The sequence below is a fragment of the Magnolia sinica genome, chromosome 9 (assembly GCF_029962835.1).
Source record: "Magnolia sinica isolate HGM2019 chromosome 9, MsV1, whole genome shotgun sequence".
Classification (NCBI taxonomy): domain Eukaryota; kingdom Viridiplantae; phylum Streptophyta; class Magnoliopsida; order Magnoliales; family Magnoliaceae; genus Magnolia; species Magnolia sinica.
Window position 1 is genome coordinate 90,118,373 of NC_080581.1, and position 144,179 is coordinate 90,262,551.

The following is a 144,179-nucleotide window of genomic DNA, read 5'->3' on the forward strand; positions in this document are numbered from 1 at the left end:
GAAATTGAACTATTAATCTTCTTTTAAGTTATAAATTCCCTAGGATATGAGGAGATAGACCTTCTGGCGGGTAGTGCCTATGTGATCACAGTATATATAAATAGAAATCATTCATGATCAATGACCCTTCATAGGTGCAAATGTGCCGATCCCTTACGATTTTGTTTGGTTGCCACTTACAAATGATATAATCTTATTTTAATTAATTGTAATTTGTATTAAAATCATAGTATATATAAATAGAAATCCACACACACTAGTTTTATGTACAACTTGCATTTGGGCCCACCATGGAGATGGGATGCCCCAAAATCAGGTATATCTAACCATTAGATGCTCACCACATGAATGTGGAGTTTTTTGGGTGATTGTTCATGGTTTTATATAGTACTCCCACTTGATATTTGGATCCACTTAAATTTTGGACTGACCCATTTTCATGGTGGGACAACCTTGTTGAACCGTTGAGATGTCAAATAAAGACCATGGTGAGCCCCACATGCCAACTAATCGGACATAAAACTAGTTATGTCTGAGCATATCTCCTGTATAAATAATAATGGATTATCAAAATTACCTTCAATCCTTACTAAAAATATTCAATACATAATTACTATTAATTAAAATAAGATAATTTATTTTTAAGTGACACCCAAATGGTCTAGAAATGAAATTTGTACATGCACATCTATACACTCAATAGGTGTTTAACCCATGCCACATGTGTGTGTCATCCAACCGTTACTATTAACGGGCCATACCGCATACATTGCGATGGCTCGAAAAAAATACAATGGTTTGCTCATCAATTGGGAGACATGTATAATGAATGTGGATTATCGGACAATTTTTAACTGTCCATTTTTGTCTCTTACATTTGTCTCACCTGATGAGCACGTAACCATGACCTTGACATAGAACATGCATGCCTAAAGTTCTATACCAATGAACCGCCTAGATATTGCTTGCATGTGGGATATTGGAACGTGTGGAGCAATGGCATTTCTGGAGGGCGGGTCTAACGTTACTCTTTATAGTTTAAGCATACATGGTTACATTTTTCTAATCACACCGAGTATTGTTGGTTGTATAAGATTAGTATTGGTCGGTGTAAGAATATTTTCTTTAATGTTAAAGGGTTCTTTTCAAAGAATCCTCTCATATGAAGATATTTTTACGGTTATTAAGATCATGGGGACCATCCATGTTTAAAAGAAAAGAGTAGAATGATAAAAGAGTTGAAATATATGCCATATCTCCAGTTATGATTAACTTTTGATATGGATTTTCTAATTATACATGATACTTTGGGATTGTGTTGCTTGTTGGCTTGATTGTATGTGATCTTAGTAAAAAAATCAAGGACCGAATTCTTAGTAGGAGGAGATGATATAGGACCCCAGTCCTTAGTATCACCTCATATTCACACATGTGTGCCAACTAGCCCGACCTGTCAATAGTAGAACCCAAGCGTATAAAATGGGCGCCTAGAAGGTCGATGCCCGTTAGACCCGAAACCCTCACCATGTCGACCGTGCCATTGTCCCCATTGCAGCGGTATACTCTGTAAGTCAATTCGACACCCAGAAAGTAGGCCATGATGCGCAGAGAACCCGAATCCGCGTTGTGCGTGCAGCAAACACCCTTTTAGGCTAGGCCCATGTGGTCGTCTACAAGTCTTAAAGCCCACCCCACATAAGGCATCTACAAAAAGGCCAAAACAAGACACTAGCACATGTAAGGATAAAAGCCACCCCCATGCTCTCATAACTCATTATTACATATACTCGTGCCTCTTGTTATATCATCCATCTATGCATCGAATGCATATTACACCCTTTTAGGCTAGGCCCATGTGGTCGTCTACAAGACTTCATCCATCCACATCATCATGCTGCTTCACTCCCACATCTTTTTACCCTACTGCATGTAAGGGAAAGTGCCATAATGCTCCGATATCAGGCCTGTCACACCCCAAAACCAACTGTCAGTCTCTTTAACTTTCCGAGCGTCAGTCAATCACAAGTTGCTCCAGCTACTTCACCATGCACCAGACTTGGCGAACAAGCTTACCAAATTTCCAAACTCCAAATTTGGTTTAGTGAAGGAAATTTTTTAAGCGAGCCATATTTATAGTGAAAATATAAAAAGAGCAAACGATGCTTCCAATTAGGAAAGGTCGTCAAAATTATATTCATACCTCATCCAAAATATCATTCAAAATACATAACAATTATATGCCCAAAATTCAAAAAGAGAAAGAAGCCATAATAAGAGCATCCGTCAATGTTTATAGGCACCTCGAGCATGGTAATGTCCTAAAAGCATATACAAAAACATGGGTGTGAGCACACAAGCTTGTGGATCATATAGCGTAACGGAAGGTGAGCACAACTTATCATGGATATTCCTCAATTACGAGAGATATCACAAACATAGGCATTATAACTACCGCTAAGCATGTCATCACAAGCATAATATCATAATGTTATAATGAATGCTTGAAGTGTAGTATCACGGGCCAGTAGGGACTTCGCACCAAGGGTCGCAACCCACATTAATCTCATGCCTATTGGAGATTGTGGCCTACAAATATGTGCACGTAGAATATATTTATGCATTTACAATCCTGAATACATGAATACCATACATATATGTCGCATTTACAATACCCACATTTGTATGCCGTTTATGTATCATAATAGCCAAAACCATATTCGTAATTAAATCAAAACTCCAACGATATTTTCTCACAATGCCCATATATACTTGTCTTCCACACAAAGGATCGGGCCTAAGCTCCCACATGACGGTGTGGATGATATTATTTTTCCAACAAGAGTTGGAAAAAGTCTTGCAGCTCGTGTAGTGCTAATTCATCCACTGTTCTCTTGTATGTAAGCCGAAGCAGCCCGTTAACGCCATTCTGAAAACATTGTTGTTCATGCTTTCGGTGTTCATGCCGTAAACTCTCATATACTCGCTTTGTTCATGCATTGTTTGTTGTTCATAACCAGCTTTTTCATCTTTTCGATATCGGTTGTGGACTACAGATATTCTCTGATCCTGTATGCTTTCTCTATCGTGTATACTTTCGATATATAATTGATCCATTAGTGCTCTCATGCTTTCTTTCTCCGTGCCACGGCTCGATATTGATGATCCGTTAATCATGTGATATGGACTCTGCCGTTAACGGCTTTTCATATCATGCTCATTACACCCATTCCCATCCGACACACAGCAGTGGACGCATCACCAGTGCATCTGTAGAAGCACCCACGTCCCCACTTTTCTATCTCATCACCTTCGACTAAAGTGTCAGATGTCTCAACGCTAATGGTTATAATCCTGGTACAAAAGAGTCTTTAAACGACTCATATGATTCTAAAAGAGAATTCAACAAAATACATGTCTGATCTTCATCTTATCATGTACATCCAACAATTTACAAATGCAGGCCTCAACGTCAGCCCCTTTCATCATCTTCAAATTGAACGACTGTATCAATTATATCTTTAAATACAAGGGATTTTTAAGAAACTTCTTCGCATAGATGTTCTCTAGTCTTGCTCTAATTTTACTCATGAATGTAATAACTTATTCTATTCTTCTTCTTTTATAGATTCCGATCCCTTTTTTAAGGAGTGCATATCATTGATGAAATAGAATACTTTCTACATTGAACTTTTGTTAGATGCCATTGATACTTTCAGATTCGATCTCCGATACTACTTGTAAGGACTCGCAAGCACGTAGAGTAAAATCATCAAGTAAAGTAATCACAATCGTACAAGCAAACCCGAACAAATAAACAATTCAAATTTTATATGGAAAAATACTTACGGAAAAAAATCACAGAACAAAGCGACAAGTAACACACCATGAAAGTAAAATTACAAGAGATAGCAAATCTCGCCGATTCAAATAACTCTCAGATCTCTTTTAAAACCTTAGTTATGCCATTGAATCCCTTTAGAACAAATCGCGCAGTTATGCGCACGCTCAATTGGGACCTTCGATGATATCGATGTACATCGAAGACCCATCGAGTAGCAACATCTAAAATTGTTCAGTAATCAACTATGATTTTTTTAGATTTTCATGATGGGATCGAGCTTCTGTCGATGGCATTGACATCTGTTAAATGGGATCAAGTGATCTGTCGATGACATCAATAAACTCTGTTATAGACATATTTAAGACTGACAACAAAAATTATCCTAAATAAATATCACGAAGATCAATCACTACAAGAAAAGGGGGCTTTAGCCTCGGTTCAAAACTGTGGCTAAAAAGCCTTTACCCTTAGTTTTGCCTCAGTTATCCAAACCGATGTTGAAACCCCCGTGGCTAAAGGCTTTAGCCTCAGTTTTAGCAACCGAGGCTAAAATGACTTTTATAGCCTCAGTTCTTCAACCGAAGCTAAAAGAACCTTTTTAGCTTCAGTTTTCTCGAAATGAGGCTAAATCAAAATTTTAGCCTCCATTGTTTCCAACTGAGACCAAATCCAAATTTAGCCTCAATTGCCTCCAACCGAAGCTAAAACTATTTTTAACCTCGGTTCTCAACAATCAAGGCTAAAACCTTTAGCTATAAGAGTTGTAGTATCTATTTAAATAACTAAGGCAACACCGAGACTAAAGATGGATTTAGCTACAGGAGTTGTAGTATCTGTTTAAATAACTAAGGCTAAATTCGGTTTTTGACCTCATTTCTCTATCGACCAAAGCTAACAATATCATAATTAACAAATGATTGAACTTGTGCATATTTCATCCATTTAACATCATCAAGACAACAATCAGCACAATATCAACAAAACAATTAATGGTCTATTTAAAGTTTTCAAAACAAACTACAAATGTCTTCCTTTCCTAGCCTTCCACATGAACTGTTTCAGTAAGGTCTCAGATGTCTTCCTTTCCTAGCCACATCTTCTGGCAGATGTCTACAACACAGCCATGATCACATGCCCCAGATGTCTTCCTTTCCTAGCCACATCTTCTGGCAGATGTCTACAACACAGCCATGATCACATGCCCCAGATGTCTTCCTTTCCTAGCCACATCTTCTGGCAGATGTCTACAACACAGCCATGATCACATGTCCACTATGTGTGATGTAAAAGCGACCGGGGCGCAATCCATTCTGATCCAATCTCACTCCAAGATAGTGGCAATCAATAACTGCATTTATACAATAAATATAAGTTCAAAATACTCATGTCACATGCAGAATCATTAAAGCATGAAGCAGTTCCAGCACAAACTTCACATGATATAAGTCAGGTCCATCCCATGGCTCCATAAGAGCTGAAAAATATTCGTACAAGGCCTTTCTATCACAATTTAAGAGATCTGTCAAGGTTGCAACTTACAAATTGAAGGCCACTAAAAACATGATAGAAGTCCTTTGAAGTTGTAATGTCAATGAACCCTGTCCTTGGAACTGCACTCCATTTGCTACAGCATCTACCCAATGCAGCACTAGTAAAAGCAAGAGTGTACTCTAGCACACTTCCTGTATGCATGTTGGTTTTCTACAACAGATCTGCAACAGAAAAGGAAACATACATTAGTTTCATGACTAAAGACTAAAGGAAATATATACTGCTCAACATTTGTTGTTCAATAGGCAACTCTACAAGTGGGCCCGCCCAACACCTTTCTTGAATCCCAACCATTCATCTGGTGAGCCTAAATAGGTCATGCCCCAAAAAAACTCCCTTATCAGAAAGTCACCATGCATTGTTAGATTTCATTTTTCTCATAAAATTCAAATTATTGACTATACTGTCTATTTCCAGATCACCAACCGGACGGTTAATATCATCTATCCAATGGAAGATATTTTTGTAGCACGATGAATAGGAGGGATCATCAAATTGTAGGCCCGCCCAGCTAGTTGTCAGGCCCAACAAAACCATGGAAAGTCGCCTGAGAGAAATCATTCAAAATGCATCAATTTCATACTAAAAATCAAGAAACAGAATCACGCATGCTTTTTTAGCACAGCCAGCAACAACAGAAGCCAGGTGCACTCTTCCGGTGGTGATCTGACTGTTCATCCAGTAAGCCACATCGCGGATGGACCCCACAACCATCATCCCCTCTATCAGATGGATGATCTGTGCTGCAAATGAATAGTTTCTGCAATGGAAAGCAATACTCCAACTTTGCAGCAGGGATTTTCCGATGAGGGAGATTCTCAAGACACCGCCTGTCCACTAATTCCATGATCAGGTCCACCCATGAACGATCCCGAATGCTAGAAAGTGGACCCCCCGCCAGCAGTAAATTTGCAATTCAAGAAAGGAGAAAAGGAAAACAGAGAATGAAATTCCTTACATCCAATTGCCGCACCTTCCCCAATTGCTACTTTGGCCTCCGAGCTGGCTTCGATCCTGTCATCGCGTAGAAATCCTCCTCCATCACCTACAAGCCAGAGCATGTATTATTCAGTGTAATTTCAAATCATAGCTTGAGAACAAAATGAGAAGAACTAAGTCATTTGATATATCCAAAAGGATCCCATTTCTCAAGAATAGTAAAAAAAGCGTACCACAACATAATCATATAAAAAATTCAGCAATTTCCACTGTCCTCTTGTTCAGCTAAACCTTCCCTTTGACAAGAAGAGAGAGAGAGAGAGAGAGAGAGAGAGAGAGAGAGAGAGAGAGCAGCCCGACTGGTAAAAGTCAAATTTAAATAATCCATTCAAAATAAAAAAACATAGAAACCCACTTCCCCGAATCTTTCTTCCAACAGGAGGCTGATTTCAGCGCTTCCTTGAAACAATCTCATTGTTTATCATCTCAATCTGTCAAACTCACCAATCTCATTGTTTAACAAACAACACTTAACGTTGAGCGCTTTCTGGATTCCGCATTAAGTAAAAATTTTCACTGTTAACAAAACAGGCCCTAATACAATCAGTGGAAACTAGTAAATGTTCAAGACAAAATCAATCACAAAGAACAAACAGAGTAATAGGTTAAGAAAATAAAAAATAAAAAAGTTAAGACTATTACATGATTAATGTTTGATCACAAATGCACACAATGAAAAGATTGATCTTACTAGAGTTTCAACTTACTGACACTTAGTCATTTATGGCATGAAATGGAACATGTGGTAAATCTCATGCCGCAAGGACCACTGTACTGTATACATGTGGAAAATTGTGGATGAGATCTGAACTGTTCGCTCAGCTATTGTGGTAGTGAATGGGGCAAAGACCAAAAATCACAATGATTGGAGGATATAAAACAACTAACTTCAGGATATCCATGATATGGATATGAGTATGGAGGTACTTAGCCATTGACTCGATTACAACAATCTCTTGGTTGTCCATTGCTTTTGTATGTGTTGCCCACCCAATGAATTGACCAGCCTGAATTTTAGGGAAGGATATGTACATGGTGGTGCCCACCTCTTGTACAGCTTGGATGCCACAAAAAAAGTGCAAAGTTGGCATTTCGTTCACATGTAGAGTTGCATGACCATGCCCACGAAAAGTTAATAGCATGCAGAGTATATGCTTACCATCAAGTGTTTCCATTACTGTCAATTGTCGTCAATGTATCCGATGAGCCACAATCCCCAATGCAGCAAATCAACAAACCTGAGAATAGAAGGGAAAAAAAAAAAAAAGGAAAAATCAACAAAATTGGAGTTTGACATTTGAACCAAAATAAGCTATCTATTAATAAATCAACAACTGCTCAAACTAGTTTGACATTTGAAGCAAAATAAGCATCCACATAGAAGTTTATGAGTCATCACAAGTTTCCCAACTTACCAGTACCTAAATATCATTTCCTGTCGATTGAACCAATCCACTATTCAATTCACTTGGGCATCCAAACTCACACTAGGAGTCCACATAATGCATCGCATGGACCTTCCAATTTCTCATTCAAGAATATGGAAACAACGGCACATTATACTGACAAAGGCATGCCCATAAGGGTGTGTTTGGTTGCACAAAATATCATGAAACTTCACAATTTTTGGTGTAATTTCAAATCATAGCTGAGGCGTTGTCCATACTCGAGCTTATCAATGTCGCTCGCATCTTCAGAAGCAGCAGCAGCAGAAGCCATTGCTTGGTGATCGAGTTGTTGACTTGACAGGTCCCATCGTTTATGACACCCCCAATTCTCCTAGATTGGAAGATGGAGATCCTCGCCATTTAAATTGGTTTTCTTTCAGTTGGATTTGGAATGTTGACACTATTTTATCTTAACCGCCCATTTTTATGCAACCAATCATATGGGGTTTTTGGACTTATGGGGCCACATCAGATCAACAGTCTGGATCACCAAACCACAGGCACCACATGCATAAAGTTGGGAGCCTCAGCAAACTGTAGATTTGTTGAGACTCATAAACTAGTACTTTTTTTAGAAGAGCTCATCAATTAATATTTAATACTCAATGGTTACTTTGTTTGAGTAGTGAGGGAAGCAATTGCAATCTGATCATGCCTCCTTTATTTGGCTAATTATTGCAATTAATTCAATGGTGTATCCAAATGCAACCTTAACTAACAGAATTTTAAAGGTCATAGCAGCAGATATGGGGCCCAGTTCCTTCTTTGTCAGCTCAAGTTATTGCAATGCAATTATATATATATATATATATATATATAGCCATTTCTCAGACGAACATCATACATGTTCTACTATGAAATGGTTGGTTTTTCTGAGCAATAACAGTCTCTGGAGAATTAAGTTTACAATGTTATGATAGTAAGAAATGCACATCGTTATGTAAGGTTATATGATGACAAAACAATGGGTGGGCCATAACTATCAAATCTTATTGATGTTAAGTGAGACCATTAACAAAGTGGGATGTATTATCTGCGAACATGGGCTGCGGCAGATGCAATAAAATTCAATGTGGATACCTCTATTCTCAAGGAAAAGGCTAAGGCAATGGATGATGATCTTGAAGCCAAAAGGGCCCTGGTGGTTTGCTCCTTGGAAAATTGAGAAGAATGTATGGCCTGTGGAAGTTAAATAATATTTCTCTGAGTAATATTTATAATATTGTCCATTATGAATGCAATCTTTATGCTGAGGCTGATGGCAATAATTGTGAAAAGTCCATTATGGTGGGAAGTGGGTTTGGTTGAATACTGCATGCGAAAGATCTTGCAGAGGATTTGTACAAATGAGCACTGTTTGCAGTGTGGGCAGATTTGGTTGATCAAATGCGAAGGCTGCTTCAATTTATCATAACTTTCTTGTAAATTTATTTCAATATTATAGCACTATAACAAGTATTGCTCTTTTATGCAAAACCAAAAAAATAATAATAATAATACAATCAAAGTAAAACAAAAAGTAATAAAAAAGAGGGGTGAAAAGGAAAAACAGAGATACCTGATGGGTTAACAGGTTGTTGCGGATAGAGAGATCCCAAAGCAACCATGAGAGAGAAAGAGGGGAGAGAGGCGCAGAGAGAGAGAGAGGGAGAGAGTCAGCGGCAAGGAGAGGAAAAGTCCGAATGATATGAGATTTTTTTTATTTTTTATTTTTTAATTTATTTATTTTTTGCGTTTATAGCGATCCTTTGCCGGCACCTGGTTTAAGTTAGCGCCGGCAAAGGGTTCACCCGACCATCGGCTTTGCCCTGCTTTCTTGTAGTGGCATTTTGGTTTTCTACGACAGATCTGCAACAGAAAAGGAAACATACATTAGTTTCATGACTAAAGAACTAAGGCTAGGCAACCCAAACTCAATGAAAGACTAGCACATCTAAGACAATAATTTTATCTGGAAAAAAAGTAATTAGTGAAGAATTAGGTTTACAAACATATTTAAATCATATTGAAGAAATTGAAGAAAGCTTGCACAAAGCTTAGAGATCTTGGTCAACCTAAAATTGAAGTAGATCCAAAACTTAAGTAGGCCAAACGGTAGGAAAAAAAAAAAAAGGGTAGACAAATGCTTAACATTGAAATCTCCCTAGGTCCACTGTTATTTTCATATGCCATCCAAACCTTCATAGGGTCCTTTTTATTGGATGGGGATTTTGCACATATCAGCCACGCTATCACATGCAGTAGTGTGTACCACTTAACATACGGATGCAAGCTTCTGCAGCTTTTGTTACTGCTGGTGCCCTAGGGATGGCAATTGGTCCTGCACTTGGCAGTTTTCTTCAAACTAATTTTAAGTTTTTCATAATCACAATCAATGCAGACACTTTACCAGGTTGGGTTATGGCTGTGGCATGGTTCACCTATTTAATTTGGTTTGTACTGGGTGAAACAGAGGACGACCAGCATGATGGTCTAAGCCAATCACTCATCCCATCTCTATACAAATTTTCCCTGACCTTACCATTTCTCACTCTTTCCTTGGCTAAAAGACCTCATCCTTGGTTTTGACATTCTTCACCGAATCAAAGGTGTTCAGTGGTTACCAAATGGTCTTGAATATAAGTCTTCATTTTTACCTTGGTCCCACATTCCAAACCTCCATCTGGCACAACCCATTGCAAATATAAAAGCCCTCCTTGTTGACCAATGTTGTGCTGCCTCCCATTCAGAATTTGCACAGAAACACCCTTCTCCCTTGTGGACCCGTCCCTAAATTCTTTGTCCACCTTCCTTTTAAAGAAGAAGTCACTGTGACTCCCACAAAAGCCAGTCACCCTGGGATGAATCCTGATCATTCGTTAAACAATGTTGTGCTGCCTCCCATTCAGAATTTGCAAAGAAACACCCTTCTCCCTTGTGGACCCGTCCTGAATTCTTTGTCCACCTTCCTTTTAAAGTGTCACCCTCTCCTCGTTACCCATTCCTGACACCCATCTCCTTTTGCTTCCTGTACTATCTTGTACAAAGTTGGACAATCATGTTCATCTTCAGTGTGGCTCGCATCGCATGGGACAGATCTTCCGGAACCAATCAGCTGACTCAGACCAACAAGAACCTGTTCAAGTTCTTTGAGAAATTTCATCTGATTCATGTCTGGCACTCACAGCTCCATCATCATAGTGATTTTGTTGAGATCACATTCAAGAATCCCAAAGAACTCATGCCAGCCCTGGACAACACATTCTACTACATCCCCTTTGTTTCTGATCGTGTGGTTATCCGTGGATACAGAAACTTCAATCTGGCACATCATTGGCACTATTATGATAGGTCGTGGCACCTGGATTCTGCATTTCTGCTTTCATCCATACATAGATGTCCATCAGGCGCGTCTGCCATTCGTGAGGTGGAATATCGTCAAGTGTGAAGAACTTCTTCTTGTCATTTTCATGAATGACCACTCCGGGAAACTGTCGGGGAGGTTCTCTATCATCATCGAGGTCACTGATTGCCTCATCAATATGCGGATCCGGAGGTGGAGCCAGAGGCTGGGGAGTACCCTGTGGTTGCTGCATGAATGAATCTTGGATGTCTAGATCTGCATCAGAATCATCCGAGACATCTGAAGAAGCTGGAGAAGCAGGCAGCAATGCCTATGCCTTGAGAAAAGAGGCAATTGAATTCAGCGGTTCTGAAGTCATGAACTAAGCAGCTGGGATGGAGGAAGCCAATCATGTCAAGGGTAAAAGGATTATCATCCTCAATAGGCTGTTTGCCCTTAGAGGAAGAGGGATGGATGGGTGTTGGATCTGGGCCGGCTGTGGCGGGATAGGTGAGGGAGCAGGCCGAAAAGATTGTGATGTGGACAAAGAGGACCTGGGTATTTTGGGTGGAGCCAGTTGATGGGTATAAGTTGGTAAAATGGGAGGCGAGGCCCATGGAACAGATGAAACTAGTACCCAAGGTAATTGTGGTGGTTTGGGTAAAAGAGGAGGGGCAAATGGTTGTGAGGGACGGTCTCCAGAGAGAAAAGACGGTCTTGTCTGCGGAATGGACTGGCTAATTGAATGGAGCTGAGTTTGGAGAAACTTTCTTTCTTTCTCCTTCTCAAAAAGATCAGAAGGATTACGAACTATAATGGCTAGTTTGTAGAGCTCCTTTTTAACAGCAGCAAGACGAGCTTCGACAACCTGGACAAGGGAAGATTCCTTTTGAGTCTTTTGGGCAAGGTGCTTCCGATTGTCAAGAATCTGCTAAAGAGCACGATTTTGTTGGAGTACATTCTCTACTTGCCAATTTAAGGCCGCTTCAGCGGCTGAGATTCATCGCTGAGAACCATCATGATTAAGACCCGGAGGGTCTTTGATCTTCCACACATGTCGGGTTCATTCTGCTAGGTAGTCAAAGTCGGCAGCAACAGGAAATTTCGGATTTTCCGTTAGCTCATATGCATAGACCATAGGGAGTGATGGAACTGGAGAAATCACCGGAGGTTCATACTAAGAACAGTTGAGGTGGGCTAAGGCTTTTTGGTAGTAAGGCATAAGAGGTGGCTTTGGCTGGGTGGGTTGTGGTATTGATGGTGGCGGTTGTGGCTTTGGTGGTGGAGGCTTAAGAGGTCGTCACAAACGATGCTGCCACCTTTGTGCGCAACAAGGACAAGACTGTCCAAACAAGGTTTGAGACAAGTTCCCAAGCCACATCTTGGCAATGGTCTGAGCCAATCACTCATCCCATCTTGAACAAGGGGATGAGTGATTCTGCACCCGGAAGGCAATTTGGTAGTGGAGGCTGGCTGCAAGAACTTGCTTAGATGACGTCAGAACATCCGGAAACTGGAGGAGGTGTTCAGCAATATGAGGTTGTGGTGTATAACGGCCATGTCTAATTTCCATGCCTAGGAAATCGATGTTGGTCTGAGCCAACTGCATCTTCTTTTCTGAGAGCATGATGTTGTTTTCCACACAGAGAGCATGAAAATGCTGGAGAAGATCGCTATGAGTCTTCTCATCTAGAGAATACAGCAACAGATCGTCAATGTCCACCAAACAATGGTGTAAGAGTGGTTTAAATATCCAGACCATCGCCTTCTGAAAAAGGGATAGAGCAGTTTTCAAACCTCCATCTGGCTTTTATATTTGCAATGGGTTGTGCCAGATGGAGGTTTGGAATGTGGGACCAAGGTAAAAATGAAGGCTTATATTCAAGACCATTTGGTAACCACTGAAGACCTTTGATTCGGTGAAGAATGTCAAAACCAAGGATGAGGTCTTTTCCAGACAAAGAGGAGCCAAGGAAAGAGTGAGAAATGGTAAGGTCAGGGAAATTTTGTATAGAGATGGGATGAGTGATTTTATCAACATGAAAGACCTTGCCATTTGCGGTTCTGAAGAATTGGGAATGTGGGTGCCAGACACTTTCTGGTAGAATGGTCGGATTCAAGATGGAGATGGCAGCACCGGTGTTAGTGAGGGCAATGACCGGGATAGGTAGCGAAGAAGGATGGCAGATAAGTTCAACTCGAACAAGGGGAGTTGGACTAACTACGATCGAGGGCAGAGTAACAGCCTCAAAAATGTTGTCGACAACGTCCACATCTGGAACATCATGGTCGTCCTCTGATTCAGAAGTGTAATCAGAGTGATTGCTGTTCTCCTCCTGAGCAACATATGTAATTGCTTTGATGGCTAGAATAGCTGAGGGATCATATTCGTCACACGGAGAATAGAGTGACTCAAGATCATCATCTTTATGAGGAAGGAGAGCAAATGCCTTCTCGATCTGCTTGGCATATCTGGGCTTGTGTCCCTGAGGGTATTGTTTAGCAAAATGACCCTTTTTATGGTAGAGAATAGAGTGACTCAAGATCATCATCTTTATGAGGAAGGAAAGCAAATGCCTTCTCGATCTGCTTGGCATATCTGGGCTTGTGTCCCTGAGGGTATTGTTTAGCAAAATGACCCTTTTTGTGGCAGAGATAACATCTGTCGGAAGTCTTGCGACGGAAAAGTTTCTTCTTCAAAAAGCGCCATTTTCGTATCCTTTTAAACATGCGATGTGGACGTGAATCTTCGTGCTTGAAATAGCGTTTCTTGGAGAAGTGATGTTTCTTCTTTTTGAAAGAACAGTCTCGGGATTTCTTATCTTTGCATTGGATCGTGAGGAAGGGCTTGTCACAAGCCGAACCTAAACGAGTATTCATTTTCTCTGCACGCTTCAAGAATTTGTGCTGATTGCACAACTTTTGGACTACAAGTAGCGACGTCTGGTGCATCTGACCCAGTGTAACAGTCTGCAGATGTAGATTCTTTTGTTCGTGAAGCTTTGTTGTTTCATCCCCAAGAGGATCAGGGAGAGAATAGAGAGAGACCTGTTTGAGGTTAATATCATCTTTTCCACCGATAATATAAAACCTTTTTGACATCTTTGCATAATGTCTATCGAGATCAACTTTCTCAAACGAGCAGACTTTCATCTGAAGATATTCTTCTCTGGCAATGTTAATGTGAGAAGCCGCTTCACCAATAAATTCGAGATATATGAATGCAATGAAGGTATCGATGTTCTCTTCTTGTAATAACTGCAACTGACGATAATCTGCGAGAACGTCCCACCATTCTCGTAGCATTCCACTGAACCGGGCAATGACCTTTTCACACGATCGTCGGGCCGTGGCACCTGGATTCTGCATTTCTGCTTTCATCCATGCATAGATGTCCATCAGGCACGTCTGCCATACGTGAGGTGGAATATCGTCAAGTGTGAAGAGCTTCTTGTTGTCATTTTCAGGAATGACCACTCTGGGAAACTGCCGGGGAGGTTCTCTATCATCTTCGAGGTCACTGATTGCCTCGTCAATATGCGGATCCGAAGGTGGAGCCGGAGGCTGGGGAGTACCCTGTGGTTGCTGCATGAATGAATCTTGGATGTCTAGATCTGCATCAGAATCATCTGAAGAAGCTAGAGAAGCAGGCAGCAGTGCCTATGCCTTGAGAAAAGAGGCAATTGGATTCGGCGGTTTTGAAGTCATGAACTCAGCGAAAAGATTGTGATGTGGACAAAGAGGACCTGGGTATTTTGGGTGGAGCCAGTTGATGGGTATAAGTTGGTAAAATGGGAGGCGAGGCCCATGGAACAGATGGAACTGGTACACAAGGTAATTGTGGTGGTTTGGGTAAAGGAGGGGCAAATGGTAGTGAGGGATGATCTCCAAAGAGAAAAGACGGTCTTGTCTGTGGAATGGGTTGGCTGATTGAATGGAGCTGAGTTTGGAGAAACTTTTTCTTTCTCCTTCTGAAAAAAAGCAGAAAGATCACGAACTGTAATGGCTAGTTCGTAGAGCTCCTTTTCAACAGCAGCAAGACAGGCTTCGATAACCTAGACAAGAGAAGATTCCTTTTGAGTCTTTTGGGCAAGGTGCTTCTGATTGTCAAGAATCTCCTAAAGAGCACGATTCTGCTGGAGTGCATTCTCTGCTTGCCAATTTAAGGCCGCTTCATCGGCTGAGACTCGTCGTTGAGAACCATCATGATTAAGACCTGGAGGGTCTTTGATCTTTCACACATGTCAGGTTCATTCAGCTGGGTAGTCAAAGTCGGCAGCAACAAGAAATTTCGGATTTTCCGTTGGCTCATATGCATAGACCATAGGGAGTGAGGAAACTAGAGAAATCACCGGTGGCTCATACTAAGAACAGTTGAGATGGGCTAAGGCTTTTTTGGCAGTAGGGCATAAGAGGTGGCTTTGGCGGTGTGGGTTGTGGTATTGATGGTGGCGGTTGTGGCTTTGGTGGTGGAGGCTTAGGAGGTGCAGGCTTGCATGTAGGAGGGATGGACAATGGCTTTTTCTTGGGATAAAGGACGTAATAGTCAAACTTTCCAGAAGATTCGCCAAGGAGGCCAACCTCTGAATCTCCTGCTTCATAACGGCGTTTCAACTGTGCTTGGAAAGATTTGGACGTATTTGGCTTATCCTCAAAGGGGTAAAGACAATCGTCACACGAGCACACATCCCAGAAGATGTGGAGATTGTTGCGTTGTCGCCAAGCAGTATAGCGGGTACCACTTGGATCTGGGCCTGTCGGAGCAGGCTCAGCAACAAATTTTCCATCTATCATCTGACCAGAGACCAAAAGTGCTTCAGAAAAGCAATTGATCTCAAGAAGAGGTGGAGAAGACTGATGTGGCTTAGGAACTTGTCTCAAACCTTGTTTGGACAATCTTGTCCTTGTTGCGCACAAAGGTGGCAGCATCGTTTGTGACGACCTGCGAGGCCTCAACATGGCGTTCGTAGTTGGTGACCCAATAAGAAGGATTTCCTTCAGCTGGTCCTATGTAAGTTGTCGAGGGACAAACATACACGTAGGGGTCATGTTCTGGTCGACAGAGATCAATAGGGCATCCTGGTGTACCAAATATTAAGAACGTATTGGCTACCGGGGGGGGACCAAACGCCTATCTGCGGCTCAACGGTCCAAACTCACCATCGTTCCTTAATATCCAGAAGGAATACTACATCCAACTTTTCAACAGTTACTGTCAAACCAAGTTTTCTATTACAGAAGATCGCACGAGGCGCAACTGTAGAGCATACTAATCATGGCGACTGTAGCTATTTACTAATAAAACAGAGAATGCACTCCAGCAGAATCGTGCTCTTCAGCAGGTTCTTGACAATCAGAAGCACCTTGCCCAAAAGACTCAAAAGGAATCTTCCCTTGTCCAGGTTGTCGAAGCCCGTCTTGCTGCTGCTGAAGAGGAGCTCTACAAACTAGCCATTACAGTTCGTGATCCTTCTGCTTTTATCCTTCTGCTCTTTTTGAGAAGGAGAAAGAAAGAAAGTTTCTCCAAACTCAACTCCATTCAATCAGCCAGCCCATTCTACAGACAAGACCGTCTTTTCTCTCTGGAGATCGTCCCTCACTACCAATTGCCCCTCCTTTGCCCAAACCCCCACAATTACCTTGGGTACCAGTTCCATCCGTTCCATGGGCTCGCCTCCCAAATGCCAATTCAGTCTGTATTATCCAAACCGACGCTGGTGATACTCAATGGGGTGTTGTTCTTCTTCAAGAACTTAACGGCACCAGACAGATTTGTGGTTATCGAAGTAGTCAATTCAAGCCTTCAGAACGACACTACCACTCTAGCTACAAAGAGATCTTGGCAGTCAAGAATGGCACTGAGAAGTTTCAGTTCCATCTCAATGGACATCATTTTATGGTTGAAATGGATATGTCAGTCTTTCCTCGCATGCTTGAATTCAAGCAGAAACAGCTTCCTCAGCCCCAGCTGTTGCGATGTCATAATTGGTTTTCTCAATGGAGCTTCAAGGTGAAAAATATCAAAGGCAAGGATAATATCCTCGCAGACTTCTTGTCCAAGCTTCCTCTCAAAGAACCTCCATCCATTCTAGAACCAATCATCCATGAAATCTCCATCCCCAAAATCTGCGAGGATTTCAACTCTCCCTCCAGAACTCCAATCTATGATCCGTACCATGTATATTGCAAACAGGCCTACCCACAATCTCAAGACTTTTCTTGAGATCCATCTTTGTCCACCTTCCTTTTAAAGCAACACCCTCTCCTCGTTACCCATTCTTGACACCCATCTCCTTCAGAGATCTGTTTTATTTGCCCAATGAAGCCTTTTGCTTCCTGTACTATCTTGTACAAAGTTGGACAGTCATGTTCATCTTCAGTGTGGCTTCACTCCATTCGTACATTGCTCACATCGAGTGGGACAGATCTCAGACCAATAAGAACCTGTTCAAGTTCCTTGAGAAATTTCATCCGATTCATGTCTGGCACTCACAGCTCCATCATCACAGTGAATTTGTTGAGATCACACTCAAGAATCCCAGAGAACTCATGCCAGCACTGGACGACACATTCTACTACATCCCCTTTGTTTCTGATCGTGTGGTTATCCGTGGATACATAAACTTCAAGCTAGATGGAACTAGGAATATCATTCACTTCTGGTAAATCATTGGCACTATTACGATGGTGCATTCCACTTGTTCAAGTGCCAAATGTGTGAACTGAACAATGTTCAAGTCGATGATATTCCCAGTTCCATCTAGCTGAACCCGATCACCACCGCCAACAGTGATCTCTGCCTAGATCACTTCATCACATATGTTGAAAGGAACATGGAACTCCTCATGGCTCCTTCTCCCAGTGACAGTGGAGAATCGTCCGATTCAGATGCTTGAAGTGTTACGAGAGCAACCAACGCATGCAAAGGTCGCTCTCGCAGTCACTCTCATGAATAGTATCCAATAGTCTCACATGTCACTTTCAAAGCCATCGTTTCCCAGGTGTCGTTGTCTCAGGCACTCTCTTAAGCCTTCTCCAGAGAGAGCTCCAAGTGTCCCCACAGGTCACCATCAAGTACTCTACGTGGATACCTTCTACATGCCTCACCCAGGCCCAAGCATTCACTTCTCCAACAGTTGTCTCTAGCAACTGCTACACAGGACTAACGTGTCCTCTGAAGAGTTCTCCGTCCCAAGCAGCAAACGTCAAGCGTCACCCTCTCCGCTCGTCCATCCCTGCAGTCGCCAACGCGTCCCACGCCTCCTGCAAAGAAGAGAGCAAACCCGAGATGATAAGAATTTTGCAAATCGAAGGACTCTCTGGCATCCGCCACAGCGTGCATTCTCCCTCTATAAATAGATGCTTTCCCTTCAGCAGCGACACAAGCCCAGATATGCCAAGCAGATCGAGAAGGCATTTGCTCTCCTTCCTCATAAAGATGATGATATTGAGTCACTTTATTCTCTGTGTGACGAATATGATCCCTCAGCTATTCTAGCCATCAGAGCAATTACATATGTTGCTCAGGAGGAGAACACCAGTCACTCTAATTATACTTCTGAATCAGAGGACGACCAACACGATGTTCCAGATGTCGACGTTGCCGACAACATTTTTGAGGCTGTTACTCTGCCCTCGATCACAACAGTTAGTCCAACTCCCCTTGTTCGAGTTGAACTTATCTGCCATCCTTCTTTGCTACCTATCCCGATCATTGCCCTCACTGACGCCTTGTCCTTCCTTTTGGTTTAGCCTTTCGAGTGGACTTTTTCTCGAGAAAGCCGAAATGCAGGTTGAACACTCTGTTACAGTTTGATATCACTTTTGATATTTTTCGTTATTGGTGTATTACTAGTGGACTCTAATAGCTAGTGGACTTAAAAAGCGAGCCATACTGGCAGCTAGCTTACTAGTACTGGTGACTGTAAGAGCTGTACTAACAGACAGAGCTAGTGAGGTCCTCCAGACCAAACGATTGTTATTGTTGTACTGTAAGAGCTGTACTGGTAGCTATTGCTGCTTGCTGTAAGAGCTAGTGTTGTACTACTGGTGACTGTACTTACACAGCTGTACTGAGTACTTACTTAACCGGGAAAAAGCAAGCATCTGATCAGATCAATCAAGAGATAGGGGTTCGGCCAACATCTTTTTCAATCAAGAGAAAAAGCAAGGACTTCACTAGCAAGTTACAATTGGCCGAGGGGACATCATGTAGCTGGGTACAAATAAGCCAGTAAAAGACAAGTAGAATCCAGTTAAAGACGAGTAGGCAGGGTACTATGAAGCCAGTGGGGTGCATAAACGGGGACAGATCACATGGTTTTGCACTGGTCAACTTTGGGCTGGAGATTGACGATTGGCTGAGGTTTGAAATGATTCATGTTACGGAACCAAGACACCGCTGGGTTAAGGGCCTCCAACACCTATAAATAGAAGCTTCTTTCAGTCTCTATTTGGCAAAGGGAGACGGGGCCGAACTTAGAAGTTGGCAAGAAAGAGCTTTGAGTAGCCATGGATATCGGTAGAAGACTTGAGAGAATTGAGCAAGAAATACGTCAGGTGGAAAACGAGAATCTCCAACGGCAGCAAATGCTGGGTGCGTTATGGGAACATATGCCTGTTATCGATCCAATTCTCATATGAGATCGTATGCTTTTTCTCCAGAACGAGATACGCTCTCAGGAAGAGGGCGCTGCTCAAAGAACAGCAAGAGCTCATTGTGCAGGCTGCTCCTCCTGCAGCACTTGCAGCCTCCTCTGCTTTTCCCTTATGTTCTCTCTGGCAGCGCCAATGCGTTCTTCTGCCTCTGCAGGATCTCTTGCTCTAACATTTCTCAAAAAGAGGTTTAGCACTCTACGACGCTCTTGAATTTCATTTTTCAGTTGCCCCATTTCGGCAGCAATTGCAGAAAGCCTGTTTGTAACAGCCATAGCCATACGTGCTATTACTCAATTTCTTTGATTTGAATTTGATGAAGACACTTATCGAGCCTCCATTTATAGAGTGGTAGAGGAATCTCGCCATGCGTCACGAATTAGATTAGATGGCAGGCACAATTCTTACTAGTTCTCCGCACTACTTTTCTGCAGTTGAAGACTATCATGCCTTTTTAATGAAAAACTGGCTGGCTCTGGCTACCTTGCGGAGCAAACAAAATCTCCCCAAATCACACTGCCTGTATGAACAAACAAACTTTGCACAACCGTAGAAAAGATTCCATGCCAATAGACTCGTGACATCCATGTACTGAGTCGTCAAATGAGCCACGTTAAGAAAGCCCAAGCTTATACGCATTGGCCCACAGGGTGTCCCAAGAGGGCCCGAATGAAAGACCCAAGCTTACATGAACCATCAAAGAAAGTCCTACAAATGAAGACTTGGGCCTGTCAAGCCTGCTTTCCTCGATGGAAGCCCACAGAAGGGCCAAAACACAACAAGCCTACCCATCATCAAAGCAAGCCCAAGCCCATGCAAGAAGGACCTCATTGTCATGGAAGCCCTTTCCTTACTCCTCAATATAGTCTATGAGAACGTTTTTCTGACCAACTCTCATGGCTTTAGGAGGGGGCGGGCCCCTAAGCTAGCTCTCGCCTTCTTCAGGATTTGCTCCTAAATTCCAGCTATGATCGACCTTTCGAATGAATGAAGTTAGAAGCTAAGGGCTTTGGTCGAGTGCTTTGCCAATCATTCTTCTATGTACGATAGTCATAAGGCAGGGGAAAGAAAGGCAGCTAGGAAGACAAGCTAATCCGAAAGGGCCAGCCCGAGCCAAGGACTAACAAGAAAGAGGAGAGACCGAGATGTGATTGCATACCTACCCGGTGCCTGAGTACATGTGCAAGCACAGCAAAGCCCGTTTTTCTTAATTTAGTCAAAAACGAGACTTTCACAGGTCCGATAGGAGCTCATCGAACTGAACTTGTAGAGTGAGACCCGTGCTCGATATGGTTCATTTCAGTGCTTTTTCTCTCGGTATGCTTCACCACATCCCTGTACTCACCTTGGTACGGTTCTTCGCTCGGCGCTTAGCTCATTTTTTGACCCCGGATATCAAACCTTAGGGCATTACTCAGAGAAAGACAAAACCAAACTAAACAAACAAGCTCGGCTGGCTCATCAATGGTTCGCAGGAGTGCTGCTGAAATTTCAGCTCGAAGGTTGAGCCGAGTCCGTGACCATCTTTGAATCCTCTCCTGTTAAGGGGAGGTGTTGTCAGACTTCTAACTCGACCCGTTTTACCTCCTCAAAGTCACATTTAAGGGTGATTAGAGTGCTAAGATTCGAGTTTCCACCTCGCAAAGGTGTTAGGTTTTGTTGAGATTTCCGCAACAGAGAATCCATCAACACTCGAGTGCAAAGGACCAAGTCTTCATCTGTAGGACTTTCTTTGATGGGTCATGGATGTCACGAGTCTTTCATTCGAGTCCTCTTGGGACACCCTGTGGGCCAAATGCGTGTAAGTTTGGGCTTTCTTAACGTGGCTCATTTGACGACTCAATACATGGATGTCACGAGTCTATTGGTATGGAATCGTTTCTACGTAAGCTGGTTGTGCAAAGTTTGTTTATTCATATAGGCAGTGTGATTTGGGGAGATTTTGTTTGCTCCGCAAGGTAACCAGAGCCAGCCAGTTTTTCATTAAAAAAGCATGATAGTCTTCAACTATAGAAAAGTGGTGCGGAGAACTAGTAAGAATTGTGTCTGTCATCTAATCTAATTCGTGACGCACGGCGAGATTCCTCTACCACTCTATAAATGGAGGCTCGATAAGTGTCTTCATCAAATTCAAATCAAAAAAATTGAGTAATAGTACGTATGGTTATGGCTGTTACAAACAGGCTTTCTGCAATTGCTGCTGAAATGGGGCAACTGAAAAATGAAATTCAAGAGTGTCATAGAGTGCTAAACCTCTTTTTGAGAAATGTTAGAGCAAGAGATCCTGCAGAGGCAGAAGAACGCATTGGCGCTGCCAGAGAGAACATAAGAGTGCTGCAAAAGGAGCAGCCTGCACAATGAGCTCTTGCTGTTCTTCGAGCAGCGCCCTCTTCCTGAGAGCGTATCTCGTTCTGGAGAAAAAGCATACGATCTCGTATGAGAATTGGATCGATAGCAGGCATATGTTCCCAGAACGCACCCAGCATTTGCTCCCGTTGGAGCTTCTCGTTTTCCACCTGACGTATTTCTTGCTCAATTCTCTCAAGTCTTCTAGCGATATCCATGGCTACTCAAAGCTCTTTCTTGCCGACTTCTAAGTTCGGCCCCGTCTCCCTTTGCCAAATAGAGACTGAAAGAAGCTTCTATTTATAGGCGTTGGAGGCCCTTAACCCAGCAGTGTCTTGGTTCCGTAACATGGATCATTTCAAACCTCAGCCAATCGTCAATCTCCAGCCCAAAGCTGACCAGTACAAAACCATGTGATCTGTCCCCGTTTACGTACCCCACTGGCTTCATAGTACCCTGCCTACTCGTCTTTAACTAGCTTCTACTTGTCTTTTACTGGCTTATTTGTACCCAGCTACATGATGGAACTCCCCTCGGCCAATCGTAACTCGCCAGCGTAGTCCTTGCTTAGGAAAAAGATGTTTGGCCGAACCCCTATCTCTTGATTGATCTGATCAGACGCTTGCTTTTTCCCGGTTAAGTAAGTACCCAGTACAGCTGTGTAAGTACAGTCACCAGTACAGCACTAGCTCTTACAGCAAGCAGCAATAGCTACCGGTACAGCAATAGCAATCGTTCGGTCTGGAGGACCTCACTAGTTCTGTTTGTTAGTACAACTCTTACAGTCACCAGTACTAGTAAGCTAGCTACCAGTACAGCTCGCTCTTTAAGTCCACTAGCTATTAGAGTCCACTAGCAATACACCAGTAACGAAAAAGATCAAAAGTGACATCAAACTGTAACAGAGAGTGTTCAACCTGCATTTCGGCTTTCTCGAGAAAAAGTCCACTCGAAAGGCTAAACCAAAAGGAAGGACAAGGCGTCTCGTTGCCCTTTTTATAGATTTTTGCGTTTGTCCCGATTGGTTGATCGTAAGACCACCTGAGAATACACTAGGGAAGAAGAAGGATGAGAAGGCAAGTGAGCCTAGAGAAATGGGGAAATCCAAACCTAAGTCTTTACATATAATCAGCGCAAGAGAGTTTGAAAAAGAGGCTAAGGAGGATTCTATGGTGTATGCCCTTGCGGCTAGAGAAATTACACCTGAGGTTCCATCAGAGTTGCCCCGTGAGGTGACCTAGATCCTGAAGGAATACAGTGATGTATTTCCTGAAGACTTACCGAGTGAGTTGCCACCTATGAGGGACATACAGCATGCCATTGATCTTGTCCCAGGGTCTACTCTACCGAACCTTCCTCACTACAGAATGAACCCTGCAGCGCATGCAGAGTTGAAGAAGCAAGTTGATGAGCTTCTGCAAAAGGGTTTCATCCAAGAGAGTATGAGCCCGTGTGCCGTGCCTGCATTGTTGACGCCAAAGACAGACGGCACGTGGCGCATGTGTGTGGACAGTCGTGCCATAAACAAAATTACTGTCAAGTATAGGTTCCCTATACCTAGACTTGATGATATGCTTGACATGATGGCCAAGTCCACTATATTCTCTAAGATAGACCTCAAGAGTGGATATCACCAAATCCGTATACGCCCAGGAGATGAGTGGAAGACGGCGTTTAAGACGAAAGATGGGCTGTATGAGTGGTTGGTCATGCCCTTCGGCTTGACTAACGCACCCAGTACTTTCATGCGGGTGATGACACAAGCTTTGAGGCCGTTCATGGAAAAATTCCTAGTGGTGTACTTTGACGATATTCTTATTTATAGTACCACTAAGGAATCACACCTTGAACATTTAAAGAAAGTCTGTAGTGTCCTTAGGAAGGAAAAGTTGTACGTTAATCTTAAGAAATGTGCATTCATGTCTAGCCAAGTTGTGTTCTTAGGATTTATAGTGTCATCTGAAGGGATGCGCGCAGACCCTGAAAAAGTCAGGGCCATAGTTGAGTGGTCAGAACCAAGGAACATTCATGAGGTGCGAAGTTTTCACGGCCTAGCAACTTTTTATCGTCGGTTCATCAGGGGTTTTAGCACGATCATGGCTCCCATTACCGAGTGCATGAAAAAGGGAGAGTTCGTGTGGTCGAAAGCCGCCATCAAGGCTTTTAAAGAAATTAAAGGCGAGATGGTGGAAGCTCATGTCATGCGTCTACCTGACTTTTCTAAAGTCTTTTTAGTAGCGTGCGATGCGTCTGGTGTCGGTATAAGTGGAGTGTTGAGTCAAGAAGGACACCCAGTGGCCTATTTCAGTGAAAAACTGAATGAGGCAAAACAAAAATACTCCACATGCGACAAAGAATTTTATGCAGTAGTGCAATCCCTGAGACATTGGCGACACTACCTCCTACCGCAAGAATTCATTTTGTTTTCTGACCATGAGGCTTTGAGATATTTGCATTCTCAGAAGAAACTCAACCCAAGGCATGCCAAGTGGGTAGCGTTTCTTCAGGAATATTCGTTTGCTTTGAAACAGAAGGCCGGAGTTTAAAACAAACCAGCGGATGCCCTTAGTAGGAGAGTGGCGTTGCTCAACTCCTTGAGTGTAGAGGTAGTCGGATTTGAGCAACTGAAAGATGAATACCCCATATGTCCTGATTTTGGGGTACTTACGCGTCGTTATCTAGTGACCAGCATATTATGGGTGAATATGTTCTTAAAGATGGCTTTCTTTTCAAGGGAGACAGACTTTGTATTCCCCGTTTGTCCCTTCATGAATTCCTCATCTAGGAGCTTCATTCAGGAGGGATAGCTGGCCATTTTGGTCGTGATAAGACCATTGCCCTCGTGGAAGATCGTTTCTATTGGCTAAGCCTCAAGCGAGACGTAGCCAAAGTTTTAGGGCAGTGTCGAACATGTCAGCTGGCAAAGCAAAGAAAGCAAAATACCGAGCTATACACGCCATTACCAGTGCCACATGCTCCGTGGCAGGACATTAGACTATAAAAAAGCACGATTCCGTTTTTGTGTGGACCGTTTTTCTAAAATGACGCATTTCCTCCCATGTTCGAAGATGTCAGATGCGTCTCATGTTGCTCGTCTTTTTTTTATGGTGTGGTGCGTCTCCATGGGTTACCTAAAACCATAGTGTCTGATCGTGATGTTCGATTTACTAGCTATTTTTGGAAGACACTGTGGCACATTATGGGTACTCGTTTACAATTTTCTACTGCTTACCACCCACAAATAGTGGTCAAACTGAAGTGGTAAACCGTAGCTTTGGAAATCTTCTACGTTGTCTAGTGGGTGAACATGTTAAGACTTGGGACCTAATTTTACCAACTGCTGAACTTGCCTATAATGGGTCAGTTAATAGATCTACAGGGTTGAGTCCTTTTGAAATTGTAAGTGGTTATAAACCTAGAATGCCCATAGATCTCTTACCTATGTTTGTTACCCAAAGGTCTTCTGAGTCAGCCGATGCATTCGCACGCCGTATTCATGATTTGCATACACATATTAGACAGCGGTTAAATAAGAGCAATGATGATTATAAAGTTTCAGCTGATTCTCATCGTAGAGTGCAAGAATTTCAAGAAGGAGACTATGTAATGGTGCGAATAAGGCCAGAGTGATTCCCTCAAGGATCTGCAAAGAAATTACAAGCACGTAATGCTGGACCATTCAAGATATTACAAAAGGTTGGGTCCAACGCGTATCGGGTTGACCTTCCACCTGAAATGAGCATTAATCCAACTTTTAATGTGGAAGATCTAGTCCGTGCCCATACTCTCATTGTTGATACATCGTCCCTTTCATGGCCTTTTTCTGAGTTTGCTACCCAACCCCTTCCACCCCCTCCACCCATTACCCATAAAGAAGCAATTGAGGAAATCTTGGATGACGAGATACTATCCACGAGAGATGGGGGCTTCCAAAGGTATCTTATCAAGTGGAAGAACAAATCATCGTCTGAATCTACGTGGCTGTCGGGCTACGCATTGCAGGGTATTGATGCAGATTTACTCAAGCGCTACAAAAGTTTCAACTCGTCGGAGTTGAGTTTTTCTCACCCGAAGGGAATTGATGCGGACACAAGCGCATTCAAGGTGTACCAACGAAGAAAGCGCCAACCACAAGTGCCGTCCTTGTGGATAGGCGACTATTGAGGAGCTGAAGACCTTTCACATGTGATTGGACACATAGAAGACCCCACTCAGGGAAGACACATGTGAAGGAAGATTGGAGAAAGAAGACCGAGCGCGTCCAAACTTTCCCTTATGTTATTTGCGCGTTTTTGACTTAGTTAGGGGTCTTTTAGTAATTTTATGTTTTTATTTGCTTATCCTAGGGGTATTTTAGTAATTTTATGTCTTTATTTGCTTATTTAAGTGGGCTGAAGCCCTAAACTCAAATTTTTTAACTATTAATTAACGAAAAGCAAACCCTTTGGTTGTCTTCTTCCTCTCTTCTCTCTAATGGTGCTTCTTCTCTTCCCTTGATCTTCTTCTCCTAATTTCTTCTTGTGCCCCTCCAACTTCTTCAAGGTAATAATTTTCTTCATTCTATTTTCCAGTTTTGGCTAATCCTTCTTCGATCAAAATCTTGAGAACCGATCTAAACCCTAAACCCCCAAATTCTCAAATCCCTAATCCGAGAAACTTCTTGGTTCTTTGGACTAGTGATCTTCATTGATCGATTGGCTGTGACCATGCAAGATCAGGAGGTCTCATCCCTCGCCGGATCCAACCCAAGTAGTAATTGAATTCCATAATCCATGGTTGTGGTGATGGCCCGCTCCATTGCTTGTCTCCTTTATGATTTTCTCAGTTATGATGATTACTGTTAGAATTTTAGATCATTTATTCCTTTTATTTCCGCTGTTTAATTGTGTCCATGAGGATGCATCATAATTAGGGCTGTCCTGCGTCAAATGACTTTCAAGATGAATGCGATGAATGCAAAACTACTATGAACTGACACAATTAAGTTGAAACAGGAAACAACTCAAATCTGGAAATTTTCCAGATTAGGAACTTTCTAAAATTGGAAAGTTTCTAAAATTGAAAACTTTCTAAACCTAGAACTTTCCTAAGTTAAACCTAAAAATCAAAACCCTAATTTGATAACTCAATCTAGACAAAAACCATGCAAGCCTAGGCTTTGATACCAAATTTGACGCAGGACAGCCCTAATTATGATGCATGCTCATGGACACAATTAAACAGCGGAAATAAAAGGAATAAATGATCTAAAATTCTAACAGTAATCATCATAACTGAGAAAATCATAAAGGAGATATGCAATGGAGCGGGCCATCACCACAACCATGGATTATGGAATTCAATTACTACTTGGGTTGGATCCGGCGAGGGATGAGACCTCCCGATCTTGCATGGTCACACCCAATCGATCAACGAAGATCACTAGTCCGAAGAACCAAGAAGTTTCTCGGATTAGGGATTTGAGAATTTGGGGGTTTATGGTTTAGATCGGTTCTCAAGATTTTGATCGAAGAAGGATTAGCCAAAACTGGAAAATAGAATGAAGAAAATTATTACCTTGAAGAAGTTGGAGGGGCACAAGAAGAAATTAGGAGAAGAAGATCAAGGGAAGAGAAGAAGCACCATTAGAGAGAAGAGAGGAAGGAGGCAACCAAAGGGTTTGCTTTTCATTAATCAATAGTTAAAAATTCGAGTTTAGGGCTTTAGCCCACTTAAATAAGCAAATAAAGACATAAAATTACTAAAATACCCCTATGATAAGCAAATAAAGACATAAAATTACTAAAAGACTCCTAACTAAGTCAAAAACGCGCAAATAACATAAGTACGGGAAAGTTTGGGCGCTCGGCCTTCTTTCTCCAATCTTCTTTCACATGTGATTTGACATATAAAAGACCCCTAACTAAGTCAAAAACGCACAAATAACATAAGTACGGGAAAGTTTGGGCGCTCGGCCTTCTTTCTCCAATCTTCTTTCACATGTGATTGGACATATAAAAGACCCCACTCAGGGAAAACACATGTGAAGGAAGATTGGAGAAATAAGGCCGAGCGCCCAAACTTTCCCGTACTTATGTTATTTGCGCATTTTTGACTTAGTTAGAGGTCTTTTAGTAATTATGTCTTTATTTGCTTATCATAAGGGTATTTTAGCAATTTTGTCTTTATTTGCTTATTTAAGTGGGCTAAAGCCCTAAATTCAAATTTTTAACTATTGATTAATGAAAAGCAAACCCTTTGGTTGCCTCCTTCCTCTCTTCTCTCTAATGGTGCTTCTTCTCTTCCCTTGATCTTCTTCTCCTAATTTCTTCTTGTGCCCCTCCAACTTCTTCAAGGTAATAATTTTCTTCCTTCTATTTTCCAGTTTTGGCTAATCCTTCTTCGATCAAAATCTTGAGAACCGATCTAAACCCTAAACCCCCAAATTCTCAAATCTCTAATCCGAGAAACTTCTTGGTTCTTCGGACTAGTAATCTTCGTTGATCGATTGGGTGTAACCATGCAAGATCGGGAGGTCTCATCCCTCGCCGGATCCAACCTAAGTAGTAATTGAATTCCATAATCCATGGTTGTGGTGATGGCCCGCTCCATTGCATGTCTCTTTTATGATTTTCTCAGTTATGATGATTACTGTTAGAATTTTAAATCATTTATTCATTTTATTTCCACTGTTTAATTGTGTCCATGAGCATGCATCATAATTAGGGCTGTCCTGCGTCACTAGGCTTCCCATCAACCAATCGGGAACCCAAAAAGTCTATCTTTCTGCGCTTTCTTATTTCGAGCATTAACCTCATGGGCAGGGGTACACTTCAAACTAAAAAAGGCGAAGCATGGAGTCGTACCATATATATCTTAGGAGGTTTGCTTATACCTCTTAAGAGACACATGGGGCAATTAGTTCAGTTTCCAAAAAATATGGAGTTTCGCACCAAGGCTCAAACCATTCTTCAGAAGGATCCGCTGGTCAAAATTCATGTGTTGGGGCTCCCTCCCAATCATTTCATTTCTCAGTAATCACTGAGTCTACCAACAACAAACAAGTGACCCAGAGCAGAGCAGCTTTGCTCCAGAAAAACCAGAAAAGACAGTATTATGACCAATTTCACCACATTCCCATCAAATCATCCATTAGTTCGAATGCCGTTTTTCCACCGTCCAGATTATAGTAGTAGTAGTAGTAAGCCTAGTTGTTCGACCCCGACTCCCCATCCTAATGTAAGACGGCGCTTTCCGAAGGCGCTGAAGGCGGAGATGATTGCAAGTAGTCCACTCTCTCATACACGACAGTGGATCAACCCACTGTCCAAACTTCAAAATCTGTTAAAAAACAAAGCGTGCTTGAAGGGCCCCGCCTCGCTGAAAGATATTCAACTGTCGCTCTGGAAGCCTCTCGTTGCCGGGGTCGGCCAGTTGCCTTTAACGATTTCTTCGGCAATGGATCCAAATAGGGGGTACACCGCCAAGCTGCTAAGATCACCGGAGCAGGAAATGGGTCTGGGGGACGCGATACGAAAAAGCGGAAAAGCCAGGACATTCGGTTTCGATGAAGCGATATCCCTGAAGGTTCACCTGATTTTTACATGGCGGACACTCGAGACTGACACGCTACTTGTCACGGAAGTCCCTTCTGCCTTTGCACTCGAGCGTCGATGGATTCTCCGTTGCGGAAATCTCAACGAAACCTGACACCTTTGCGAGGTGGAAACTCGAATCTCAGCTCTCTAATCACCCTTAAATGTGACTTTGAGGAGGTAAAACGGGTCGAGTTAGAAGTCTGACAGCACCTCCCCTTAACAGGAGAGGATTCAAAGATGGTCACGGACTCAACTCAACCTTCGAGCTGAAATTTCAGCAGCACTCCTCCTGCGAACCATTGATGAGCCAGCCGAGCTTGTTTGTTTAGTTTGGTTTTGTCTTTCTCTGAGTAATGCCCTAAGGTTTGATATCTGAGGTCAAAAAATGAGCTAAGCGCCGAGCAAAGAACCGTACCAAGGTGAGTACAGGGATGCGGTGAAGCATACCGAGAGAAAAAGCATTGAAATGAACCATATTGAGCACCGGTCTCACTCTACAAGTTCAGTTCGATGAGCTCCTATTGGACCTGTGAAAGTCTCGTTTTTTACTAAATTAAGAAAAACGGGCTTCGTTGTGCTTGCACATGCACTCAGGCACCGAGTAGGTATGTAATCACATCTCGGTCTCTCCTCTTTCTTGTTAGTCCTTGGCTCGGGCTGGCCCTTTCAGATCAGCTTGTCTTCCTAGCTGTCTTTCTTTCCCCTGCCTTATGTCAAGCAAATCGAGAAGGCATTTGCTCTCCTTCCTCATAAAGATGATGATCTTGAGTCACTCTATTCTCTGTGTGACGAATATGATCCCTCAGCTATTCTAGCCATCAGAGCAATTACATATGTTGCTCAGGAGGAGAACACCAGTCACTCTGATTATACTTCTGAATCAGAGGACGACCAGCACGATGTTCCAGATGTCGACATTGTCGACAACATTTTTGAGGTTGTTACTCTGCCCTCGATCACAGCAGTTAGTCCAACTCCCCTTGTTCGAGTTGAACTTATCTGCCATCCTTCTTCGCTACCTATCCCGGTCATTGCCCTCGCTGACATCGGTGCTACCATCTCCATCCTGAATCCGACCATTCTACCAGAAAGTGTCCGGCACCCACATTCCCAATTCTTCAGAGCCACAAAATGGTGCTACCCTCTCCATCCTGAATCCAACCATTCTACCAAAAAGTGTCTGGCACCCACATTCCCAATTCTTCAAAGCCGCAAATGGGAGTGTTGATAAAATCACTCATCCCATCTCTATACAAATTTTCCCTGACCTTACCATTTCTCACTCTTTCCTTGGCTCCTCTTTGTCTGGAAAAGACCTCATCCTTGGCTCCTCAGCTGAAGACAACTGAAGGGAAAGCATCTATTTATAGAGGGAGAATGCACACTGTGGCGGACACCAAGGAGTCCTTCAATTTGCAAAATTCTTATCGTCTCGGGATTGCTCTCTTCTTTGCAGGAGGCGTGGGACACGCGTTGGCGACTGCAAAGATGGATGAGCGAAGAGGGTGACGCTTGGCGTCTGCTGCTTGGGACAAAGAACTCTTCAGAGGACACGTTAGTCCTACGTAGCAGTTGCTAGAGACAGTTGTTGGAGAAGTGAATGCTTGGGCCTGGGTGAGGCATGTAGAAGGTATCCACGTAGAGTACTTGATAGTGACCTGTGGGGACACTTGGAGCTCTTGCTGGAGAAGGCTTAAGAGAGTGCCTAAGACAACGACACCTGGGAAAGCGATGGCTTCGAAAGTGACATGTGAGACTATTGGAGACTATTCATGAGAGTGATTGCGAAAGCAACCTTTACATGCGTTGGTTGCTCTCATAACACTTCAAGCATCTGAATCGGACGATTCTCCACTGTCACTGGGAGAAGGAACCGTGAGGAGTTCCATGTTCCTTTCAACATATGTGATGAAGTGATCTAGGCAGAGATCACTATTGGCGGTGGAGATTAGGTTCAGCCAGATGGAACTGGGTTTAGGTGTGATTTCTTTACCAATTTATAAGGCTTCAGAGTAATAAATTTGAAGACGCCCATGCAACTTGGACATGGTGATGCAACCAGATTGCAGGTTCTATTTCTAGATCTATAATCTTCAAACATGGATCCAAAACTTACACAAAGTTGCAAAATTCAGAATCTGAATCTTAAGCTCAGCAGCAGAAAATGGCAACTAGAAATCTGGATTTTTGTGCAGCAGATTTGAGACAAGAATCCTTTAGGAAGTATGGCATCTAATACAACAGGATGTTGAATATCTAGTTTTGGTACACAACAGACTAGATTTGGGCTTATGCTTCTGGATAAATCCCACCAGAAATCCACATGCGAATTGGAATGGTCTGAGACAAGAATCCTTTAGGAAGTATGGCATCTAATACAACAGGATGTTGAATATCTGGTTTTGGTACACAACAGACTAGATTTGGGCTTATGCTTCTGGATTTAAATCCCACCAGAAATCCACATGCAGAAGTAGGAATTGGAATGGTCTGAATCTGAATTTTGTCATAGCAGATTTGAAACCCTAAATCTTTATGACACCATACTCGCATCGAAACAGAAAGTATTGGACTGTGGTTCAACCTAATAGCACCCCAGCATGATCAACCCCTCCCCCACCGCCACTGGGTTGTTATTAGTGTAGAAAGGTTTGTTATAGTTTGGAATGGAATGAGAAATATGGTTTAGGTAAATAAGGCTGGATTTGGGGTCCCTACTCATGGCTATCAAATGGCTAGGATCAGATCAGGGAGAAATCTAGGTATGGCCAATCTATGGTGGGTCCCATCAGATCAACACAGTTGATCACTAAGCAATGGGCCCCAATCAAAATGCTTGTGTTTGATCCCAATCGGAGCCTTTTTCCAAATTCAGTCCGTCAATCAGAAAATTTCTAAACATTTCTGCTCCTAATTCTTGACAAAAAATTTCATAAAATTCCAACTACGAATTAGGTATCATTATCACCATAAATTCGAACCAGAAATTTGGGCTCATATCATAATACATGCATCTAACTATATGCATCAATCTAGTCAGCTCGACTTTCACAGATACATTTCAATTTACATATCAGCACAAACTACATTTTCTCACCCAAAAAAAAAAAAAAACTGTGGTTTTCTTTTGTTCTGATCTATTACTCAGTCCTACCATCAGAATCAATACAAAAGAAAAGGCACAAAAGGGAAATTTGGTAGAACTTCTACAATTGAGAAATCTGAGAAAATGGCGGTAACTAATATCATTCGAAACAGAGAAACATCGAATCCGACGCAGAAAATCAATGCAAAAAAACAAGCAGAGATTAAAAGACGAAAGCAATCAAGAAAATTCACCTCAGATCAGATTTTTTCCTGGGGACGCTGATTCTCCAATCGGATCGGAACGGAGAACGGAGGATCAGAAGAAGATGAACGGAAGGAAGGAGGAATTTGAGAAGATTTTCGCCTCGAGATCTTCGACTCGAGCCATTGGATCGCTCGATTTCGAGTTCTTGCAGCGGAGGGTAGTTTTCTCGAATTCGGAAAAGAAGAGAAGACGGAAATAAAAATGGGGATTCTATTTTTATTTTTCTCTTCCTTTCCTTCCTCTTTGCAACTGAGTCGAAGAGGGAAGGTCAGCCTTTTATACTGTGGGCATAGGAATACGGTAAAGCAATATCTACTGTACATGTGGCATGCCATTTCTAATTTGGTTCGTCCATCTAGTTTTCCCTCCGATGGATGGAAAAGATCTGAAAATTCCATTCTACATGACCTGATCAGTGACCATCTAAGAAATGTTAAAACAAAATCAGTGAACAGACACCATTCACCGTGATGATGTGGATAGAATGATATTTGGAATGTTATGATAGGTATAAATTTTTCAAATGGTCCACCTATGATGGATTATGTAGATAGATGGTCCGATCGACGCATTAACCTTCCAGCTATGATCGATTATGCATCCTATCTAGACCGACAATCTGGATGTGATGCATAATTCAGGTGGACCACATTAAAGAGAATTATAATGGACATTGGGGAGGGTGATAGCCAAATATTCTTATTGTTGGTTGGGATTAGCTTAATTAAATCAGATTTGTTAATGGGCCCATCCACTGAAGGTTTGGACGAATGAATGGTCTGAATATCATACTTGTATGACGTGCACACTAAGATGGTGTGGTTGATAACTATGGTTTAGATGGTAGTCTTTTAGCCTCGGTTCCAATGTAATCGAGGCTAAAAGGATAACGTGTAGTTTTACTTTCTTAACACTGAGGCAAAATAATAGCCCTTTTTGTTTCAATTGATGAGTAACTGAAGCCAAAAGTTTGTCATTTTGCCTCGATCATTGGCTGAGGCAAAAGGGTAGACTTTTGGCCTCAGTTGCTCACAAACCAAGGCAAAAAGGCAGACTTTTGGCCTCAGTTGCTCACCAATTAAGGCAAAAGAATCAACTTTTTAGCCTCAATTCTCACCAACTAAGGCAAAAAGTGCAAACTTTTGACCTTAATTCTCAACAACCGAGGCAAAAGGGAGACTTTTGGCCTTAGTTACTTACCGACCAAGGCAGAAGGGAAGATTTTTTGCTTCAGTTTCTCACTAACCAAGGCAGGGCAAACTTTTAGCCTCAGTTTTCCACCAACCGAGGCAAAATAGCAAACTTTTAGCCTCAGTTTCTCACCGACCGAGGTAAAAAGACAGATTTTTGGCCCCAGTTTCTCACCAACCGAGGCAAAAGGGGCAGATTTTGACTTCAGTTTCTCACCAACCGAGGCAAAATAGCAAACTTTTGGCCTCAGTTTCTCATCAACTGAAGCAAAAGGGTTTTTGGCCTCAATATTCACTAATCAAGGCAAAATAACAGACTTTTTTGCTTCAGTTTCTCACCAACTGAGGAATACGATAGAGCAATATCTATGGTACACGTGGCATGCCATTTCTAATTTGGTTCATCCATCTAGTTTTCCCTCCGATGAATGGAAAAGATCTAAAAATTCCATTCTACATGACCTGATCAGTGACCATCTAAGAAATGTTAAAACAAAATCAGTGAACAGACACCATTCACAATGATGATGTGGATAGAATGATATTTGGAATGTTATGATAGGTATAAATTTTTCAAATGGTCCACCTATGATGGATTATGTAGATAGATGGTACGATCGACACATTAACCTTCCAGCTATGATGGATTATGCGTCGCATCTAGATCAACAAATCTGGATGTGGTGCATAATTCAGGTGGACCACATTAAAGGGAACGAAAATGGACATTGGGGAGGGTGAGAGCCAAATATTCTAATTGTTGGTTGGGATCAGCTTAATTAAATCAGATTCGTTAATGGGCCCATCCACGGTAGGTCTGGACGGATGAACGGTCTGGATATCATACATGTATGACGTGCACACTAAGATAGTGTGGTTGATAACTATGGTTTAGATGGTAGACCTTTAGCCTCAGTTCCTATGTAATCGAGGTTAAAAAAATAACTTGTAGCTTTACTTTCTTAACACTGAGGCAAAATAATAGCCCTTTTGTTTCGATTGATGAGCAACTCAAGCCAAAAGTTTGCCCTTTTGCCTCGGTCACTGACTAAGGCAAAAGGGTAGACTTTTGGCCTCAGTCGCTCACAAACCGAGGCAAAAGGGCAGACTTTTGGCCTCAGTTGCTCACCAATTAAGGCAAAAGAATAGACTTTTTAGCCTCAATTCTCACCAAACGAGGCAAAAAGTGCAAACTTTTGACCTCAATTCTCAACAACCGAGGCAAAAGGGAGACTTTTGGCCTTAGTTACTTACCGACCAAGGCAGAAAGGAAGACTTTTGGCCCCAGTTTCTCACTGACCAAGGCAGGGCAGACTTTTAGCCTCAATTTTTCATCAACCGAGGCAAAATAGTAAACTTTTAGCCTCAGTTTCTCACCGACCGAGGTAAAAAGGCAGACTTTTGGCCTCAATTTCTCACCAACTGAGGCAAAGGGGCAAATTTTGGCTTCAGTTTCTCACCAACAGAGGCAAAATAGCAAATTTTTTGCCTCAATTTCTCATCAACCGAAGCAAAAGGGTTTTTTGGCCTCAATTTTCACTAATCGAGGCAAAATGGCAGACTTTTTTGCTTTAGTTTCTCACCAACTGAGGCAAAATGACGGAGTTTTGGCCTCAATTTCTCACCAATTGAGGCAAAATGACAAACTTTTTTTACCACAGCGTCTCACCAACTGAGGCAAAATGGATGACTTTTGGCCTTAGTTTCTCACCAACCGAAGAAAAATGGCAGACTTTTGGCCTCAATTTCTCATCAAATGAGGCAAAAGGGCAGACTTTTTTGCCTTAGTTTCTTACCAACCAAGGCAAAAAATGAACTTTTTAACCTCAATTCATTTACAAACGATGCCAAAAAAGCACATCCTAATTTTTTTGAACCAAGGTTACAATTGAAGCCAAAAAAGGCTTTCTTGTAGTGAAAGACAATGTCACAATATCAGTTGTTCCTTGTTTTTCTCAAAAATGTCCTCAATCTTACCTACGAAGTGTTGAGGAATTTGGTGAACAAGAGTGATGATTTCCAATAATGTCACCACTTTCATCTATGATGGGCATACCACCAACCATGTAACAATTGCACCATCAACTCCTTCACTGTGGTTTGTATTCAAAGAAACTGTCAAGATTCCCAGTCATGGATTTGATTTCCTTCGAATTTGTTAATCTCTCGGGACAGGGATTTTCCTTCTTCGGAAGATGGATTATTGGTAGATTGTGAATCATCTGGTTGGTTGTGAATCATCTGGTTCTCTTCTGAAATGGGCCTCAACAACTTCTTGGTTTGGGTTAGGAAGCTCGAATTGGACTTTCGGTGTATGTTTTGGAATGAACATTGGAGGATATATCTGATGTTGGAAGCTTTGGTAGCTGTTTGAATAGTTTGTTTTTTCGTATCTGTTTTCCGATTGAATGGAGGCAGATATTAGTGAAATTATCTTAATTGAGGTTGGTAGATTTCAGTAATTAGGAGAGCCTCAACCAAATTCTTGGTTTGAGTTAGGAGGCCTGAATTGGACTCTTTTTTTTTTTGTAAAAAGAAGTGTTATATTTCATCTGTAGGGAACTTTACAAAGGAGATACAGATGATGCCCCTCGATAACAAAAAAGGAGAGGAGGGTGCAAAAGGATGATTCTAAGCTAGGATATGAGGGAGAAGGGACTAGAGTCCCTAACTGAGCCAATCCCTGTTCCGTCGAGGAGGAACTCTCCACGAGACAAATGGGGGAGGTCGGCAACCTGGAAAAAATCCGTCCCGTTGCTCTTTGCTGCCCATTCGGGCCAAATCATCGTCAACTCTATTGGCCTCCTTGAAGGTGTGAGAGAAAGTAACCGAGATGCTTCCCCGAATGTGATCGATCGTTCTCCGAGATGCTACCCCGAATGTAACCAAGATCCTCTTCGTCCAATAGAATACGTTTCACAGGGCGTTGTTGGACTTGGAGACAAATGGGGGAGAGGTCGGCAACCCAGAAAAAAATCCCTGTCTCGTTGCTCTTCGCTGCCCATTCGGGCCAAATCATCGGCAACTCTATTGGCCTCCCTGAAGGTGTGGGAGAAAGTAACCGAGATGCTTCCCCGAATGTAACTGAGATCCCTCTTTGTCCAATAGAATACGTTTCACGGGGCGTTGTCGAACTTGGATAGAAGGTCCACAATCGCTTTCGAGTCACTTTTCACTTCAAAGGCCTTGGTCCACACAAAGGTTCAGCCAGTCGACCACCGTCTTAGCCTCTGCCTGAAAGTTAGAAAGGACACCGTAGCCTCTAGGGAAAGCGAAGATAAGATCATCTTTGTGAATAGATTGACTTTGGGTGTATGTTCTAGAATGAACATTGGAGGATGAATAGATTGATGTTAGATATAATATTGGATGAAGATGATGATGATGGTGATGGCTTTGGTAGCTGTTTGAATGGTTTGTTTTTTTCAAACATGAGCACGATCTTTGAGCACGATCTTTGTTTTTTTCCTATCTGTTTTCCAATTGAATGGAGGCAGATATTAGTGAAATTATCTTGCACCACAACACTAGCACGATCTTTTTTGAATGGAGGCAGATATTAGTGAAATTATCTTGCACCACAACACGAGCACGATCTTTGTTGGTAACTGGGCAGATATTAGTGAAATTATCTTGCACCACAACATGAGCACGATCTTTGTTGGTAACTGGGCTATTGTTGTTGAACTTGGCTGCTGCTTCTTTGATAGGGGAAGAGGGTTGGGTAATGGTTTTTCTTCTTCTTCTTTATCCTTTCCAGAAGGAAGTCTCAACTTTTCCCAGTGTTTGGCCATATGAGAATTGTTTTTTCCAAACTAAAAGCTTGGGAAATTTTTCTAAAAATAAGTTTAAAGGAAAACAATAAAAAAAACTTAATAGAATCCTTCTCTCTACACTCACACTACTAAGAATTTCGACGGTGTTATTAGTACTCGAATTCAACTGGAATCGTAATTAAAATCTAATCAACTTTTATTAATTTTCAGACAAGCAGGCACTGAATCATGTGGAATGATCTTACCATACACAGACAGTCCGGCGGTTGACTCATCAGGGTGAACTGTGGCATTGAGTCAGATGGGTCGGACCAGGTTCGAGTCAACTCATGTAAATCATTAATACTATACCATGGGCCTCACTTATCATAATAAAAAAAGAATGTAATGCATCGTAAAATATTCAATATGATTTTCACAAGATTTATTTTCATTCAAGAAAATAAATCAAGCCCAGAGATTCTTTTGACTCTACTAGTAATGAGAATTCGGAATATCAAACATTGATAAATCAATCAGAGATTGAGCAACTAAAAGAATGTTCAATCTTTTAGGATTCATGGGCCATCATCCATGGTGGGCCCCACTTACAAATAAGCTGGTTATCCAGACTGACTTGACCACCAGATCATGTGCCATTGGATTTGTTCCCATTGTCCAAGTCGGTGTGGGAGATTTTGGGAGTGGGGCCAGATAAAAAGTTGGGCCATTCAAAACAATAACCCAAGTTGGCCCATTGCTACCCTTATAGCTGTTGATGCTGAAATCTGGTCGTCCGCTGCTGCACCGCTGTGTACCTGTAAAAATCAAATGACAATGGGGACAATGGGGGCCCTGGTTGTAGCCGGGGACCCTCCGATGCTTAAGTTAGATTTAAGGCTTAATGGGTCCAGTTGGGTTGGGGTATATGTGCGTACCTTTCTCCGTAGGTAAGGTTTTTATTTATACTCTCTTCAGGCCCTCCCTACATCCTTTCCGAATGTGAAACAACCTGCGGTGGTCGGTATCCGAGGAGATCGTGTTTGATAGCTGAGGCCGACCTCTGAGTCACTGTTTGAGGCTGATAACTCTGGAACGGATGGTTGAGGTTGGGAGGCGAAGTTGTCATCCGGAGTCGATGCGAGGCCTCAGCTCGACAGTCGAGGTGAGTGCTTGTGGTCGCCGCTTGGTCGACAGCAGAGGTTGAGGTCGAGTTCGGTTGACATCCATGTTCGCTTGGTCGAGATAGGGAAGAGATCGGCCAGGCAACCAAGATTATCGTTCCTTATCGTTCTTGCGCCTGGGTTGTTTGCGAGGGTTGAGGTCGGTATCTCGAGCCGGTCTCTTCCCAGCCTTCTCAGCCGAGCTGAGTCTCTCGATCAGTCCAATTTTACCCACAACAATAGCATAGATTCAAGACTTGGTGACTCGGCTCGAACCAATGGTCTCGAATTGAGTTGCGACTCGCCTGATTTGGGGTAAATTGGTCTGACTGGGGGTGTTGAGCAGGATCAGGTCCGACCGAGTTTGAGTTGACTCAGACGAGTCTCGATCCAAATTCACTAGGAAAATGGCTTGGGCTGATTCGAATTCACCACCATGGATGGTCCCACGAGCAGTTTACTTCAAGAAACCCAAGATTGCTAACCACAGAGAATGAATTTGGAAAACGGAAAAATCATACCCGTAAAGCAGACTAGAAAAATGCTAACCAGATTCTGAGAAAACCATCTCAGCGGCTTCCATTTGATTTCTACACTTGAACTCTTCATCCTCTTTGTAGTCTGCGGCTCCTTCGATAGATCGAAGCTCGACCCTTTCATTCTCAGCTCTTGGATACACCTGACCAGCGCTCGGTTGTCACTTCTCTCCTTTTGCAATTGCGCGGACACCTTCGTATACCTGAAAAGCTTCAACTGAACAGAAAGAATTAGAACGAATGAAGTGAAAATTGATACACAAGATGGGGCCCACCATTTCCGGCAAGTCTGATCATGAGATTGGATTGAAGATGTGAAGAGAAGGGTGAGGTAGAGTCCATGGAAGGCGAAGAAGAAACAGCACAATTGGAAAACTTCGCGTTTGATGTTGTCTAAACGGGTTTCTTTAATGGCAATCCGGCGGGCGAAGAGATCTTCTTCTCGTTGCCAGAGCTTGAAGAGGAGAAGATGGCCTGGACTTTCAGAGATTTGCTTTAATGGGTGGTGATGAATTGCAGAAAGGGTGTTCATGGCAGAGAGGTTCTGTGGTTGGTGCTCTTCGTCAACGGGGATTTCGACGATGTGGGTGTCTCTGCATTCCGCCATTGAGATAGAAATCAGGAAGAAGATGAAGATTTTCGGTTGAGGATGCTCAAATTTTCCTGAGGAATTTGGAGATTGCTAGGAACTTAAAATACAAAAGGCAGCCACAAAAAAGAAAATGAAAATGAAAAATTCAGTGACAGTGAGAGACTGTTTTGATTTTGAGAGCTGATGTTGGGAGAAAGTCAAGGGGGTGTGCATGTATTTGAAGTGCGGAAAAGCGCCGAAATCTCCAACGGTCATATTTGAAATACGTAGGGATCTGTGATTTTCGGATAGGATACCATGCAACGGTCATATTTGAATCTCCAACTCGAATATGACCGTTGGAAAACGTTTCTGCCCCCGGAGAAGGCGCAGAGGACAAAATGAAAGGCCAATGACATCAGCATTGTCTTTTGCCTTTTTGTGCCCAGGTTACCAAGGGAAGCCGATTGGCTGGGGTCTGTGGGGTCCACCGTGATCTATATATTTTATCCACGCCGTTCATACGTTTTTCAATCTCACTTTAGTGCATGAACCAAAAAATTAAGCAGATCCAACGTTCAATTGGACCACACCAGATGAAACAGTGGATATTAAATGACCACCATCAAAAACTTCCTGGGGACCACAAAAATTTTGGATCAATCTAACATTTGTGTTTTCACTTCATCTAGGTCAGTGCGACCTTATCAACTGGTTGGATGGCAAATAAATGCGCCCTAGGAAGATTTCAACGGTCGTTGTCATTACCCCACTGTTTCCTGTGGTGTGGTCCACTTGTGATTTCGATCAGGTTCATTTTTCGGATCATGCCTTAAAATGAGTTGGAAAAACGGATGAACTGAGTGGATATAAAATATTTACATCAAGGTGGGCCCCACAACGGCTAGACAGGGTCACTGAGGCTTTCGTGACCCGTCTGATGCATGCCACACTCATCATGTGAGGCACACTCCCTGGCCAAAAGATAATCTGGGCCGCTCATCAAGTGGGCCGCAGTGTATGATGAATGTGGTCATTGGTCACTTTTTTCTCACCTACCATTTTCTCATCCGATGATGAACCGACCAACTTAGTTTCTGGCCAAAGTATGCTCCCATGGTTCGATTCTCTCATATGGGCCGTTAATGGACTGGGCTGGCCCACTTTGGGTTGGGCTTGAGTAGCATATCAGGCCTCAGGCCAGAGCATTTATTAATCTGGCTGGGCTTATGCTCTCAACAGCCCATCACGCACATTCACATATATGTATTTTACATGTTCTATTTCTTTGTAAATATGTATAGCCCACCGCGCAGTTGGATGGGACTGATTTTTGGGCCATGGTACATGGTGGGACCCACCTAATGAACAACCTGGATCTTGCACAATAATAGGTGAATGGAGGCTCGGCTGATATATCTTTGGCCCATCGCAAGCTTCGGTCGAGCCTATTTCTTATTTTGTGGGCCAGTTTGGGCAGGTCTTGGACAGATGGTCCATTGACAGCCCCTCCATCATAGCCCTCGAAGGAAAGTTTCAGGCCAAGTATTCTGAGATTGGGATAAGTAACTCATCCAAGTCGACTCCGATTAGGCCACACTTGGTTCAGTTCAGTACACTGAGTCACTCCCTGAGGTCACCGGTCAAGTTAATCTAAGTTACCGGGCAAAACATGCAAGGATTAAATGGATCCAACTGAGCACGGTTTTGAAGCAGCCAGCAAGCAACAGCTGCGCATATGTTTTTCAGCTGGCTGAAAAGCCTATTAGTAAAACGCGTGCCGTTTTGAAAAACTTTACTGGTACAGAACTCTATGATTTATCTGCTGACCTTAATGAGAGACTAAAGCTTATCATTATTCGCATACCAACTATCCAAGCGAGAGAGGCTGACAGCAGGCCAAGCCTGGAGGAGGTCTCGGTTTGGATTTTGAACTGTTTTGAGCTAAGCCATCATCATGCTGGCCTATTCAAAATTTTAAATTTTCATGCCTGAGTCCAGCCCATTGATAATCCTAAACTATATGTCCACACTCCTGAGTGTAGCAAGGCATCAGCCATACCCAATCAATTATCAATGAAAAAGTGTGATGTGCGTGTTAATGAAAAATCAAATATTCTTTATATGAAATAACCATTTTACTCTTTCACAGTAAGTCCCGTGCTTGTACGCACACACACGGCATTTTTCCATTGGCTCTAGACTGCGAGCAAAATCTGCGGCCAGGATTCCTCTACAAGACCACTCCGGATGCCGATTAGATACTGACAGGTTTAGCAGCGAGTGACTACTGAAGTGACGTCACCAAGTTCTGTGGGGCGCACTGAGGTGCATGTGTTGTATCCACACCGTCCATCCATTTTGAGATATCATTTTAGGGCATGAGCCATAGAATAGGGTAGATAAAAAGCAGTAGTGGACCCGATCACATAACACAATGGGGAGAGTGACTCTCCCCGTTGAAACTATCCTAAGGCCCACCATAATGTTTATTTGAAATCCAACCTATTCAAAAGTTAAAAAAGACAAAATAAGGAAAACACAAATATCAGCTGGATCTGCCTTTAGAAGTTTTTAATGGTGGGCATCACTGTCCCCACCACTGGAGCTTTGGATTTAACTTATTCTTTAGATATTGCCCAAAAATGGTCTCTCCAGATGGATGGAAGGTGTGGATACAAAACATACATCAGGGTGGGGCCTACGGAACTTGGTGACTTCACTTGAGGGAAGCAGATTGGCTAGTGTACATCACACTGACTATATATGTTGTATTGACATCAGCAGTGGATCTGATCATGAGGTATGTCCTATATCCAAACTATTCATCCATTTGGTGAGCTATTCTTAAGTCTTAATACAGATATAACTATCAAGTGGACCACACTGCAAAAAGCAGTGGGGGATTGAACTTCTACCATTGAAACCCTTTTGGGGGTCACAAAAGTTTTGGATCAATATGAAATTTGTTATTCCTCTTAATTCAAGTCTCTGTGACCTTATGAACAGGTTGGATGGAAAATAAATGTTATGGTGGGCCCTATGAATTATTTAATGGTGTAAATTATTATTTCTGCTGTTATTTGTGGCGTGGTCCAAATGATCTTTGGATATTATTATTTTTTGGATAATGCTTAAAATGATCTCCAACATAGGTGAACAGTATGGATATAATAAATACATCACTGTGGGGCTCATGTAACTTTGATCTCCTTTGAACTGTTCGTACAACCCCAGGCTCGAGGAGCATCCGTGCTTGACCACGCACGACACGTACCTACAACAGCTATATAGCTGGTTTGTGGTACATCAGCCAATCCGCTTCCCACTTCAGTACCGAGTCTCGCTACTCAACCTGTGATCACTACAGCCGTCTCCACATTAATTTCTTACCATGGCAATGAGGAGCCCACGCAACCGAAAGTTTTTTTTTTTGCTGTGACATGTGTATGACATGCCTTTTTCTTCATTTTCTCGACTCATGTTTAAAAAGGCGGTTTAAAAACTCAAGTGAGCCACACTGCAGGAAAAAGTGGAGATGGGAATGCAAATAATGGAAAAGTTGTTAGGCCCACGGTGATGTGCATATGCCATCCAATCACCTAACAAGGCAATGCCCACCAAGACGGAGGAAAAAAGCAAATATCTTCGTGATTTAAAAATCTGGTGGGCCCATGAAGATTTCACTAGTAGGCTTCCCCATCCGTACTTTCTCCAACAGTGTGGCCCACTCCAGGCTTTCGATCGGCCTTATTTTGGTCACCTCCTAATGTAAGCCGTGCAAATGATGGACAGCGTGTATTTCCAACACACACATGGTGGACCCATGGGTTTTTAGTGCATGAGCTCCCAACAGCAACCGTTAACACCTGAGCTCCATTGGGCCTGTCGTATTGTGTGTGTGACATCCACTCCATCCATCATGTGTGCCCGTCAATATTAGGTTAAGGGGACGGAACTGAGCCTGATCGGCAACATAGGTGGGCCACACCATAGGGAAGTGAATCCGACTGTCATCTAATAAGTCTAACCCTTGGATGGCTCACACTGAAGAAACAGACCCTTCTATGCATCGACTATGGCTTTTGAATCGTTCGTTTGGCTCATTAAAATGGAACTGCTACCAGGATTTTTGGTAGTTGCTTTCCAAATTCACAGCAATTCCAAGTAGGATTGCCAACTCGTCAAATCATAGCCGACTCATTCGGACTCAGTAACCCAAACTCAGGTGAGTCATGACCAGACTTGGACAGGAGAGAATTGGGGCCGGCCCTGCGGGTCAAAAGACCATGATATGCATTTTAATAATGATGCTGCATTTTCTGAAAAAAGGACTCAGATTGCAGATTGCGTGGGGACATAACACCACTTGGCTCAGAGGTGTTAATTGGATTATGCGTCTCTATGAAAGATGGACGATAACACTCAGCCCTATCGGAATAGTGTTATGAGGCATCCACGTGTGAATTGGCGCAAGACCATATGATCCGATTACACATATGAATTTATTACTGGTAAATTAATCCAGATTAAACCACTAACGTTTGGGCCGAACGCGGGCCGTAAAGCCGGTCAGTCCAATTGCACTTGGCGACTGTCTATACGAACCGTGCACCACCCAAGGTAGGACAAAAAATTTCAAAACTTGGGGAGGCCGTGGGCCTCATTGGGCTTGTGGTCCATCGCGGACTACAAACTCGAACGACACCCGGAAATGGACAAATTGTGTCGTCCAGTCGGCACTTGGAAAGCGCAAGTCGCCCCACTTGCGAATAAAAATCTGAAATTTTAAATCAATTGGCCCCGTTACTCGAGTCAATGAATCAGGACATTTCAGTCGTCGGATCTCTTCTAAATTCCCACCGAAGGCTGAAGATATTTCCCTGTGCTTGCCCACAAAATCTGACCATTGATTAAGGATTGATGACCGTTGATCATAAATCGGACCATTGCGACAAAACCCCGCATCCGTTTGCCGTCAAACTTTGCACAACCCTTCATCGGGCCATGGGGCACCTATCTCATAAAATTAGATGGGCCAGGGGGCCATCAGGGCAACCCCAACATCCATAAATGGGTCCCACAGGGCCGTTTGAAGCAATTAACAGAACCCAAGGCCAACTGAGCAAATTTTATGGGTATATAAGCTCTTAAGCCTCTCTCTCTCTCATTTCCACTAAAACTTCAACGACTAAGAGAGAGGAGAGAGAGAGAGTGAGAGAGAGAGAGAGGAGAGTAGAGCAGAGCAGAGTAGAGAGAAGGAGAGGGAGAGTTATGTAGTGTATGTGTGCTTGAGGATTGAAATTCTCTACACCCACACCCCTACATTGTCGGAAACCCCGACCCGATTGCTGTAAAAACAAGTTACGTCCAATCCAAGGTAAGATTCAAACTCCAATCCATCTTTCTCTAGCAACAAGTCTCATGTATGCACCTTACCACAATTTTCATGTAACGCAGGACCCCAACACGTCAAGTTTGCGAACCCAACACCGTTAAAGCGACTGCAAAAGCTTCCAGTCGACATAGGTGCAGACCATTACCTTTAGGTGGCCAATTATTGTGCCTAACGTAGACCTTAGTGAATGTGAGTGGTGTATGTGCTTGCATGTTGCTGAATTTTTGGAACTTCTTTATTTGAAACATAGACATATGTTTTCCCCTAAAATTGGGAGAGGGGCCCCGAGAGCTCCCAGATTTATGAATGTCGGTTTGTTGGTCTGTTAGGAATCACATGTGCAATTCCCTAAATATATTGTTAATTTAGTATCTTAAATTTCATCACATGCAATTGCTAGGTGCAGATTGGATGCATAATTTGCCTACCTGTCGATTTGCTGAAATTGTTGTGCTTAGCTTCCATTACCTTGCTGAATTGTATGATTCATATTGGCGCATGCGAATTAAATTGTTGTGAATGGGTGTATGGCTGTCCGTCTTTGCTAAATTGTTGGAACATGTTGATCCTGATCTCTAATTCCTGCTGAAATTGTAATGTTAACTCTTCACATGCAGATGTTTTGGCGGAGTTTAGCATGTTGCTGTCCACATGCCTAGAATGCTGAATTATGCTTGTCACTTGTGAAATTGTCCCTGAAATTTTTGAATATATGTTATCTACCTGTGCACATGTTCCCTTATGGATCGGCCGATCAACCGAAATCCTTGGGGCAACCTTTCCATTGGGTTAGCCCATGGGCAAGTTTAGCCCGACTAGTTGAACCGCGACTTGTCAATCGTAGTTGTACTACACGCGACGTCGTTCTCAGGTCGTACAGTCTGTGATTCATCTTATGAGGGCATATTAGCCCATTGATTGACCATCCTTAAATGTTAACCACGATTGTATACGCCTGGTTGAACCTGAGATACCTTGTGACCCTTGCGCCCACTATTAACCATGATTTACGGCCCACAAGACTCATAAGCCAATGATGGTGGTATGAGACAATATGCCTGTGTTGTCGGCCTACGCTGGGGTGATGAGCCTCCCCATAGTGGACTACTGAGCCGGAGACGATGGTATGAGACATCGTGCTCGTGCTGTCGGCCTATCTGGGGTGACGACCTCCCTGTAGTAACCACGAGCAGAACTTTGAAGTCCCGATTGATTTCGTATAAGCTTAAGAGTTATGGGTTGACGAACCCACGAGGGCTAAGGATCATGAGAGTCATACGGCTACGGCCATTAGAGTTGCGCGATCAGATTAAGACAATGTTTTCCGACAAGGGTATCTTGGTTTCCCCAACCTGCTGGATGAATGAACCTAATTAATCAACTTGGTTAACATTTACACGACATTACATTATTTACTTTGGTGATTCAATAGTCGAGGTCGCATTGAAGGAGTATTGGTCATTCGCGATCGTTAGATATTGTCGCTTAAGAGAGTGTTGGTGGTGAGAGGCATGCATCATGTCATTAAATCATGTATTGCATTAACCAGAGTATCTAGGATTCTATGATATATGTTGTTCACTGAATTTACTATTATGTATGATAATCTGTATAATTTATTGTTAATGGTACCACTGAGTTAGCTACTCACTCCCACTCTGAGACGGTATTTTAAAACACCAACCAGAATTTGGCATAAATGCAGAGACACTGGAGCTAAACGCGATGGAAGATGTCGGTGTGGATGACGAGGAGGAGCGGGCATACTTCTAGACTTTTGGCGGGTCTTTTTAGATCGGTTGGTGATCGTGGGATTGGGCCAGGGCCCTAGTCTTTTTGGAATTACTGTATGAATAAAACTAAGTCCCTGATGGATGATATTTCGGATGTTTGGATTTATGTTTAGATATTCACCTTATTAGCAACACTTAATTTTCTATATGGTTTAATGATACTTTATGCTTAGTTTACTTCTCTATTGCCCATATGATACTTTACATTCATATGCATACAAGGCCTATTAGGGCATACGTGGCAGTCAGGAATTTGAAAGCCGAGTTCCTACTCGACCCTTGAATTTCGGGGCGTTACATGGACTGAGTTGAGTATGGACTCAACCAAGCTACTCTTGAACATGCTTTGCGACATAGGGAAGAGTGTGAAATAACAACAAATAAGTTCACCATATTACTCGAGCGATTAAGACATTGAATCCATAATGTAGTTTTTTTAATCCACAATGCTTTAAATAATAAAATTCAAACTTTAATTAACAGTCTTAATTCGACTGAATTTAAATTTGTCCAAAATAGTATAATTTACTAAAAATAAAAAATTTTAATTTATTTTTACTGAATGATTCCTGATATGATAAGAATCAAACTTTAATATAACATCATATGTTAAAATTCTAAAATGAAAAATATACGTCCAACTTAAAACTTACTAGAAATGGTAAGTAAATTTTTTTCTCTAAAATTATAATTTTGAATTGAAATGAGTTATTTTCTTACGAAATGGAGTAACAAGACTTGCTTATAGGGTTGATTGACCCTGGATGGCCCATTGCAGCAAAAAAATCATAGTCCCACATCTCGTAACTAGATCAAAAGTTATACTGATTTATGGTTCCCATTTTGAAGGGCAATTTTTCCATATTTAAAATGAATTTCTTTCATCTGGATGTGCCTGATGTTCAATTACATCATGCCCCATATAGGATTAAGCCTAGATTTGACAGACCATGTATGCTTCTATTCAAACTTATTTCAATCCATCCGTGACAAGAATCGGTATGTAGCTTTTCCAACACTTTACGTGAGCCCATCTCCAACAATAGTTACTATTACAATAACTGTTTTCACTTCTTTCTTCTTTTTTCTTTCTTTTTTGTAATGTATTGTGCAAACTTATAATACTGAGGAATGAAAGAGGATTGATGGAGATCAAATAACTGAATTGAAACCATACCTAATTGACAAGACATTGTAGAAAGTGATTGACAAGATCTTCCACGCCTCTGTTGAACAGGGCTTGGCCCAGCCCTAACCTAGCTGATGACAACCCTAATTCCATACTTTTAGATGGACATTATATATTCTCATGCGTCCGTGCCATTCTAACCATACATCACAAGCGGATAGGATCTAAGCCATTGATTTCATATTTCCAATATTGAATAGGCCATGCTCCAAATATTACAATGTTTTGGATTACTCTAACCTTTAAAATGGTGCCACACAGATAAACTCTGAAAGACAGAAATATCAACAACGGCTCCCATTTAGCCAGGAAAGGCTCATGTATCAGATGTTTAAGATGGTCCAATCCTAGCAAAATTTAGCTAAGGGCCAATAAATGACTGTGCCCATAAGATGCATGGTTCAGACCATCATAGACATGCCACGTGTGGAACAAAATCTAGAGGCACAAAAATGCTCCACCTCCAAGGAAGGTAATATGTTCTGTACTGTGTTAGTGTTATGTCCATATAACAGTCTAAAAACATCATTGTTACATAACAACTAAGGCTGGCAAGCATTATTAAGTGGGCCATCATTATTGGACAGCTCAAAGATTATTGTTAGAACTTCCCATTCAATGCACGCGTGTAATGTTTCAAACCATTGATCATTTTAACTTTTTCTCTTATAAGACCTCCCTTGGCCCGTGCCTTTTCAACTTGGTTAGGATGAGGTCCAGGCCAAAAAGCTAAAGCTGAAAAAAACTATGGCAAGCTTATAATAAAATATAAAACTATGTTTACTTCTCTTTATATAGACATGATATGACAGGATTTGATTAGATAGTAAATAACGGGCCAATATAAAGCTTGGCCAGTAAACAACTTTCAAATATGCTTTTTATGAGCCCCGTCTTTGATAATAGCCTATAGCTTAATCAAATCTCACTAAGTAATGTCTTGACAGATGTAAATATAAGCAAGATAGTACCCAATTTGCAGATAGCCCACTGAAAAACAGCACTGACTTTCACCTAAAAGCACCTTCTGATACACAATGCAGCTTCACTTTATTTAAAAAATTAAGTAAATAATGGCTGTTATTTGACAAGTGGGCCCCAAGTACAAATCTAATAGTTGGCATAACACCCCCAAATGCAAATCTACAGTTGATTTTCGGCCATAGGAGTTACTATTGATGAGCGCACCTATGGATGGAGTGGATTTCATGTAGACAACATGGTGGGCTCCACAAGGGAGCAACCCGACAAGACTTTAAGCCTCTAGGATGCAACAGACGAATGGTTTGGATTACCCAATGATGGGGCCCACTTGTCAGAACCGAACTAACATTTTCTGCAAATGCATGGGCTTGTAAATCTTGTAATTCCTCCCAACTCGTACTTTCATAACCCAACTGACTGATCTATCTAGACCAATTCGGGCTGGGCCCACACTATGCTCCTGAAGATCAGGGCAGTCCATGACAGCCATAAATGGGCTTAGGGCACTAGATAGACTCTAACTACCAACACCCCATCCTTAATAACCAATCACAAACATATCACATGAATCTTAAGTGTAGTCTAAGACTCACCAAGCAGTATGGTTGCCAATGATCTGTGCTTATCGGTGGCCAGGATCTTCCGATCTAACTTAAATATGGGCCCCAACTTAGACGGACGGCAATGTGAGCCTCACATTAGATTACAAGGCCAAGGGATCATATGCTGGGAACATTTTCCAGACCAAAAATGTCTTCTTATGAGAGCTTACTGTAAGTAAAAATTAAAGTTGAGTGAAAAACAGTGATTATTTAGATCGTAGAGTCATTTTAATAAGAGTTGCTGAATTATAAAACATTTGATTTTATTTTATTTTTCTAAAAACAGGTAGAGAGGGGTGTGAAAAACCACCTGTGACTTGGCACCTAAACAAAATCCAGTCACCAAGATTGTTGGTTATCCAAACAAAAATTTGGATGCTTCATTTCCAGGGCTGTGAGCCTACGATCATGTTTGTGAGAAATCCATTCATTTATCTGTTTTGTCGGCTCATATTAAGACATAAAGCATAAAAACACAATAGATCTAAAACTCAAGGAGGCCACCTGATAAGAAAAAGTTAGGAATGCAAATGCTTATCATTGAAACCTTCTAAAAGTTCGTTGCGATGTTTATATGTTGTTCATACTATTTATACGGTCATTCTCATTGGGATGACTTAGAAACACAAAAGTATTATCCAAAACTTGTAAACTTCTACAACACCATAAGGGCCTGTTTGGCCAGGCGCATTAGAGTAGAGTAGATAGGATGGGATACCGTTTAAGGTAATCGATAGGTTGTCAATGGTTGTCCATTGATTCCATGGTTTTGTAACAATTTAGGATAGACATGGCTGTGTGTTTGGCAAGGAGGTGGGATTCAGTCTAGTCCAGGTATCAGATATCATGACGTGTTTGGAACGGACGAAGTACTGGTACTCCCATGCAGCTGGCATGTTTGCTGCAACAGTCGTCCGATCACGTCAGTGCAAACGGTTATTGTGGGCCGCACAATGATGTTTTGATGACAACCATTCCGATCATCGTGAAATGATTTTCTATTTGGACCATTTTAAAAAATTAGAGTAATAAACGACTTAGATAAGTCACATGAGTGAGAAAAGTTGGGAAGGGATGATCACTGTTGATTTTCTCTGGGCCCTACCCAAGTCTCGTAATAGAATAATTTCTTACTTGTGGAATTATCTGTGGTAGATGTTTCATATAATTGGATTTGATGAGATATTAACAACGTGGTGGGTCCTCTTTGAGAATCAAGGGCAAGCATCCATTCTCACTTTTCTTTTTTTGGTGTGGCCCATATAATTCATGGTTTGATTTGATTTTTTTAGTTACTAGCTAAAAGAGGTAGGATTTGACTGATGGATGAAGTAAATTTTATCCAAAAATGACAATGAGCCCTGAAAAAATCATGTGCACTGGATAAATTCTCAAGAAAGAGATATATCAACAACTCTTACTTAAGGGAGGATTGCCCGAATTCGTCGAACCGCCAACTTTGTTTATGAGGGCGCTTGGGATGATATGCAATGGCCGTCCCAAATGCTACATGGAATGGGATAGTTAATCGTAGCCCTCCTATTACCACCTAATCCCATCCACTGCGTCAGGCCAAACACCCTAAATGTTTTAACGGTGGACATTCAACCTTCTCTGTTTCTATCATTTGGCCCATTTGAGTTATGGATGTACCTAATTTTTGGGGCTTCCTTAGTAAAATGGGGTGAATGGAGTGGATGTACTGCTATAGATGGTGTGCTCTATGGGCCCCATCATGATGTATGTGTTGGACCGTGGCATCCGTCTAAATTTTTAGCTCATTTCAGAGCATGAACACAAAAGTGAGGTAGATTTGAATCACCTATGGTGTATGTGCTCTATTCTAAGTGTCCATCCACATTTTCAGCTCGTTTTAGACCATGAGCTCAAAAGTTAGGTAGATCCAAATCTCAAGTGGACAACACTACGAGAAACAATGATGATTGGACATCCATCATTAAAAACTCTCCGATACTTCTTTGGTGGCTTAGGTGAGATTAGGTGAGATGGAATTGCACATGTCTCGAATAATTTCTATTCGTTGTTTTGGAGATAATGAGAAGGATTGAGATTATGTGGTGTGGAATTACATTCGGTTCTATTTAAAATTTCTAATAGATTATGAAATCCATTACATTTGTGAGCTCTATATTAATGCATATGTTTTATTCATGCCATCCATTCATATATACTTTTTATATGTGACATTTTGAGTTGTATATAAATATAAGTGATCACAATTCATTGTGAATAAGTCGATGCCCATCAAATGTAGATTTTATTTCATGCAATACTCTTGAAGAAGAAGAATTTGATTGCAAACACAAGATTGGATGGTTAAAATAACAAGATATTTCCATACATACAATTATTATGTAAAATGGTGTTAATTCCGTCTAATAATTCCTTACCCTTTAAGCTTGTAGTATTCATTGTAATAATTTTTTAATTCAACCTCTACCGACTTGATCCAAAACTTTCATAGCCTCTTATAAAGTTTTCAATGGTCAATCACCACTGTTTCCCATGGGGTGGCCCACCTGAGATTTGGAATTTCCTTATTTCCTGGTTAAGCCTACTATTGAGCTTGGAAAAATGGATGGTTGGCGTTGATAAAACAACATGTATCATGGTGTATGCCCATGAGTTACACATAGGCCGTTATCATACTTAGTAAACTCAGTTGGGCTATCTTAAAGGTATGTGGTCTATCCTCCCATCTATTCATTTTTTCAAATAATTTAAGGGGTTGAACCCAAAATTGAAGGATATCCAAAGATCAAGTGCATCATACCACTAAAAACCGTGGGGATATTGATTTCCACCCCCACAGTGATGTTTATTTGTCATCCAATCTGTTTATAAATTCATGCGGACATGGTTTAAGAAAAAACAAAAATATAAGCTTGATCCAAAACTTATGTGGACCCCAAGGATTTTTCAACAGTAGACGTTTAATTCCAACGTTTCGTATAGTGTGATCCATTTGAACGTTGGATATGCTTCGATATTAGGCTCAGGCCTTAAATTATCTGGTAAAATGTATGAGCGGAGCTGATAAAATTCATAAATCACGATGGACCTCGCGGAGTTTACTCAATACGCCAGGATAAAGCGTAGCGAGTTACTCACCACCAAATCCGCTTCCCCTGCTGATATCGAATAGTGTCGGGGTCCACCTCCCGGACACGAACGCCAAAGCCATAAATTCCCTTTTTCATACTTTCACGTCCGCTCCTATAAATAACCCTTCTCCTGAAATCCAGTCCCTCTGCCACTCACTGCCATTCTTCATCCTTCAAGGAGGAGAACGAGATGTAGATGCAGCAGACGAGAGAAATGCGAATTAGGGTTAGGGTTTCTATCCCGACAACTGATGGATCAGATCGAGTCTTCGATCCTTCGCGTTCTCCAAGACCACCACAAGATCAGCTCGAGCCTCCGGAGTGAGGAGACCAAGATCGACGGCCTAAATAAGGAGATTAAGATCTTGGAGGATCGGATTCGGGCACCGCTGTCGTCAGGGGATGATTCGGGGGAATTGGAGCGGCAGCGGATGCAAAATCTGCTTACTTATCAGTCGACGCTTATCGCGCGGGCCGCTTCGAGGACAAAGCTCCTAAGAGCACTTCATGAAGATCTGCTTGTATTGTTTCTACGGAGGAAGCAGCTGCGGCAAATTGGTAATGTGCTCTTCTTTTAGTTTTTTAATGTATCGTATGGATGCTTGGTGGAACAAAATGTCGTGTTTTGCTTGCCTAGTGGTGGTAATCTCACCTGGCCTTGTTGTGATATGGGCCGTTCCTCGTGTACCCCATTTTGGATTGGCCAGGCGCAAAAAGTCTCCTTTAATTAGTCAACTGTTCATATACAGTATGGGTGTGATCTCCGATAATTGGATTTTTCTGGGTTTTTCATTTGGGTAATAATTCGTTCAAGTGCCACCATATGAACGGCATGTATTGCAGAATGCAGATCCCATTGTATGGGTGCTGAACAATACACTGTTAGGTTGTGCATTGGCAGTTACAAAGGTTTTGTTGGCATTCAGAAATTGTTGTTTTTACTTGCATTTGTGTCATTTGGTGTTAGTGTTAGCATTTGATTTGTCCGTTTGTAGGTAGTTTGACTGAATTACAATGGCGTTTCCTTTTTCACTTAAAATTATTTAGTGATGGAGTGAAAAAAGTTTTAGGTTTTGTATCTGTTTGACACCCAGAACACAAAATGACAGTCTTTTTTAGCTCATACATTTACCCTTTTTTTTTTGTTCCATTTACACATTATCATTTAGGTGCATCCTTGCACTAGAAATTCTGTTTCCCCATTTTCTCCACTGTACACATTTACGATGGACATTGTGGCGACATATAATTTTGGGGAGTACCTGATTTTTTCTGAAGGATACCGAAACATCATTAAAAGTAGGCTAATGTAAATGTACTAGAATAAAAGTGACGGCAATGGTCAGCCTATCAAAAGTGACTTACAATTTTTTTTTTTTTTTTTGCATTCCCAAAAAAATTTCTCATCACCCTAATCATGAGAAAAAAGAAACCGAACCTATCACATTAGTTGAGTCTCCTTCAACTATATCCACTAGTCGGCAAAGATCCTGGAACTCCAAAAGGATGCCCCCAAGTCCTACTACTTGAGAAGGTTACTGAGGGGACTTGAATTGGTTTAGCCTCAGCTTGATTTAGTACTTGAGAAGTTGTTTGAGTGCATGAAGAATTAGAAATTCAGACTCCGTGTAATTCTTTTGAGCTTGAAGAATTCACTAAATTCTTGACTTACATTTGACTCCGGCAGTCCAACTTGGGCACCCATTTTGTGATGTGAGTTGAGTTTCAAGTTCTCAAATGTTGAACTTATGGATACTTGTCATGACGTTGCTTGGTAGAAAATAGAATTCCGTAGGAATTGTGGTTATGTAAATAGATTTGACTGAATAAGCATTTAATTGCAGTGCTGCTCCACTTCAGTCAGAGTTTCTCAGCTGTCTCACTAATTTCGTTAAAAAAAATTATTCTCTTTTCAGTTTCTTGACTTTCTTTGCTTAGAATATATACAAATAAATAAACAGCTGTGTACCATAGGATAAATTACAGAGCTCATGTAGCACATGTTGTTGAAATATGCCACACTTCCATAACCTTGTTCTAGATGTATTATGTGCCTCTTTGCCTATTGATGCTTTTGGATTGGCACTGGCCTTTCTATTGTTCAGTTACAAGAAATGTAAGTGCCTAATGTCTATATCCACAATTTAATCATTGTCTTGTGCAGATGGCACTGGTGGGTCAGGTGTTGATGTGGTGCGTAATGTTTCTTTGAGCTCCGGATTGTCAAGTGGTGATGATGATAATCAAGGTTTCCCAAATGACTGTTCGATGCCGGGATCAATGGACATCATGAGGATAAGTGATGACCATGACAACTTGGAGGAAGTAACTACGGAACAAGAGCAACTACCCTTGGGTCTAAAAATGCTTCAAATAAATATGAATGAAGATGCATGTTTGACCCCAGAAGATGGGAGTGAATATGGAGATCTCCAGTACAAGAATAATATCCTAGATAATATTGCCATGAGCATCTTAGATCCAAATTCAAACGTCGATAACATTTTCAAAGAGGCTATGGAGAGTTCCAACTTCCCTTGTGAGGAAGCTCAAGGTAAGTTGGTTACGTGCTGGATCTTTCACTTGCCTTTACTGTCTTTGTTTTTTTATCAAGGCTTTGTATTAACACTTTCTCCTGAGTTTCTACTCATCCTTTCCAAGGTTTATGTTGATCCAGGTTCCAAAAAGGTGCCTAAAAAAACAGGCCGAGCAACTTATCGAAACTTAGCTAGACGTCTGACTGTGGACTTCGATGACCTTGGTAACCCAACTGGCCCAAATGCTGGGGCTTTCAAAAGATCAATCAATTCATATGTATGTCATTATTTACCTGTCAGATTTAAGCAAATTGGGGATGTTCCAGTCGAAGACTATAAATCAGTATTGAATGTGTTAACAGTAGGTACCTTGATTTTCTTCTCCTTTTTTCTTTTTGTATGCATATATTTCCTTCAAATATTCAGTGAGTGTCTTTTTCTTTGATCTAATCAAAGGTCTGCACTGGTTGGTTTACAGGAAAGATATAATTTTGATCTTAATAGAAGCTATACCAGGAAGAAGATCTCATCCTGTTATAGGCAACATAAATACAAGCTGTTGGTTCAGGTCAAGAAAGACCTTGAGAGAGGTATTGAACCACAAAAACCATCATATGTGAAGAAAGAAGATTGGGATGCTTTTGTTGCAAAGACAAAAGATGAAGAGTTTGATGTAAGTTTCTTTGTGCAAACTAAAATTTTGTACTTCCTCTCCATGGCTTTTCTTCTTTAGATGTGCTTTGTGTCATACTTTCCTTTAAAATGCATTTACAATCATAGAGGATTAGCAAGAAGAACAAAGCAAGCAGAAGTCAACAGAGCGCCCTTAACAGGAAGGGCTTGACGTCTACTTCCATCCACAAAAGAAAATTGGTGAGAGGCTTAGGGTAACCTGGTTTAATGCAACTTATTGGAAGCGATTTTTGGATTTCAGGTTTTATGGTTTTTGAAAGTTTGGGTTTTTTATGACAGAAAGGATCAGAACAAGGTGTAGTGGATGATAGTATCTGGTCGAAGGTGCATAAACCTAAGCGAGGTGAAGTCACTCATGCCTTTTAGATTCATTCCTCAATCCTCATTGAGTTTTCTGTTAGTGAACTCGTGGATGATCCATCCATTCTGTTACTTGAATATGCTGAACAGATGATCGAAATCCTTTGCATGCACAACATGTGTCTGAGTCTGAAGGTGTCATCCATACGTGTGCTTGTAGTCATGGTTTAGTTTCTATAATTGACAGGATATTACTAATGCTTTTGCCTATCAATTCTTTTCTAATGCAAAGCAGTCCTTTCTTAGAATCTTGCTAAAAATAAAGAGAAAAATGAGTAAATTATGAAACTAACGGAGAAACTTTTCCAAGGACTGTTTTGAAAAAAGTGGTGATGTGCGTGTATGAGATTTTGGGGAAATGCTTGTTGTGATGACAAAGCTCTATGCTAGATGTTTGGTTTACCAGTTTACCAAGAGTTGCTTTGTCCTCTCAATTCCATATCTTATTTGGGGATAGGATTGTGCTTATGTCGATGTTTTTCATGAGGATAGGAGAGAGTAGTATTTGGATGTGGAATCTCGAGGAAGCAGGGAAGGGGAAGAAGGGAATAACGGGTCCCAATCTATATAACAACAATCTTTAAAAAAAAAAATGATATTCAATAGCAGTAATGTTGGCCTTAATGGTCAACCTTATAACTGTTACAGTATAGGCCATAACAGCCTTTACAATCCTCGTAATGGACGTTACAGCTCTGTAATGATCGTTTTTTAAAAGAAAATAAATGTGTTAGCACCGTATTGGACCGTTGTGGGCCTATGACAACCTGTTACGCTTTTTTTTTTATAACAGACGGGTGTTACAGCTGTGTATCACATAATGGGTCCCATTGTTACATTTACGTAATTGTTTTTTAATACCATGGTTCTAAGATGGTCCTTAAACTAACCTACAATCCTAGCCCTGTACCTTCTTTGCTGAGTCCACATGTGTACAAGAGAGGGTGTCCAATAAGGCTGTCAACAGGCTGGGTTTGGTCAGGTCCTAGAGTACATCAATGCAAGCTAATTGGGTTCGGGTCTTGCTGGGTTTGGTCAGGTCCTAGAGTACATCAATGCAAGCTAATTGGGTTCGGGTCTTGCTGGGTGTGGATCTCATGTTTGAGAACCCTGATCTGATTGGGTCCCAATACCCATTAGGTCTTTGGACTTTTGTTTGAGTTTGGTTGGGTCTGGTCTGGGTCAAATAAATGGCCTTTCGATTGTCAGGACCACCCAATTGTTGGATTAGACGCATGCATTTGTTCCCCTTTGACACATGCGTGATGCATAAACAAGGCTTTCTTACATGCGCGTGGCTTAGCAAAACTTATTTTGTTCCTAGATAAATATGTATGTATGTATGTTTCTACATATTTACATACGTATAATATTAATAATTCGATTAACTGAACAAGAAAACAGTGACAAGAAAACATATTGAGTTGGGCAAGAAAACATATCGCTTTCCATGTTGATTGAAATACGATGGAGGCGTTGAGTCAGTACATGGTCCCTCCAATTAAATCAAACAGTGACAATAAACATATTGAGTTGGCCAATTGTTTTGTTCACATCGTCTTTGGCATGCTGCATCGGCAATGGGGCATCTGCCACTTGATGGAAAGACATGACACTTACCCGGTTAGGCAGTGGATCCAGGCTGTCCTGTGGTCCCATTTATGGATAGTTCTTGGTTGAGAAGTGCATGGAATGAACCATCACAGTTGTACAGTGGCATTAAATGACAGGAAATGAAAACAGGTTTCAACATTCAACAGGGAAAACACGATGACTTGCATTGTCTATTGGCGTGATGTTGACTGCAGGCGATCTGTAGGGCCTACGAGATGGATGATGTAGCTTCATTGACTCACTTGTCTTGTATCATGTTTTTGACATTGGATGCTCCCTTTTGTTTTGGTGTGCTAGATCACAATTGGTCTCCTATCCACATTGGGAATTTTAGTCTGCCATGGGACACCATACTTAAAATCTGAGCAAGATCACACCCTACATAAATACTCAGGCGTAAAAGTCATTGAAATTATGTAATGCATGTTCTTTTAAGTGGTTAAAGTGTGTGCTTGTATGTATCCCCATTTCCCATGGGATTCTAACTTTTTGTTCTTGATCTGATCTAGTTCTCCTGATCAAGTACTAATTCAGTTTATATCTTTTTCTGGTTTGGACCTGTTTATTGGTTCCTTGGGTGCATTTCTAAGCATGCATATATAATATAAAATGAATCTCTCATTAAGCCCGTCATTATTTTGGGATAAACGAGGCTATAAAAAAAAATCTTGATTTAGGAATTGAAAACACATTATATTTTCCAGTTCTGTTAGTGTTTCTTGCATTTTTATCTCAACTGTTAGTGTTTCTTGCAATTCGTCTCAACCTGGGCATCCATTTTATAAAATTTTGAGGTTTACCATTGGTGCTTTAGTCTAATATTCTGGATTTGTCATTTTATATAGGTCGTCCAAGGAAGCTATTAGATGTGGTTGAGGACAATCATAATGTAAGTTATTTCATTCCTAATCTTACTCCCACCCATTAGTTCCTTTGAGTGAATGCTTTTGCTTTTGCTTACTTCTATGGTTGATTTTGACCTATATGACCCATATGCTTGTGATTAAGATCCAAAGTCCTGTCGCTGTTTGGGACATCATAGGGATGCAGGTGGACATGTGCATCTACTTGAAATGAAAAAGCATGATAACGGGTTAGACATGATATCATAACACAAATGCATAAGGGGCAGGTTTTGATGGGAATTTATGAAATAATATTATCTGTTGGGTTTTATCTAATCAAACATATATTATGTGTGTACTCATCAAAGTTGTCTTTGAAATATTCCTTTGAATATGGTTATCTTTTGTTTTATATGAAAATGCCTTATAAATTACAAAGATAACAAATTTATGAGATTCCATTTTGGAAACTTCAATTTCCATATATCCTTGAAGAAGCTTTGGTTTTAAAATTTTGTGAGATTTTTCCCACCGCAAATCTCACCTTTTAATCACCGGCTTTTCTGAATCACCCAAACTTTACTTTCCCAGACTAAACTATAATGCATTTTTCTCGGACGAGAATACCCCTGCAATATAAACCCATTTTCTGAAATCTTCTCTCATTTGCTCTTCGTACCAGAATTCCCTACTACCAAAAATCAATTTTCTGGAATCCTCTCTCCTCTTCACATCAAAATACCCTACCATCGAAAACCCATTTCCCGGAATCTTCTCCTCTTCATACCACAATACCCTTTTATCTAAAACCCATTTTCTGAAATCTTACTTCTTCTTCATACAAAAATACCCTTCCACCAAATCGTCACTCCATTTTTTTCATTTTATTTTGTCAAAAAAGGATGAAAATGGTGCCTCCATCAAAGAAACGACGTATTGTAGGTGTATTTGAACAAATTGCTCCAAACCCTAAACTCTAATCGAAAAAATTTGCACTTGCGTGAGTTCTCGGTCGATTTCATCGAGTCATCGATCAATTTGCCTGAGTTGTCAGTGAAATTGCGGGAGTGTGATCGGTGAAGTTGCTCGAGCACTTAATGAAATTGACAGAGAAATCATAAAAAATTGACTAAGAACTTCTACAAATTGATTGAGTAATTTTTGAAAATGACTGAGTACTTGAAATTGACCGAGTACTTCCTGAAATTCACAGAGCACTTCATGAAATTCACCGAACACTACATGAAATTGACTGAATACTTGATGAAATTGACCGGTTACTCGTTCAATTTCATATAGCGCTCGGTCAATTTCATGTGAAGCTTGGTCAATTTTTGGTCAATTTCATGTGAAGCTTGGTTAATTTCATGTCATGCTCGGTCAATTTAATGTCATGCTCGGTCAATTTCATGTGATGGTCGGTCAATTTCATGAAGTATTCTATTAATTTCATAAAGTACTCAATTGATTTAAATTATTTCTGAACTTTTACACTATGCTTCATTAACTATTGAACTTTATTTTTGATATATTTTGCAATTCATTCTTATAAATAATGAGTCTCTAGTTGGAGTCCCGAACCTATCCTCCAAGTGTTCGCTAACATGGTGGTTTGATACCGTGAAGCGTGGGTTGGAGAAGAATGAGAGTCGGTTAAATCTTTTTAGGCAGTCCCCATTTTCCTTTTTGTTGCACATTTCATCGTTTAGGTTTATGGGAGTTATATTTCACCTATTTTTTGTAAGATATAGAGATGATTTTGTATTTGAGATACGGAAGACACCTTTGAAATTTACGGAGATGGACTTCGCCCTTATGACAAGGCTTAAGACTGGAGACCTTTCTATATCGAGAATTCATCTCACTATGAAAACAATAAGAGAGAAGTACCATAAAGAATATCTAATCTTAAAAAAACATATAGGAGAGGTGTTTGAAAAAATAGTTGACACCAATAAGCACGAGGATGTCGTGAAGGTTGTCTTAATTATGTGTGTAGAGTGGTTTATTAGGGGAATTGACACCAAAACTATATGCAGCATAGAGTATATTGACCCAGTCGACTCTTTAGAAGAGTTCTATAGCTATCCCCGGGATAGTCCTTCCGCACAATGTCTGAAGGGGTCGAAAGTGCTGTGATGGCATCACGTGGGTATCGCTGTAATGTATACAACTGCATATTTCCTCTACAAGTAAGGATTCTTTCCTTATTTCACATAATTAGAGTTTATATTAAAGTATAGTTTTTAAACCTCATGCAATTTCATTGTAACATATATGGGCCGTAGAGAGAGTATGGACCCTAAAGAGTGTGTGATTTCATATGTTCCCTCTCAAATTCCAAGTTTCATTCGATATCGAGGCTGTTAGGATTGGAGGTACATCAAAATATATGAAAAATTTGCTTCTCCAACCCACGCTTCATGGTATCAAACCACCATGTTAGCGAACACTTGGAGGATAGGTTCGGGACTCCAACTAGAGACTCATCATCTACAAGAATGAATTGCAAAATATATTAAAAATAAAGTTCAATAGTTAGTGAAGCATAGTGTGAAAATTCAGAAAAAATTTAAATCGATTGAGTAAATTATGAAATTAATAGAATACTTCATGAAATTGACCGAGTATCACATGAAATTGACCGACCTTCACATGAAATTGACTGAGCACCACATGAAATTGAACAAGTACTCGGTCAATTTCATGTAGTGCTCGGTTAATTTTATGAAGTGGTCTGTGAATTTCAAGAAGTACTCGGTGAATTTCAACAAGTAGTCGGCCATTTTTATGAATTACTCGGTCAATTTGTAGAAGTTCTTGATCAATATTTTAATGATTTCTCTGTCAATTTCATGAAGTGCTTGGGCAACTTCACCGATCACACTCCTGCAATTTCACCAATAACTCGGGCAAATTGACCGAGGGCTCGATGAAATCAACTGAGAACTCGCGCAAGTGCAAATTTCTTCGGTTTAGAGTTTAGAGTTTAGGGCAGTTTGTTTAAATATACCTGTAATGCGTCGTTTCTTCGATGAAGGCACCATTTTCATCCTTTGTTGACAAAATAAAATGAAGAAAAAGAAGTAACGGTTTGGTAGAAGTGTATTATTGTATGAAGAAGAGATAAAGATTTCAGAAAATGAGTTTTTTAGGTAGAAGGGTATTGTGGTATGAAGAGGAGAGCAGATTCGGAGAAATGGGTTTTTGGTGGTGGGGTATTCTGGTGTGAAGAGGATAGAGGATTCCGGAAAATCGGTTTTTGATAGTAGGGTATTCTGGTATGAAGAGGAGAGGAGCGAGAATATTTTAGAAAATGGGTTTGTATCGCAGGGGTATTCTCGTCTAAGAAAAAGGCATTAGTATAGTCTGGAAAAGTAAAGTTTGGGTGATTCAGAAAAGCCAGTGGGTAATAGGTGAGAATTATAGCGTGAAAAATCTCAAAAAATTTCATCCTAAAGCTACCAAAATGGGACTCGAGCTTTATTCCTGCACTGGAAGCAGGCGAGAAAGGAACCCTTCATATAAAGGCCCCTCCATTTCCATGGAGCCATATTATGGAGAATCAAGGGAGATCACTCGCACACCTTGCGCTTGTGCATGGTTGCAAGGGTCGGCGATGGGGCACTTGTGTGCTTTGCATTCCGCATGTACGCATCATTGCAAGGAGAACTGAAATGCCTTGGAACTTTTCCTGAAGCAGCCTAGGCTTTCGTTGAGTCGCAGTGGAAATGAGGGGTCTAATTTGTGACTTTGGGTTGATCTGTTAATTAGGATTTGACCAGCTAGACTGAATTGGCGACATAGCACCTGCATGGATTCTTGACTGTTGACATGACTGTGTGTTATATTATGTTGGCGTGGCAGTTAAACATGATGGTTCGTCGACATGTCAATTCCTGGGTGTTAGTTACATGGTCCATTGTGGATGATAACGTGGTAGGATGACTACATTGTTTGGCCAATTCCCTGAGGGAGAGAAGTGCCTCAAACAGTTGCGTGACTGTTTAAAACATGCACGTAGTGGCTTCCACTAGTGACCATATCGTGCCTATGGAAGGGCGCTTTTAATGGGAGTTATCACAGAATTTTACAATCTGGTTTCTCTGTAAATACTCTCCATTGGTCTCTCTCCCTCTCTCCACCTTCTTCTTTTTTTTTTTTGCCGGGGGGGGGGGGGGGGGTTATTGTGTCACCGCAGAGGCAAAATAATAATTCATTTTCTGTCCCTGATTGTTACTGGAAGCGTTCAAGGTCAATTAACCAATATCATGAGTTGAAGATCGCCAATTGAGATTCTTGGCTTCATTGTTAGTAGCCCATTTGCAGAGTCCAGTTAAATGCATAGTGGGGTAAGAACTGTCTTGAGGAAAGTGACTCTATAATGCGTCTCATTATTGCTTTCTACACGAGAAATTATTTTACCCGTCTGAATACCTGATTGGTTTTGCAGATGGGAGCATCAAGTGTATCTTGCTATCCCATTTCACCTTGTTAGCTTTTTTTTTTTTTTTTTTTGTATGTATATGGATGAGTGATGCACCTTCTCATTATTGGGTTCTTCCTAAGGAGCTCTTAACTTGTATTCTCATCTTCATCTGCACATTACTCTTATTTCTTGTCTAGATGAATGTGACAAGGGATCTTTTTCTAGCTAATTTGATGGTATTTAGCTTCGTTATTCAGTTCGTTTGCAAGAGCAAATCACTGGGCTGCAGACGAGCTTGATGATGTCCTGATCTCTTTTTTATTTTTTTCTGAACAGGTTGTGGATATTATGGACATTCATATTAGCCAAGAGGTTGGTCATTTACAGGTTCCTTGTATTTATTCAACCCATATGACTATTTTTGTGTATTCACGATTCCTAAACACAGGTCAAGCATGTTAGTTATCTTGTTTAGTGCTTTGGGTCAGGTTTCCCTGCCCCCGACTATCGTGATTATTATTCTGGGTTTTTACACTAACCTCCTCAGTCCTCATTTAATCTCACAGTTACATCCACTTCCCTGTAAAAAATAAAATAACACATGGCTACTCAACTAATTTTTAACACATGGCTACACATGGTTCTTTCGATCCCATAACGCATAACGGTTGCCACCGTTACCATTACATAATGGCTGTTACGGCACACTTTGATATTCCCCATCCAAGGTGAGGCCCATCATATAAATGGTTCAGATCATTGAAATATAACCTGAGATCCAACGACTAGAGTCTCACATGTATTCTATATAAATATTCAGGTATATATTAGCTCTTCTTTACGTGGAAGGTTATATATTAGCTCTTCTTTACGTGGAAGGTTGATGACTTTGGATTTGTTGTCAATAAGTAAGAGTTATATGATATTATAGCAGAGTATGATGGGTGATACACATGCATTTGCATTTGTACATGTGGCATCTATGTAACTCAATTTAAATGGTCTAAATCGAAGAACCCATTGTAGATAGGATATAAATCTAATGCTTTTAGTATCTGTTTTATGTTTTGTTTCATTAATATATATATATATATTACTTTGATCCTTTGATCGCTTATTATGTCCACTGTCCATGAGGTATCAACTAATCTAATAGTGAAGGAATGAGTTCAATATGAGTTTTCTTTGTAAAACACCTAAAGTGAGGCCCACTGTTTGGACGTTTTGATTTGAGTTTGTGCCTGTGTATCATCCATCACACTAGCATAACTTTTCTTCTTCCAAGAAGTAATCTTCACAGACGTCTGAAATGAGACCCGTACCTCTTGCCCACTGACATGCGTGACCAATAGAAGGCACACCAGGCTCTAAATGGACATCTCGGATGATTAGCAAGATTGTGGATTGTTGCATATGGTAACAGCAACAGTCATTTTTAGTACATAACACCAAAATTGTAACATTGATGTGTAGTTTCAAACATGCATACCATTTTTTTTCTTTTTTCTTTTTAAATTATGATGTATGTTGTTTTAAGGTTAATGTTCTTGTTTCTCCTATAGGGGCATCTTAGCATCTTCTGTAACAATTCATTGGCCTTTGTTTTGGATTACATGAGATTCAGATTAGTGATATTTTGGATATGTGGAACAGGGTTTTGGATCAGAACGGACGTTAAAGGGTTATCCGCATCTGGATGCTACTAACCAGTATGAATACTGGTAAGCTCCTCTCATGGCTTAAGCAAAACTATAGTGCAGGCTGGTTATGGACTGGTTGGTGTCAGCTTGAGCCTAGCCTAGCCCATTGAGTAGTTGAGCCTGAAATCTGGACCTGGGTAATAACCATAAATGGGCTTGGATGGAAGAGTTTCTGTTTAAAAACAGGGCCAGATCAGGTCTGTGATTCAGGTGCTTGTAATCATGAACTTTCAACATGCATGGGGGCTTTATTGATGAACAATCTTTCTGGCTGGCTGCAGGAATCCGACTTGAGAGACTGCAAACGTCTTAGCATCTCTCTCAAAATCAGAGGAGAAATCTTCATCGCCCATCAATAGTGGTTGATGACGTTATTGTATATGTTGTTCGTTACTACATTGGTTTTTTTTCTTTTTCTTTTTCTATATATTTTTTTCCCTTTCTCATTTCCGGTTTTGGAATGCATTTATTTTCATTGCACAGATGGTGTAACTTCAGAAGATTATAAATGGAAAATATTGCACTGGTAAAAGAACTGTGGACGCGGATGAGGTGAATATAGGATTTTTGAGGCAAAGGAGAAATCAGGAGCAAGTAAAACAATTACATCATTGTGGTGCCCACAGCTTTTTCCATCACCCACCAGTTCCGTACAGGAGGGTTCACTACTCACAACCCAATCCCAGCTTGGAAACTTCCATTTAGCCCGAAGAATGTTGAATGATCTGCCAGTACAGCTGCCGTTTTCATCTCGCTTTCGATGGTGTTTCTGAGGTTTTAAATCACAGACGGAAGGTGCATACCGGTTTGTCTGTTGGAAATTGGATTGCGTACTGAGTAAACTCTTTTGGGCCTACCATGAATGTGTGTGGTTTATCCACACTGTCCATCTGTTTTTCCAGCTCGTTTTAGCAGTTGATCCCAAAATTGAAGCATATCCAAAGCTCAAATGGACCACACCACAGGAGACAGTGGGAATTGAACATAAACTGTTGAAAAATTATCGGGGCCATAGAAGTTTTGTATCAAGTTGATATTTGTGTTTTCATATGAACATTACTATGGGCCCTAGGAAGGTTTAAACAGTGGAAATCATTATTCTCAGGTGCGATCCACTAGAGCTTTGGATATGGTTCATTTTTTGGATTGAGTGCTAAAATCATCCGCTAAAATGGATGGACGGAGTGGATAAAATACGCATAGCGTACTGACTTATTCAGTACGCAAATCCACTTCCCATCAGTTGAAGCAGTAGCCTATGATGAAATGTATTTTTAGTTGGTCCTTTGGAATAGCAGGACTATTTAAGGAGATAGCCAGCCATCCTCCACATGTCAACAAGCCTAAGAGAGTACTAGCAGTTCCGCTTCACCTGGCATTCCTTAGTAAAAATAAGATGAAACTGATCAGGTATTTGTGAGATCTTTCCCAGCACATCACTACTATGAAAACTGTAGGCCCCACAGTGAAGATCACCGATACACTATTGAATAATTGGACAATGGATTGCCTGACATAACATACAAGTATAACCTGACTAGATCTGGACGTTAATTGGGTATTGCGCCTGCTTTACTGAGAGGTGATTGAAAGGCAGGTGGTTGTTGAAGATGATGCTGTGCAAAACATGTTTGAAAGTTCTTCAGTGAGTTATTGGCAAAAAACTAAGATGTAACTCAGGTATTTGTGAGATCTTTCCCAGCACATCAGTACCATGAAAACTGTAGGCCCCACAGTGAAGATCACCGATACACTATTGAATAATTGGACAATGGATTGCCTGACATAACATACAAGTATAACCTGACTAGATCTGGACGTTAATTGGGTCTTGCGCCTGCTTTACTGAGAGGTGATTGAAACGCAGGTTGTTGTTGAAGACGGTGCTGTGCAAAACATGTTTGAAAGTTCTTCAGTGAGTTATTGGCAATGGTCTATTAGCCATTCACCTCTCGCACCACGTCATGGTCGGACAGAGCTCAGTTCAGGCAGAGCAGTTCCCAACTGGGTCACTTAGATTCTTTTGAAGTTCTTATGGCACGGTACCAGAAGCTGTGGTACTAGATGCTGTGTACTGTTGTTTGTTGGTGGTCAGTTCTAGTAAATTATCGTGATGGAATTTTGTGATCGGTAGCTGGAATTAAATATCGATGCACAGTATATACTCAGGTTTTAAATTATGACAGGTGGGGCAGTGTGGGAATTCAATACACTGGTTTTAAATCATGACAGGTAGGGAGCAGGATGCAAATTTCTTACAACCCCTGTACAAGGAGCCTGTGGAACCAAAAGCTCTGCGCCACCACAATGTCCATTGGACATCCTGTTTGTCCGACGGTTTTGCTAGCTCACGTTAAGAAGCTAAGCAAAATAATAATAATAATAATAATAAAGTAGATCTACACACCAAGGCACACCACAGAAAAGAGTGGTGATAGACACCACGGCTGAAACCTGTTAGAATAAAAGAAGAAAAAGATTAGTAAAAAACAAGAAAATTTGTTTTCACTTTTTGTTAACCTACTTATTTTAATTGTGTTTAAATTTATCTCACATTAGAAAGAAAATTTAAAAATTAAGATTTTATATTAAAATTCCTTACTAATCTTTTGTATTGGAAAACAAAGCTATGCCATGAGAGCAACACTGCGCACCGTGGTCACAGTCGTGGTGTGGACTCTTTGGTTGGGTACTTTTGTTTTCTTTGGGAATGTTTTATTCTATTCATGCACATCAAGATAGAGCATCATGCACTTAGTAATTAATGAACAACATGTACCCGACATGTATTTATTATGCCGCTCTCACATGCATCTTGAGCCCTTGACGGTTACTTACCTTCTTCATATAGGCTTCCCATCTTTATTGTATATACATCTGAAAATTATCCCCTCTCTAATTTTCTTCTGGTTTCTTTCTATAGCTTTTGTTTGGACAAGTAAGTGCAAGCATTGTCAAGTTTGTGTGGTTGAGGTCATAAGTGTACTGATCAAAGCTGTTTATCTTCGACTTTAGTTGTATTTTGGAAGTAGACTTAACATACCTTAACTTTCTATATTATTTGCTATTAATTTTGTTTTTGAATTTTTTGTTATATATTTGTATTTTAGAACCAACAAAGTCATCTTACACTTTAATTTTTATATGCCATCAAACCCAATAATAATTGATCTACGCTAAGAGCGAAGGAAAAACACAAATAGTAGTTGGATCCAAAACTTGTCTACAAACAGGTTTCAGTGGATGGACAAAATGGATAAAACTGTGACAATAGCTCTAGGATCAGTGCTCAGGATCTAAAAATTGAAGGTTCTAGTCACCACCGGCTCATTTTTATGCAGCTAGTTACCAACCACACAGTTTTCGGAAAACAATTCACTGATTTGTTCAAAAATATATGATAATGAACTACAATGATGAAACTTCAATTTTCAGATCATAACACAAATATAAACATGACAATTACAAAATAATAATAATAAATAAATGCAGACTTTGACATTGAATTTCTTTGATATTGCTGAGGGAGGGTTTTGATCTTTACTCGTAATACCATTTCTCAAACTCAAAAATCCATTGAAAGGTTTTTGAGCCAAATGTCTAGTCATGAAGACTGAGTTGTACTCTTATGTCCCATTCAAGCAAACCTTCTTCTTCAATTTCCTTTTTTCTTTGAGATCTCCTTTCTCTAAAATCTATTTCTCTATAAGCTGAAAGGAGAGAGAACATTAAGACATTGAAAATGATATGAGATCCAAATCTCATTTTTCAAATAATGTATGGGTATTTATAAATGCAATGCATAACATCCATGTAATTCTAAGGGGCGTTTGGATAGTAAGTTACTTCCGATAAGCTATTTTTCCACAAGTAACTTATCACCTTTAAGTAAAAAAGTTATTTATAATTGATCTTAAACCAAACTTATCTCAAATAAGTTACTTATCTATTGCTATAAGTAGAAAAAGTAACTCATGTAGTGGGTCATTCGATTAATTACATACTAGTTCGCATGAAACTTGTGTAAACATTTTGAGAACTCATCATACGTGATGTGAATCCAAAATCTGAATGGTTAATGTGATGCAACGCCCCATGAAATCCTAGGGGTCAACTTTTACCTTGATCTAAAACTTTGGTGAGCCATGAAAAAAAAAAACAGCTTCCTCCCTTGATTTTGCATCTCTCTTTGTTATGGTCCACCAGAGTTTTAGATTAGGGTAAAAAATTAGTCCCTTGAGGTTTCATGGGATGCCGCATCACATGGACTGTTCGGATTAAAAGCCCATAACACATGTGTAGAGGTGTGCATGGTGCGCATGTGAGCATGCCTCTATTTAGTGGTATCCAAAGGACCCTAAGAAATATCAAGATCAGGTAAAATGTTGATTTAACAAGAATCGCATTTGAAATTCAAATAAAAAGTAAAAGAAAATGATAATTTTCATCCACAAAATTAATTCACATACCCTCACATTTGAATTATAGAGGGAAATGATCTCCTTCAAGTCTAGGAATTTCTAGCAGTTATGTTAGAAGAGGTGATCAATCGCTGGGTGTAATTCTATATGTAGATCATCAATTTTCAAAATAACTCATGATAGCATTGACTGCGTTTGGATGTAGACAAAATGCCACTCACTGCATGAGAAGCTTGTTTGATGGGAAAGTGATACTATAAATGTAGGGCTAAAGCCTTTCGCATAAACTTTCTTAATAAGAAGTTAAGTGGGGCCCACCATGATGTATGTGAGAAACCTGCTCCGTCCATCCGTTTTCGTGGATCATGTTAGGACATGAGCCTGAAAATGACGCAAATCCAAAACTCAAGTGGCCGCGCAATAGATAGACTAATTTTAGTGTTATCAGTTACATTACGGTGGACCCTAGCCACATTTTCTTGTCATGTGGCCCACTTGAGTTTTGGATTTGCATCATATTTAGGTCCATATCTTAATATGGTCTGGCAAAACGGATGGACGGAGTGGATTTTCCACAAACATTACGGTAGGCCCCACCCAGCTTCCCATTGCAGAGGTCGGGTTCCAGATTGTTAACCGGCTCCAAGAGGGCGCCAAACCCACCTGAACCCAACTAGACCCAAAATGGGACCAGGCCAAGCTTGGGATGACTGGATTTAAGGTAAGCCTAGTAGGCTCGGTCAAAAAGCCTACCCTAGCCGGCCTATTGCCGACACTAGTTGATGTGAATGGACCCACAGGGGAAAAACGGTCCTTTACTTCACAAATTGATTGGAGGAATACTAGGGAGGGTTCACCTACCACATGGCTATAGTCCCCTCATTCTTTACAAATCAACCATCCATTTTTTTAATAGCAAAGCAGAAACCAAAAATCTCCCACGTTTTCCTTGGTGGGCCAAAGCCAGCATTGACAAAATATGAAGGACGTGGATTGCCAAATGACGCTGCTGGACAGTGCCCTATGGGCCCCACCATGATGTATATCTTTTATCCACGCCGTCTATCTATTTTTCCAGATCATTTTATGATATGATCTCAAAAATGAGGCAGATTCAAATCTCAAGTGGGCCACACCACAGGAAAACAGTGGCGAATAAATGCCCACCATTAAAAACTTCCTAAGACATACAATAGTGTTTATTTGCCATCCACCCTGTTATTAGGTCACAGATGGCTGGATGATTAAAAAACAAAGATATCAGCTTCATCCAAAACTTTTGTGGCCCCTGAGAAGTTTTTAATGGTGGGAGTTCAACCACCACTGTTTTCTGTGGTGGGGTCCACATGAGATTTGGATCTGCCTCATTTTTTGATTCATGCCCTAAAATGATCAGAAAAAAATGGATGGACGGCCTGGATAAGACACATACATCATGGTGGGGCTCACAAAGCACTGTTCAATGGCTACTGGCGAGCAGCAGCGTCAGTAGGGGGGAGGGGGTGATGGCCCACTTCACTTCTACCCTCAGTCTTCTACTGTACATGGAACTCACTATACACGATCCGGACCGTTGATCTAGTGGGATCTACAACAGATGGTCCATGCCCAAAAAACAAAAATCCACTGATTAGACGATCCTTTCGAACCCACTGTTGATCTGCCAACAGACGGTCGACAAGAATGGAAAACGGGTACATCTACAGGCGAAGTCTGCCCACTATACGGTCAGGATCGTCCGATCAGTGAAACACTGAGATGGGCCCACTTATGGAAGAGCCGTCTCTACACAGGACACGTGGCAGGGTGATGTCTCGATAGGGCCGCTCAATAAATAATCCTATCCACTATCGTGGCATGTTTGACCGTTAACTGTTGTTATTTTGTACCGTTACTTTAGTTTCTATATATCAGAGGAAAAGGATTATCTAATGAAGTGAGCTTTGAGATCTAAACCATCCATGCCAGGCCCTCCACATCGGTCGGATCTGATTTCCACATCACCTTGCCACGTGTCCTGTGAACAGTGGGATCTACCACATTCTGGTTCTTCCTGCTCCACCGTATCATCTCCGTAAAGCGACGCCGATTGCATACTAACCCTACCGTAGCAGCGCGTCGCCACTTTTCGGTGATCTGTGGGCCCCACCATGATGTATGCTTTTCATCCACTCTATCCATCCATTTTTAAAAATAATTTTATGCCATGAGCCCATAAATGAGAGATATCCAAATCTAAAGTGGACCACACCACAGGAAATATAGTTAGTTCAACGCTTACCATTAAATGATTCCTAGGGCGCACTGTAATTTTTATTTGCAATCCAGCCTATTGATTAGGCCACAAAGACCAGTATGAAAGCAAAAAATACATATCACATTCGTTCAAAACTTTCGTTGCCACAGAGATTTTTAATGGTTGGGGTTCGATCACTACTATTTCCTGTGGTATGGTCCACCTAATATTTGAATATGCCTCTTTTTTTCTTTTTTTTTTTGTTTCTCATATCCCAAGATGATCTATAAAAACGGATGGACGACGTAGATAAAACATATACAACATGGTGGGGCCCACAGACAGCGACCAGTAGCAACGCGCTGGCAGGGTCAGTATACAATCCGTGTCGGTAAAGCAAAAAAACCCGCGTAAAAAATTCAAAGACGCGGGTTTTTTTTAATCTTTTCGGTAAAAGCGCCAATATCTGGAAGTGGATCGTGTCCGACCCCGGTCGGACGAAACAAGGTCCGACAAGATCCGTGTGGGAATCCACCGTTAGGTATCTGTTTATCTACGCCGTCCATCCACTTTATTAGATCAAGATAAGATATATTCCTAAAAAGGGCAGATCCAACGCTGTAGTGGACCATACCAGAGATGACTCTTGCATTTAATGCAACCCAAGTCTACTGTTTGGTGTGGTTCAAATGATGGTTGGATATTCTAATTACATACCTTAAAATGATCTGATAAAAATGGATGGACAGTGTGGATAAACAGAAAAATCATGGTGGGACCCACATATATCTGGTCGAACCTTGCTAGGTACGACCGGGGGTCGGACGAAATCTGCTTTTGTCTTCCGCTGGAGAAATCTTCCAGCGAAAGGGCCTTTTTCTTCCACTGCAGAAAGGAGGCATTCATTTCTCTTTTTGGGGATTCCTGGGGGTTTGTTGATTTCAGCAGAAGAAGATGTTTTCTGGTCTGATTCATTGCAATGAAGGTGTAATTCAACCCAAGGAAGAAGGACATACACCCAGTCTCCGTGTAGATCCTTGCCTTGTTCTCACTGCCGATCCAAAACCTCGTCTTCGATGGACTTCTGATCTTCACGACCGATTCGTCGACGCCGTGACTCAGCTTGGCGGTCCGGGCAGTTAGTTTTTTCCTTCCATTTCTATCATTTCCTTTTTCTTTAATTCTGTTATATTCTAATTCGATACCTTTTTTGGCTGCGTAATATCTTGAAATTTCATGATTAATTAGTGTAATTTGGCGCGAAATATCTTGAAATTTCATGATATTTGTTACAACAAAATCCAGCTTTAATTTTTTTTGAGGGAAATTGAAATTTCCACCCCCTAAAGTTGTTAGTTCTGTTTGTCTCAAATTCGGTCGTTCTTATGATGTGTAAGTATTGGGTGTGTCAGAGCCGAATATAGCTCTAATCGAACTGAACGCCTTGTGACCCCAGGTTGCTGACTCCGTCTATTCAGCCACCGATTATGAAGAATCATGCAATTTGCGAGGGGGTTAAGTGCGCGATAGCTTGTACAATTGAACGATACGACAATATAGATTAAAAATAAAAATGAGGCTGAAGCTGATTATATTATTGAACGTGCAACTAAAGTCCCCGCCTAAAAGAAAATTAAAAGGGATAACTTGAGTGTCTGTTTGATGCTTGACTGGGCTTTGTGGTGAGTCGATTGTGATGGGACGATTGGCTGTTTGTTGCAGAGTCAAACTTCGTAGGCAAGGCAATCGACGGAATCTCTAAGCAAGTAGGCAAGAAAGCCATGTTGTCCTTTTGTTCGAAACTTGGGGATCTTTGTAGCCGTCCAATGGTGTGATCATGGACATAAGGTGGAGAGATAAATAACCTAATCGGTCCATTTTTTTTGTAGCTTGTTGGCTAGCAACGGAGGTGTTAGGCTGAAACTAAACTAACCTAGGCTAAACTAGGATAGGCGTCCATGAGGGATGAAAGATGGATAGCATTATGCTGTATAAGAGAGTTGTGTTGGAAATGATGAAATCAGCTTTTAAAATGTTAAAATTGCCAATGGTTGTTATTGTCGACGCAGTTTGAGGAAAGAAGATTATGAGCAGCTAACATGGTCGTCACCATGAGACACGTGTCGCATGACCAAATAGGTAAGAAAAGTAACTACATGTGACAATGTTAAGACCTAAATTTAAAAAAGAAGAAGAAGCTAAGGATGCGCTCATAATGAGTAGAAATTGTGGAGCAATAAATGTAAACTCTCTAGTAAAGAAATAAATTCAAAGTGATTGTCATCTACACGTGGCAAGACTTGAATGCTCATAGTTATATGATGGCTTGAAATATAGAGCACAATCATGTAATTTGCTAGGGACAAATTTTTTTTTTTTTTTTGTACACGTGGCGGAATGTGAAAGGCTATATTTATGTGAAGCCTTAAGAGACTTACGTGAGATTGCACGGCATGATAGAAGATAATCTTTCGTTACACGTGGCTGATTGTAATAGGCCACGTTTGTTGAATGGCATGCATCCCACCGGGTGTGTCAAAAAATGGTATTTAGCTTAAATTCAATTGTCTGTTTGTATGATTTATAAGGACCCCAAGTGCCAAATAGACCGAGGACCGAGTTCTGTATGGACTAGGCCATCTATTCAACCATCAATTATGAAGAATCAAATGATTTGCGAAGGGGAGGGTTTCTCCTTCTGATGGGTTATTTTACCTTTTGTGAGAAAAGGCCTTTCAATTAAGCACCTAATAGCTTATAAAGTTCAACGAGTAGTAATAACGGCTGCTGGTAACAACAGTCTATTCGTTGCTCTACTAAACTTCGTAGGTAAGACAATTGTAGTTCGCGGGATTGGATGGCGAGTGGATCTTTGACAATCTGTTTGTTGCACAGTTGGGCTTCGTAGATGAGATGGTCGTGGTTAAATGACAATTTGTTCATCGTTCGGAACTGTGCTTTGTAGGTGAGACGGCCAATAGGGTGACAATTCGTTTGTCACTTGGAATCAAGCTTCACGAGGAAGGTAGTCGTGGCCAATGACTACCCGTTCGTCACTCGAGGCCCCACTTGTAAGCGAGATGTCGTGACTCAATTATTCGTTTGTTGCTTAACTAGGCTTCGTAGGTGAGTCGATTGTGATTAAACGATCAATTGTTCATTGCAGAGTCTAACTTCCTAGGCTAGCCAATTGACGGAATCTCTAAGCACATAGGCAAGAAAGCCTTGCTAGCCTTCTCTTTGAAACTTAGGAATCTTCTTAATAGTTCAGCGGTGTGATCATGAACTCAAAGAGGAGAGATAAGTAACCTAATCGGTCCATGCTTTCTGCAGCATTGCGTTGAATAGCAGTGGAGAAGTTTGGCTAAAACTAAACTAAGCTAGGTTAAACTAGGATAATGTTTATGAGGGATGAAAGATAGGCCCCGTTGTATTATATAAGAGAGTTGTGTTGGATTAGCATATGCTTAGAGCTCTTTATTCTTTGCTTTATTTATAGCCACGTAGGGCAGTTGTTGGGGAGTGATCTTCAGCATTGTAAGAGATATGGCCTTCGTCATCGTGAGTGAACAACCCCGGGGCAACCGCTTGTGCCTCCGGTGTCGCATTACAATGTTGAGCCCGAACAACTCGGGGGCCAATAGCCGGTGCTTTTAGTTCCTCCCTTTATGAAACCTTGCGGCTTAGAGACCATTAGAAGTCGCAGAACTTCATCAATTAGGTTGTGAATACCCGATTAATTTGATACAAGAAGTGGTCAGCCAAGCTCAATGCCGAAGGGTCATTATACCCACATATCAAAAGCCTTACCCAGAATGGATTGATCAGTAGTTCAAGTTGCCGTAAGGCTAAAAGATCCCTAAGTTCACTCTCTTCTCAGGAGATAATGACCAGTCGACAATTGTGCATATAGGTCATTTTACCTTGCAATGTGTAGTGTTGTGCTATATAAAAGAGTTGTGTTAAATTGGCGTGGGCTTGGAGCTCTTTGTTCTATGCTTTATTTATAGGCATGTATGGCGGTTGTTGGAAAGTGATCTTTATCATTGTGGGTGATCTTTCATAATCTTTGCGCAATTAGCTGGCCATTAAGCAAATGTGGCCAATTACGATCTGTCACGTGTAACGAGAGATTATCTTTTTGCTGACTGTGCGATCTCGTGCAAGTCTCTTAACCCTTCACGTAAATGTAGCCTTTCACATTCGGCCATGTGTACTAGAAAATATTGCTTATAGTAAGTTACGTGATTGCGTTTCCTATTTCAAGTAATTATATAACTGTAGTCATTCATGTCTTTCCATGTGTAAATGGGAATCACTTTGCATTTATCGCCCTACTGGAGAATTTGGATTTATTGCTTTACAGTCTCTGCTCATTATGAGTACATCCTTAGCTTCTTCTCTTCTTCTTCTTCTTCTTCTTCTTTTTCCTTTTAAAATTTTTTTTTAAAAATTTTTAAAAATTTTTCTTTTTGAATTTTAACGTTGCCGTGTGCAGTTACTTTTCTTATCTATCTAGCTATGAGACACGTGTCTCATGGCGACGACCATCTTGGCTTCTCACATTCTTCCTTCCTCCAATTGCGTCGGCTGTGATGGCCGTTAGCGGTTTTTATGTTTTATGGTTGAAATCGTCATTTTAATGGTCGCAAAGATTTTCTTTATCATCTCAATTGAGATAGAGTTGCTACATGGCATTTTCTAAGTCGTTTGATCTAACAATGTCAAATTGAGTGTAAACTAGTTCCACCTCCAAAAAGTTTAATTCGGTGATTATGGAGTTGCTGATAGTATTCACAAGAAAACCATATCATAACGCAATTGCCCCCACATTAGTGTGGAAATAAGACTCCTTTTCTTAGATGGAGGAGTTGGATGTTTTGTTTTGTGATGTGGGTTTGTTTTCTTGGGGGAGTTCGAGGGTAATTTGGTTTTTGTGTGTGGGTGCGTGCGCATGTGCACCTGTGTGTCTGTACATATATGTACATATACATGTGTGTGTACATATAGATGCATATATGTATCGGTATGTACATGTGCGCGTGCGCGCGTATGCACACTGATTATATTCATATGTATGTATGTATATGTATAGATACATATGTGTATGTATATGTGTATATGTATGTATGTACATACATACTTGGGAATGTTGGATTTTTTTGTGTTTTATTGATTTTGGTTTTTCTTCTTCTTCTTCTTCTTCTTTAATTTTAATTTTTAATTATTTTTTTTAATCTATTGTTGGTTTGGTTGCTTATAATTTGTAATTTTGATGCATTGGACCATTGAATGCATTTACATCTGCTTCTATGTAGGAATTTGATTGCATTTTTGTTATATTGAGGGACTTGAACTGGAGAAGTTGAATGTCTTTGTTTTGTGATATGGGTTCTTTTCTATTCTCATGATTTGGGTTTCTATTCTTCTTCTTCTACTTCTTCTTCTTCTTCTTTTCTTTGATATAATGATTTTCAGTGAGCAGCAATCAATAGTCATTTGAAGAAAGATGTGTAATTTGGTGCTTTTGCATTGAATGTCACCAAACACTGATTTGAGGTAGATATTTAGAGCATTTTAGTGGCTTAGCTACTTTCGCAAGTGGTTAATCGGTGATAGTTGATAATTTTTTATAGAGGATGTGTCAAACTGAGTCATGCGATTGTTAAAAAACTCATGTAGTCCTGTGATGATTGGTCAAGCACCCATCTAAGGACGGCATTCCCAAAATGTACCTGCACATGTGTGCTTGACTGGATGATGAGGTTTTCCTAGCTGTGCAACTTGGTGTAGCTTTCCTCTCACGTTTTCTTTGTTTATTCAAGTGATTGTTGATTGTGGAGTATTGTGTGTATTGTTACATTTTGCTTTTGTTTTTTTAAGTTATGTAATAAGTTTGATGCCAGCTGCCTTCCTGGCACAACCCTCCTTATCTGGGTTGGGGACCAGCAATGAGAGCACAAAACTCTAACAGGCACAATGTAGCCCTTGTTAGAGTGGAATGGCGAAACAGGATGCATGTAGCCAACCCCAATTAATTGGGATCTGGCTTAGATGATGATAACGATGATGAAGAAATGTGCTTGCTTCATGATTGTGGAGTATTGAGTGCATATGCTGTATCAGATTACAGTTGCAAAATTGTTGTGACTTGTGAGACTTATGATGCTGTTTTGGCAATTTGATTGTTGATACTTCTGTTCTGCGACTACTTTTTTGTTTTTAGTTCTGGTCTGATGGTAATGTGGTGAATTGAATGTTTTTAACATCTTTTCTGTTTTGGAGTTGCGTTTTAAGTGCTTCTTTGATGGTAGTTTAGCATCTTTATCTGGACAGTTTCGAGTGAGGCCATCCATTCATTTCACTGGTGCTCCTTGCTATGAGCTTCTACAAAAAATTGACAGAGAGAGACTGTGATGGCTGTTACGACCGGTATTGTAAAGGTAATGGTGGTGACCATTATGGCCACCGTTACCATTACGGAATACCTTGATGATGGTAATGTGGTGAATTGAATGTTTTTAACATATTTTCTGTTTTGGAGTTGCATTTTAAGTGCTACTTTGATGGTGGTAGAGCATCTTTATCTGGACAGTTTCAAATGAGGCCATCCATTTGTGGCACTGGTGCTCCTTGCTATGAGCTCCTACAGAAAATTGGCATGTGCAACAATGGTGCATGATACAGACTATTAACCGATGAACAGTTGGTCGGCCATGGTCGAAAAATGATTGGACAATCCTAAACATCTGATTGTATAGCTGTTTCAAGATGTTAGCGGTAGGAAGAGGGAACCACATATGGTTGCATGAAGGATGAAGCAAACCGCCAAGAGATTCGGGTGCGGGGGCGGGGAAGTGTCCGTTTCAAAATGTTAGCAATACGAAGAGGGAACGCGAGCCCAATTCACCATTCAAATTGGGAGAGGGTTAGAAGGATTGTACAGCTAAGGAACTACAAATGTATCATGGAAAAGAATACTAGTGACAGGTAGAGTTGTATAGAAAGAGATCCAACAATTGGATGTGTAGGTTTGTCTAATCGGTGGCATTTGTAGGCAAAAGTCCATTCATGGTGGGACCCACCCGATGAATGGTCTGGATCTGGACATTATGTTATGCATCCAATTTGCACAGTGGACCAGATAAGAAGTTGGTGTGCTTCTCTGGTTAGATATCCCCTTGAAGATTTTTCTTTTGTAATTTTTTTTGGTCTTTTGAAAGCAGCCCCTTCTAATTATTCTAATTGGGTTTATGCATTTTGGTTTGGCACACATAAAGGTTGGGCTGAACTGCTTTTAGCATGTATCCTTCCTTGCTAATCCATGCCAAGTTAAAGCTATTGGAAAATACTGAAGGGGTGGAATAGTCTTATATCTCATATCAATGTTGTTATTTTATTCAATAAAGCAATGAAAGTTTTACTGTAAAATTATAATACATGGTAAACCATAATTTTCAGTTGATTGATCTAATTTCATGTTGCTATCAGCATCAGATTATTACAAACTTCTGTCACATTCCCATTGTGTGGCTTTGACTTTTCAGAAGCGACGCCAAAGACCATATTGCGAGCAATGGGCGTGAAGGGACTTACTCTTTTTCACTTGAAGAGTCATCTTCAGGTGCCTTGGCTGCTTAAATGTCTCCATAGTTCTTAAGCTTTTTTTCACTATTGTCCTTATAGTGTTTCACTTGCATCCATCTTATGTAGTTTGCAGTTATATTGCGATCATACAATCAGGTGTGAAGATTAATGTGAATTTTAATGGTTTTAGTATTCATAGCCTTTTCTTGCTGTTTATCAGAAGTACCGGCTAGGTAAGCAATCAGGCAAAGAATCAACAGAGCAATCCAAAGATGGTAGGTCTGATGTGCATGTCCTTTCACTATGAGTTACTTCTTTTTTTCCTTGTTAGGCACTTCTTGAAAGGGAAGAGCTTTGCTATTCGCAGACGGCACATTAAATAAAGCTCATGTTCATGCCACATGTGCCAGCATGGCACATAGGTGCGAGATCCAATCATCCATCTGGTTGGTCCGACCTTGTATATGTTTTCCCCAAATAATTCTGGTCCGCTCAGCATGTGGGCCCCAATATTGGAATCAAGTGAATGGGAAAAGAAACTTCAGCCACATTTTTCGGAGCCCTACATTTGTTTTGCTAACTGTGGCTCACGTAACCAGTGGATCAATCTGATTGTTGGGCTAGGGCATCAATATAGTGTTGCTGTTTTGATGATGGATTGGATCTCTGACCTATCATGCCATGTTGGCACATGTGTGGCATGTAAATAAGCTTTGTTGCACACACGTGGCTTAGCAAAGCTCCAAAAGGAAAGGTCATATACAATTTCATTTTGAGTCAATTTGATGAGTGTGCTTGTGCTACCTTACTCAAGCAGTAAGTGGTTGGATCCTTAAAACCCAATTATCAACTCAGTTTTGCTCAGACGGACTCGGTTTGGCCAGGCTCCTAGGTGTTGAGTCCGTTCATGTTCCATTGAAAATCGTTGAGTGGTTCATTGATTCATGAAGTCGAACTTGAGATCTACAAACCGATTCAATTCCAGGGACAAATCTGACTATTTGAACATTGGTTCTGCCAACAATCACACCATTCAGTGTCATTGAAATTTTTCCTCTTGCTTCAACCAGCTGAGGCATGTGTGTTTCAAGTCTTTCAATCCAATTGATCTTTTTTTTTTAAAAAAAAAAATGAAATATTTCATTTACTGATTGGCTGGAATTTGGATCCTGATTAGAATTCTACCATATCCTTGTTTTGGTTACTTCATTTTGAGCACCTTGACCAGAGGAAGTCGCCTTTCTCATCAGGATGCTATTGGAAGCACCCAACTGCAAGCACCAACACCAGCACCTGACATGTGTTGATGTGGTGCATGTGCCCAAGATCCAGGCTGGTCATCACTCATCAGCAGGCCAGCGGTGAATGTACCATAGCCCAAAATAACCCTTTCTGCTCCTCAGGTGGACCACACATGCATGAGAAAATGGAGGCAGACAACTATCCACGATGCCGCATTGAATATACACTTGTGACTCTCCCTGTGAGCTAATCAGCATGATTTTGAGGGAGTGCACACTGTCCATGACTCCTGCCAGACGAATGGGCAAGATCTCAAACACATTCCATGTTTGCACATCTGCTGCCCTTGTCTTTGGCATTTGCAGGTGGGTGCTTGCAAGCAGCATCTTCTTCTTGTCAGTTGCATGCAAAAATGCTTAACCCATTTCGAACCATCTCTGCCTGTCTATGGATTGAATGATGGAACTGCAGCTTCCTACCTTTCAGAAAGCCAGGGCGCAAGAGCTTCACCTCCGGGACAGCTGACTTCTGATATGAACGAGTAAGATAACACATTTTATGGCAGTCCTTTATCAATCTTGTAAACTGATACACGAACATTTATTTGCCATGAAGCACATGCACCAAAAATCATTAACATGATGGGAGATGCTATTTTCAGGGGCTTTGAGGTGAAAGAGGCGTTAAGAGCTCAAATGGAAATGCAGAGGAAACTGCATGAACAGCTTGAGGCAAGTTCCCTTGTCCTTAGAGAAGTCGAACTCAGACAATCTCCCACAGCTTTGTATCTGGATTTCTACTAGATCCCTGCTAAGGCTAGTTAGATGTGGGAAAGGGATTCTAGTCTTGGGTGGATTGACGAGTCAGACAAGTCCAATGTGTCTCATCCAAGTTGAGTTGGATTTGGTCGTAGCCGATGTCACCTTGACTAAGCCAAGTTGTACTGATTCAGCCCTGACTTGAATGAGTCCTCAACTTGAGACTGGATGAGTTGGCTTATGTCGCCCAAGTCTTAAATCCATGCTCATATTCCAAGCATTGAACGTGTGTGCATGATCCAGCAGCTCCTCAGGCTGGCCCCACCTTGGATGTGTGGCTTACTGATGACTTGACTAGCCTAGCTCTTGGAGTAGGGCTTGGAAAATTCAGGACCAACCTAATGAGCAGCTTGGATCATGCGGACATATGCTATACTCATGGTGTGCCGTAAAGGCCATTACGTAAGGTAACAGTGGCAACTGGTGACGACCGTTATACATTACGGGGTCGTAATGGTCGTAACAGCTGTTATTGAAAAAAATAACCTGCAACCACCATTAACAGTCTGTTACGCCCCTTGTAAAGGCTGTAGCAGCCCTGTAATGGTCTGTTACTAGGCAGATATAGGTTTTTCGGATATATTTTCAACGTTACAGGGAAAATATAGGTTTTTCGATGGTTTTTTTTTTTTTTTTTTTTTCCAATAAAAAAAAGAGACCGTAACAGTCATTACGGTGGCTGTAACAGCCGTTACAACCAGTATCGTAAAGGTAACAGTGGTGGCTGTTATGGCCACCGTTACCGTTACGGAATACCTGCCTATATTGGCATTGGTAGGTTTTGAACGTCTTCATCTAACAGTTTCCTACTGTTGTTATATTTAGTCCCAACTGTTTCTCCCCTAGCCTTTTCTTTTGAGAGGATGCCTCAACTTCAATGAAATAAGAGATATGCTAAAGCACTTCTTATGAAAAGAATCTGAAGAAATGGATTGTAGCATATGTGCCACCTTCATGTACTTGTGCGAGATCCAGGCTATGTGCCAGGTGGGTCTCAACATGAGCATGTCCTAACCCGAAGGCCAGGCTTGTTAACTCAATGGGTGCACCATAGTTGTAGGTTGGAGGCCATAGCCAATTTTCCATCAACTTTCCATGTATGAGTGCACCTATCTGATGCATGGATTGGTCCGATTCACTGGCCTTGGCATGTTCGTGGCCAGCTCCACCTAGTGTGGCTTGGATCTCTGGCATGTTTGCCTGGTTAGAACATGTGCCATTATTCACCTTGCAAATCTCTCCTCGCATGAATCGAAACAGAATTTCTCTTCAAATAATATTTCTTGCACTATGACTCTGAACTCCCATGATCTCTTCTTCAATAAAAGCAGCTTAACCCTTCATATTTTCTGTTGCACATCACAGTCCCATTTCCTCTTTAGTTTGCTCATCTTTGTGTTTCTATCCCTCTTTTGTTTTGAAATTTATGCTTGCACAACCATTCATCTGCTTTGTTCTCCTTTTTATTCTCTATTTTAATTGTGCCTTCTATCTCTGAAGTTTTGAGTATTTCAGACATACATTATCAATGTAAAGTGCTCTTGAATGCTGAGGTGTGGCAGTGGTTTTGATCGGGTGGCCATTGAATTTGGTTCAATTGCAATCAATGGTCACAGACCTTCTCAGATGAGTCATGTATACTTTTGGCTCATCTTGTTATCAAGTCGTGAGCTTGAAGAAATTATGGGGCCGCATCCGAGTCATGGGTGGATGACTCATCTGACTCAAGATGCAACTCATCCGAGTCAACTTGGACTTGGTTGAGTCCAATCCAGTCCAACATCACAAGGTTGCAGTGCACATGGGCCTATGGCAAGTCACGACTCAGACTCAGGAATGACTGAGTCGGTTCAAGTCAACCAGTCAAAAAACCATGGTCTGAGTCCTTTTTGGCAAGGTGAGAGAGATGAATTGTTCTGTTATCATGGATTGGATGCTTCAATCTATCCGGACGATTTGCTTCACTTGCTCCTATCTATACATGTGGCGCACATGTTTGAGATCCAGACCATTCATGTAATGCATTGTATGGTGGGTAGACCAATCCCATATATCACAATACCTATCCATCAAAAGGAGGATTTCCAACCGTTGAATGCTGACTGTTGGTTGGGCTTCTTTTCATCAGAACTCTCAGTTCTGATCAGCGATTCCAATCAATTCTCATTCATTTATTTTTGATTGAGCAGGTTAAGAAGCATGTGGAGATCTGCATCGAAGCTGAAATGAGGTACCTTGGGTCATTGTTAGAGCGGGCATGCAAATTGGTCACTGAACAATCCATGGAATCTACCACCACAGTCATGTCAAGATTGCGTGGTCCAATAAGCTTATCAGATTTCCATCGGTTGCCAGTCAATGGAGTTGATGTCCATGGTGCAGATGAGGAGCTTCTTAATGGGCCACCCCATCGAGGCGATTGTTCTACTGAGAGCTGTCTGACTTCAAATGAAAGCCAGACTGGATTGCCTTCAGAGATATTTCCAAGGAAGAAGCGAACGGCGAATTTGGAGTACTGTGCTGATTCTCTACTATGGAGGGGGACCCAAATTGGACGCATGGGCGAAGAGACGGTGCAGCATCTTCCTCAGAATCTACGGCTGGATGTGACGACACGTACTGTTTTTGCAGATTCGATCTCCCCTCACCAAAGATTCAATGTAAGATGAGGAAAGAAGAACAGGATGGCCACTCTCCTCACACATGCCAGCGTGAGATGTGTACAAGCACCGGGCATTCATTAGGTGGGCCCCACCTGTACGAACTGTGGTCCAGCAATTAGGCCTCCTGTAATCAGGTTGGCCACAATTGCATAGAAAATGGTGAGTTGTTAAAAAGAGTTGGCTGATGGTTTACTTGCATTGGACAAGTCTGGCCCACCTGATCAGTAGACATGTCTAAATTTCTGGCCACTGTACATGTATTGAGGTCCAGCTGATGAACGTCCTGGATGGCATGTGCATGCCACATCAGCACGTATGCAAGAGTAGGATTAGAGGTCCTGGGAGTCTGGTGATATGGAGCTGGGCAGAAGCAAAATGCCGGCATTTTGTAATGGGGGTACAGGATCTGCTCACCCAACGCTCATTGTCAATTGTGTATCTTGATGGCGTGTAGATGTGTTGCCTGCATGTGTCGCTTGATTGGACCCACGTTTGGATGATCCAGACCATCTATTTGGTGGCGCCACTGACTGATGATGGGCAAGAGTCTGAAAGTAAGGCCAATTGAGGTGTTATTAGACAACTAATCAATGGTCGTCCACTGGAAATTTTGCAGACAGGTGTCAAATCACCATGAATTTTAGTTACCCATTGAAGATGGTGCCTGCCAGATGGACGGATCAGATCATCCAAAAATGATATTCTACACTTCAACCAAAAGAAAGCCAGATATTCAATGGTCAAGATCTTTTGATGTAGGAGTTTTTGGTATATGGGCCACCAGTGGTCCATCCCACCAAATCATTGGACCACTGAATTATGGACACCACTAGCACATTAAAAACCAAAGTGTACTGCAGGAACAGTTATGACATTCAGATCAATGCCAAATGATTATCCGTGCACTAAAGTAATTAAAGTAGTTGATTTTATTTTTTTTTCCGAGGACCGTGTTATCTTATACATAGCCCACTGTATGAGCTGACCAGCTTGAAGCTCAAGCCAGGTCACTATGAGATGGGACTCACATAAATTCACAGACCAGATGACAAATCATGAAAAAAATTACAAAGTGTGTGCCTGCATGCAGCATTGTAGCTAACCATTCCATCATTTGGCACATTTCTCATCTGAATTGTGCATTAGGTGATGGCCCATCAGTGGGCCCTATCCAGTGACCAATCATAAAAACCAGCCTAACCATCCACAAAGGAATGCACAAGATTGAAACTCAGAATTGGATAGAGACTATGTACATATAAAATAGACGGTGCACGGAACTGAAAGAAGGCATTTACAGAGCAAGGTATAAAAGAGAATCCAGAAACACTTAGGAATGCTCTTTTTCAGAGGCCATCTATCTGAATAGAGAGAAAAAAAGCATATAGATGGGAAAATAAATAATTAAAAAAAAATAAAATGAGCATGATGAAATTTAAGCTTTGTGCAACAACAATTGGACAACAATGTCTTTATCGTTTGATCCAATTGCATTCTGTTCCCTGGTTCACCTGACCACTACTTCTATCTCTGTTCAGTTGTGCAAGAACCCTTAGCTCCTTTTTCTTTTTTCTTTTTTAAAATTCCGGTAATGTCAATTGATGGGTCAGGATGGGAGCGGAGTGATTGAGAAAGGGGCTCTACTAAAGTCCGACTCCCCTGTGTAGCCCTATCACTCATTTAGCTTGCACTAAAAAAAGAGGACTTCCCTAACTAACTAAATAGTTTTCCGGTCAGCAACATTGTCGATCATGAAACATCATCAATCATGACATCTCAGGTGTTTCTTTGAAGGAGCCTCATCCCCATTGCCGTCATCTATACCTATTATTTCTCCTATAGGCGGTAACGAGGGGTCAATTGAGATTGATGAAAATTGGACATAATTATTTTATGTTCTATGGTGGCTTCTTTTATTTTGGCTTTCTAACTAAATGCAAGCAGCTTTATCTAGTTCTACGTCCCTTTTTTAGAATAATCACCAAACCTCTACTGAGGAAGACTGAAATACAATAGAACTGGCTTTAACTGAAATTCGAGGTGCCTTAGACAAACCTTTAGACAAACCTAAAACTCCCGAGAGAGGATCTCTCAAGGAGCTCAGGTGGACGACTGTCTGGCCTGCCCAAATTTGGGCGAGAATGCCATGTCGTCCAGCGAAGCTTAGAAGAAGGTGACTTGGAGATTGCTTGGTCCAACCAAGAAAGTCGCTATTTATGGTCTAGGTATTAACGTTCTCCAAAAAGGGTTCTGTTAATAATCCCATTGGGGATGGAAAGATATGGATAGATGATGAGGCCAGGTTTTGTTTCTACTTGCTGTCCTGTCCCTGATTGGAAACTGGATTGGGGATGGAAAGATACGGATAGATGATGCGAAGGCGCAGGGAATTCTACTTACTGTCCTATCCCTGCTTGGAAACTGGATTGGAGATGGAAAGATATGGATAGATGATGAGAAGGCGCAGGGAAAAAGGTGCTGGGAGGTTTGCCCTTTTACGAAGGAGCATTGCTTCACTTCCACAACATGGGAAAGGGATCATGGGGTGAGGAGTCCACAGAATATACTAGCCCGAGCATGGGGATTTCAATGGGCTGGGCTGACATATAGGTCTTTTTGGGTCTGTAATGTTTTGGATCAGGCTTCGATGGAAGTAATAGGCCCAGGCTCCAGAAGTAAAGGCCATTAATTTATTGGGTTTTGCTCATGTCATATATAAGAGCCTGTCGGCCTGGCTTGAGCATGGTGGGGCACGCTTAATGAACAGCCCAGATCGTCCACAGAAGTGGGTGCGAGCTCAGGCAATGCATATGATTATAGGTTGGTTTGGGCCTGTTTCTTTGTTCCTGTCGTTAGCCAAGGCCATGTTCAGACCTAGGTTTTGTTTTGTGGACCAGGTCCGAGTGTGGCCCATTGATAGACCTAACCCGAGCCTGACATGTAGTGTGATGGTCCACCTTATTTTATTGCCAGCCCCTAACCCTGGACTGGCCTTAAAGATACTTCTACCCCATAAGATTAGTTGAAAGAGAAATGACTCTCTTTCTAATGTGTGTACATGTGATGCCTGGTTTCCTTGGGCCTTATCAAGTGCTTTTTGTGAGGTGTGTTGTCTACAAAAGGAGAAGAATACATGTATGTAGAGAGGTGCATGTTCATGTGGGGCCTTCCTTGATAAGAGATTGTTGTGCAGGAGAGAGTGACAGAGAAGCTTGATTTCTCCTATTTTATTGAAAAAGAAGGTTTGTAATGTTGCCCGTTGAACAGAGACATTCCAAACTGCGTAAATCCATATTCCCCATCTCTTGTTTTTCTCTTCGGCTTTTCTATTTTTCTTGGGATCTCCTCCTGTGTTTTTGCTTTGCTTGCATCGATTGCGTGCTAGAGTTTTTCATTTTCCACAACATCAACCTCCAAGAGCTGCAGATTGTGGCCATACTGCAAGAATTCAAAGCAAGTGATGGAAAGAACGTGTGAATCAACTTGTTTAAGATGGAATAGTGGAGGATTGGCTTTTCCCCTGTAAAGTCGCCGCTAGCTTTGTATTGTAAAGATTAAATGGGCCCAGCATATGCATGGAAAGCATGGCAGTGCTGTTTTCATCAATTAAAATTTCTTGTTACAAGACCAAAACAACCCTACAGATTGTCCTCAACCTACGGCTGTCAGCAGTCCAGCCCAGCCATCAGCTGCTCCACCCATCAGTCAGGCTCTATTCAGAATCTTGACTTTGCTTGGCCCAGCCCGGCAACCACCATTGACAGCTAGAGGTGGGCACGGGACGACCCGATCCAGCTAACTCAACTCATCCAACTCGGTCCGATCCGACTCGACCCGAACCAAGTAAGCTTCGCCCAATCCGAACTCAAACCGAGTCGAGTTCGAGTTACCCAGTAACTCGATCCAATTCGACCCAAAACTCAATCCAGTTAGACTCAATTCGATCCCAATTCGACCCAAAACTCGATCCAGTTAGACTCAACTCGATCCAAAACCCGACTCAACCCGACTCTCTAACCCTACCCCGACCCAATCCCAACCTCTCTTTCTCTCCCTCCCTCATCCTCCTCTTCCTCTTCCAAGCCCAGCAACCACCCACCACCATCACCCTCCCCTCTCTCCTATCCACTCCTCGTCTCTCAATCCGACTCAGTGCCAACTTGACCCAACTTGGTACTTCTGACCAGATTGGACTCGGTCCGGATCAGTCCAGGCCAGACCGAACTCGAATCAAGTCAGGCATGCTGGACTCAGTATCGAGTCGGATCGAGTTCGGGTCAGGCCTATTTCAAAACCAGATTGAGTCGAGTCAGCCCTAACTCGGTCCAACTCAACTCAATGCCCAGCTCTATTGACAGCCATACCACAAGATGGAGTGTTTGGAAGTTGCAATGTACAAGATGCAAAATAGCGAATCGTCCAAATGGCCATGCTGCTCGTTTCTCCTCATCAGAAAGCCATACATTTTGCTAATGAGAAGGGCCCCCCCATGATTCCTGATTCAGGCAAACCCAACGCAATGACCCAAACACCCCCTGACAGGGAGCACAAACCTCTACCCAGAGGAATGAAATCAAGAAAAAAAAAAAAAAAACTGTTCTAAATAAAAGGAAACACACACCCATCCCCCACACATTTTTTTTCTTTTCTTTTCTTTAGAGGCCAAAAAAAAACAGAAGAGAGTGAATTACAGTTACAGACATTTTTATAATACATTGGCATTGATGACGAGAGACGTCACCTGTGTTTTACGTGCCTTAGCACACAGAGTTGGAACCGCTTACTCAACATATCCAAATTAACCAATTTTCCATGCATTGGCTTCTTTAGAATGAGCGGGGTTCTCTTCTTCACCTTCTTACTCTTCATCTTCTCCTTTGGTGGGTCCTTCAATTTCCGCCGTATATTTCTGAGAGGCGTCACGAGGGCCCTAAATGACATCTGCCCATTCTTTAAAAAAGGAAAAAAGAAAAAAAAAAAAGAAAAAGAAAAAAGAAAAGAATAAAAAAGAGAGATCATTTCAGCAAAACAAAGGTTGTACGGGTTTGCCATTTGAATAATATATTGATCCATCAGGTTTACTAATCCTTCAAGTGTTGCCAACACATGTGCCAAGCTGGAATATGTGTATGGGATATGAGCCGTCCATCCCTGTGCAGATGCACTGCCCCAAAATTCAAGCTGGTCCACTTATTAGGTTGGTCACTGTAAGGAATACATGGATAGCCTTAAAAGAGTTGCTTTGCCTACACAAGACCACCTGATGAGTGGACCAGCTTGATTTCTCTGGATATCCACACGGTGGGGTCCACCTAGTGGTGGCTTGGATGTTCACTGTATGTACCAGCCAGGTATGGATGTGTGCTGGCTTGTAAAGGAGCTGACTAAATACACATGGGGTTTTTTATAATTGCTTCTTCGAATTAGGAAACATGCAAGCCTGGGCCAAAGCTGCATTTTTGTACGGGACAGTTTCATACATGCAGTACCACCTTCTAGTGATCCACACCATTCATCTGGAAGGCCCCCACCATGGACAAGGAATGCTCTAAAAAACTCCCCAGTAAGCTGGTCCTATCTGACCAATTGACGGCCAGAAAATGTGGAGTAAAAATTATTTGACAGAAGTCCCCCATTAGATGGCTGGTATCATACAGCAGAGGAGATTTTTGGTCCATATACAATCCATAGTAGGCCCCACCAGAGGAACAATCTGGTTCACTGAAGTGGACCGCACCTGTACAGAAGGCTGGTCCAATGGAAAAGAAAATGCCATCGATTTCAGGCCGAGCATTGTCAATTGCTTCTTTTGAATTTTGGCCCAAAAGGTTCTTGAAAATAACAGAGGGACTGAAGAGAGAAGAGGACCTGATGTCTGTTGCTGGCAGTCCCTGTGATATCTGCAGGTGATGATGACTCATCACTGACTTGCACTATAGGGGAGCATCTCCCCCAGCTCTCTCGACTCGAGCTTGAAGAAGAACAGCACTTCTCATTCTGCCCATTTGCTTCATCCTGTAAAGTCAGCAATCTCAGGAAATTTCAGCCAACAACAGGACAGCGTTCTGGACCATGTACGTATGCATCAGTGAGGCTTTTCGCCATTATGAACAGCAAATGGCAAAGACAGGAGTCCCAAATGAATGGTTGCAAACAGCCTGATGAGGATAGCATCAACTCGAATTCATTCAAGCATGCCACAAGAATGCTACATTGCAAAAGTATTAAAAAGGATATAGTGTTCCACAAATACTTCTACCAAGGAGAGTTCAAAAACCTGAAAACTCGACAGGACTCAATCTCCATCCAGGTCAGGTCGACTTGAACACTTGACTAAGTCTCTGCTTGACTTGACTCAGTAGTCAGTAATTAATTTAAAAATATATAACATAGTAACAAATATTTAGGGGATGTTTGGTTACTGAAGAAGTTCCATTCGGACAGCCTTATCCAAACAAGCATATGTCCATGGTTCGTCAAAAAAATAAAATGAAAAATGGATAGGGTACTAACTTCAATAAAACCAAAGACAAGGCTGTTCAAAAACTAGCCGTTTTGTGGATTGAGTGATATAGACAGTTGGTTTTAACTCATTTTCCATAAAATAGAGAGTAGTGATTGTTTATAGATATGCATGGCACATATGCCACGTAAGTTGCACGTGTGAATGTCACATAAGTGAGACTGCTTGTCTTCTACAACCCCATACGTGCCACATTCGACCTAAAAGTGCCACCACATGCCTACCCATGTGTACATACACTGTGCATGTGCCACATATGCCATTATTAATCTACAAGTGTGTTGCATGTCCACAAGTGCCACCACATGCCTACCCATGTGTACATACACTGTGCATGTGCCACATATGCCATTATTAATCTACAAGTGTGTTGCATGTCCACACGTGCCAATGTACCTAATGTGTACAAGAGCTACATGTGTCCAGATACGGTGTCTGACAAACAGCAGACAAAATAGTCCCCTCATAGAAGCATGTTTAGACACCCTTGGGTTGGATGGAGGTGTCCAAAAAGTTCTATCCAAACACAACTTGGACGGTAACCAAACGGGCCCTAAAATAGTTAAGGATAAAAGATATTGATGCAGGACATGAAAATTAAATATGATATGCGAGATTTCAGGCTTAAGATCACGTTAGTTCAGAAACAATTACACAAATTTCATATCCCACATGAAAGTCCAAACATTCAATTAAGGGGAATCTATGCGGGTCCAGGCCTACACATGATAGGGCTAGATCAATAAAAATTATGAACCAAACGATACTCAAAGATAAGAAATAATCATCCACACATACATAGTAATCAGTCTCTAATCCAAGTGATTCACCAATTTTAAATCAAGGAACCCTAGGGTAAGAAAAGGGGCATAAATTTGGGGATTTGAGTAATTTAGTGTTAGGTTTAGGGATTTTGGGTGAAAACGGAGTGAAAGAGAGGAGAGAGACGAACCAGAGAAGTATCGCACGCGTGGACAACAACAATGGCCCAGACGCACGTGCGTGTGATCACGGCCGCACGTGTGTGGGGCCCACTATTCAGAAAAAGGCCACCTTAACCCTGGTCGGCTAGGGATGGACTCCAAAACTCCCAAATCTCAGCTCGAGCCGATGTACAGTTTGTGCGTGGTGCTTAGTCGAAGTTTCAGCCCTCCTGTAGGGCCAGATTATGAAATCCTGATGTGGAGAGGAGAATTGCTGCAATAGATGATTGATTCGAAGTGTAGATAATGGGGTGAGATGAGAAGAAGGGATGGTAGAAGATGGGTAGTAGAGATGACGATGGTTGGGGGCGAATTGGAATAGATGTGGCTTCGCACCACGGTAGTTAACCTTTCGATGAAGGGAGGGCTTCGCACCCAATTAGGCTTCACAACTCAGAGAGTAGGAAAATGCAGAATTTTTATTAATCTTCAATTAATGAAAAGAACTACAAGGGGTGCCTATTTATAGGAAAACCCTATACCCAAAACTCGCACCATGTGCACAACCTATTACTTGGCGATGAAGTAAACTAAAATAAAAACCAAACAAAGAAATCTAAAGCGTTTACGATGTTCTAAATAATAACAATAAGCAAAACCTAAAATATGAAATCAATCCGACTAGCAGGCCATGATCATGAGATCCCATGATGGGCTTTTCTTGATTATCGGGCCCATTTTTTGAACAAAAGCTGTCTTCTAGCAGGGGGGCCCTCCCTGGACATCGTCATCGATCCAGATCGACGGTGGGGCCCTCCGTGTGTACATGCGTAGGGGGCGGCGTGCGTGCGCTTGATGTCCCCATCAGATATAAAATAGCTAAATGATCAAGGGCACTCTATTATGTTGGTGGTAGACTTTGCTTCGATCATGAAGGCCATGAGTCCAAATCTCACCACCACTTTCAAATGTTTATAAAAAGAAAAAATGACAAACCGAGTCAATTGGTTTGAGTCACTACAAGTCATGTCGAGTCGACCAAGTCAGCAAAGCTGACTAGAGGAGTCTTGCTGAGTCAGAACCCAGTCAAATTCAAGCAAGTGTTTCCTAGTGATTCAGCCGGAAATCTCATCAAGTCGAGATGACTGGGCCAAGTTCCAAATCAAGTCACTAACTTTCAAAACGATGCTAGCAAGTACAGACAGAAGAATGATCATAGACAGTCTGTAAGGAAAAAGATGGAAAACCAAAGGGTGAGGAAACTTACCACTATATCCGTAAAATCTCCAGACTCGGAAAGCAATTCACCCATCGATTTTGTAGCTGAAACTGTCTCTGCAAAGTGCAAATACAAGTTACTGAGATGATTAACATTTTTTATTTTTTTTTTATGCAAATAAAGCCAATCCAAATTTAAAGACAAAATTACGGATTCTTACCATTTGACAACCAGGGAAGCACTGATGATGAGCTTGCCGCATCTGTGGTAATCTCACATAATCTCTGAAAAATAGCATTCTATCAGCAAAGAAACTTTTTTTTCTTTTTCTTTTTTCTTTATTCTATGGCAGCAAACAAACTATATATATATATATATATATATATATATAAAGTAGCATCACTTTTTCCAAAAACTGGAGGCCAGGAAAGGGAAGCCACCTTCCTATACAAGGGCAATCTCTACTAATGCCCTCAGCTGAGGTGTCAGTGAAATCAATAGCTTCTCAACCAATATGGTTAAACGAAATGTTTATTATAGAAGTCAAAGTACAAATTGCATTGTAAATAAATGTCCCAATGTTTGGAATGGATTGGCTGCATAGGAAAAAAGACATTACTCCAAATCCAGACAAGCATAGGTGACATGCAATTGTTGCATCAGTTAACTTCAAATAAGTCGATAAACTAAAGTCATATCATCAGCATGAGCATCATCTAAGCCTTATCCCAACTAATTGGCAAAATTTATATAAAAAGTAAACTCTCTCTCTCTCTCTCTCTCTCTCTCTCTCTCTCTCTCTCTCTCTCTCTCTCTCTCTCTCTCTCTCTCTCTCTCTCTCTAAATTCTAAATAAATGAAAACCCTGGTAATTGCTTTTGACTCTCTCTCTCTCTCTAAATTCTAAACAAATGAAAACCCTGGTAATTGCTTTTGACTCTGTTTTCCTTTAAAGCAACTTTAAGAAATCCTTAAAACATTATAATTGTTCAGGAGAATCACCTCATTTTTACCCGCACTGGCCTCCAAGTTCCCCAAATGACAAAAATTCTGAAGCAAACTTGAACGTGCTGATGAAAATTGGGGAGGTTGTAGGACATTGTACAAGAAAATGGAGACCGAATCATAATAAAATTGTGGTCGGTGGGAATTGTGGTCTCCCTCAAATTTAATAATATTCTTATCTCCCTGCAAAAGAGTTTTAAAAATTAAAAAAATATATCAGAAACTCTGTGCTATTTTACTTTCGTAAAGGATGTGTGTAGGATATCCAAGCCATATTATATCAGGTGGCACATACCACTTAGATCATCTGGCCAAAAAATTAGGCTGGTTAACTGCCAAGTAGGCCAAACGAGTACAAAAACAACGGATGGACTAACCATCCATCTCAGAAGAGTTCACCAACTTGATTTTCTGGATAGATGATACACACAAAGGGTGCCACCTGGCACAAGGCTTGGATATCCTATGCATGTGCTAGGTTGGCACAGCTCTCCACATCTAGAGGTGAATGTAGATTATTACATGTGGCACCAACCAACTTCAGTTTAACTGACATGTATGACAAAAGAAATTTTAAGATGTATAAATGGCAATATAGAAATCTTGCATTTAAATAAATAATACCGCATACGACTCAAAGATACGATCAGAATGATGCGGCTGAATGAATATATCCCCAGTAGCATGTCCAAATAAAGCTGGAATGAAAGTCTTGGGTGCAACCTGCAGGCATGGCAGAAAATTGACATATTATCTTCAGAATGTCCTATTTGAAATTTTGACTTTAAACAAATCATGGAGAAAATTATGTAACTTAAAACAACGTGGTGTGTCAGTGTCGGATGCGAACACAAGGCAAGATACACAGCAACCATGGAAAAACCTAACAGAATGACAGCTCCTAACAGTTATGTGGCAATGATGAAAGATATAACATTATATCAACATTAGTTCATAAAAGAATATGAAATAGGCAATTGTCTCGATATATAAACTACATTGAAAATATTTACACCATTGCAAAGACAATTCTTCTACCATTTTAGCAAAGTGCCCTTAGCTCTTAAATTTTTAGAACCAATTAACTTATGACGAGTAGCATTCCAAGGAAGAATTTCTGCAATTTTCTTCTGAATGGAGTGTTGACTCGTCCCTTTGGAACCTTAAATATATCATTATTAAGTTTGCATTGAACAGGGAAGCACTTGAAATCAAATTAGTTTCTTTCTTCTGTTTTTTTTCAGAAACACTAATTTTTACATCTGGTAATGCCATCAATTGACAAACCTGTAAGCAATTTAGGTTCATAATGTCAAACTTAGCCTTCTTCTGAATGACCCGCCGCATTAACTGAACACCCACCTTAACCTGATGGAGAAAAAAACAGGAAAAAAATAAAATAAAATCTCAGTGCAATGACTAATATCTTGAAAAATCTAAATTTTTATTTGACATTCAAACTTCTTCAATTTGCACCATTAGCCATGCAGACATTTAACAGATCAGCTAGAAGGATAAACATGACAGCATAGTTTTGGAAAATTATAAAGCATGGAATGATGTGTTACGATTCTTCCACCCAGTAGTCATGTTAAAGATGAGAAAAATGCAACCAAAGAGGTAAGAAGTGTCTGAATCAAATTACAAATCCATGTAGCACAGTTATTCCTATAAACACTAGTGTGTCGTAACTTCGCAACTCATTCAAGATCAACAAGTTATCTCATGCACCGCAGCAACAGTTCCATTACATCCTGTGAAAATCTCTTAAAGGTCTAAGCTACTCTAACAATCTATCCAACTTGCACAAATTTGTTTATAAAGAAAAAGGCATTTGGGTTGGAGGATCTGAGAGAAGGTCAAAGATCCATGGTGCTCTAGCATTTCTAGAAAACTGGATCCCACTTTGACTGGAACTAATTCCATTACAAAATGGAGCTCCCATTTGAACGTCTGAAAGAAGGGTCAAAAGTGAAATAGATAGGTCTTAATGTCAAGAACAAAAGAACTTCTCACTTTCCAACATATAACATTGAGAATCAGGAGAATCGACTTCACAACTGAAAATTGTCTTACATCCATGTTTAGATGTTTCTTCTACATTGGTCGTCTCCATTGTTGTCATGTTCGACCACATATGTGCATATCCATATGCAGATCACATATGCAATGTGGCACATATGCAATGTATGGGATCGCATATTGGCTAACGGTTGGCACATTATTATTATTATTATTTTGTTAAAAAATAACTTTTTTCCCTATAAAAAGGTTTCCAAACCTCCATTTGCAATATTCTCACTCCAAAACTCTCTTATTTCTCATGTCTCTCTCTCTCTCTCAATCTCTTTTCTCACGTCTCTCTCTCTCTCTCGTTCTCTCTCTCTCTCTCTTGGAAGATCAAGATTCAAGCACTTGATGTTTAATTCATTGTTTAATTGATTTTATTTCTCTCAAATATATTTTAAATATGTAAAATTAGTTATCTATTAGCTTAGGAAAGTTTCTCTTAATTTCTTATAGTTTTTTGAATTTTTCCAAATTTTTTTGTAAAAAAAAATTTCAAAAAGAATATATATATATGCGGTCGCATATGCAATTGTGCAATTGCATATGCACAATTGCATATGCACATAGGCATATGCAATTGCACATGAGATTCAACAACATTGGTTGTCTCCTCACCAGACTGCTATAACATGGCATGAGAACATTCCCATCATGAAACACATCACCAAACTTGAGGTTCTTGTTTCCCCAACAACTACTATCAGAAATTACCTTTCAAAAACTACTGATAGAGGACTTTGAGGTCATCAAATGGTCAAAACAATCAAGGTATAGTCAGTAGTCATTTTGAAACAAAATTATCAATGAATAGACCATAATTAATTTCCCTTTTTTTTCACAGTATGTCAGCATGATGTGATGCTGCTTTGTTTAAGCTTGTCACCTCACTCTATTCGCTAACAAAAACACATTACAACTGCAGAATCAACCATTCTATCAGTTTATTACAAGCATGAATCTAGAGTAAATTGCTGAGAAAAGAGATGAACACCATACCGTGAATTTAGGAAGACGGATTTTGTAAACATCCACCAGTTCCATCATCAGATCAAATAAGTTGGAGAAAGCACTGTCCAACACTATCCCAGCAATAGATGGGTCTTCTGCTCCATAAAGAAGGCTGCAATAAATTACAAGAGCAAGACATTAGTGATAGAAAATGGCCTGTGCAAGGGCAAGCCATGTTAGCCTCTTTTTTTTGGGTAGTTATACTAGGTCTGAACTCAAACCCAATATAATTCTCTTGAATGTTTAATTATGAAAGTAACCAAAGTAAAACTTCAGATTTTTCCAAATGCTACACTAACATACATAAAGTGGAACCAAAATCTTATGAGCGTCCAATCACAAAAACTAAGATTGGGTGAAAATGTGCAAATTACTTATAGACAAACGGCGCATGGGCACATCACAATGTACAGATGCGGCAGCCTTAAGATGCATATGGATTCTAGAGAATTGTTAGCCCCACATGCACCTCTTCACAGAGCTGTGCATACTAACCTGGAACATGTTAAGGGCATGGTGTAGCAGGGGGGATCTACCGCACAGATGATCTTGCCAAAGAAATCAGATTATACAAGAAATTAATAAAATTACCTCACATTGATGTTGCAACAATTCAGTCAGACATTCACGCATGCACGCAGGTGCACAGGCACACAAACGTACTCGAACGCCCACATGTACACATGCACGCGCACACTCATATGCACGTACATCCATGCACACACTCGCATGTGTATGTGTCTGTATGTATTTACACATACATATACATACGTGTGTGTGTGTGGAAGAAATGCTAATCTGAAAATGTTTTCACCATAGTTGTGGTGCAAACGGTTGAAAATGGGCCCCATGTGGAGTGTAGGACATCTATTCATGCACCAGGTGTGCCAATTACTTTATGGGGGACCCAAAAGTTCAGGCTGATCCAATCATCCAATGGGGGACACTCACCGTGGAAAGGCCCTATATCCAGTGGGGACAACGGAGATGTGTGCATGTCATCCAATTAGTGCATCGGGTACACCGTACACCCCACCATTACAAATTGACACTAAAAAAAATGAGCCCAATCCAACAATCAGGTGGGCCCCACAACTTAAATTTGTGTGTGTGTGGCAATTTGTATCATTTTCTCTGGTGTGGCACATACCTTGGCGTCAGCATGCCATTCAACCCATGCACCAGGAATGCCCCAACATGATCATGGGACAACCCAAACTCAGACCAATCCACTGGTCGGGTGGACTGCCACTGGAATTTGTACGTTTTTTCCATTTTTTTTTTCATCCTTTTCCATGGTGTGGCCCACCTGATGGTTGCATCGGCCTGATTTTTGGGGCATCCATTTTCATGATGGGACATAACTAATGGACAGGTTGAATATATTCTCATTACTGTAAAAAAAAATAAAAATGGACAGGTTGAATATCGTGCACAGCACCATGTGGGCCCCATTTTCAACTGGTGGACATGAGCCTATCTATGTGAGTCTGTGTGTACATGAGAGAGAGAGAGAGAGAGAGAGAGAGAGAGGCATACAAATGCAGATTTTTACAAGTAGAAAAAAAAAAAACGCAAATGGCCTTCAAATTAAAGCTAATAGATCATGATACTAGATTTCAGCAATCAAGAAATTATCGGTTCTGAGATTGTGTGATTAACTACCTTGTGACAGCACCCATAGATCGTCCCCAAAGCCCTATGCATGAATTTTTTGGGTCGCTTCGTAGATAGGACACCACAGTTCTAAGATCATCTTTCTGACATATAGATAAACAAACACATAAAAAACTTGAGAGCAATAAACGCTGAGCAATGAAAGTTGGGTGTTCATAAAGAGAACAAATCACCATACCTCATGCCAACCAAGGCTGACATAATCGCCATCAGATAAGCCAGAGCCAGAAAAATCAAGAGTAAAGACAGTTATATTTGAAGGAAGTAGAATAACAGCTACATCATTTGCATCTGCTCTACAACCGCTGCAACAGCCAATTAGAAAGAGATGAACAAAGTTCAGCTCCCTTCAGACCAGAAGTTCTAATGAACAAGGATTAGTTCCCATGAACAAAACATGAGACAACAGACGACACATCCAATAATCAAGATGGACAATTGGTTCACATAAAGGACTTATACGGAAGTATCCATCAAGAAATATATGAAATCTGACACTGATAATGCACTAAATGATGAAAAAATATTGGAAAAAAAAAAACTAACAACAAACAACCACAACCTACCTATTTCCATGGCAATAAATGACACAAGGAAGGGGAGTGCTTTCCGGAAAGGGAGAAGGAATATAATGACTGCACTTCAAGGTATGGCCTCTTCCATTTTGAAGCTGTAAATTTAAAATGAGGTATTCTAGAAGTGTTAACAAACATTACAATAACGGAAATAAATTTGTGCATAATGGATGAAAAGACAGAAAAAACCTCGATAACCGATCTCCGTACTTGCCTCCAAGTCTTGCCGTCTGTACGTTTTGCCTGCAAGGGTGAATTCTTGTTCCCATAAATATTGGTCTGGATTATACTCTGACCTGTATTTCCATCATATCAGGGAGGGTGGCAATAGAGAAAAAGGAAAAAAGGAAAAGCTAATAATTAGGCCGAGAAATATCTAGATTCTAAAGTTCTGACCGAAGAGCTAAAAGAAACACTCTAGGATATGGAATTGCATGAGGCTAAAACAAATGGAGAAAATAGCAGTGTTTTAAATAGCGTGTAACAGTGTTCAAAATATCGGTATCGCACTATGTCTCACACCCTTGGGATACAGATACGTATCGGTTATCGCACGGGATATATCGTTTGTATCGCATAATTTATCGCACTTTTTGGGAAACATGGGGAAACATTGAGGAAATGGTTGAAATTTTTAATGAAACTCTGGGGATTGTTAAAAAAGCCCTTAATACACACTTTTAAATCATAACATCTCAAAAAAAATATGCACATAATAAGTTTCCTTTGTATAGGGTCCTAAGCTATGCAATGTTTAACTGAACTAATGCAATTATATTTAAATTGGATACATGATATTTATAAATATATCATAGTCATGTATGAAAACACAACCAATTCATTGAAAAGCAAAAGAAGAACTGAAGAAGTAAAATTTGAGAAATATTCATATCAATGATGGGGACTAGTTGTGGTCTAGACCCACATAGAGTTGCGTGGTGGCTCGTAATCATCATCTCCATCTCAATTTGGAAGCAGTTTTACATTCCTCCCATTGGTGTGGCCTACCATAGTTTTTTAATCAGGCAGCTTTTGTATGTACGGATCACCAGATGAACAATGGATTTTACATTTACAACATGTCAGATGGAAAATAAATGACATGGTGGACCCTGAAGTGACGTCACCAAGTTCTATAGGGCCCACCATGATGTGTGTTGTATCCACACCGTCCATCCATTTGGAGATATCATTTTAGGCCATGAGAAAAAGAATGAGTCAAATCCAAAGCTCGAGTGGACCCCACCACAGAAAACAGTGAAGAGAAGGACGCCCACCATTAAAAATTTCTAAGGGCCACAAAAATTTTCAATCAAGCTGAAATTTGTTTTTTCCCTTCTTTCATGTCTGTCTTAACTTATAAACAGGTTGGATCTCAAATAAACATCATAGTGGACCTTAGGAAGCTTTCAACAGTGGGCATCCCTCTCCTCACTGTTTTCTGTGGTGGGGTCCACTCCAGATTTGGATCTGACTCATTCTTTATCTCATGCCTTAAAATGATATAGCAAAATGTATGGACGGTGTAGATACAACACATACATCATGGTGGGCCCCACAGAACTTGGTGCGTCACTTCAATAGCCAGTCTGGCTACGCAACCTGTCAATATCTTCAGCGTGCAAACGCGGATTGCATACTACCCCCGCCCGTCCCTAGCTCCGAACGGGCAGTTCTGTGGGCAGGCCCACCGTGATGTATCTGTATATCCATGATGTATCTGTACATCCAAGCCGTCAATCCCTTTTCTCAGATTATTTTAAGGCATGAGCACAAAAATGAGGCAGATCCAACGCTCAAGTGGACCACACCAAATAATAAGCTAGGTTGCATTAAAATGCATAAAGCATTAAATGTCAGTTGCTTTAATGCTGGTGGTCGGTGCTCTGTGGGCCCCACCATAATGTATTTGTTTCATCCATTCCGTTTATCCATTTTTACGGATCATTTTAGGGATTGATACAAAAAATTATAGGGATGTAAATCGTAGGTGGACCACACCACAGGAAAACAATAATGATTGGATATCCACTATTAAAATCCTCCTAAGGCCCACTGTACTATTTATTTGACATCATCTGTTGATTGGGTCCTAAAGACCCAGATGAAGGGAAGAAATAAATATCAGGTTGATCCAAAGCCTTTATGGCTCCCAAAACGTTTTTAATGGTCAACGCTCATTCAACACTGTTTCCTGTAATATGGTCCACTTGAGTTGTGGATATGGTTTAATTTTGGGCTCAACACCTAAAATTGTCAGCAAAAACGGATGGATGGCGTGGATAAACCTCATACAATCACGGTGGGCCCAACAGAGTTTACTCAGTAAGATAAGAGCGTACTACGCTCAGTGTGCAATCCCACGCCCGTCATTAACGAGGCACATTACGTCACCAAGTTATGTGGGTCCCCCCAAGATGTATTTTTTGTATCCACACCGTCCATACATTTGAAGAGATCATTTTATGGCATGAGCCAAAAAATGGGTCAAATCCATAGCTCGAGTGGAGCCACCATAGAAAACAATGGAGAGAGTGAGGCCACCATTACAAACTTATTAAGCTCTGTGAGGTCCACCATGATTTATGTATTTTATTCGATCCATCCATCCATTTTACCAGATAATTTCAGGGCTTTAGCACAAAAATAAAGCATATACAATGTTCAAATGGGCCACACCGTAGAAAACAGTTGAATTGAACATCTACCGTCGAAAATTTTTTGAGGGCCACAAAAGTCTTTAATGAATGGATCAAGCTTATATTTGTATTTTCCCTTTATCCACCACGTCTGTATGATCTTATTAATGGTTTGGATGGCCAATAAACATCACTGTAGGGCTGAGAAAGGTTTCAACGGTAGAAATTAGTATCACCACTGTTTCCTGTGGTATAATCTTAGACTTTTCTAAAATTTAGGATCAACCCCTTAAATTAGATGGGAAAACGGATAGACAGCGTGGATGGACCACATACATTAAAGGTGGGCCCAAGTGAGTTTACTGAGTACCATAAGAGCGTATTGAGTAACGCATCACGCACCGATCGCATTTTCATGAAGTGGATTGCGTACTGAGTAAACTGTGGGGCCCACCGTCATTCATGCACTATATCAACTCCGTACATCAGCTTTATCATATAATTTTAGGGCTTTAAACCAAAATTTAATCATATCCAAATTTTTGGTGGACCACACCACCTGAAATAGTGTGAATTGAAGTCTACCGTTGAAAAGTTCTCGGGGCCCACAAAAGTTTTAGATCAAGATGATATTTGTGTTTTCCATTCTTCAATGTCTGCATGATCTTATGAATAGTTTGGATGACAAATAAACATCATCGGGGGCCTTAGAAATGTTTCAACGGTGGAAATCAATACTTCCACTGTTTCCTTTGGTATGGTCTACGTGAGCTTTTAATATACTTCAGTTTTGGGCTCAACCCCTAAAATGATCTGGAAAAATGTATGGACGGTGTGGATAAACCACATGAATTCACAGTGGGCCAAACAAAGTTTACTCAATACGATGAGAGTGTACGAAGTAACTCAGTACGCGTCCCGATTTCATTTTAACCCATCCGCGCGATCCATTTTCACCCATCCGCGCCCCTCTCCTTCACATTCCCTCTCCTTCACAAACGCATGCGTTCCGGAGCGACGTTCACGGCGAGGTTTCCTCAATTCGGCCTGATTTCTCGCCGGAATCTCGGAAAAATTCCCACAGACGCTCTCCAATCATCGAAGAAAGAGGAAAATTAAAGAAAATTGGGAAAGCGTACTTACCTGTCGAATGGCCCACCTCCGATCACCGATCTTCGCTGCAGCCTACAGATACTCTCCGATTTCTCTTCTTTTTTTTTCTGATTCATTTTTTTTTTTATTCTTCACACATACGCAGCTTTTTATGGTCGGTTGTGGCAATATCAACGATATATCACGCGATATTGACAATACATTGGCCGATATCTGAATTTTGGATTTTTTGGTATCTTTTGGGGGTTATCACGAGGGTTTCATCTTGTAGGGGTGCGATAACGATAATATCGGCCGATAGTATCGATATTTCGAACACTGGCATGTAATGTAGCATAGCGTTTGACCCTCTATAGTACTTAATATTTTTAATTAAAATAATAGAAATTTTTCATAAAATTTACAAGATGCATAATTCCTATGAGTTCTTGTCTGCGAATTTGGATCACCAACCACATATTTCCCTGCAAAATCCCTCTCTCTCTCTGTGTGCATCCACAGCCTTGTGGCTATGAAGAAAGGCTTGAAGAACCACTAACAATGAGATTTTTTTTTTTTTTTGGGGGGGGGGAGCCAAAGGAGCATGGCGGATTAGGAATAAGGAACCTCCAGAAGATGAACTTAGCTCCAATGGGTAAGAGGCTTTAGAGATTGGGGGTGGAGGAAGATGGGCTGTGGAACAGGGATACTGCCAGCAAATACAAGGTAGAGGAGGGTAGGTGGGACCCCAACAATGGCTCAATATATGTCATCTAGCATATGGAAAATTATGCTAAAAGTGGGTGCTTTTTCAATAGGTGCATGTCCTACATTCCTGGATATGGCTCTCGAATGAGGAGATTTCTGAGTATGTTCACCTTTTGGAAGTGCAGCATGGCCATAACATGGTGCTCTCAGATAGGGATAGAAGGGTGTGTATATTTGATAAATTGAGTCACTTCATGATCAAGTCTTTCTACTTGGCCATCAACTCCCCATTGATCTCTAGAGTTCAAGACTCTAGTCATCTTATTGGTAATATATGGGATCTTGCGTGTCACGATTGATCACTTGAGGAACGGGAATGTAACCATCACAAATGGATGCATTCTGTCTTAGGGAGGCAGAGTTGTTGGATTTCCTGCTTATGCACTGCTCCTACTCAATTGCAATATGGCAGCATTTTTTAGGCTATTTGAAGTGGCCTGGGTAATGTTGTCCTCAATTAATGATTTTGTTAGAGCTTGGCAGGAAAAGAAGCGGGAGAGTAGGGAGAGTAGGACTGTTCTTTAGAGGCTCTCTTTATATATATATATATATATATATATATATATATATATATATATATATATATATATATACACACCTTGTGGGTGATTTGTTAAGAATTCAACAATAGGACATTCCGGCATAAGTGGTGCATGGTGGATGTTGTGTTTCTTAAGGTGAAAAAGTTAGTGGTGGATTGGGCAAGGTCATCTAAGTATTTTGTTGCTTCTCTAGGGGAATTTTTTCAAGGGTTATTGGGGAGTTCTTTTCAATTGTATTATTTGGATGGTGCCTCATCATCTTGTTTTGTAACCTTTTGCTTTTTCTAATAAAATTTCTTAGGTATCCCTCCCAAAAAAAATAAAAATTGCCCTGCTAATTCTGCAGATCAAACTGGAAAATGTTATTCACTACTAGTCATTTCCAACTATGACATTTTGAGATGTCATAAGCCTCTAGATTATTCAGATTGGCATACTAGTAAACAATCAGTCTCTTATTAACTCTTCCCAAACTGTCGAAAAAGGATGATTCAGTTGTTTCTAAACTAAAGCTATTCCTTAATGACAGTGCTCCCCTCTGGTAATATTTATTGGCCATGTTCTTTAAATAAATAAATAAATAATTTATTTTTTAAAAAAAAAGGCATAAGTGGAGATCACAAATGGGGTAGCAACCTTTCTATGCACGTCAACCAGGCAATTCAACAAATAAACATAGTGCATATATAAAATAACTCATGAAAGGTAATATTTCTAACCAGAACATGCATATGCTTTCACCATTAGAACGGACAAGGTGCATCGTTAAAAAAAAAAAAAAAAAAAAAAAACAAACTCTATGACTTGTACCTAGGAGGCCGAATAATGAAATTGATGAACTGATCAATCATTGTCTTGATATCCCTCAAGCGTAGGAAGCAAAGTCTCTGAGAACCTCAAATTCAATCCTCTAAAGCCAACGTAATTTCAGCCTGATAATCTTCTAAATCCAAATGATATCAATCCTCCTTGTGTGATCTGCAGCCTCCAAAATACCCCGCAGAGATCGGACAAAATCACAGAAACTCTGAGAAGACAGATCTCCACCGAATAATAAAACGGAAGCAGAACTCACAATATATTCTGCTTAATCTTCGGCCTTTCCAGATCGAACGGTACAAAATAACTCCACAGTTACAGATGATAACCCCTGAGCTCGACCTGATAATCCGTCTGCATCGAATTCATCACATCTTATTTTAGTCTCAGGCTGTCTGACAATCTAAATTTACAATATATCACGGAAAAAGAAAGCAGCAGAAATTTCTCAAATAAGACCTTGAATCCCAACCATTTCCCAATGCAACATTTCAAGAACAGCAAAAGAAATTCACTAGTACAAAAAGTAAAACCCTAAAAGTAGCAAGGAATGCCTCAAAACTCAACCTGATAATTAAATTCCATCAAATTCACCACGTTTTCCACCAAAAACTCCACAAACGAAATCCGAAGCTCAACATGCAGAAAAGAAAAACACCGGAAATCGTAACAAAGTCCTTGAATCTCCGCCAAATTAGCTCAAATCCGTGGCCTCAAATTCCCACCAAAAGTTCCACAGAGCATAATCCAAAGCTCAAATTGCAAAAAGAAAAACCCTAGAAATCGCAACAAAAGCCTCGAATCTCGACCTCACAGTGGAATTGAATTATATAAAATTCATCGGTTTTTTCACAATTTCACATTTCCACATATCACTGAACCCTCAATGGCAGGAATCTGAGGCCCAAACCACCAAAAGAACGCTAGAAATAGAGGCGAAAAGGCCGATTCTCGACCTCAAATCGTTTCACGAAGAAGAACATACAGGAAAATCCCAGAGGAACGGCAATTCATACAACGACAATAGGAAAATGCTGGCGAGATTCCATTCAGATAGATATATATATATATATATATATATATATAGAGAGAGAGAGAGAGAGAGAGAGAGAGAGAGAGAGAGAGATTTAAACAGGCCGTTGATTTTCCCTCCTTCCACACGGAAGGAGATTTTTCATGTGAATCGTATTCTTAAAATACGCAGTGTGCGCGTTTACACATACGGAGAGAGAGAGAGAGAGAGAGAGAGGGAGGAGCAGTAGCTTTCCCGACGCAGAAACCGAAAAACACCCCGAACGAAAACTCGAATTCGCTTCAGCGATTGTTTAGCTTTATCCGGCGAAGATTCCCGAAATGCCAAATACACAGACAGCTCCTTCTGTTTTAACCGTACACATGGAATAGCCGTTTAAAAACGACTGCACCGGACGCGACTTCGCTGCGACCCTGGAACAGCGATGTGGGGGGGACCTTGACCGTAGAGCCAGTTCGATGTATGCGTTTGTACATCCACGCCGTCCATCTGTTTTTCAGCTACAAAAATGAGGGAACGGGTTGGCTACTCCCCCTGACACCAGCCAATGGCTGGTGGTCGGTGCTCTGTGGGCCCCACCATGATGTATGTGTTTCATCCATGCTGTTCATCTATTTTTTTTAGAACAAAAATGAGGTATATCCCAATCGCAAGTGGACCACATTAAAGGAAACGGTCTTGAATGAATGTTGACGATTAAAAACTTTTTGGGGCCATGAAAGTTTTGGATCAAGCTGATCTTTGCTTTTCCCCTTCATCTGGGTCGTATGGCCTAATCAACAGATTGAATGTCAAATAAACAGTACACTGGGCTTTAGGAGGATTTTAATGGTGGATATCCTATCATTATTGTTTTCTCGTGGTGTGGTGTGGTCCACCTGAGATTTATATCCCTCTCATTTTTGGGATCAAGCCCTAAAATGAACTATTAAAATGGATGAAACACATATATCATGGTGGGGCAGATCAGCAAACACTAGTCACGGGGGCCGGTGAGAGGGGAGTAGCCAATCCGTTTCCCAAAAATGAAGCCGATACAAATTTCAGGTGGACCACAGTAATGGAAACAGTGGTTATTGAATATTAAAAACATTTTGTGGGCCACGAAAGCTTTGGATCAAGCTGATATTTGTTTCTTCCTTTCTTCCAGTTTTATTTGAACTTATCAAAAGGTCGGATGTTCAATAAGCATTACGGTATACCCTAGGAAGTTTTTAATGATGACCGTCCAATGACCACTGTTTATTGTGGTATGGTCCAACTGAAAATTTTATCTTATTCAATTTTGGACCAAATTTTAAATTAAGCTGGAAAAGCATATGGACGGCGTGGATATTCGATTCGTACATCTAGGTGGTCCCTACGGTCAGGGAACCTCCCACATGGCTGGTTGGGGTCGCGCTCGACTGCAACAGAACAAAAGTTCCCGCGGCAGGAAGGTATGTGGGGGCATGTGTGACCGTGACAAATCCACTCCGTGCATCAGTCTCTCAGGGTGAAAATGTACTGGAATACAAAAATCAGGCAGAATAAATCTCAAGTGGGCCATACCACACTAGACAGCGGGGATTGACTGATCACCATTGGAAAGCTTGTGGGGCCACGGAATTATGATACCGGGATGATATTTCCGGTTACTGTCTAGGGGTCGTTTGGCAGCCTAAAGTAAGCAATTGGGGTTTTCAAATCAAGGGTTTGCAATATGGCTGAAAGTTGGGCGGGCTCAACCTGTCTGATCCGTGTCCGACTCGAGATTGGGTTGGGCTTGGGCAGAATGTATCAAGTCTGGTTTCAGGCTTAGGCTATATAAACACCAACCTGATAAAACTTGGATTGGACTCGGGTTAGGGTCTTGGGTTGCCTGACCCAACTTGAACCCAATCAATATATAAGTTATAAATTATAATTGAATGTAGATCATCTATGTTGGAGATATGAAATTCCAGTGTTGTCAGATCTCATTGGTCTCATTTTCGATTACTCCAGTTAACAAGATATGATGGGTTTCTCTCTCCCAACTAAACTATATGCTACACAACATAGCTTTTAAATGAGTAGTTGTCTTATTTTTTAGGTTGTTTAGAAAAAATGGAATTTTTTATGATAAATAACTACATGTATAATTAATAAAATTATAGATATAAAAAATAAGACATGTATTGAAATATAATAAACTAATGCAATCATGAAAATATTAGCATATATACACCCGATCAACCTGACCAACCCCACCGAATCCGCTTGGGTTGAGAATTCCCAACTAGAGGTTAGGTTGGGTTGGGCTATGATTGACGTATAGGAACCTTGGGTTGGGCTATGGTTGAGCAGCAACCCAACCCAACCCGCACCACTTTCAACCCTAGTTTGCAATCCCTAAAATCATTTCAATAGTTGCAGGTATAACATTGTGTCACTATACACTATCATTCTATTGGGCACATGACTTACTAATGATGATCAACACCATCCAAACATTGTTCATGTAAAACAACACTGTCCAAATATTGTCCAACATCGTCAAAACATTGTCCATGTAAATCAACAATTAAAAATCATTGGTTAGTCACTCAGACATGATCTTGTGCCTGTGGCCCATTCGAGACTTGGAATTTCATCATTTTTGGGCAAAGCATATATTTTAGCAGGTTTATCACAACCATTATATCAAAAATTACATGTCTCACTAATTAAAGATATTAAAGTTGATTTAGTAATTAAATTCAAATCCCTGTAAATATACCAAAGATGGGTACTTTTAGATTAAAGTTATCCACACTCCATGGTGCCAAACACACTAGGATTTCTAATCTTGGAGGTTCCGAATCCAGAGGGTTACAAATCCATGGTCCCAAACAGGCACATTTGAGTAATGAATAATATCAACCCTATGAAATGTTTAGATGACATATAAACATCATGGTCTGCTCCAAGAAAGTTTCAATGGTATATGTTTTGGATTCTCTCTGTTTCATATGATATGGCCTACCTGAGTTTTGTATCTACCTCATTTTTAGGCAATACCACAAAAGGTTCACGGAACCAAAATCAAATAGATCCAAGTCTCAGTTAGCCTTACCAAACGAAACAGCAATAATTGAACATTCACAGTCAGAAATTTTGTGGGGCCGGAAAAAGTTTTATATCAGCATATATTTCTCTTACAGTTTACCGGTTTGGATGGCATATAAACATCCACTGATGTTTCAAGGTGGACGTTTCCGTTCTTTATTTTGCAGTGTGTGCCCCACCTGAGTTTCATATCCCTGTCTACTTGATTTTTAATATGGCTGGAAGTTGGCTTGGTCAAGTTGATCAAGTGGATACATGCTAATATTTTTATTATTACATTAGTCTATTATGATTCAATACAAGTCTTTTTTTTTTAAATCTATAATTTTATTAATTATATGTGTTTATTTATTATAAATAACTTCGTTTATAATAAAGTTATAAACACTGGAGCTTCTTGTGGCGCGGCACAGGCAATTCGTGTTACAACAATCTAAGACCGTCAAGAGTACTTGGACCAACTGTATGTAGCCATATATTGCATTGGGATGTGGACAACTCACCATTTTACTTTTAACCTTCCATTTGGTAGTCAAATATTGGATTGTTGAGATGATTTTTCACTTTGATTTTATAAAAGTTCTCCGTGAATGATTTTCCACGCGGATTACGTCCTACCCCCGCCCGGTAATCGGTCCGGGCAGGGCTCTGCAGGGCCACCGTGATGTAAGTGTTTTATCCATGCCGTTAAAAGCTTTCGGAATATCATTTTAAGGTATAATGCTAAAGATTAGGCATGTACACAGCTCAAATGGACCACACCAAAGGAAGCTGTATAGATAATGACACCCACTGTTGAAACCTTTCTAAGGGCCAACGTGATGTTTTTTTTACCATCCAACCTATTCATAATGTTATGTAGACGTGGATGAAATGAAAACACGAATATCAGCTTGATCCGAAACTTCTCCAGCTCTTAAGAATTTTTTAATGGTGGATGTTCAATCCCCACTTTGTGGTCCACTTAATCCTTAGATGTGCCTCTTTTTTTGGTTCATGTGTTATAATTATCTGAGAAAAGCATTTAAAGGCGTGGATAAAACACTTATATCACGGTGGGCCCCACAGAGCTCTATCCGCCCGGATTACAGGGGGTAGGACACAATCCGCGTCCTTAGTATGTAGTTGGTGAGACGCGGATTTCCTGATAAAGCCTTTAGCAAAAAGTTCCTGCGCAACGTTTTTGTGTGGGGCCCACTTAGATGTTTGTGAGAAATCTAATCCCTCTATACGTATTTTAACCTCATTTTATAAGGTGAGATCATAAATGAGGAGGATTCAAAACTCAAGTGAGCCACACGAGAGGAAAAAGTGAAGATTTAGTGACCACCGTTGAAACATTTATATGGCCATAAAAGTTTTGTAACAGTTACATTTTTGGTGTTTTCACTTTATTTGAGTGAAAATAACCTTGTAAACGGTTTAGATGGCATATAAACAGCAAGGTGGATCCTAGGAAGGTTTCAACGGTGGGAATTCCTTTCCCTACTGTTTCATCTCCTATGGCCCACTTGAGTTTTGGATCTTCCTCATTTTTCTAGCATGTCTTAAAATGAGGTTGAAAAACGGATGGACGGATTTGATTTCTCACAAACATTGCAGTAGGCTCCACCCAGAATCCTTATGCAGGAAGGCGTTCGCAGGAAATCCGTGTCCCAGTTGGTGTAGATAGCTGTGTCGGTGGGACGCGGATGGGCTACTCCCCCTGCCACCAGCCAATGGCTGATGGTCGGTGCTCTGTGGGCCCAACATGATTTATGTGTTTCATCCATGCCTTTTATGTATTTTTCCATATCATTTTATAGTATGAGACCAAAAATTATGTATATAACAATCTCAATTGGACCACATTACAGGAAACAGTGTCAAATGAGTGTCGACCATTAAAAACCTTTTGGGGCCATAAAAGTTTTGGATCAAGCTGATATTTGTTTTTTCCCTTCATCTGTGCCTGAATGACCTAATTAACAGATTGGATGTCAAATAAACAGTACAATGAGCCTTAGGAGGATTTTAATGGTAGATATCCAATCACTATTGTTTTCCTGTGGTGTGGTCCACCTGAGATTCATATCCCTCTCAATTTTGTTAGCAGGGCTAAAATGATCTTTAAAAATGTATGAATGGAATGGATGAAACATGGTGGGGCCCACAGAGCACCGACCACCAGCCACGGGGCTGGTGGTAGGGGGAGTAGCCAATCCTTTCCCATGTCGGTGCCACTGACATGTGAGGGAGATTAGTGACGAATCACCACCTGTTAACATGATTTGGCAGAATTTGATTGGCCACATTCTACCGTCTGAGATGGGCCCCACTGGTGCTAGGTCAATGTGACAACTTTCAAGCATGTTTTTCTTCGACAGCGGTGGCCCAATCAAATCTAGCCGTCCCGTCAGCTTGGGCGTCAGTGATGAGAGGGACAGTGCGGAAGCGGATTGCGTTTTGTGGGCCCACCATGATGCATGTGTTATATGGCCAGCGTTCATTTAATTTTTGAAATAATTTCAGCGCCTGGCCTCACAATAAGCCCAATCCAAAGTTAGAGCGGACCGCACCGTAGAAAGCAGCGGGAGAATTAAGGTCCATCAAAATGTTTATTTTACATCCAACCAATCCATAAGGTCACATGAATATCAACTTGATTCAAAACTTTTGTAGCCTTTAAGAAGTTTTCAACTGCTGGCATTCGATAACTTTAGGATCCGTTGTGCATTGGATATGAAAGACCGATGAAGAATATGGCTTACCTTGTTGTGTTGCCGTTGTTATGAAATTAGATTGTCGAGATCTTCCTCTCCTTACAACCATTAGAGAAGTTGTGATTGGGCTGGAACTTTTGTCGGTGGTGTTGGATTGGGGACTCTGCGTTGTTAATATATATTAGAGGGGTGAGGAGTTTGAAACTCATTAAAACTCTTCTCCCCAAGGCTCCACACGAATTGGTAATTCTAGTTCATTTAAAATAATGTGTGTGAATCATAATTGTAGCACTCCACCCCTTACATGAATTTCTGGATGTATTACAACTTAGTGGGGCTCATTGGTACACCCAATCATATTATCCAACTGTTAGGACAATCAAGACCATTGATCAATGAGGCCCATCTTATACGATTCTTACATTTTTCCACTTAGGCCACATTGATCAATGTCAATGATTAATCTTTTGAAAATTTGTTTTGATTTGAAGAAACATCCAAATAGTTAACCAATGTAATTGTTAGATAATACGGGTAATACTATTACAATCTAGTCCATCAAGATTGCCAGTATCAGATCACGACAGCCATCACAACATTTAATTTAAACGAAGTGAGACTAAATACAGTCACAAAAACTATCAGCACCAATGACATAGATCATGAACTAAGAAGTGTAGTAGTATAAGGATTACGCACGTAGTGTGACGATGTTCCTATCCTTAAGAGGTCTTGGAACCTTCAAATGTCTCCAACAAGATATGATTGTACTTCTACTTACTCAAAATTTAGATTGCCCATACTTATAGAGAAGTAGAAATTAACCTTATGTCAGAATCATCAAATAACTTTGTCGAATGAGATCTCTTAAATGTCTGTGAAAATAAAACACGTTCAACTCCCACTAACTGAAAACATATGTGGGATCAATGACTCCCATGGATGTTGTATGCTCCTGAAATGACGTGATAAGGAGTCCCTTAATGAGCGAATTTGCAATCATTCATTTAGTACTGATGAACTCCACAGACACTTGATGATTCTGAACTCTTTCATTTACAACAAGATGCTTGATGTTGATGTGCTTCAACCTTAATGAATGTTTACTGTTACTAGAAAAGAAATCGCAGTTGAATTATCGCGAAATATTCTCAATGATTTCGGGATATGCTCTAGTACCTGCAAACCTGAGAAGAATCGTTGTAACCAAAATGCCTAATTAGATACCTCATGACAAGTAATGAATTCAGCTTCTATGGTAGATGAGACTACAGTTGTCTGTTTCACACTTTTCTAAGACACAGCCCTACCAACCAACATGAATATGTAGCCTGAGGTGAACATCTTAGTATCAACACAGCTAGCATAATCTGCATTTGAGTATCCAACCAACTCCAAATGATCAGATATTCTGTATGTAAGTTTGAAGTCCTTTATTCTTTGTAGGTAGTGTAACACTTTTTTTCAGCAATCCAGTGATGCATTCCTGGATTAGATAGATACCTCCCCAACATTCCAACAACAAAGGCAACATTCGGTCACATGCAGACTTAAGCATCACTGGATTGCGTAACACATGATGCTCCTTACTACTGACACGTAAGAAAATTTCTTCATTCAATTCTTTTCCAAATTATTCTTAGGACACCGGAATTGGCCAAATTTATCACCCTTTACAATGGGCGATTATCCAGGAGCATAATTTTGCATGCCATACCTTTCGAGTACCTTAGTAATATAGGCCATTTGTGACAGGCTGAGTAGTCCACGTGATCTGTTATGGCGAATCTCAATGTCGATGACATGAGAGGCGTCACCAAGGTCCTTCATTTCAAATATTTGAGATAAGAATTTCTTAGTATCGCTCAATATCTTGATGTCATTGCTAGTCAATAGAATGTCATCGACATACAAAATCATCATAATGAACTTACTCCCACTGATTTTAATGTAAATGCATTCATCCACAATCTTTTTTACAAAACCATATGAGGAAATAACTTCATAAAATTTTAGGTACCACTATCATGATGCTTTTTCAATTTATATATGAATTTCTTCAGTTTACAAATTAAATGTTCTGAGTCACGGCTACAAAACCTTCAGGTTGTAATACATATATATTTTCATTTAGATCCTCATTAAAAACACAGTATTTACATCCATCTGATGTAGCTTCAAATCCATATGAGCCACAAGAGTCATTATGATATTGAATTAGTCTTTCTTAGATACTGGTGAGAAAGTGTCCTTAAAGTCAATGCTTTTACATTGGTTAAAACCCTTGGCAACAAGTATAACTTTATATCTTTCAACATTTCCCTTAGAATCCCACTTGGTTTTAAATATACATTTACAATTAATCGGCTTTATTCCTAAAGAACTCTATAAGATCCCATACCTTATTGTCCCTTATAGATTTCTAACCCCATTTGTTGTTTACTCTTTATAAAGGGTTTGAAGAAACCTTCTGTTTGTCGCATTAATGGAAACCACCGCCCTTGTCATCCTCTTCTTAGTCAACGACAGGGACCCCAATAGTGAAAATTTTAAAGGGTTTTCATCTCCTTCTTGTGGTCAATATTCGGTCGTTTGTGTGCAGCCATGACAACAACAACCCCTCTACCCACTTCTTCTTCTCTCTTTTTTTTTTTTTTTTTTTTTTTTTTTTTTTAATGTTGTGACTTCGTTGCAAGCATGCTACCATCATTAATGGTTGTTGTCGGATTTGGGAATCGAAACCCCAATAGCTTTATGGGAATCAAAATCCCTAATTACTTGATTTGGGATTTTGAAATTCCAATTGTTGTATTCAGGGATTAAAATCCCCAATTTCTGTATTTTGGAAATCAAAATCTAAAATCCCTAATTATTGAATTAAGGATTGAAGATTTTAAATGCTGGATTTTAGGAATTGAAATCCTAATTCGATTTGGGAGTGAAATCCCTGATTTTTGAATCGGGAATTGGAATCCCAGATTGCTAGATTGATCATTTATACCATATACACAGTTGCTCTGATATCAATTGTGAGATCTGGATGCAGAATAGCCATGGGATCTGTTGTGCATTGGATATGAAGGACCGATGAAGAATATGGGTTACCTTGTTATGTTGCCATTGCTGTGAAATCGGATTGCTGAGATCTTCCTCTCCTTACACCCTTTAGAGAAGTTGTGATGGGGCTAGAACTTCTGTCGATGGTGTTGGATTGGGACCCAGCCTTGTTAATATAGGTTAGAGGGGTGAGGAGTTTGAAACCCATCAAAACTCTTCACCCCAAGGCTCTACACAAACTGGTAATTCTAGTTTCTCTAAAATACTATGTGCGAATCACAATTGTAGCACTCCACCCCTTGCATGAATTTCTAGATGTATCACAACTTAGTGGGGCCCACTCGTACACCCGATCATATTATCCAACTCTTAGGACAATCAAGACCACTGATCAATGAGGCCCACCTTATAGGATTCTTACACCGTGTGGATATAATACATACATTATGATGAGACCCGCAAAACTTGGTAACATCAACACAATGAGGTCTACAAACCACGCAATCTGCTTCAGGTCCCAGGCAATCCACAGTCATCAGCTAAGTCAATGATTGTATGGATATTTTGATGAGATGACTTGGTGAGATTTGATCAGAGAGCATGTTAATGTATGAAATAAAAAGGATCTCGAAATTGTCCAGTCAATAGCAAGCTGGCTGGCTCATCTTTTCATGTTGGGTCACATCTGGTCCATATCATAAGAATGCCAATGAACTAGTATAAATAGAGACATATTCACAAACAAAGTCATGTGGGAACTCTTCCCCACTATTTTTTTTTCCAATAATTCCTTCATTCACTAAGATCAAAATATATAATATGGAGACATTCGAGCTTGGCCAGGAAAAAATGACCTAGGCAAAGCCTATCATAAACATCTATGGAATGAACGAAGAAAATATAAAAAAGAAAATCTAGAGCAAGGCCCTCAGTCGAAAACACTCAGAGGGTGAGACAGGGCTGGCTCTAGCTGCTAGAGCTCATCCTCATCACCCTAAGCCCAACAGAGTCCAGGAAGAGGAGGCCCCTTACTTGGGCTGGGAGGTCCCTTGAGCTTTGGAAGAATAATGATGATGGGAATTGCTACCCATACGGGCCATGCCATCTACTGGCCCATTGCCTTCCCTATATGTGTGTACAAAAAAGACCTGCCTCTAAGCTTTAATCTCTGAATTCTGGTCAACTGATATTTCCATTTCCAGCTCGGAAGGACGCTATCATTCAGAACTGCTATGACAAGCTGGGAATCAGATTCTGCCACCACTTTGGAAAGGCCCAAGGAGAAGTTAGCTCGTCATGCATGGCCCTGAGCTCCTCTTCCCCACCAATTATTCACATTTCAGAACATCGGAGTTGTGAAAATGGTGGGACATATCCTAAAGATCAATTAGGTTGAAAATCAAAGTGCCCCAACTATCTGGCATGCTACACCATCAAAATCATCATAAAGCTAATGGTCCAAATCAACACAAGTGTATGTGGCCCACGTAATGAGTGGATTCATTCCTCTCTCTTTTTCTGTAGGTTATTTTATTTTAGTTATGTGTTCCACTACTTTCGCGGCTCTGATATTTAAGAAAGTGACACATTATAGCCCATTTGGAAACCTGTATTTGAAATGCATTGGAATAGTGACACATTGTAGCCTATTTGGAAACCTATACTTGAAATGCATTGGAATCTAAATCACAATTATACCATAGACCTAGACGAAAGGAAGACGTAAATATTAGCTTGATTTAAAGCTTTTTTTTTTTTTTTTTAACACACTCAGGCTGTAGTGGGATTTCACGACCTATGGATATATACTCGAACCCTTGACCAGGTATTGAAACTCTTAAAAGTCTACCACCCAAGAAAGAGTAAGGATCCAGCTTGATTTCTTTACAGCTTTGGTGGCCTTTGAGAAGTTATCAACGTGGGCTTAAAAGCCCTTGTTTTTCTATTACATGGTTCACTTAAGTCTTAATTTGCTTCATTTTTGAGCTCATAACTTAAAATGACATGTAAAACTTAAAATAACATGAAAAAATGAATAGAGCTTGTGGATAAAACATATACATTATGGTGGGCCCCACAGAACCCTGACAACCGTCAACCTCTGGCCGGGAAACAGATTGGCTACTCCCTTGCCACCCGCCTGTGTCTGGTGGTCGGTGCTCCATGGGCCCACCATGCTGTATGTGTTTCATCCATTCCGTTCATTCATTTTTACATATCATTTTAGGGCTTGATCCCTAAAATGAGAGGGATATAAATATTAGGTGGACCACACCACAGGAAAACAACAGTGATTGGATATCCATCATTAAAATCATCCTAAGGCCCACTGTATTGTTTATTTGACATCTAATCTGTTGATTAGGTCATACAAACCCAGATGAAGGAAAAAAACAAAGATCATGTTGATCCAAAACTTTTATAGCCCCCAAAAGGTTTTTAATGGTCGACGTTCATTCAACACTGTTAGAATATTGTGTGACCTTGTTACCATACTTTGTGTGATCTTATTATATTAGATTGTAAATCTCCAGCTATGTAATATTCTCTCTAGCTATGTAATATCCTATATTTAGCACCTAGGATCTTTCTTACAACTATGCATATTTACTATCAATAGGTTGTAATCATCCTATAAAGAGGGTGTTCTTCCTCCAATACAATACACATTGAAATACAGAATTTCTACGACAATCTCTCTCTTTCTCTTTATTTCTTCATGGTATCAAAGCCACACTCTTGTGGCCTATAATTTATATATATAGGTTGTTTGGAGTTCTTTTTCGCCATCTTTAATATGTCTCTATCTACCTCAAGTCTTGATTCAATTGTCCGTCCTATTGATCTTATATTTGATGGATCCAATTATAGTCTGTGGGCTTAGAATATGGAAGTCTTTTTAAAAGGACGTCGGCTATGGCGTTACGTGATTGGAGCAGTCCCTCAACCTACGCCGGGAGACGGTGAGAAAGACGATGCATTTGCATCTCGTCTGGAAGAGTGGGACAGTATTCATTACAAAATTCTATCTTGGTTCATCAATACTTTCGTTCCATCCATCAATAGTCTTCTTCCACGACTTGGGAATGCTAAAGTTGCTTGGGACTTCCTGGCAAAAAGATACAACTGCACCTATGATGCTTCATTGGAGTTTCAACTGAAGGTTAAACTCTATCAGATGCGTCAAGACCGAGGTTAGTCTATTGTTGATTTTTATTCTCAAACTAATTATCTTTGAGAACAATTATTTGCCGCAGACCCTAAGTTGGAATGTTCTAAAGACATTCAAACGTTTGCCACTTGGCTTGATTGACGAAAGTTTATGCACTTTATGATGGCTCTTCAAGATGATTTTGAATCTACTCGAGCTTCTCTTCTTCACCGTCAGCCACTTACAACATTGGATGCTGCAGTTGTTGAACTCATCTCTGAAGAAACTCGACGTTCCACTATGCAGATGCAATCTTCTGACATGGTTATGGCCACCGCTTCTCATGGTGCTTCTCAGTCTTCTGCTGGACGTTCTTCCTCTCAATCCACCTCCAAGCCTGGTTTTTGCAAGGGTGTAAACGAATTAGTCATACCATGGATGAATGCCGCAAGTTCCAGTATTCTAAGTAGAAAAGAGCTTCCCAACTGACAGCTGCGATTGCTACATCTGATCCTCCCGTACTTGAGACTCCACCTCAGTCCACTTCTCTTACTGCAACTGACGTGAAGAACTTAATTCACCAGGTTTTGTCTCAATCCTCAACTGCCATGACCATCACCCCAGGTAAATCCCAGTGGTTTATAGACTTGCCTGTTGTAATCACATGACATCTGATTCCACCATCTTCTCCCATAAAACAACTATCTTTCCCAATCCTGTCATATATACTGTCAATGGTTCTCATATGTCTGTTAGTCATATAAGGTCTATTTCTACTTCTAATTTATCTGTTGGTGATACTTACCTTGTTCATAAGTTATCTTTAAACATTTTTTCCGTTCGACAACTATGTGAGTTAGGTCTTGAACTGAAATTCTCTAACAAGGGTGTTGATGTACAGGATTCACAGACGGGTCAACTACTTGGGATAGGCCATAAAGTAGGATGTCTTTTCGAGCTCTCATATCTGCAGCTTCCTTCTTCAACAACCACTTCCATGGCTGTTGCCACCGTCACTTCCAGTTTATGGCATGCCCGATGGGGTCATGTCTCGCTTCCATGTGTCTAGTTCTTGGCCTCTCAGGGTCATCTAGGATCAGTTAATTTTCAGTCATTTGATTGTATTTCATGTCATCTTGGAAAACAGACACATTTGTCCTTTAATAAAAGTGAATCTTTTTCTTCTGCACCTTTTGATTTAGTCCATTCTGATATTTGGGGTCTTGCCCCGATTCCGACTGAGGGGGGATCTCGGTATTTTGTTATCTTTGTAAATGATTACAGTCGTTATACTTGGATTTATCTTTTACGACATCGGTGTGAACTCACAAATGTTTACCATAATTTTCATAAAATGGTACATACTCAATTTTCTTGTACTATTAAAACTTTTCTTTCAGATAATGCTATGGAATACAAAGATAAATATTTTCTTACCCTTTTACAATAAATGGAACAGTCTCTCATCATTCTTGTCCATACACTTCTCAAAAGAATGGTCGAGCAGAACCTAAACATCGTCATATTGTAAATACGGTAAGAGCACTTCTCATCTCTGCTTCTCTTCCAGAATGCTTTTGGGGTGAAGCTGCTCTAACTACTGTCTACACTATCAATCGTGTTCCCTCACCTACCATCCACAATAAAACTCCTTTTGAGCTTCTCCATGGTACAGTCCCTAAATATTCCTTGCTTCGAGTTTTTGGTTGTGTCTGTTTTGTCACTCTTCCTACACATGAATGCACTAAACTAGAACCACGATCTAAACTCTGTTGCTTTCTTGGTTATGGTCTCACTCAGAAAGGTTATCGTTCCTATAATCCCATTGCCAAACGTCTTCGTATTTCTCATTATGTAGAGTTTTAGGAGCATAAGATGTTTACAAGTCTTTCTTCTTTTCCACAGTCCTCTTCCAGTTATGCTCCTATTTTTACTGATCCATCTATTACTTTAGTACCTCACCCCTCTGTAGAGATGTTAAGCTCCTCAGACATTCATTCTACGGCTGCTCCTGATCCAACTGACATGTCTGCTAATCCTCCTGCTACATTAACTGCCTCTAAGTCTATCCAGGTACCTGCACTTCGCCACTCTACTAGAGTAAGAGCCCCTCCTTCTCATCTTCAAGACTATCATTGTTTTTATGCCCTTGTCACTCTTCATGAACCACATACTTATCGTGAAGATAGTATTGATCCTCTTTGGCAAAAAGCTATGTTTGATGAACTAGATGCTCTTACCAAAACTCATACTTGGGACCTGATGGATTTGCCTTTTGGAAAGTCTTTAGTTGGTTGTAAGTGGGTTTACAAAATCAAGACTCGGGTAGATGGATCAGTGGAACGATATAAAGTTTGCCTTGTTGCGAAGGGTTTCTCTCAGGAGTATGGTATTGACTATGAGGAGACTTTTGCTCCTATTGCTCGACTTACCTCTGTTAGATCTTTGCTTGCAGTAGCTGTTGTGCGTTATTGAGAACTTTTTCAGATGAATGTAAAAAATGCCTTCTTGAATGGCGATCTTGTTGAGGAAGTTTATATACATCCTCCACCTGGCTATGATCATCCTCCTTACAAAGTTTGTCGTCTTCGTCGTGCTCTTTATGGTCTCAAACAGGCCCCTCAATCCTGGTTTGCCAAATTTAGTTTGGTTGTTGCTCAACAGGGCTTTATCCCTAGTACATATAACTTTGCACTGTTTCTGCGGACTACTAGTGTTGGTACTATTCTTATTCTTCTTTATGTTGATGACATGATCATTACAAGGAATAATTACTCTGGTATTTGAGATCTTCAACACTTTATGAGTCAGAATTTTGATATGAAGGACTTAGGGCAGCTTAACTACTTCCTTGGTCTTGAGGTGACTTCCGATTCAGATGGTTATTATCTATCTTTGGCTAAGTATGCTTCTGACTCGCTTTCCAAAGCAGGCTTGACTAACAGCAAAACGTGCACTTCTCCTCTTGAATATAACGTTAAGCTTCTCGTTACCGACAGTGAATCTCTTCCAGATGCTACTCTGTATAGGCAATTAGTCGGTAGTCTCATCTACCTCACAGTTACTCGCCTAGACATTTCCTACGCTGTTCACTTGGTTAGCCAGTTTATGAGTGCACCACGCTCTACTCACTATGCTGTCGTTCTTCGTATCTTGCGCTATGTCAAGGGGACTTTGTTTCATAGTCTTCACTTTTCATCGCACTCATCTCTAAAGCTCCGCTCTTATTCTGATGCTGACTGGCCGGTGATCCTACCGATCGTCGCTTCACTATGGGTTATTGTTTCTTACTTGGTACTTCTCTCATTTCTTGGCGCAGCAAGAAACAGACTATTGTTGCCCAATCCAGTACTGAGGCTTGGTACCGTGCACTTGCTGATACTACAACTAAACTTTTGTGGTTACGATGGCTTTTGACAGACATGGGTGTTTCTCAGTCGATTAGTTCCCTTTTTTATTGTGATAATCGAAGCCCCATTCAGATTGCTCACAATGATGTTTTCATGAGCGGATCAAGCATATCGAGATTGACTGTCACTTCATTCGGCACCACCTCCAGCAGAGTACACTACATCTTCGATCCATCTCTCCCGAGGATCAACTTGCCGATATTTTCACGAAGTCTCATCCTCCTGGTCGACTTCGTGATCTTGTTTCTAAACTCAAGTTGACTTTATCATTTCGAGTTTGGGGGGGGGATATTAGAATATTATGTGATCTTGTTACCATACTTTGTGTGATCTTGTTATATTAGATTGTAAATCTCCAGCTATATAATATTCTCTCTAGCTATGTAATATCTTATATTTAGCACCTACGATCTTTCTTACAACTATGCATATTTAATATCAATAGGTTGTAATCATACTATAAAGAGGGTATTCTTCCTTCAATACAATACACATTGAAATACAAAATTTCTATGACAATCTCTCTCTTTCTCTTTATTTCTTCAAACACTGTTTCCTGTAATGTGGTCCACTTGAGATTGGGATATACCTTATTTTTGGTCGGATACCATAAAATGATCTAAAAAAATATAGATGGATAGCATAGATGAAACACATACATCATGGTGGGTCCCACATAGCACCGACCATCGGCCATTGGCGGGTGGCAGGGGAGTAGCCAATCCGTTTCAGGTCCTGGTGGGGTAGTGCCCAATCCCTGTCGGTCGCAGGAAATCCGCGTCCATCTTTAGTATCGCAGGATTCCAATTGGCACACGTGTGAGGTATCTTTTAAAGCATGCATGGCCCACTTGATGAGTGGTCTGTTGAGCCCTTTCTTCTACGGCAAGTTCGTATCTCCGTAGCCATCACCTAAAGGAACATCACACGTGGCAATAGCCGATTTGCTGGCCTAACTGCCTGTACATGAACAAGCCAACCGCAGTCCAAGGACAGGAGTTCCCGTTGAAATCTCCACAGAATGAGGAAACTTTCTATGCTCTGGTGGTGTACAACTGGCTATATGCAGAACTCAAAAAACTACTTAGAAATAGTGTATATCTCATATCAATAATTCAAATTAAACCGTCCAAATCATGATAGGATGTATATTAGCCCAAAATTAAAATTTACGCTTTTATTCAATAATCTTAGCAAGAGATTGGTGAAATTTTATTAGACGGTTGAAAATTAAAACATTCAATGATGATGTTTCCACAAACAATCGTGGAAATATCAGCGGTAAGGATTGATCTAGCAATCTGATATCTTTTCTCTGGCTTAGTGGCACTGCTTACTATAGTTTAGACCGTTTAATGTGAGATATTATTCACCAACTATACAATTCCTTAGTGACTGTATATCAAGCCTAATACTCTACCAGAGTATAAATAACGTATGGAAAGTCTTCGCCGTTGCTGAGCCATCAGTGGAGCCAACAGCTTGCGGACCACATGCTTGCGACGTGCGCTACCTGTAATGACGAAAGCCAGTCAACAGCATGAGATAATAATCGTGGAGCGCGGTTCACGTGAGGGGACGGTAACAGCATAGTGGGTGAGGCACTAACCGTTGGGGCCCACCTTGATGCATGTGTTGTATATCCACGCCGTCCATTTGTTTTCCAGCACATTTTAGTTTATGATCCCAAAAATAGGAAGATCCAAATCTCAGGTAGACCGAACAGTAGGGATTGAATTCCCACCATTAAAAAATTCTTCGAGTCAAAAGTTTTGGATCAAACTGCTATTTTTGTTTTCACTCGTTGAAGTTGGATGGCAAAAAAACATTACAGTGGGCCCTAAGAAGTTTTTAGTGATGGGTGTTCAATCACCACTGTTTTCATGTGGTGTGGTCTACCCGAGGTTTGAATCTGTTTCATTTTGGGAATATGTGCTAAAATGAGCTGGAAAAACAGATGGACGGTGTGGATGTACAACACATACATTGAGGTGGATCTCAGATACCAAGAAAATTAGCGTGCGGGGACCACGAAGCGACGGGGAACAATAACCACAGCATCGGACGCGGAGTGGATATTACTGCCGCGTCTGGACAGAGATCCCCCAACGCCAGTTGGAAGTTCCTGTGGTCGGAAGCTTATGTGGGCCCACTTAGATATCATCCATTCCATACATCAGTTTCTAAACATCACAACAAGACCGTGATCCAAAAATAATGGAGATCCAAAGCTCACGTGTGCCACACCACACGAAACAGTTATGATAGAAACATCCACGGTTGAAACCTTCCTCCAGCCGACCATGATGCTTATATGCCATCCAAACCGCTCATAGGGTTATTACCATCAGTTAAACAATAGGAAGAAATATAATCCTGATACAAAGCTACTATTGCTCCACAGAGTTTTCAATGGTGGGCATTCAATCACTGTGATTTCTCGTAGAGTAGCATATTTAAGTTTTAGATCCGACTGATTTTGAAAAGATATAATCCTGATACAAAACTCCCGTTGCTCTTCAAAGTTTTTAATGATAGTCATTCAATCACTGTTATTTCAGGTAGTGTCGCATACTTAAAGTTTTATATCCGAATGATTTTGAAGAAGTATGATTCTGATACAAAACCCATATTGCTCTGCAAAGTTTTCAGTGATAGGCATGCAGTCACTGTTATTTCGTGTAGTGTAGTGTACTTAAATTTTAGATATGATTGATTTTTAAACTTGTCTTATCGAATGTCCATAAACTAATGGACAGTTGATTTTTCATGGACATCTCCATGGGGCACTCGCAATTGATGTCCAATCCCACCTTGAAATGGTAGGATTTGATTAGATGAGATGGCTCAAAGATAAAATTATTTTGAATGAGGTGGATTGCGCATCGACACTCTACCTTATGGCCCAACAATGATGTAGGCTTTTTATTCAAGCCATTTATCATTTTATGGCATGAGCTGAAAAATGAGTTAGATTTAAATCTCAAGCATCATAAAGAAAACACTACTGGTTGGATAACTACCTATGAGAAACTTCCTACAATCCACCAAAATATTTATTTGCCATCCAATCTATTAATTGTGTCCCAAGTGGATAAAGGAATATATATATAAACCTCATGCAAAACTATTTTAACCCTCAAAAAGTTTTTAATGGTGGGCATTCAATCATCACTATTTCCTGTGGTGTGGTGCACCTAAGATTGTGATCTACCTCACTTTTCGGCCATAAAATGAGGTGGAAAATAGATGGACCGCATGGATAAAGCACATACATCATGTTGGGTCAGTTGACATCATTCTTTGAAAGTTGTTTAGCCACTCTTGCCTCACCTCTAATAATAGTCTGCCATCTAATTAAATCCCATAATGTAACAGATGGAGGAGCTCAGCTCAAGCAGAACAGGACTCAATGGACGGCTGAAATGGGTCAGCTCTACGGGTCAAAATCTAAGAACCAAGCCGGTCTGACCAGCATGTTCATCAAGACATGCCTACGACTAACCAGTCAGCACTTGACACCCAGATCCATAGCTCAACTGGCAAACTGAGTGGAGATACCTCGTTTCAACACTTGAGATCTTGGTATCGATCCCTAGTGGGGGTGGCTAACATGGAGTGCGACATGGGTGTGTAGGGTCTGTACTAACAAGCTAACCTAAAAAAAAAAAAAAAACCAGTCACCACTTGAGATAGTATGTACATGAGATCTAGGCAGTCCATCTCATGATCGGCTTAGAAGTTGAACGTTCAAGATCAGGTACGCTAGACCATGAGAAAGAGTTAGAATAGGATACCATTTGTTAGTTGTGTGGACCCATTGTATTTTTATTTTTATTTTTTAACATGCCATCCAATCCGTTGACATTATTCTTCTCACCAAGATGTAGGTCATCTTCAAAAATAACACTATTCTGAAACTCATCTGGACCACACCATGTGAATTTAAGAGTTTTATGCAGATTTTATACATTTTACTACGATGTGGGCACCTAAGTTTCAAATCAGTCTGATATTTGGGATCAACACTTAAAATGGAGGTGGCAGACCTGATGGATGGATTGGATCTCATCCATCCATGTCAGCCAAAAAGCATGCCCCAGCAAGATTATACATTGTCAGGCAACCATTTTGGTCTATGGACCCTCCACTGTGGGGCCCACAATTTGGACGGAACAAAAATATTACTGTGCAAGTGTGACACATTTAGGGATTGGATAACACTCCATGCGTTGTAAGACGTGTGTACGGTTTAGATTCCAAGGGCCCACATTTGTATGAGATTTGAAAATCTAAAAAGCATTTGTTAATGATTCTTGATTTTGTAACCTTCTTCCACTTGTGTTTTGGCATCATCTAACTTTAAACACGTCCCTAATTCTATCAATTTAATAACTTACATCAAGTATACTGATGATGCTGACAAGTAATGGTTTAAAGGAGGTTTGTCATAATGCACTTTCATGTATTGCAATGAGATAAGTTGTGACTCTAGCCGTTGGATTTGGGAGTTTTTTTAAAAATAAACTAATCCATTTACATGATAGGATCTTGAAAGGGGTTGCGCAAAGGAGCGTAAGCGGGTGAGACCTTGACTAAAGGGCCCACCTCAATGCATGCATTATATATCCACACCTCTTTCACCTGTTTTTGTAGCTTATTTTAGAGTTTGTTTCAAAAAATGAAGAAGATACAAATTTCAGGTGAACCAAACCAGGAGAGACATTAGTTACTGGCCATTAAAAAGTTTTTATGAGTTAAGAAAATTTTTGGATAGTTAATATTTATTTATATTTAATTTTTTTCAATCATCTGAGTTTGTTTAACCTTATCAATAGGTTGGATGGTCATCAAACATCTTTGTTACAGTGGACCTTAGGAAGTTTTTAATGGCAGGCATTCAACGACTACTATTTCCTGTGGTGTGGTCCACCTTCATTTTTTGGGACCATGACCTAAAATAAGCTGAAAAAACAGATAGGCAGTATGGATATACAATGCATGCATCAAGGTAGTCCCTACGGTCAGGGTCCCACACACATCTTTAGCTTCGAGCTGCAGCCAAGTGAGACTCTACTTGAGAAAACTCTATAATAGAATATTTAAACCCTTTCATTATTCAAAGGTTATTATCAGAGCAAAAGAGCTAAATTATGAAATATTTGAAATAATCCAATCAAAAGCTTTCATTTGTCATGCCAAGTAATCAAATGTTGAAATAATCCAATTAAGAGCTTTCCTTTATTATCTATCCACCATTCAAAGTGAGACTTACATCATGAGAAATCATATACATAGTTCAAATCATTAGAAAATAACTGGGATGAAATTTGAGCTTTCCTTTCACGTTTTAATTCTAAATTTTGTTTTAGTAAAGCCCACATCTCCTGCCTCCAAAAACCAGCAATTTCACTCATAAGGTATATCCTAATATAGAACTATTTTTCCTAACCATCTATCTGTTTTAGGATGTTATGGCCCATTTGGACAAGTATGCATGACCCCAACAAACAAAAATAAATAAAGATCATAGCTCTACATGGATTACATTTATTTCATTTTCATAGATTCCTCTGTCACATGGATGATGCTTTAGAGTACTAAGAATCGCAGTAGAGCCGTCTCTCCGTAGAAGATATGATAGGGTAATGTATCAATTAAAACTATCCATCCAGTGGCCTCTGTGATGGATGCCTTATGTTTTAAAAAGCACACCTTTAGCTTAAAACATCAGCTTTCTTAGCTTTTGGCACTGAATGTTTGGCCATTGACTACTTTTATTCCTATCCTTGCCTTGAAGGCCGGCTGTGGGTTCCGTTGGGTATCATGACCATGGGGCCCACTTTGATATATGTGTTGTATATCTAAGCTGTCCATCTGTTTTTTTCCTTTCATTTTAGGATGTGGGCCCAAAACCGAAGTAGATCCAAATCTCAGGCAGACCACACCACAGGAAACAATGGTGATTGACCATTAAAAACTTCATATGGGCCATCAAAATTTTGAAATATTTGAAATATTTGTATTTTACCCTTATACAGGTTTGTTTAACCTTACCAAAAAGTTGGATAGCAAATAAGCATTATAGAGGGCCTAAGAAGTTTTTAATGGTGAGTACTCAATTACCGGTGTTTCTTATGGTGTGGTCTGCCTGAGATTTGGATCTATTTCACTTATGGTCCGCGCTGTAAAATGGGCTGAAAAAAATAGATGGATAGCATAGATATACAACACACAACAAAGTGGGCTCCATGGTTGCAAGACTCAACTGAATTCGTGCTTGCGAAATGCTGATTTGAATTGTTAGCACACAAGCTATGTAGTAAAAGTATCGATGTCTTAAATGAGTACATACCTTATTTATTTTATTATTTATTTTATAAACACACATGCACACCACAACACACTCATGCCGTGGTGGGATTTCACTACCTATGGGTTCGCAAACCCTTAATCCGATGTTGAAACTCCTAAGAGTCTACCATCGGAGCAAGAGCAAGGACCTGAATGAGTATTTACCTTGCTCCAATGGTAGACTCAGGAGAGTTTCAACACCATGTCAAGGGTTTTAATACTCGTGGTGAAATCCCACTCCCACAACAGTGGGGATAGGTGAAGGGTCAAGTTATGCATGGGCCCAAAAATTATGTGGATTTTATATCAAGTAAATGCTTACTCATGCTATACGTACACAAGGATGAATTGAAAACATAAAACTATTAATTTAATTCAAAATTTTTGTGGTGACTTAAATTTCTCAACTATAAACATTCAATCCTCATTATTTCCTACCATGCAGCCCACTTGAGTTTTAAATCCACCTCATTCTGAGATCCAAGTGGTAACATGATTTAGCCCAAAAATTAGGTGGATTTTATACTCAAGTAAATGTCTACTAAAACTTTTCTAGGTCCACTGTTTTATTTATATGCTATCTGTATCATTCATGAGGTTATACCTACTGCGATGAATTAGAAACCTAAAAATATTAACTTGATTTAAAATTTTTGTGGTGACTTGACCATAAACATTCAATTCTCATTATTTTCCATCATGCGGTCCACTTAAGTTTTAAATCTGCCTCATTTTTAGATTAGTATCGTAACATGATTTAGTAAAATAGATAGTTAGGGTGGATCTCCCACAAACATCAAGATGAGCTTTAGCTTGCTTTCGGTCACAAAAAGCTAAGTACAGTTGCGACAAGCTGGCAAGCTATATCCATTATTAGCCAGCACTTGCCTCCCTACTCAGTGATATAGTTACAGTGCCCCAATGTATGATATGACATTTTTATTAAAATTAATTATTAATTTATTATTCTTATTTTTCTCGGTTTCTTAATAATTTTGGATAAAAATAAATTAGATAAATTAACGATTAAGCTTGCCAGTAACGTAATTTTAATTCTTTCTAAATGGCTATATGAGGTGGTTGTGTATGCATTAGCTACACAGAATAGGTTGATTTCTGTAGTCAAAGATGATCTGAGCCGTTGATCAAGCAGGTCCCACCATTTTGACACTCCCATGCAAAATACAGGCTAGCCACATCAACATATGTGCCACAGTCTACAAAGGAAGTGGATGAATGAAAATTTGTTTGAGACGTTTCTATAATCCGTTGATATATTTCTAACGTTGTGAGGCAACCTACCACCTAACCAGCCCAATTTCTTGGCCAGGGAATCTACACCGCATGACTGCGTGATTGACCGGCATGGATCTCATGCACGTGTGCACCTTGGCACCTGGGACTCGTGCATGAACTGTGCATAATACCCGCTTCTGGATTCAGCAAACCTCAGAAAAGCAATGTTCCTCGTGATGAGAGCGTTAGGTCGGTGATAGTGGGTCCACCTGATTGCCGATCTAAATCTCACCTACTTTTTAAAAATAAAAAATAAAATCAAGGACCTTTTTAAAAAAAACAAGTCTAGCTTGTGTAATGATAGAGTCCATTGCAACGGTGGGACAGGGCTTGAATTATCTGGAGCGTGGCCCATTCATTTTCGGACTTGAGATATATGACTGGTCTGGGCCCTTGGGCAGACCCGAACCCGCAGCTTGGTGGAAAGTGCCCAGGGCTGGGCTAGGGGTTTTTTTTTTTTTTTTTTGATGTGAGGCTGATATTAGATCTGGGCCCCACCTATGGTGGGGCCAGGTCCAAAATCCTGATGGGCTATCTGGAGAGAACAAGCTAGTTCACTGCTGTTGTTGCAATGGGCTTGGCTGGTCCAAGCTCACCCCACTTTCAGGTAGGTTTGGGCTCTGTGGTAAGGTCCATAGGTCGGACGCATGCTTGACTTTTAGGCATGATAATCAGTTGGGCCTCATGGCCTACAGACCTGACTAGTCAGGAAGGCCCTGCCGGACACATTACATTGGTGGACTTGGGCCTGGTCCAGCCCATTTACCACATCATACATCTCACCAAACTTTAAAGAGGAATCATGTGGTCTTTGATGTAGAGCGGGTCGTGGACAGTTTCATGGCCAAGATGGATCAGAAAAGGCCCGGTCGACGACAGAAGTGATCCGGACTGTAATCGGGGGTATCTCGCAATCTAAAATGAGTTATTGGATGTAAAATATATAATTTTGGGGTAGAACGAGCTACTTTAGCCACCCAAGATTTGTGAAATATCATCAGATCGACAGTTATTTCCCTATTTTAATTCTATTTTTACTATAAATAATAAGTTTTAGTTAGATTATAACTCTTCATCCATTAGGCTTTAAGGAGTTGCCGCGAAAGCGAAAAGTGCTTAGAATAATTAGAGGATAGCACGGCGAAGCCAAATAGGACGTGTCTATTTTTTGCTGAAAACCTTGTTCACTAATAGACATCATGGCCGTCTATAAATAGTAAGTTGTGAATTCTACGAGTTTTAGTTGTAATTTGATTTTGAAATCTCTCTCATTGCTTGGTATCCTTATTTAAAGGATTGTTAACTTGTTTATTTCATTCATCAATCAAATTAAGAATTTTATAGAATTTATTTTTAATTTTCTTACTTTCTTATGGATTTGAGAAGTCTCTGTGACGAGTCCAGAGAAGCTCCGTTAATTCGGAGTAGTTATCCTTGAGGAAGACGGTGATCAACCTCATTACGTTCATCCCTATGTCAGTCTTTGTATAATTGGTGTTGTGAGATGTATATAAGTAATCCCGAATTATAATTAAACAATAAGCGATCATTCAAACCAAACAAAAATGAAACACAAAGTTTTATGTGAAAATATCCTCATAGGAAAATATCACAATACAAAGCAACAATGAATCCACTATGAAATTAATGTTTACAAAAGAAGGAAAAGCTTATCAATTGAGAATACACTCCAAATATCACAAAAATCTTATCTTTGAACTCCATTTGTCCCCAAAAGCTCTAGACACGTTTTCCATAATACAATTCTCAATTACAAATCCTTTAATACATTAAAAACCGATATAGGAAATAAAACATGCAATTCTGCAAAACTGCCCAAGTCGATCAATAGAAAATTCAATTATATCAAGTGTCATAAATATTTGTTGATAGGATCATAGTCACCATCAATCATATTGATTTATACATAAAAATTATCAGGATTGGAAAGGCGAAAAATCAAAATTTTCTCGATGGGATTAAGCGGTATGTCAATCTCATTGGCTGACCAATTATAGACAAACGTAAGATATCAAACAACAAATGGAACCCATTATTCGGAGATGGAAGCTATTGATTTGCTGGACCAGTGCAGCTATGCTCTAAAAGAAACAGTCCTGATGGAACAATCTTAACTGTTTAATTAGTGGTCTGCAAATAGTCTACATTCAGTGAAAAGTCCAAGGACGGGATGGCAAGGATGTTCGTATCTGGGACAGTTTTAGAGCATTTTCATGATGTGGTTAACCAGCTCAGTGGTCAGGATCCCTCAAGACACGGGCCCCGCTCGTAAAACACAAGAGCAATGCTCCTCATCTATCTAAGAAGATCGTTCCCAAAAATTAAGCTGGTCGATTCATCAGGTGGGCCACCTCCCCAAATCTCAGATTGGACATACATGCATGGGCTAACAACTGGACTGTCCTGAGTTATCTACATGTTCATCTTCCCAGAGATATCCTCCTTATGAACCACCCACACACACATGCTACAATGGCATGTGTGGTACATGCAAAGTTGCGTGCAGGGCTACCAAAACCTCAAGACGACCCACTGCAGAGAAATCAGGGCATGGTTATGGCTAGGTTTGATATCCTCAGGGACCCGACTCCATGGACCTTGTTGAGATTTTTGGTTAAAAAGTAAATTAAAAAATTAGTTCTATAATTTTTTAAATTAAGGGTTGTGAAATATTTCAAATGAAAGTTTGAATTTTTCTCTTTTCTTATAATTCTTTTGTTTCATATTGTTAGTGCACTTACTTGTACACATTGTTTGTCAATTTCATATGTCGATATGTCAAGGAGTTGGTTGAGCCTTTAGAAGCTTAAGACCGAATACACATAAAGACCGAAGCATCAAGGAACTTAATAACATGTATATGAGGTGTCTTTGTGACTCGAACATTGACCCGAAATAACCCTTGAACTTATAAATGACCATGACATAATAGATAAATCTTTGATTAATCATTCATTAGCTTTAGTTATCCTGATTAAACCTTCTTAGATAGGCTATATAGATCCCGAACTGTTGTTAAACCAAATTGTCAAAAAATAGCAGATTCATAAGTGTCCTCGATCGATCTCGATTTAATTATGATCGAGCGATTGAAACATGACTCAAATCGTCCAATAACAACTTCACTAAATGCTGGAATTATAGTGATCGATTGATACATCGCCTAATCGATTGAAGGATCGGGCTGGTCGATTTATGCCCGCTTTTTGACTATTGGAACTTGGTTCATATATATAGGGCATTCGATATTTGGGCTTTTAGATGAGTCTTTGGTGCAATAGAATGATATGTGATTCCATCATATCTTACATTTGGAGCCTTTAAATTCATGACATTTGATTAATATTATCGAGCTCAAACACTCTAATAAGAATTATAACATCATTGTTAAAGATGAACTCAATCTCCACATTGTCCTAGATATTAGACCCATATTTATTAATAAAATCACTGTCTAAATACTCTAAAACACGTATTTATGGAATCCCATAGGATTTCAATTATCCCTTTTGTTGTAAGATATTCTACCACCCTCCCATCACATTGGTCACTTCAAATGGAGCAATGCATGCAAGGTATTTATTCGTGTAGCTGAACCATCAATATAAATGGACATTGGAGCAATTGAAGAGAAGATTCAAGTACGGGAGATCTTTAAAGAAATAACACAAGCAAGATGCGTCAAAATGGCTCAATTCAGCAAATGTTAATTATAGAGTCCATTCACACTCCTTCCTTGTGTATGGCACCGACACGAGTGTGTATGTGGTATGTCGTTATGTAGGGCACCGACGTTAGGGTTGAGGTGGAAAGATAGAAAATTAATCACCTAAAGACAAGCTTAATGCGTGTTACGATGTCATTATCTTTAAGGCGATATTCGCACCGAACTGGTGATTAAACTAATTTGTAATTGGGTTACAATAAATCAGCCTACAGGATACAATAAGCCTATTTTCTTAGACTGGAGAAATGTGAGCGTCAGCCGACAAAATCGAAAAACTGCACCTCGAACACGCTTTTACAGCATACACCACTGACTTTTGTGCTATTACAACTTACCCTAAAAATTGTTTGCAATTTACAGCCTGAAAAATTGTTTGCAATTTAACGCTTGAAAACTGTTACTTTTCAAAAACTGTCCAAAACCGAAAATGGAGAAGAAGAAGAAGATGAAAATGAGAATGTTAGAATTGTTATTTTCGGATTGACCCAAAGATGGGTTTATATATAATCACAAAAGATGCTTTAAGATTCTTTTAATGAAAAAACATATTCTTCCATGGTGTCTTTTCAACAATGACATTCATCTACCATTAATGACATCTTCTCACCACCATTTTGAATTCAAATGATGCTCTATTCATTAGAGTTGGGCATCGGTCCGGATTGGATCGAATTACGTCCAACCCAGTCGGATCCGAAATCTCAATGGCTTTACCCGAACTCGATCTATCTGAGACTCAATCCAGGTCCCTAGACTCGGACCAATCCGATGCATAGTTGGCCTGACTCGAACCGAGTCTGACTCGGTCAGGGAAACCGAGTCGGATCGAGTTGGGTACGATTCGGATCGTATAAAATTTAATTCAACTGTTTCATGTGGTGTGGTCCACTTCAACTTTTAATATATCAATTTTTTTGTGCCCATGGTCTAAAATAATATTTCAAAATGGATAAACAGCTTAGATAAAATACATACATCAAGGTGGGCCCCACAAGGCTCTGGAAGACTTTCAATCTACCGTATACATGTTTTTACTGGACTTTGACTTTTGACGTGCACAGTGCATTGCACAAAATGGCAGTGACTTGCTTTTCATGCAAGCACAACGTGCACATAATAACTTCTTTATCGACGTTTATGAGTTCTGTGGGTCTGATCATGGGGTATGCGTTATATCCAAACCGTCCATCCATTTGGCAAGCTCTTCTTAAGGCTTGAGACGAAAAATAAGACATCTAACTATCAAGTGGACCACACGAATTGTTTAACGATGAAAATCATTCTCTGCTATTATTTGTGGTGTGGTCCAGATGATCTTTGGATATTGTTTATTTTTTGGATAATTCTCTATAATTTTCTCTAAAAATATATGAACGGTGTAGATATAATAAATACATCACTATGGGGCCCATATCACTTTGATCTCCTTTAAATCGTTCGTACAACTCAGAGCTCGAGGAGCGCCAGACGCCAGTACCTGTACCAGAAATGGACTGGCTACTCCCCTTACCTCCGGCCACTAGCTGGTGGTCGATGCTCTGTGGGCCCCACCATGATGTATGTGTTTCATCCATGCCCTCCATCTATTTTTATAGATCATTTTATTTATGATATAAAAAAATGAGGTATATTGAAATCTCAAATGGACTAAATTATAGGAAACAATGTTAAATGAATGTTGACCATTAAAAACGTTTTAGAGACCATAAAAGTTTTTGATCAAGCTGATACTTATTGTTTCCCTTCATCTTGGTCCTTATAACTTAATCAACAGATTAGATGTCAAATAAACAGTACAGTGGGCCTTAGGAGGGTTATAATGGTAGATATCCAATCATTATTGTTTTCCTGTGATGTGGTCCACCTGAGATTTATATCCTTATCATTTTTTTTGGTATAAAGCCCTGGAATGATCTGTAAAATGGATGAACGGAATGGATGAAACACATACATCTCCGAATCGGATCAGATTACGGATCGGGTCAGTCCAGGTAGGTATGGATTCGAACTCGACCTGAAACACTTTCAGATCTGGACTACCCTATTTAATCCGCATCGATCTAGGTGGTCGGATCGGTTTGGATAGGGTCGGATCTGGTTGGATCGGGTCAGGATTGCTCAGCTCTACTATTCATTAAGAGACACCACCATTCACAAATGAATTGTCACCAACAATCACCAAAAGCCATAACCCTTTTCCCAAATTTTCTTTTATATATTAAAAATCTTTTTCTTATTTTTAAAAAACCCAACAACTGACACGAGTAAGTACGTAAGTAAGTTTTTTTGTATGCCTCTAACGAGAATGTACGTTTATATAGTTTAAAGTTGAACCTAATTCAAAACCTTATATAGTGAATACTAATACATTTAAGGAGAGTACGTCCGTCGGGAGTAGAATAGGTAAATCGAACCACCATACATATTTGTGTTTGTAATTACCGTTTGAGCATATTATTAATTATGCTTATGAATTTAATTTATTTAATTATGTATGCATGATTAAATGTATGCTAGGTATTGAATAGTTAACACATCCCATACACATGTATATTATTGATTGTAGAGAAATTGTTTGAATTAGAATATCATTTATAGTCTATATGATTGGACACATTATTGGCTTGCAAGTCTTAGTGTCGCATTATCTTAATTAGTTTAAATTAGCATATTATTTAAAATAGCCGATTGAAACTTCAATTATTAAAATTTTAAGTGATTCTATTCACCACTTCCAAAACATAAACATTTATTCTATAACTTGTCTAATCTTATGTATGTCCTACTAGATTATTTAAGCAATTTCAGTCACATGTTTTTTCAATCACGACTATTCCCGAACTAGTTTAGCTGATTTGGACAACCAATACTTCCAAGCAACTATGTCATCCGTGCGGTTGAAGGGTCATAACCATTTCTTACACGATTCAAAACTATCACATGATGATCATTCGTCATTCTAACGATGAAGTGAGAGGAAGTGCATAGAAACCTTCCAATGTATCTACTTGCACTTGAAAATGCAAACAATTAATATTATTGATCCGGACCGTCCATTTGGCCTGGCTCACTCTTTTACACGTGGTGAAATTCCACTAGCGTGAGTGTGTGGGGTGTTTGCGCGTGTGTAAAAAAAAAAAAGAACAAAAGAAAAAAAAGAAAAAGAAAAAGAAAATGCTGCCTTGGAAAATCATACTGACTAAATAATCTAAAACTTTATGGAGCGGCAAGCAAACACGGATGCACCAGATTGTTTCCAGTCACGATTGTTTAAGACTATCCAGTTGCTGAGATTTCTCATACTAACAGAAGAACAGTGGACCGACGTATTAGACAGTCAAGATAGTTTCACACGCTCTCTGTCTGGATCGTTTCTCTTCTCTTCACAGAAATAGCGCGTTGCTGATAGGGGAGCGGACTACGTGTTACCTTTGTAAAACATTAGTGGGAGTTTCCCTGACCGTGGGTCCCAACTTGATATATCCATTCCGTCCATCCGTTTTTCCAGACGATTTTATGATATAAGCCCAAAAACGAAGTGGATCAAGGTGGACCCCACGGTCAGGGATATACAACACATACATCCAAGTGGACGGCGTGGATATACAACACATACATCAAGGTGGACCCCACGGTCAGGGAAACACCGACTAGCGTGTTACCCGGGTAACACCCAATCCGCTCCGATTGCCTAATACGACAAAATGGACGCTCGAAAATTAACGTTCCATGTACGTGGCCTGCATTGTTGCAATGTACACACGAGGTTTCTTTCTATCAATTAGGCACCATTGAATCGTAATCCATACCGTTCGTTTGTTCAATCCTACAATGGATAGGATATGAGAATAAAATATCTTGCAGGGGACATAGGATGGACGGTTGAAAACAGAAATACAACATCCACATTCAAAAGTAAATAACCCAAATATTGGTCGGTGGGATTTTCCCATTGAGCCGATTTTGCATGCATATGCTCTATCTTTGAGGTCTTTATGGTGTGTTCCACCGTTTTTATACGGTTCCGATTTCCCAAAGAGGGTACATGTGTGCGGAAAGAGCGCTGCATGGAAAGGGGGCGAGAAATTTACGACTGTACGACCCATTTATGGCCCATTTAGGACACTAAGCCCACCTCATTTTCCTTTGCGAGATTACTCCCCAGCTGTACGGATGGCTGGCCAAAGGTCGAAAATGCCCCTGGTTGTTCCGTCAAGGGATCGGCGGTGCTCGAAGACGAGCGCTGACACTCCTCGAACTCCGAGTTGTACGAACGGTTCAAAAGATATCAAAGTTGCATGGCCCCACAGTTACGTATTTATTATATCCACAACGTTCATCTATATTTCGAGGTCATTTCAGAGCATTATCAAAAAAAAAATCATATTCAAAGATCAACTGTACCACACCACAAAGAGCAACGGGAAAATTGATTTTCACCGTTAAAAATTTTGTAAGGCCCACCATAACATTTATTTTCCATCCAATCTATTCATAAAGTCACAAAAGCCTGGATGAAGAGAGAAAAAAAATTTTCATAATGATCCAAAACTTCTGTGACCCCTAAAAGGTTTTCAATGGTAGACGTTCAATCATTCACAGCCTTTTACAGTGTGGTCTACTTGATAGCTAGATCTGTCTCATTTTTCATATCAAGCCTTAATACGAGATTGCCCAATATATGGACGGTTTGGATATAACACATACCTCATCATAGGACCCACAAAAAGCGGTGGGGATTACAAAAGTATAAAATAAAATAATAATAAATAAATAAGCCAGGAACTTATGGCTACGGTGTTTTCTATAACTACGGATTATAATCGTAGCCATAGCCGTAGCCCTTGCTACTTCGATATGTCCTTCTATATGTATCGAAGGTATTTCAATTAATCGAAAAAGGTCCAGAACTGTCCAACGAATTTGCCTCAAAAATCCTGCAATTTTCAATACATATCGAAGAGTATTCGATATGTATCGAATATGATATGACCAATAGCTACGGATTATAACCGTAGCCATAACTATAGTCTGTGCTGGTTTATGAATTTTATTTATTTATTTTATTTTATTTTATTTTATTTATTTTTTTTTTTTTTTACATAGATAAATTTATTCAACCTACAATTTTCTCTAATACATATTTATATAAATATATATATAAGCATATAAAAAAAAAATTCTCTTTTTTTTTTCATTTATTTCTTTATTCATTTAACAAGAATATCTCCTAAACCAAAATTAGTTACTTGACGTACCCTATATGATTTTGGGGTAGGAGAAGCTACTGTAGCCAACCAACCTAGTTATTTTTCAAGATTCCATTAGATCTATGGTCGAAAATCCATTTCATTCACTTCGCGGTCAATTTCAATCAGTTCGCGGTCAATTTCATTCATTTCATTTACTTCGCGATCAATTCCATGCATTTCACGGTCAATTCCCTTCACTTCATGATCATTTCCATGCATTTCACAGTCAATTCCCTTCACTTCACGGTCATTTGCATGCATTTCGCGGTCAAATCGCTTCAAACCATGATCATTCCCATGCATTTCACGGTTATCCCAAACTATTCCGTGTTGATTCACGGTCGTTTCGAGGCATTTCGCGGTCAATTCCCTTCACTTCACGGTCAGTTGCATGCATTTCGCGGTCAAATCGCTTCAAACCATGATCATTCCCATGCATTTCACGATCATCCCAAACAATTTCGTGTTGATTCATGGTCGTTTCGAGGCATTTCGCGGTCAATTCCCTTCACTTCACGGTCATTTGCATGCATTTCGCGATCAAATCGCTTCAAACCATGATCATTCCCATGCATTTGGCAGTCATCCCAAACAATTCTGTGTTGATTCACGGTCATTTCGAGGCATTTCGCGGTCAACTCCCTTCACTTCACGGTCATTTGCATGCATTTCGCGGTCAAATCGCTTCAAACCATGATCATTCCCATGCATTTCACGGTCATCCCAAACATTTCCATGTTGATTCACGGTCGTTTCGAGGCATTTCGCGGGCAATTCCCCTCACTTCACGCTCATTTGCATGCATTTCGCGGTCAAATCGCTTCAAACCATGATCATTCCCATGCATTTCGCGGTCATCCCAAACAATTCCGTGTTGATTCACGGTCGTTTCGAGGCATTTCGCGGTCAATTCCCTTCACTTCACGGTCATTTGCATGCATTTCGCGCTCAAATCGCTTCAAACCATGATCATTCTCAAGCATTTCACGGTCATTCTAAACAATTCTGTGTTGATTCATGGTCGTTTTGAGGCATTTCGCGGTCAATTTCCTTCACTTCACGGTCAGTTGCATGCATTTCGCGGTCAATTCGCTTTAAACCATGATCATTCCCATGCATTTCACGGTCGTCCCAAACAATTCCGTGTTGATTCACGGTCGTTTCGAGGCATTTCGCGGTCAATTCCCTTCCCTTCATGGTCAGTTACATGCATTTCGCGGTCAAATCGCTTCAAACCATGATCATTCCCATGCATTTCACGGTCATTCCAAATAATTCTGTGTTGATTCACGGTCGTTTCGAGACATTTTGCGGTTAATTCCCTTCACTTCACAGTCATTTGCATGCATTTCGCGCTCAAATCGCTTCAAACCATGATCATTTCCATGCATTTCACGGTCATTCTAAACAATTCCGTGTTGATTCACGGTCGTTTCGAGGCATTTCGCAGTCAAAACCCTTCACTTCACGGTCATTTGTATGCATTTCGCGGTCAAATCGCTTCAAACCATGATCATTCCCATACATTTCATGGTCATCCCAAACAATTCCGTGTTGATTCACGGTCGTTTCGAGGCATTTCGCGGTTAATTCCCTTCACTTCACGGTCATTTGCATGTATTTCGCGATCAAATCGCTTCAAACCATGATCATTCCCATGCATTTCGCAGTCATCCCAAACAATTCCGTGTTGATTCACGGTCATTTCGAGGCATTTCGCGGTCAATTCCCTTCACTTTACGGTCATTTGCATGCATTTCGCGGTCAAATCGCTTCAAACCATGATCATTCCATGCATTTCGCGGTCATCCAAAACAATTCTGTGTTGATTCACCGTCGTTTTAAGGCATTTCGCGGTCAATTCCCTTCACTTCACGGTCATTTGCATGCATTTCGTGCTCAAATCGCTTCAAACCATGATCATTCCCATGCATTTCACGGTCATCCCAAACAATTCTGTGTTGATTCACGGTCGTTTCGAGGCATTTCGTGGTCAATTCCCCTCACTTCACTGTCATTTGCATGCATTTCGCGGTCAAATCGCTTCAAACCATGATCATTCTCATGCATTTCGCGGTCATCCCAAACAATTCTGTGTTGATTCACGGTCGTTTCAAGGCATTTCGCGGTCAATTCCTTCACTTCAAGGTCATTTGCATGCATTTCGCGGTCAAACGCTTCAAACCATGATCATTCCCATGCATTTCGTGGTCATCCCAAACAATTTCGTGTTGATTCACGGTCGTTTCGAGGCATTTCGCGGTCAATTCCCTTCACTTCACGATCATTTGCATGCATTTCGCGGTCAAGTCGCTTCAAACCATGATCATTCCCATGCATTTCGTGGTCGTCCCAAACAATTCCGTGTTGATTCACGGTCGTTTTGAGGCATTTTGCGGTCAATTCCTCTCACTTCATGGTCATTTGCATGCACTTCGCGATCAATTCCCTTTATTTTTGGAGGACTGATCACCTGCAACTGAGATACATATGCACATACAAATTTCTAAAGGCAGAAACCAGGATGTGGCGTACCACTGGTTGTAGGTGGTGATCGTTCCCCCTATTCTCTTAAGATTATAGAATAATTGTACAGATATCGATATTGGTTTCAACGGCATCACCTTAGCAAACGCTTAGTCTGACCTGAGAGAATATACACTAGGCACTTCTCTTTCAAGTATTTCAATCAATTACTATATCATTTCACGCTCATTTCCATGCAATATATGGTCAATTCCGACGATTCCACTTCACTTCACGGTCATTTCCAAGCATTTCACCGTCAATTCCCTTCACTTCACGGTCATTTCCATGCATTTCACAGTCAATTCCCTTCACCTCACGGTCATTTCCATGCATTTCACCGTCAATTCCCTCCACTTCACGGACAATTCCATGCATTTCACAGTCAATTCCCTTCACTTCATGGACAATTCCATGCATTTCACGGTCAGTTCCGACAATTCCGTGCATTCGAGTGTCCAACCTTCCCACACTTGAAAGAAATCGAAATTGTCTGTGATCGACTATCTCCTATCATCCAATGCCTTTGTTGGTCAGATTGGGAACATTTCCTTGGGCGTGCTACCACACCGTTTGTGGTTGCTAAATGTGGCCCAAGTTCTTCGATCTGCTGATGATGACCCACCTTGTCAACTTCACTTCCTGTATTAGGCAACGGTTGGGATCCTTTCCCATTTGATATATTCACGATGCACTCTCTCGCCCATTGACATCTCTTGTACCATCTGTATGTAAACTGAGTTCCTTGCTAGGCAGATGGTAGGGAACCTCCGCCCCTTGGAATCCTTCACCAGAAGATGACGGCAGACCTTTATCTATGAATCCATGGAGTAACATGAATCAACACAAAATTGTTTGGGATGACCGTGAATCAAGACCCTTGACTGGTGGATGGTAGCTTCCCTCCGCTTCAAATACTTTTTGAGATGATAATAGTGGTTCGTTCTCTATCGACCCATGGAATAACACACCCTCTAAATCACTATAATCTCTTTCTCCCCCTTCATGCAAATAGATATCCTCAATTTTAAGATGGTGGCCCACCTCCTTCACTTTAGATCCTCCACCAGATGATGAAACTGGCCCTCTCTCTATTGACTCATCAAATGATATATCCTTGCGTTTGTCATCATCTCATACCCCTTGTTCATGCAAATTAATCCTTTCGATCGGTGGATGGTGGTCCACTTCCACTTCAAATCCTTCACCTGATGATTTCTCTATTGACCGATGCAATATCACATCCTCCAGTCCATTATCATATCCTTCTTTGAGCACTTCGATCAATAGAGATTCTTTACCAGATGATGATGGACAATCATTCTCAATTGACCCATACAACAACATACCCTCGATTCCATCACCATCTCCTCCCCCTTCTTTATTTAAATCGAGCTTCTTGATCAGCGAATGGTGGCCCACCTCCTCCACTTGAAACCCTTCCCCAGTCAATAAGATTCTGGTTGCTGGACCATTAAGGTACATTTTCGATACATCGATATTTACTCGATATATACTTACTTCGATATATCGAAATATCGGAGATATAATCGATAATTGCATTAAAAAAGCAGTTCGACGCTAGACATTTTCTGACAATTTTCGATATATCGAAATCTAGTCGATATATCGATACCTCGATATATCGACATCTACTCGATTATATCGATAATACAATTTAAAAAGTATTTTGTTGCTGGACAGTGTGTGACTATTTTCGATTAATTGAATAATAGTCGATATATCGGTCGGTTGTAAGGATGACTTACTACTATTATATCGACTAGATTTCGATATAATCAACAACTTACTCTACCATTAATCGATTAGGTTTCGATTATATCGAAAAGTTTCGATATATCGTGTTCTATTCGATATATCGAAGTGTAATTTTTTCATTTTTTTTTCTAATATGTTTTATATATATATATATATATATATTTGTTTTGCTTTTTTAGGTTAGCTTGTTAGTACACACCCATGTCGGTACACACTCCATGTTATCCAAGTTGTGTTCATAGTGTGCTTCTTCAAGTCTCTTAAGTTGCACAGTCATTTGCATGCATTTCGCGGTCAAATCGCTTCAAACCATGATCATTCATATGCATTTCACGGTTATCCCAAACAATTCCATGTTGATTCACGGTCGTTTCGAGGCATTTCACGGTCAATTTCCCTCACTTCACGGTCATTTGCATGCATTTCGTAGTCAAATCGCTTCAAACTATGATCATTCCCATGCATTTCGCGGTCATCCCAAACTATTCCGTGTTGATTCACGGTCGTTTTGAGGCATTTTGCGGTCAATTCCCTTCACTTCACGGTCATTTGCATGCATTTCGCAGTCAAATCGCTTCAAACCATGATCATTCCCATGCATTTCGCGGTCATCCCAAACAATTTCGTGTTGATTCATGGTCGTTTCGAGGCATTTCGCGGTCAATTCCCTTCACTTCACGGTCATTTGCATGCATTTCGCGGTCAAATCGCTTCAAACCATGATCATTCTCATGCATTTCACGGTCATTCCAAACAATTCCGTGTTGATTCACGGTCGTTACAAGGCATTTCGCGGTCAATTCGCTCCACTTTACGGTCAGTTGCATGCATTTCGTGGTCAATTCGCTTCAAACCATGATCATTCCCATGCATTTCATGATCGTCCCAAACAATTCCGTGTTGATTCACGGTCGTTTCAAGGCATTTCGCGGTCAATTCCCTTCCCTTCACGGTCAGTTGCATGCATTTCGCGGTCATTTCGCTTCAAACCATAATCATTCCCATGCATTTCATGGTTGTCCCAAACAATTCCGTGTTGATTCACGGTCGTTTTGAGGCATTTCACGGTCAATTCCCTGCACTCCACGGTCATTTGCATGCATTTCGCGGTCAAATTGCTTCAAACCATGATCATTCCCATGCATTTTGCGGTCATCCCAAACAATTCCGTGTTGATTCACGGTCGTTTCAAGGCATTTCGCGGTCAATTCCCGTCACTTCACGGTCATTTACATGCATTACGCGATCAAATCGCTTCAAACCATGATCATTCTCATGCATTTCGCGGTCATCCCAAACAATTCCGTGTTGATTCACGGTCGTTTCGAGGCATTTAGCGATCAATTCCCTTCACTTCACGGTCATTTGCATGCATTTCGTAGTCAAATCGCTTCAAACCATG

General features: G+C 40.5%; 4 protein-coding genes across 24 annotated transcripts; 2 read left to right on the top strand and 2 right to left on the bottom strand.

The window, feature by feature from the left end:
- Window positions 1-5,122: 5,122 nt before the first annotated feature.
- On the bottom strand, window positions 5,123-40,507 carry LOC131256043 (uncharacterized). Of its 15 annotated transcripts, none has more exons than XR_009176568.1 (6): window positions 33,079-33,216; window positions 9,398-9,687; window positions 7,551-7,629; window positions 6,366-6,437; window positions 5,381-5,553; window positions 5,123-5,189 (listed from the first exon to the last, which is right to left on the bottom strand). XR_009176568.1 is itself a non-coding variant. In XM_058257047.1 (4 exons), exons 1-2 carry the CDS (start codon window positions 40,340-40,342, stop codon window positions 7,621-7,623), a joined length of 603 nt encoding a protein of 200 aa, XP_058113030.1. In that variant the 5' UTR covers window positions 40,343-40,507; the 3' UTR covers window positions 5,123-5,553; window positions 6,351-6,907; window positions 7,551-7,620. The 15 variants fall into 15 exon arrangements, 3 of the variants coding, with proteins under 3 accessions (XP_058113030.1, XP_058113032.1, XP_058113031.1); XR_009176567.1 differs by having other exon boundaries at window positions 6,351-6,437; XR_009176563.1 differs by having other exon boundaries at window positions 6,366-6,907.
- A 13,011-nt stretch (window positions 40,508-53,518) lies between these two features.
- Window positions 53,519-66,110, top strand: LOC131256044 (uncharacterized). 3 transcript variants are annotated; one of them, XR_009176574.1, is made up of 11 exons: window positions 53,520-53,955; window positions 55,562-55,951; window positions 56,075-56,295; window positions 56,413-56,607; window positions 56,715-56,807; window positions 56,907-56,970; window positions 59,447-59,490; window positions 64,212-64,247; window positions 65,529-65,596; window positions 65,857-65,951; window positions 66,059-66,110. XR_009176574.1 is itself a non-coding variant. In XM_058257051.1 (10 exons), the coding sequence occupies exons 1-10, from the start codon at window positions 53,649-53,651 to the stop codon at window positions 65,867-65,869; spliced, it is 1,431 nt and encodes a 476-aa protein (XP_058113034.1). In that variant the 5' UTR covers window positions 53,520-53,648; the 3' UTR covers window positions 65,870-66,110. The 3 variants fall into 3 exon arrangements, 2 of the variants coding, with proteins under 2 accessions (XP_058113035.1, XP_058113034.1); XM_058257051.1 differs by having other exon boundaries at window positions 65,857-66,110; XM_058257052.1 differs by lacking the exon at window positions 64,212-64,247 and having other exon boundaries at window positions 53,519-53,955; window positions 65,857-66,110.
- A 6,998-nt stretch (window positions 66,111-73,108) lies between these two features.
- On the top strand, window positions 73,109-84,990 carry LOC131256045 (protein PHR1-LIKE 3-like). Of its 2 annotated transcripts, none has more exons than XM_058257053.1 (6): window positions 73,109-73,370; window positions 79,780-79,856; window positions 80,040-80,094; window positions 81,533-81,602; window positions 81,723-81,792; window positions 84,069-84,990. In XM_058257053.1, exons 1-6 carry the CDS (start codon window positions 73,187-73,189, stop codon window positions 84,546-84,548), a joined length of 936 nt encoding a protein of 311 aa, XP_058113036.1. In that variant the 5' UTR covers window positions 73,109-73,186; the 3' UTR covers window positions 84,549-84,990. The 2 variants fall into 2 exon arrangements, with proteins under 2 accessions (XP_058113036.1, XP_058113037.1); XM_058257054.1 differs by having other exon boundaries at window positions 81,548-81,602.
- A 3,969-nt stretch (window positions 84,991-88,959) lies between these two features.
- Window positions 88,960-106,750, bottom strand: LOC131256047 (uncharacterized). 4 transcript variants are annotated; one of them, XM_058257056.1, is made up of 14 exons: window positions 105,969-106,749; window positions 105,393-105,755; window positions 99,756-99,837; window positions 99,533-99,636; window positions 99,145-99,271; window positions 98,955-99,049; window positions 97,278-97,401; window positions 95,499-95,579; window positions 94,836-94,934; window positions 94,209-94,394; window positions 93,428-93,491; window positions 93,256-93,323; window positions 90,411-90,557; window positions 88,960-89,483 (listed from the first exon to the last, which is right to left on the bottom strand). In XM_058257056.1, the coding sequence occupies exons 2-14, from the start codon at window positions 105,431-105,433 to the stop codon at window positions 89,280-89,282; spliced, it is 1,422 nt and encodes a 473-aa protein (XP_058113039.1). In that variant the 5' UTR covers window positions 105,434-105,755; window positions 105,969-106,749; the 3' UTR covers window positions 88,960-89,279. The 4 variants fall into 4 exon arrangements, with proteins under 4 accessions (XP_058113039.1, XP_058113038.1, XP_058113040.1 ...); XM_058257055.1 differs by having other exon boundaries at window positions 88,960-89,492; window positions 105,969-106,747; XM_058257057.1 differs by lacking the exon at window positions 94,209-94,394 and having other exon boundaries at window positions 88,960-89,492; window positions 105,969-106,748.
- Between the last annotated feature and the right edge of the window lie 37,429 nt (window positions 106,751-144,179).

Excerpts from the sequence above, each read along its gene's own strand:
- LOC131256044 (XM_058257051.1), top strand. The coding sequence starts at position 53,649 with ATGGATCAGATCGAGTCTTCGATCCTTCGCGTTCTCCAAGACCACCAC. Across the intron at positions 55,952-56,074 it reads CCCTTGTGAGGAAGCTCAAG|GTTCCAAAAAGGTGCCTAAA; the intron begins GTAAGTTGGTTA and ends ATGTTGATCCAG. Across the intron at positions 56,808-56,906 it reads CCATCCACAAAAGAAAATTG|AAAGGATCAGAACAAGGTGT; the intron begins GTGAGAGGCTTA and ends TTTTTATGACAG.
- LOC131256045 (XM_058257053.1), top strand. The coding sequence starts at position 73,187 with ATGTTTTCTGGTCTGATTCATTGCAATGAAGGTGTAATTCAACCCAAG. Across the intron at positions 73,371-79,779 it reads TCAGCTTGGCGGTCCGGGCA|AAGCGACGCCAAAGACCATA; the intron begins GTTAGTTTTTTC and ends TTGACTTTTCAG. Across the intron at positions 81,603-81,722 it reads CTGACTTCTGATATGAACGA|GGGCTTTGAGGTGAAAGAGG; the intron begins GTAAGATAACAC and ends TGCTATTTTCAG.
- LOC131256043 (XM_058257047.1), bottom strand. The coding sequence starts at position 40,342 with ATGGCGGAATGCAGAGACACCCACATCGTCGAAATCCCCGTTGACGAA.
- LOC131256047 (XM_058257055.1), bottom strand. The coding sequence starts at position 105,433 with ATGATTGATCAGTTCATCAATTTCATTATTCGGCCTCCTAG. Across the intron at positions 99,272-99,532 it reads ATTTATTGCCATGGAAATAG|CGGTTGTAGAGCAGATGCAA; the intron begins GTAGGTTGTGGT and ends TGGCTGTTGCAG. Across the intron at positions 99,050-99,144 it reads TCAGCCTTGGTTGGCATGAG|AAAGATGATCTTAGAACTGT; the intron begins GTATGGTGATTT and ends TCTATATGTCAG.